At 41.3% G+C, this 144,179-nt stretch overlaps 4 protein-coding genes across 11 annotated transcripts in view; all 4 read right to left on the reverse strand.

Annotated features, from left to right (window-relative positions):
• Positions 1-15,501: 15,501 nt before the first annotated feature.
• Positions 15,502-48,307, reverse strand: LOC100668894 (zinc finger protein 84-like). Of its 7 annotated transcripts, XM_023543394.2 has the most exons (6): positions 47,945-48,307; positions 42,616-42,805; positions 41,905-42,063; positions 41,195-41,321; positions 40,837-40,932; positions 15,502-23,393 (listed from the first exon to the last, which is right to left on the reverse strand). In XM_023543394.2, the coding sequence occupies exons 4-6, from the start codon at positions 41,226-41,228 to the stop codon at positions 22,045-22,047; spliced, it is 1,479 nt and encodes a 492-aa protein (XP_023399162.1). In that variant the 5' UTR covers positions 41,229-41,321; positions 41,905-42,063; positions 42,616-42,805; positions 47,945-48,307; the 3' UTR covers positions 15,502-22,044. The 7 variants fall into 7 exon arrangements, with proteins under 7 accessions (XP_023399162.1, XP_023399161.1, XP_023399159.1 ...); XM_023543393.2 differs by lacking the exon at positions 41,905-42,063 and having other exon boundaries at positions 47,957-48,307; XM_023543391.2 differs by lacking the exon at positions 41,905-42,063.
• Positions 48,308-56,036: 7,729 nt separating this feature from the next.
• On the reverse strand, positions 56,037-65,760 carry LOC100669455 (zinc finger protein 613-like). The gene is made up of 4 exons (XM_023543398.1): positions 65,659-65,760; positions 63,692-63,818; positions 61,081-61,176; positions 56,037-57,358 (listed from the first exon to the last, which is right to left on the reverse strand). Exons 1-4 carry the CDS (start codon positions 65,671-65,673, stop codon positions 56,184-56,186), a joined length of 1,413 nt encoding a protein of 470 aa, XP_023399166.1. The 5' UTR covers positions 65,674-65,760; the 3' UTR covers positions 56,037-56,183.
• Positions 65,756-90,295, reverse strand: LOC111749556 (zinc finger protein 577-like). 2 transcript variants are annotated; one of them, XM_064294131.1, is made up of 5 exons: positions 90,169-90,295; positions 88,995-89,121; positions 88,651-88,745; positions 78,661-79,692; positions 65,756-65,860 (listed from the first exon to the last, which is right to left on the reverse strand). In XM_064294131.1, the coding sequence occupies exons 1-5, from the start codon at positions 90,251-90,253 to the stop codon at positions 65,847-65,849; spliced, it is 1,353 nt and encodes a 450-aa protein (XP_064150201.1). In that variant the 5' UTR covers positions 90,254-90,295; the 3' UTR covers positions 65,756-65,846. The 2 variants fall into 2 exon arrangements, with proteins under 2 accessions (XP_064150201.1, XP_064150200.1); XM_064294130.1 differs by lacking the exon at positions 65,756-65,860 and having other exon boundaries at positions 74,994-79,692.
• A 10,599-nt stretch (positions 90,296-100,894) lies between these two features.
• Positions 100,895-144,179, reverse strand: part of LOC100669736 (zinc finger protein 613) — a 45,794-nt gene continuing 2,509 nt past the window's right edge. Inside the window, exons 2-9 of the mRNA XM_064293172.1 lie at positions 144,086-144,179; positions 141,890-141,985; positions 131,368-132,942; positions 120,092-120,329; positions 116,401-116,512; positions 106,181-106,307; positions 105,801-105,896; positions 100,895-103,117 (exon numbers count right to left, since the gene is read on the reverse strand). The exon at positions 144,086-144,179 is cut by the window's right edge and continues 33 nt beyond it. Of these exons, the coding sequence (XP_064149242.1) occupies positions 102,012-103,117; positions 105,801-105,896; positions 106,181-106,307; positions 116,401-116,512; positions 120,092-120,329; positions 131,368-132,942; positions 141,890-141,985; positions 144,086-144,179 (3,444 nt within the window). The 3' untranslated portion in view covers positions 100,895-102,011. The remainder of the gene's footprint in view (positions 103,118-105,800; positions 105,897-106,180; positions 106,308-116,400; positions 116,513-120,091; positions 120,330-131,367; positions 132,943-141,889; positions 141,986-144,085) is intronic.

Here is a 144,179-nt window from a genome sequence, read left to right on the forward strand (position 1 = left end):
TTAGCTCTGCTGGTAAGTGCCCTGAGGCACCCCACTCTGCCAGTAAACCTCGTCCCAAAGGCACCCAGCTTTCTTATTCAATGGGCTGGGATGCTTACTACACTGTGTAGTAGTAAAGATCCTGCGGATCTCTCTTGACACTGTTTCTTTGCCACTGCTTCTCGCCATCATCAGTATTACAGCTCTGTCTCTCTGTCTGTCTGTCTCTGCCTCTCTCTCTCTTTCTCTGTCTCCTGGTTCTAGGAGCTTCTCAGCGCAGGGATCCTGGGTCCAAAGGACATGCTCTGCTCTTGGGTCTCTTTCCTTGGTGGTGGTGAGATCGTCCTTCTGCTCTGGAACTGGCTGTCTTTTAAGCCTAGTGGGATGACAAAACTGACTAATCCCTTTGGTGGGACACAATTGCCTTATTTAAACAGTCCCACCCAAGTGACTGGGTTACAAGACCATGGCGAGAAAGGCTATGTAAAAGCGATCCATCACACCGCAGGGAGGAAAACCTGGCAATCTGCTCCTGTAATGATTACAACCTAGGAAACCATGTGGGGCAGTTCTACTCTCACCTATAGGGTTGCTATGACTCAGAATCAACTCAGTGACAACAGGTTTACGGGCCCCCTTGCTTCCCTCCAACACATCCTCCATACAGCAGGCAGACTGATGCTTTTAAAACCTGGACTGTATGACATCACTTCCCTGGAGAAGCTTTCACTGGCTACCCATTACATTTAGGACAAAAAAAACCCCAAAATCCTTCATAAAGACTTACCATCCCAGTCTGCTCCCATAAAGATTACAATGTAGAAAACTCTATGGGGTAGTTCTACTCTGTTGCTATGGGTCAGGAACGACTTGATGACACCTAGCAACAATAGTTTTTCTCTTTTGAAGCAAAAATCCTTTAGCTTTCATTCAGGTCTCTTTCTACAATTTACGTAACATTTTGTGAGTTAATATGTGTTTTATACCTTGAATTTAAGTTCAGTATTAGCAGGAGACATGTTTGTTGTGTTCTCTGTATAAACCCAGCACTGAACAGAGTGCTTGGCCTGCAGGACACAGTCAGTGAATATTTTTGGAATGATTGTACTTGAATGAATTTCATCTGCACCGTTCTCAATCATTCCCCCACATGGCTGGCAACAACATTTCTGGATGTGTCACAGCTTATGCATGGCCCTAGAGGGGACAAGTTACCTGGCTGTGAATTTATGACATATTTTTTTCATCTAGTTAAAAATACCACCCCCCTGCCAACACACACACAATAAAGTTGCAGTAACCATGGCAGTGAATTTAATATCATTTTCACTGACAAATACCAATGTTTTTCAAAAACAGTCAACAAGCAGCAAATATCTCCAGAATTTTGCTTTTTCCATTCTCTTGTGAATGAGAAGCTAATTTGCACTATAAACTTTCACCTAAAGCACAATAAAAAATAAAATAAATTTTAAAAGATATGGGATATGCAAAAAAAAAAAAGGGCAAGGAAGCACCAGGAAAAAAAAAAAAGGAAAAGAACGAGTTTGGAAGAGGCCTAGCCACTTAAAGGAGAAACATAATGAGAGATATGAAGAGGTAAAAGTGATTAGAAAGAGAAATATAGATTAAAGAAAGGATAAAATTAGAATGGGGCCTCCAATTTCTGTGTTTCTAACCCAGTTGCTAATAGCTGACTCAGAGTCCTTTCAGAGAAAATACTAGCAGGTACAATTTATTAATGACCTCCTATTATTATATTGCTAGGCTTTAGGGCTAGGTGCAGGACCTTCCCTGAATGTTCAGTGTCAAAGAATACTTTTATCCTATTTTACATGGATTGCAAACAGGCACAGAGTTTTTTTTTTTTTTCTTCTTCTTTTTAACTTTCTCAAGATCACTCACTTCCACTAAATGGCAGAGGCAGGCCAGATCTGACTCAAGGCTGGTCATGGTTTGGATGTTGTTATGGATTAAGTTGTGTCCCCCCAAAAATATGTGTTGTAAATCCTAACCCCTATACTTGTGGTTATAATTCCATTTGGGAATGAGTTTTATTTGTTATGGTAATGAGGCAGTATTAGTGTAGGGTGTGTCTTAAGCCAATTTCTTGAGATACAAAAAGAGCAAATGAAGCAAGCAGAGATGAAGATAGATTCCAAGACACATAGAGGTTTCTCTAGAACCAGGAAACAAAAGCTGAAGAGACAAAGACCCTTCTCCAGAGCGGACAGAGAGAGAGAGCCTTCCCCTAGTGCCAGCACTCTGAATTCAGACTTCTAGCTTCCTAAACTGTGAAAAAATATGTTTGTTTGTTAACGCCACCCACGTGTGGTATTTCTGTTACAGCAGAGCTAGATAAGACAGATATGCTGTCTCATTATGCATAAATATTCCAAAGAGGATTAATTTACTGGTTTAACTGGTGTACACAGGTGTGGTCTAGATACCGTCTCTGCTCTCTTTGTGCCTCTCTTGCTCTGCTCTTTCTCTTTCTTTCTCCGTCAAGGTCCCTCAGTAGAGCAGACAGTTTGTGCTCAACTACTAACCTCAAGGTTGGCGGCTCGTATCCACACAGCAGCGCCATGGAAGACAGGCCTGGTGATCTGCTTCCATAAAGATTACAACCAAGAAAACCCTATAGAGCAGCTCTACTCTGTCACACATGGGGTCACCATGAGTCAGAATCATCTCGATGGCAATGTGTTGTTTGTTTGGACTGCTCTCTCTCTCTCAAACAGACACACACATATCAGAGTACCAGTAATTCAGATCCATTCCACAGAGCCTCCAAAATGACAAGATGGAAGAAGAAAATCAATACTAAGTCATAGACAGATGGGGTGAAAATTGATGACAGTTGATGACAGTTGCTGCCAGCTTCGTGTCTATCTTGCTCCAAATTATTGGCTCTGGAATCCTCCAGAAGAGCCCTCATGATTACTGTTTGCTGGGGTCTTGCTGTGTGCAGACGATGTGCGGTTGCACTGCATTACCCCGTGATGCTGTTTAATATTCAGAGCGCCACCCTGCTCCTATTTCTGGTTCACCGCTGGGAAGCTGAGACTCAGTGTCAGGAATTCCCTAGCTTATAGGTGGCAGAGCCAGGAACAAAAAGCAGCTGTTCCTGGCTCGCAAGGCTGGACTCTTACTCAGTGTTACCTTGAAGTTGTACCTTTCAGGAGTGGAGAAAAACATACATTACATCACCACCATGACACACATCCATCCCATTTCTCTCGTGCCAACCAAATTCTGGAATCTGCCTGTGAGGGCAATACTCGGGCAGTGTGCGTCTGTGTGCATGTGTGTATGCAGAGAATGGCACCACAGATACAAAGTCGAAAATGTACCCTGAACTCAAGACATCAAAGTTCATTAACTGCTCCAAATCCAGTTCCCAGTGCCCTGGGCTAACAGGACAGCCTCACCCCACCTTTAATGGGAAAGGGCAGGCAAGGGCATCGCAGTCCTTGCCGTCATGCTGGCCTCAGCCTCGGCAATGTCCATCCCCTCTCAAGCCACATACCACAAACCAAACCAAACCCAGTGCCGTCCAGTCAATTCCAACTCATAGCGACCCTATAGGAGAGAGTAGAAGTGCCCCGTAGAGTTTCCAAGGAGCGCCTGGCGGATTCAAACTGCCAACGCTTTGGTTAGCAGCTGTTGCACTTAACCACTACGCCACCAGGGTTTCCATCAAGCCACATACACATGACCATTTTCTGGCTGTTGTGGAGTTTCCATCATTGCACTTACCTGTCACTCTATCAGCCCAGTTTATATCCACCTGAAGGGGTCCCTAGGTGGAGGTGTTCTGAAGCCCAAGTTAAATTTCTGTCCTGCCCAATTCCTTACAGTGAGAGAGGCCTGAACAATACAAGATGGATCCTGCCTGCAAAGGACTGTGGGAAAGAGCCAGAGTACCTTACTGAGCAGTGACCTGGGCCAGGAAAAAATACACCCAACAACTGACTTCATGGTAACATCAATTGGAACCTATTAACTAGTACAGAAACCACCCCATCTATCATAGATTAGCCATGTTTTTTCCTGAGTCCCTCGCACACATCCTTGCACATAAGCACTAAGTATATAAACCCTCACCCTGAACTGTCCTGTGCAGACCTCTAGCCGGGTGACATTTGACCCTTCGTTGTCCATCTCAAGAATCATGGTGTCGACCTCTGTATGTAAGTTCCCTAATAAAGCTTTGTCTGATCAGCATGGCTTTTACTGTCTCTGTTTTCAGAATCCAACCTGTGCCCCTTCGAGCCACTGCTGCCACTGGACTGGTGGGGTGCGACACACCTACCCCCGCCTTCCTCCCCAGCCTGACCTGAGTCTGAGCCATAATGAAACACTCACCAGGGTTGAGCTCTGTGACCAGAACTGACAGCAGGACTGTGGCCATCAGTAAATAAGGCCATGCGAAGTCAAAGCAGTTATAAGGTCTTGAGATTCTCTGAGTTCATTTCCCCCCAGAGCTGCCATTACCCTATCACCTACAGGGCTCTGACACCTTCTGCAGAGGGACTGCGGTGCATCTGCAAGGAAGCTGTAAATGTCAGTCCCAGGACAATCTACCATCAGCAGTTCCTGGGGATTATTAAGACATGAACTACTTAACAGCAGGTGCAGCTGAGAGGGAAACTTTCTTAAGCCCACTGAGAGGTAGACAACCCATTCTCAAGGCAGTGCTGGAATAGTTCCACAAGGGTCTGCAAAGTGTATGCTTCATCTCCTTCAAGTCCTGCTCCCACTCTGGGTCAAACTGATGTGTCATGGTTTGAATTGTGTCCCCCCCGAATACGTGTCAACTTGACTAGGCCATGATTCCCAGTATTTTGTGGGACTGTCCACCATTTTGTCATCTGATGTGATTTTCCTATGTGTTGTAAATCCTACCTCTATGATGTTAATGTGGCAGGATTAGAGGCAGTTATGTTTAAGAGGCAGGACTCAATCTACAAGATGAGGTAGTGTCTTAAGTCAGTCTCTTTTGAGATATAAAAGAGAGAATCAAGCACAGTGACATGGGCACACCATATCACCAAGAAAGTAGTGCCAGGAGCACTGTGTGTCCTTTGGGCCCCGAGTTCCTGCACTGAGAGACTCATAGTCCAGGAGAAGATTGATGACAAGGACCTTCCTCCAAAGCTGACAGAAAGAGAAAGCCTTCCCCTGGAGCACAAGCCCTGAATTTGGACTTCTAGCCTACTAGACTGTGAGAGAATAAACTTGTTTGTTGAAGCCATCCACTTGTGGTATTTCTGTTAGAGCAGCACTAGATAACTAAGACATGATGGTACCTCTCATGTTCACTTTAGACTCTGAGCTCCAGTCTTTCATTGTTAAGGACACGACCTCTGTCTGGGACACTGTGTCATCTGGATCTTGGAAAAACTGTGACACAATGCCATTCTCATATCCATGTAGGAGCCTTGGATATTCCTGCGAGTCCCTCTCACCTGATGCCATTCCCACATTTGTCTTCTTGAACTGTCCTTGGGCCAAGGCAGCATGGACAACAAAAGTGACTCCATCTGCCATTTCTGAATGTGTTTCTACCCAGATTCTCGAGCACCTTCTATGAGTAATGATGCAATTCATATAGTTCCACTTTCTCTTCCTTTCCTTCTACTACCTGGTGTTAGTAGGTTTTTCTTAATGTTTCTCTTTATACTTTGTTGTTGGGTAGGTGCTATCAAGTAGTTTTTTGATTTATAGAGACCCAGTGTGACAGAGAAGAACTACCCCCCCCCCAGGGTTTTTTAGGCTGTAATCATCACAGGAGCTGATCACCAAGTCTTTTTCTCCTGCAGAGCCACTGGGTGAATTCGAACAGCCAACTTTTTGGCTAATAGTTAAGCACTTAACCATTTACACCATCAGGGACTCAGGTTATATAAAACTTGTTTATACCTGTTTCTCTAAGAGGTTTTGTTTTGTTTTAATAAATAATCATTTTTATTAAAGGGTTTTCTTGGACTTTAAAGACGATTATGAGATTTTTTTCTATTTTTTTTAGGAATTATATTAATCATGGCTTTTCTTTTAAAGAAAAAAATTTTAAATGCAACAGATAGAAAAGCTCAGAATATTAGCAAGTTGAGCATCTATGTAAGGCAACCACCATCCAGGCCCAGAGATAGAATGCCCAACACTCTGAAGCCCCTTGTGCGTCCCTTTTCAACCACATTCCCTTCCGTCTCTCCTAAAGACAACCACTATCCTAACAGTTATAGTAATCACTTCCTTGCTTTTCTTTATGATTTTGCCACTTTTGTATCCATTCCTATGAAAAATTGTTTAGTTTTTCTTTAAATAGACAATAGATAAGTGGTAACTTTGGTGAAGGGTAAGATACTACACAATACAAGGGAAGCCAGCACAACTTGTCCAAGGCAAGGTCATGGAAGCTCCATAGACACATTCAAACTCCTTGAGGGATCAAATTACTAGGCTATGGGATTATGGTCTCGGGGAACATCTAGCTCAATTGGCATAACATAGTTTATAAAGAAAATTTTCTACATTCTACTTTGGTGAGTAGCGTCTGGAGTCTTAAAAGCTTGTGAGTGGCCATCTAAGATACTCCACTAGTCTCACCATGTCTGGAGCGAGGGAAAATGAAGAATACTAAAGATGCAAGGGAAAGACTAGTCCAAAGGTCTCATGGACCACAATTACCACAGCCTCCACCAGACTCCACCAGACCGAGTCCAGCACAACTAGATGATGCCCGGCTACCACTGAGCTCTCTGACAGGGATCACAACAGAGAATCCCTGACAGAGCTGGAGAAAAATGTAGAATAAAATTCTAACTCAAAAAAAATACCAGACTTACTGTTCTGACAGACATTGGAGAAACCTCGAGATTATGGCCCCCAGAGACCCTTTCAGCTCAGTACTGAAGTCACTCCTGAGGTTCACCCTTCAGCCAAAGATTAGACAGGCACATAAAACAAAACAAGACTAAAGGTACATGAGCCCAGGGGCAAGGACTAGAAGGCAGGAGGGGACAGGAAGGCTGGTAGTAGGGAAACCAAGGCAGAGAAGGCAGAGTGTTGACATGTCGTGGGGTTGGTAACTGATGTCACAAAACAATATGTGTACTGATTTTTTAATGAGAAACTAGTTTGTTCTGCAAACCTTCATCTAAAGTACGATAATAGTAATGAAAAAAAGTTTAGTTTTTCTATTTACTTTTATGCTAAGTTATAATTTGCATATTAGAAAAATGCACAAATCTTAAACAGCTTGATGAATGGTCACATATGTATATACTGTGTAACCACCTACCATACTGAGATATAGTTTATTTTCATCACCACAGAAATTACCCTCATGCCCCTTCCTGGTCAATATGCCCCCACCAGCAGGAACTACTCTTTTGACTTCAATCACCATGTATTAGTTTTGTCTGATGTTGAATCTCATATTAATGGTATAGTAAGAATCTCCTTTGTTTCTGGCTTCTTTCCCTCAACGTGTTTCTAAGATTCAGCTCTGTTGTTAAGTGTATCAGTACTTCCTTCTTTTTTATCGTTGAGTACTGCAGATTATAACCATCCCAAACTTGGTTTATTCATTCTCCTGTTGATAGACTTTAGGGTAGTTTTATATTCAAGCAAATATAAACATGAACATTTTTGTAGAAGTCTTTTTTTGGAAGGCATATTCACTCATTTTTCTCAGAATTATACCCAGAACTGATATTGCTCAGTCTTCAGTATGCATATTTTTAAGTTTACTAGAAACTGCCAGTTTTCCCAAATTATAATTTTCTACTCCTATCCGCATGTATGAGAAATGCCAAATCTCATGACATCTAATGGATTTCACATTGTAATAAAATATTATGACTACAAGAAATATAGGCTAACTTTATGAGAATCAGTCATTAGAAATTAAATAATTTACACTGAGGAAAACCTACAACAAGGAGACTGACTCCATTTTTTGATGTTTGCCTGCTGACAGCTTTTAACCGTCAAACCCCACTCCCCTTCTGTCCCACATCTGGGAAAGTTGGTAAGAAAGCCTGGATGCTCCCTCCATTGGTGCAGGTTGGAAGGGCAAACCACATGTGGAACCTTGGCTCCAAATCCACCTGCTAACCACTATTAAAAAAAACAACCCTGACAGTCTCCTTTCCTAGCTATCTCAAGCTATTTTTAGACCAGCTTGGGAAAGTCCAACCTTTCCTTTTTTACCTGGATCATACTTATGGGTCCAACTTCATTCCTTTGCATGTGGCTACCCGGCTGTCTCAGCATGATTTGTTGAAAAAACTATTCTTTCCACCATTGAATTGTCTTTGTACTCCTGTTGAAAATCAATTGACCATAAATACATGGATTTATTTCTGTACTCTAAATTCTATTAATTGATCTATATGTCTGTCCTTATGCCAGTATTGCAGTGTTTTTTCTGCTTTGTAGTAGGTTTTGACACAGGGAAGTGGGAGTCCTCCAAATTAGTTCTTCTTCTTCAAGATTGTTTTGATTATTTTGGGTCCCCTGCATGTTCACATTAATTTTAGAATTAGCTTGTCAATTTCTGAAAATAAGCCAGCCAGGATTTTGACAGGGATTGTGTTGAATCTGTAGATCAAATCTGGGAGTACTGCCATCTTAGCAATACCGTGTTCCAATACATAAGCGTAGGATGCTTTTCATTTTGTTAGATTTTCTTGTACAAAGCACATAGTTTGATCAGGTTTTTTTTTTTTTTTTAACCCACTCTAAAAATCTCTGCCTTGTAACTGAAGAGTTTACTTCATTTACATTAATGATAAGGTAGTATTTATATCTGCCATTTTGCTATTGCTTTTTTATATGAGTTGTCTTTTTTGTTCCTCAATTCCCCCATTACTGCCTTCTTTTGTGTTAAATACATCCATTCCTCACTTATCAACGTGGTTAGGTTCCAAAGACCAGGTCATTATGCAAAAATCAGCATTATGCAAAAATGGAAGATGACCACATCAGATCACAAAATGGAAGATGACCACATCATTACACAACTGCCAAATTACATCATTACATAACTGCCAAACCACTGAGAATCATGGCCCAGCCAAGCTGACACATAACCTTAACCATCACAGCCAGCATTTCTCTCGCCTCGCACCTCAGCATTCATTACTGCCCAACATATGTCATTAATGTGCAAAATAGTCAAAAAGATTTTTTATTATAGATGTAAATACAAAATGGTGGATAACAAGACAGATGATAAGTGAGGAGTAAGTGTAGATATATGCTAGCATAAAATTTTAATTCCCTTGCAGTTTCTTTTACATTTTTTATTTTCTTAGTGTTTGCCCTGAGGATTACAATTAACATCTTAAAACAATCTAGCAAAGATTAACACTAATGTAAATTCAATAGTATACAAAACTGTTGCTCCTATATGGCTCTATTCTCTCTTTTGTACTGTTATTGTTAGTAATATCTTTATACTTTTTATGTCCATCAACACAGAATTATAATGATGGCTTTATGCAGCTTTCTTTTAAATCAGATAGAGGAAAAGGAGTTACAAACAAAAACTTCATCTTTTCTATCTCTTGTGTTTATGTATGTACTTACCTTTACCACTGAATTTTTTTTTAATTTTTATTGAGCTTCAAATGAACGTTTACAAATCAAGTCAGTCTGTCACATGTAAGTTTATATACACCTTACTCCACACTCCCACTTGCTCTCCCCATAGTAAGTCAGCCCTTCCAGTCTCTCCTTTCGTGACAATTTTGCCAGCTTCCAACCCTCTCTACCCTCCCATCCCCCCTCCAGACAGGAGATGCCAACACAGTCTCAAGTGTCCACCTGATACAAGTAGCTCACTCTTCATCAGCATCTCTCCTACCCACTGTCCAGTCCCTTCCATGTCCGATGAGTTGTCTTCGGGAATGGTTCCTGTCCTGGGCCAACAGAAGGTTTGGGGACCATGACCGCCGGGATTCCTCTAGTCTCAGTCAGACCATTAAGTATGGTCTTTTTGTGAGAATTTGGGGTCTGCATCCCACTGATCTCCTGCTCCCTCAGGGGTTCTCTGTTGTGTTCCCTGTCAGGGCAGTCATCAGTTGTGGCCGGGCACCATCTAGTTCTTCTGGTCTCAGGATGATGTAAGTCTCTGGTTCATGTGGCCCTTTCTGTCTCTTGGGCTCATAGTTATCGTGTGACCTTGGTGTTCTTCATTCTCCTTTGATCCAGGTGGGTTGAGACCAATTGCTGCATCTTAGATGGCTGCTTGTTAGCATTTAAGACCCCAGACGCCACATTTCAAAGTGGGATGCAGAATGTTTTCTTAATAGAATTATTTTGCCAATTGACTTAGAAGTCCCCTTAAACCATAGTACCCAAACCCCCGCCCTTGCTCCGCTGACCTCTGAAGCATTCAGTTTATCGCGGAAACTTCTTTGCTTTTGGTCCAGTCCAGTTGAGCTGACCTTCCATGTATTGAGTATTGTCCTTGCCTTCACCTAAAGTAGTTCTTATCTACTCATTAATCAGTAAAAAACCCTCTCCCATCCTCCTTCCCTCCCCTTCTCGTAACCACAAAAGTATGTGTTCTTCTCGGTTTATACTATTTCTCAAGATCTTATAATAGTGATCTTATACAATATTTGTCCTTTTGCCTCTAATTTCGCTCAGCATAATGCCTTCCAGGTTCCTCCATGTTATGAAATGTTTCACAGATTCATCACTGTTGTTTATCGATGCGTAGTATTCCATTGTGTGAATATACCACAATTTATTTAACTATTCATCCGTTGATGGACACCTTGGTTGCTTCCAGCTTTTCGCTATTGTAAACAGAGCCGCAATAAACATGGGTGGGCATATATCTGTTCGTGTGAAGGCTCTTATTTCTCTAGGGTATATTCCGAGGAGTGGGATTTCTGGGTTGTATGGTGGTTCTATTTCTAACTGTTTAAGATTAAACGCCAGAGAGATTTCCAAAGTGGTTGCACCATTTTACATTCCCACCAGCAGTGTATAAGAGTTCCCATCTCTCCGCAGCCTCTCCAACATTGATTATTTTGTGTTTTTTGGATTAATGCCAGCCTTGTTGCAGTGAGGTGGAATCTCATCGTAGTTTTAATTTGCATTTCTCTAATGGCTAATGATCGAGAGCATTTTCTCATGTATCTGTTAGCTGCCTGAATATCTTCTTTAGTGAAGTACGTGTTCATATCCTTTGCCCACTTTTTGATTGGGTTGTTTGTCTTTTTGTGGTTGAGTTTTGACAGAATCATATAGATTTTAGAGATCAGGTGCTGGTCGGAGATGTCAGAGCTGAAAATTGTTTCCCAGTCTGTAGGTGGTCTTTTTACTCTTTTGGTGAAGTCTTTAGATGAGCATAGGTGTTTGATTTTTAGGAGCTCCCAGTTATCGGGTTTCTCTTTGTCATTTTTGGTAATGTTTTGTATTCTGTTCATGCCTTGTATTAGGGCTCCTAGGGTTGTCCCTATTTTTTCTTCCATGATCTTTATCATTTTAGTCTTTATGTTTAGGTCTTTGATCCACTTGGAGTTCGTTTTTGTGCATGGTGTGAGATATGGGTCCTGTTTCATTTTTTTGCAAATGGATATCCAGTTGTGCCAGCACCATTTGTTAAAAAGACTATCTTTTCCCCAATTAACTGACACTGGGCCTTTGTCAAATATCAGCTGCTCATATATGGATGGATTTAGATCTGGGTTCTCAATTCTGTTCCATTGGTCTATGTGCCTGTTGTTGTACTAGTACCAGGCTGTTTTGACTACTGTGGCTGTATAATAGGTTCTGAAATCAGGTAGAGTGAGGCCTCCCACTTTCTTCTTCTTTTTCAATAATGCTTTACTTATCCGAGGCTTCTTTCCTTTCCATATGAAGTTGGTGATTTGTTTCTCCATCACATTAAAAAATGACATTGGAATTTGGATCGGAAGTGCATTGTATGTATAGATGGCTTTTGGTAGAATAGACATTTTTACTATGTTGAGTCTTCCTATCCATGAGCAAGGTATGTTTTTCCACTTGAGTAGGTCCTTTTTAGTTTCTTATAGTAGTACTTTGTAGTTTTCTTTGTATAGGTCTTTTACATCTTTGGTAAGATTTATTCCTAAGTATTTTATCTTCTTGGGGGTTACTGTGAATGGTATTGATTTGGTTATTTCCTCTTCGATGTTCTTTCTGTTGATGTAGAGGAAGCCAAGTGATTTTTGTATGTTTATCTTATAACCTGAGACTCTGCCAAACTCTTCTTAGTTTCAGTAGTTTTCTGGAGGATTCCTTAGGGTTTTCTGTGTATAAGATCATGTCATCTGCAAATAGAGATGATTTTACTTCCTCCTTGCCCATCCGGATGCCCTTTATTTCTTTGTCTAGCCTAATTGCTCTGGCTAGGACCTCTAGCACAATGTTGAATAAGAGCGGTGATAAAGGGCATCCTTGTCTGGTTCCCGTTCTCAAGGGAAATGTTTTCAGGTTCTCTCCATTTAGAGTGATGTTGGCTGTTGGCTTTGTATAGATGCCCTTTATTATGTTGAGGAATTTTCCTTCAATTCCTATTTTGGTGAGAGTTTTTATCATGAATGGGTGTTGGACTTTGTCAAATGCCTTTTCTGCATCAATTGATAAGATCATGTGTTTTTTGTCTTTTGTTTTATTTATGTGGTGGATTACATTAATGGTTTTTCTAATATTAAACCAGCCTTGCATACCTGGTATAAATCCCACTGGGTCATGCTGCATTATTTGATATGTTTCTGAATTCTATTGGCTAGAATTTTGTTTAGGATTTTTGCATCTATGTTCATGAGGGATATAGGTCTGTAATTTTCTTTTTTTGTGATGTCTTTACCTGGTTTTGGTATCAGGGATATGGTGGCTTCATAGAATGAGTTTGGGAGTATTCTGTCCTTTTCTATATTCTGAAATACCTTTGGTAGTAGTGGTGCTATCTCTGCTCTGAAAGTTTGGTAGAACTCTGCAGTAAAGCCATCCGGGCCAGGGCTTTTTTTTTCTTGGGAGTTTTTTGATTATTGTTTCAATCTCTTTTTTTTGTTATGGGTCTATTTAGTTGTTCTGCTTCTGATTGTGTTAGTTTAGGTAGGTAGTGTTTTTCCAGGAATTCATCCATTTCTTCTAGGTTTGCGAATTTGTTAGAGTACAATTTTTCGTAATAATCTGATAGAATTCTTTTAATTTCAGTTGGGTCTGTTGTGATGTGGCCCATGTCATTTCTTATTCGGGTTATTTGTTTCCTTTCCTGTATTTCTTTTGTCAGTCTGGCCAATGGTTTATCAATTTTGTTAATTTTTTCAAAGAACCAGCTTTTGGCTTTGTTAATTCTTTCAATTGTTTTTCTGTTTTCTGTTTTATTTACTTCAGCTCTAATTTTTATTATTTGTTTTCTTCTGGTGCCTGATGGATTCTTTTGTTATTCACTTTCTATTTGTTCAAGCTGTAGGGACAGTTCTCTGATTTTGGCTCTTTCTTCTTTTTGTATGTCTGCATTTATCGATATAAATTGGCCTCTGAGCACTGCTTTTGCTGTGTCCCAGAGGTTTTGATAGGAAGTATTTTCATTCTCGTTGCATTCTATGAATTTCTTTATTCCCTCCTTAATGTCTTCTATAACCCAGTCTTTTTTGAGCAGGGTATTGTTCAGTTTCCAAGTATTTGATTTCTTTTCCCTAATTTTTCTGTTATTGATTTCCACTTTTATGGCCTTGTGGTCTGAGAAGATGCTTTGTAATTTCGATGTTTTGGATTCTGCAAAGGTTTGCTTTATGACCTAATATGTGGTCTATTCCAGAGAATGTTCCATGTGCGTTAGAAAAAAAAGTATACTTTGCAGCAGTTGGGTGGAGAGTTCTGTATAAGTCAATGAGGTCAAGTTGGTTGATTGTAGTAATTAGGTCTTCGGTGTCTCTATTGAGCTTCTTACTGGATGTCCTGTCCTTCTCCGAAAGTGGTGTGTTGAAGTCTCCTACTATAACTGTGGAGGTGTCTATCTCACTTTTCAGTTCTGTTAAAATTTGTTTTATGTATCTTGCAGCCCTGTCATTGGGTGAATAAATATTTAATATGGTTATATCTTCCTGGTCAATCGTCTCTTTTATCATTATGTAGTGTCCTTCTTTATCCTTTGTGGTAGATTTAACTTTAAAGTCTATTTTGTCAGAAATTAATATTGCTACTCCTCTTCTTTTTTGCTTATTGTTTGCTTGATATATTTTTTTCCATCCTTTGAGTTTTAGTTTGTTTGTGTCTCTAAGTCTAAGCTGTGTTTCTCGTAGGCAGCATATAGACGGGTCGTGTTTCTTTATCCAGTCTGAGATTCTCTGTCTCTTTATTGGTGCATTTAGTCCATTTACATTCAGTGTAATTACAGATGTGTTTAGTGTTGTCATTTTGATGCCTTTTTATGTGTGTTGTTGACAATTTCATTTTTCCACTTACTTTTTTGTGCTGAGACGTTTTTCTTTGTATATTGTGAGATCCTCGTTTTCATAGTATTTGACTTTATGTTTGCTGAGTCATTACGTTTTTCTTTGTTTTTATTTTGAGTTACGGAGTTGTTATACCTCTTTGTGGTTACCTTAATATTTACCCCTATTTTTCTAAGTAAAAACCTAACTTGTATTGTCCTATATCGCCTTGTATCCCTCTCCATATGGCAGTTCTATGCCACTTGTATTTAGTCCCTCTTTTTGATTATTGTGATCTTTTACATATTGACTTCAGTGATTCCCTGTTTTGAGCGTTTTTTTTTTTTTTTTTAATTAATCTTAATTTGTTTTTGTGATTTCCCTGTTTGAGTTTATATCAGGATGCTCTGTTCTGTGACCTTGTGTTGTGCTGGTATCTGATATTACTGGTTTTCTGACCAAACAATTTCCTTTAGTATTTCTTGTAGCTTTGGTTTGGTTTTTGCAAATTCTCTAAGCTTGTGTTTATCTGTAAATATCTTAATTTTGCCTTCATATTTCAGAGAGAGTTTTGCTGGATATATGATCCTTGGCTGGCAGTTTTTCTCCTTCAGTGCTCTGTATATGTCATCCCATTGCCTTCTTGCCTGCATGGTTTCTGCTGAGTAGTCTGAACTTATTGATTCTCCCTTGTAGGAGACCTTTCTTTTATCCCTGGCTGGTTTTTAAATTTTCTCTTTATTTTTGGTTTCGGCAAGTTTGATGACTATATGTCTTGGTGTTTTTCTTTTTGGATCAATCTTAAATGGGGTTCGATGAGCATCTTGGATAGATATCCTTTCGTCTTTCATGATATCAGGGAAGTTTTCTGCCAGCAGATCTTCAACTATTTTCTCTGTGTTTTCTGTCCTCCCTCCCTGTTCTGGGACTCCAATCACACGCAAGTTATCCTTCTTGATAGAGTCCCACATGATTCTTAGGGTTTCCTCATTTTTTTTAATTATCTGATTTTTTTCCAGGTATGTTGGTGTTAATTCCCTGGTCCTCCAGATTTCCCACTCTGCATTCTAATTGCTCGAGTCTGCTCCTCTGACTTGCTATTGCATTGTCTAATTCTGTAATTTTATTGTTAATCTTCTGGATTTCTGAATGCTGTCTCTCTATGGATTCTTGAAACCTATTAATTTTTCCACTATGTTCTTGAATAATCTTTTTTAGTTCTTCAACTGCTTTATCAGTGTGTTCCTTGGCTTTTTCTGTAGCTTGCCTCATTTCATTTCTGAGGTCATCCCAGATGTCTTGAAGCATTCTGTAAATTAGTTTTTTATAGTCTGTATCTGGCAATTCCAAGATTGTATCTTCATTTGGGAAAGATATTGATTCTTTAGTTTGGGGGGTTGTAGAAGCAGTCATGGTCTGTGAATTTTATTTCTTCATGTAGATTCAACTTACTGTCTAGAGTTTTTTCACTTCAGCCTGAGGATTCCTTTTAGTATTCTTGTTGGGCACATCTGCTAGTGACAAATTCTGTTTTTGTCTGTCTGGGAATGTCCTAATTTCTCTTTCATTTTTGAAGGATACTTTTGCCGCATATTGATTATTGATTGACAGTACTTTGAATATATCATCTCACTGCCTGCTGTCCCCATGTTTTCTGACATCGGCTGTTACTGACAATCCATAGTACATGATGAGTTGCTTCTGTCTCTGTTCAAGAACATCTTTAGCATTCAACAATTTGACTATGATATTTCTAGGTGTGGAAGTCTTTTGAGTTTACCCTACTTAGAGTTCGCTGAGGTTCTTGGATATATAGATTTTAAATCAAATTTGGGAAGTCTCAGGCCATCATTTCTTCAGATAGTGTTTCTGCCCCTTTCTCTTACTCATCTCCTTCTGAGATTTCTATTATGCATACCTTGGTATGTTTGATGGTACCCCACAGGCCTCTTATTCATTCATTTTTCTTTTTCTCATCTAGATAACTTCAATTGATCTATCTTCAAGTTTGCCATTTTTTTCTTCTGATAGATCAAATCTGTTGACCTCCTCTAGTCAAGTCTTCATTTCAGTTATTGTACTTTTCAAGTCCAGAATTTCTATTTGGTTTAGTTCCATAATTCATATCTCTTTGTTAATAGTTTCTATTGGGCAAGACACTGTCATATTTTCTTTTAGTTCCTTTATATATGGTTTCCTTGAATTCTTTGAACATGTTTTAAATAACTGATTTAAAAGTCTTTGCCTCGTAAGACCGATGTCTGGGCTTCCTTGGGTACAATTTCTACTGACTTCTTTTGTTCCTGTGTATGGGTCATACTTTTTTCTTTACATGCTTCCTAATTTGTTGAAAGCTGGAGAGTTTAAATATCAGTTCTCAAAATCAGATTCTACCTCTCCCCAGGGTTTTTTTTCATTTGTGACTTTTCTGAAAAAAACTTTGTAAAATCTTGTATTCTGCCTTGTGTTTGGCCACTTTCTCCACTTGGCTAGCTCCTGGACAGAGATTTCCTTAAATGTCTGGAACTGTTGTCTCTCAATCTTTTCCAGACTTTTTTTATATGTGTTACAACATGCCTTTACCACTCCTAGGTTGTTTATAACTCTGCCTTAGCTTTCATTTCCTGTTTGTGCAGAGCCTCCAGGTTAGCCAGAGGTGAGACATGAGGGCCTTTTCAGGTCTTTCCTGAGACCGTGGATAGCCCTGAGTTGCACACAGCCCTGAGCCGTGCACAGGTGTACATATGTGCATGGCCTTCTAGATACCCAGGAATGTCACAGCTTTTCAAATCCTGCCATGGGTATCTCATTCTCCACTTTTTCCTTTTAAGCTTTTTTGTTAGCCTATTGTTTGCCCCAACTGCTATCATTGCCTTAGGCAGCTTTGATGTTAAACAATTGCTTCTGATTTCTTTCCACAAACACTACCAGAGAAAAGGCTGTTCACACAGTTCACGCAGGTGATCTCCAAGTCAGGTCAATAAAGTCAGTCTTGCAAGTGGGGTCTTACAGAAAACCATGAGACAGTTCAAATAATGATAATTAGCTTCATTTTACTTGGATCCACAATCAACACCCAAGGAAGCAGCAGTCAAGAAATTTAACACTTTAAAGAGGTCTGTGCAGATTTTCCCAGATGCTCTTCGTATAGCTGCAAGCCTTCAAGTTAATGTACAGAGTTCTGAAAAAGTTGATTCTGACAATTTTTTGCCATTGTTCTAGTTCCTTTTACAGAGAGGATTTTCAGAGGTCCTTACTCCACCATTTTAGCTGATACTACTTCCTCGATTTAACATTGGGGGTTCATACCCTTCAAAATTATTTTTTAAATATGTGAAATTTTTACATTATTCCTACTCAGCATATCCTATAGGTCAATGCCTATCATTACATAGATATTTTCCTCATTTTTTAAGGATGGCATAGGACTCCAATGTATGTATGCTTTGTGGTTTGTTCAACTAATCCACTATTGATGGGTAAGACAAATTTCCATTCTCTTGCTATTGCTAATAATGCCACAAGGAATTATCCTCGTGCATGTGTTCCAATTTGGGGAAGTGTATTTTCAGGGTAGATTCCTAGGTATGAAATTGCTGAGGCAAAAGGTAAATGCACGATATCCTCGAATTCCTCTGAATCAGAGCTGACCGTGTCACCAACAATATACAACTACTTCACCAAGAGTGCACTAATATAAACTTTGGGTTTCTGCCAAACTGACCTAAGAAATGTGGCTTTAATTTACATTTTACTTCTTATGAGCAAAGGTGTACATCTTTTCATATGTTGAGAAATTTCCTAAAATTTTACTTTGAATGGTCAATTTTATAGATTTATTTTTCTTCTCAAAATTTAAAAGCTCTTCACATTAGGCTATTGGCCCTTTGTGATAATGGAGTAAAATATGTGATAGTGAAATAAAAGGAACAAACAAAATTTCTGAATGTTTTATTTTGTTTTAAACTCCATGTTATGTAGCACGGTGTACAATTTTTTCTTCTTCAGTCTCATGTGTTGGCTTTGTACAGTCACAATGTTGTGCCAACACCACCTCCATCTAACTCCAAAACATTTTCATCAACCCAGAAGAAAACCCCATACACATTAAGTAGACAGTCTCCACCCCTCCTCCTGCTCAGTGCCTGGCAACCACCAGTTTGCTTTCTGTCTCTATGGCTTTACCTATTCTGGACATTTGATATAAATGGAATCAAACATTATATGGCCTTTTATATCTGAGTTCTTTCACGGAGGATAATGTTCTGAGGTCCATCCACGTTGTAGCATGTATCAGTACTTCATTCCTTCTTATGGCTGAATATTTCACTGTATGTATAGACCACAAGGAGCCCTGGTGGCACAGTGCTTAAGTGCTCAGCTGCTAACCAAAAGGTCGGCAGTTCAAACCCACCAGCCACTCTGTGAAAGATGTGGCAGTCTGCTTCAGTAAAGATTACAGCCTTGGAAACCCTGAGGATGTTCTACTCTGTCCTCTAGGGTTGCTATGAGTTCAAATCAACTTGAGGCAATGGTTTTTGTTTTGATTTTGGTTATAGACCACATTTTGTTTATCCGTTCATCCATGAACATCTGAGTTTTATCAACTTTTTGGCTATCGTAAATAGTGATGCTATATAAGCTGCTGCCGTAGAGTCAATTCCAACTGATAGCAACCCTACAGAACAGAGTAGAGCTGCCCCATAAGATTTCCAAGGCTGAAGTCTTTATGAAAGCAGACTGCCATGTCTTTCTTCCCTGGAGTGACTGGTGGGTTCAAACCACTGACCTTTTGGTTAGCATCTGAGGGCTTAACTACTGTGCCACCAGGGCTCCTTGCTGCTACATAAATATTCATATGCAAGTATTTATTTGAGTGCCTAATTTCATTCCATCAGGAACCTAGGAACATGCTGCATCATATGGTAATTCTATGTCTACCTTTTGAGGAACCACCAAACTATTTTCCACAGCTGCTAAACCATTTTACATTTTCCACCAGCAATGTCCAAGTGTTCCAATTTCTACAAAGTCATTCTTAATACTAGTTTGTTCTCAGGCATTTTAGAAAATGCTAAAAAGAGAGGAAATGTGTGTAATGCACAATGATGTTATCATTATTAACTCAAAGCTCCTCTCTGACACAGAATTTGACAGATACATGAACACACCTCGTGTAACCCCAAGTCCTTTTTTCTTACTCTGTCTCATTTTTTGCTTGCTTTCAAATATTTAATGTAAACCTTTTATCAATTTGGATGCATCAGAGAAACAAAGTTCTAGAAAAATGTCAGCTTCTATTTGTGATGGATTATCACAGTTTGCAGAAATACTACACATGACAGCAAAACCAAGGAGAGGAAAGTTATGTGGTATAATTCTTCAGAGTTCTGATTAACAAGTCAAATTATATATTACAAAATATTTTGATTCATAATAAAATAGAATATTTCTACTTATTCTAAATCATGTTACTCAATATTCTATGTCTTTTCTGGGAATTTATTGAACCATGAAAGTTATAGTTCTTCCTGTGATTAAAAAATAAATACAAAAAATAAATAAATAAATACATAAAGTCCATGTTATACAGCACAGTCTACAACATAACTCCTACAAACCTTTGTCAGTACTCAACTTATCTTTTTTTTGTATGATTTTTTTTCCATATATCCAAAAAACATTGTAATTGCACAGTGAAAACGTCTAATATTTGTAGAATATCCTCTGAAATTCTTTCTAGACAATTAGGCTAAAACCTTTATAAAATTTTCTTCTATACATATGTTTTCAAGTTTACTTAATTACTCAAATCTAAAATGCCATCAAACATAACAATCCATTTATCTATCTTCCTAGAAGAATAAAAAGCCTGGCAATTAAACTGATGTTCCAATTTAAGACATGGTAGGATGTGGAGAAATCAATCCATGAAATAAAAAAGTAAAAAAATTCACCCCGGATGCTTCTGCCACATTTATTGCATTCATAAAATCTGATGAGTAAATTCTGTTTCTATTTTTAAGAGCTTTTTTTAAATGCTTAGTGATAGCCAACCCTCCACAGCAAGCATTTCCAGTGACGATAATCAAGAATTTCTGCAATGTTGGAGTTCAGTGATGTAGAACTGAGATATGATTCCCTAAGGCTTTGTACTTTCGTTGAATCTAGAGATTATTCCCTTGTCTGAGAATAGGGGCTCTCTGCTTTGTGAGTTAGAGGAGAATTAAGTTCTGATTTTTAAATTAAGGATTTTAGACAATCACTGCATTTGTGGCATTTCTTTCCTGCTTTGCAAAGAGTTTTTGGCCAATGGCAGATAGTAACTGCATCCATCAGATTCTCTCTTGAATGAAGTACCTAATTTATAATATGTGTAGTAGATTGAACTGTGTCCCCAAAAACTGTGTGTCAACTTGATTAGGCCATGCGTGGTTGTCCTCCATTTTGTAATTTTCCTATGTGTTATAAATCATGATCTCTGCCTGTGGTTAAAGAGAATCAGGGTGGGATGTTAACACCCTTGCTCATGCCACATCCCTGATCCAATGTAAAGGGAGTTTCCCTGGGGTGTGGCCTGCACCACCTTTTATCTTAAAAGAGATAAAAGGAAAGGGAAGCAAGCAGAGAGTTGGTGACCTCATACTACCAAGAAAGCAGTGCCGGGAGCAGAGCGCATCCTTTGGATCCAAGGTTCCTGCAGAGAAGCTCCTAGTCCAGGGGAAGATTGATGAGAAGGTCCTTCCCCCAGAGCCGACAGCAAGAGAAAGCCTTCCCCCTGGAGCTGACACCCTGAATTTGGACTTCTAGCCTACTAGACTGTGAGAAAATTTCTCTTTGTTAAAGCCATCCACTTGTGGTATTTCTGTTACAGCAGCACTAGATGACTAAGACAATATGTCACTTTCCAAACAAGGATTTCCGTATTCCCTGTTTCAAGAGCATTTATCGACTCTCTGAGTTCACGGATGATTAGTGAGCTTTGAAATCTAGGTGAAGGCTTCACCACATACATTATAGGCTTTACTCCTATGAGTCTGCAGACAGAAGGAAGATAGGCATTAATTGGGAAGACTTTACCACATTCACTGCATCTGTTGAATATCCTTCCCGTATAAGATGTTTAAAAGAGTCGTACTTTCTGGAGAAGGACTCTTATGATCACAGCATTCATGAGATGTTTTATGTACAATGGGATGTGACCTTTCTGGGTTTTCCCACATTGATTTCATCTGTAGGGTCCCTCTCCTGAATGAATATCCTAACATACAAAAATGTGATTTCAAGAACAATGATTTCCCACATGCATTACATCCATGAGTAAACTCAAAAAACCCATCCGTAGGTACTGCCTCCTAAATGCATAACCTCTGACTTTAAAATGAAGCCTTTTCACTATCACTGGATTTATAATTCTCTCTTGGTGAGACTCCTATGGTATAATGAAGGATGCCTTCAGATGGAAGACTTACCACTATTACTGCAGCTATAACGTTTCTTTTCTGTAGGAGTTCCAGAAGGTTCTATCACAATCACACCATTCATGGTATTTCTATTCTATATGAGTTCACTAAAGTGCAGTCAGCTGTGACTAATGGAAAAAAAAAAAAAAAGCTTTCTCATATGCTCACATTCATTGCACACAGGGTTTTCCTCCAGTATGTTGAGTTTGCTGATGATTAATAAGAGCTGACCTCCGAAAGAAGGCTTTTTGACATTCGTTGCATCCATAGGGCCTCTCTCCTGTGTGAGTTCTCCGGTGACCAATGAGAGTTGACAAAGTAGTGAAAGCTTTCTTACAATCACAGCATTTATATGGCTTCTCTCCTGTATGAATTCTCTGATGTACAGTAAGATAGGATTTAGCTGTAAAGGCTCTATCACACGCACTGCATTTGAAGGGTTTCTCACCTGTGTGAGTTCTCTGATGTATAATGAGAGTTGACTTACAGGACAAAACCTTCCCACATTCACTGCAACCGTAAGATTTCACCCTTGCATGACAAGTTTGCAGATGGTTAGTGAGACCTGACTTCTGGATGAAAGTTTGCTGACATTCATTGCATCCATAGGGCCTCTCTCCCGTGTGAGTTCGCTGATGAATAATGAGGTGTGCTTTAGTGGAGAAGGCTTTTTTGCAATTAGAGCATTCATACGGTTTCTCTCCTGTATGAATTCTCTCGTGTACAATGAGATGTGCCTTTGATGTGAAGGCTTTATCACATTCACTGCATTTGTAAGGTCTCTCTCCAGAATGAGCTCTCTGGTGTACAAGAAGTTTTGACTTCCAGGGGAAAACTTTGCCACATTCACCGCATCTATGGGGATTCCCTACTGAATGATGAGTTTTCTTATGATTAGTGAGGTCCGACTTCTCGATGAAAGCTTGTTGACATTCACTGCATCCATAGGGTCTCTCTCCTGTGTGAATTCGCTGATGAATCATGAGCTGCGCCTTTTTTGAGAAGGCTTTCTCACAACCCAGGCATTCATATGGTTTCTCTCCTGTGTGAGTTCTCTGATGGGCAGTGAGATGTGTCCTAACCATGAAGGCTTTATCACATACTCTGCATCTGAAAGGTCTCTCTCCTGAGTGAGTTCTCTGATGTAACATAAGTTTTGACTTCCAAGGGAAAGCTTTCTCACATTTACTGCAGCCATAGGATTTCCCTTCTCTGTGACGAGTTTTTTGATGATAAATGAGTGCTGACTTTGTAATGAAGGCTTTTTGACACTGACTGCATCCATACGGTCTCTCTCCTGTATGAGTTCGCTGATGAGTAATAATCTGCAACTTACTGGAATAGGCTCTCCTACGATCGCAGCTTTCATGGGGTTTCTTTCCTTCACGAGTTCTCTGAGGCATCGCTGTTAGTGACTTACAAGCGTTCACTGCACATTCATTACGTCCATACAATTTCTTTCCTAACAGAGTTGTTTGATAATCAGTGAGTTCTGATTTCTGGATGTGGGCCAGCATCCCTGCAATGGAATAAGCTAGATAACAAGAAGAGGTCTAAAAGAAAATATTTTTTTCATTTACTCTAAAGAATATTATTGAGACAACTGGTGAAATTTGAATAACCTCTGTAGATAACAGTATTGTATCACTGTCAATTTTCTGATTTTGACAACTAATTCCAGTTGTGCAAAATAATATCTTTGTTTTTAAGAAATCACACAAGTATTTAGGGATAATGACTTTAGAAAAACAACATTTATCTGTGGGTGTATAAATAGATAAAATATGATAAAGCAAATATGGTAAGATATTAACATTCAGGGATTCTGGAAGAAGAATGGACAGGAAATTTGTGTATCGCTTTTGGAACTTTTTACTTTAGTCTATTTAGAAGAAGCCCTGGTAACACAGTGGTTAAGCGCTTGGCTGCTAACTGAAAGGTCAGTTGTTTGAACCCACAAGCTGCCCCACAGGAGAAGATGTGGCAGTCTGCTTCTGTAAAGACTATAGCCTTTGGAATCCTATGGAGCATTTCTACTGTGTCCTAGAGGGCAGCTATGATTCAGAATTGACTCAATGGCGATGAGTTTGAGGGTTTTTGTTGTTGTTAAGCTATTTAGAAATAAACATTTTCAAAAATAGAAAAGGAAAAAAAAGGAAGATGTTTACGAAAAGATATACTCAGTTATATTCTTAGGGGCACTACTTATAATGGCCTGAATGTACAAGGGATAAATAATTTGTGTTATAATCACACAATAGGACCCCACACAGGTCTCTTTATCCAGGTGCTGGATGCACAGTGTGCTGACCGTAAAAATCCACAGTGCTGGTGGCTCAGTGGTTAAGAGCTCAGGCTGCTAACCAAAAGGTCACCAGTTGGAATTCACCATCTGCTCCTTGGAAACCCTGTGGGGCAGTTCTACTCTGTCCTATAGGGTTGCTATGAGTTGGAATTGACTCAACGGCAACCAGTTTGGGATTTTTTTCAGTACTATATAAAAGATTTGTATGCTTTTCTGCATGAATGTACCTTATTTGTATTTATGTTTGTTATGGATCGAATTGTGTTCCCCCTAAATATGTGTTGGAATCCTAACCCCTATACCTATTGATGTAATCCCATTTGCAAATATAATTTTCTTTGTTATGTTAATGAGGCTCTACCATTAAGGAGCCCTGATAGTGTAAGAGGGAGCCCTGATTAAGCCCTTGGCTGCTAACCAAAAGGTCAATGGTTCGAACCCATCAGCCACTCTGTGCAAGATGTGGCAGTCTACTTCTGTAGAGATTACAGCCTTGGAAACCCCATAAAAAACCAAAAAACCAAACCCAGTGCCATCGAGTCGATTCTGACTCATAGCGACCCTATACGACAAAGTAGAGCTGCCCCACAGAGTTTCCAAGGAGCGCCTGGCAGGTTTGAACTGCCAACCCTTTGGTTAGCAGCCGTAGCACTTAACACTACACCACCCTATAAGGCAGCTCTATTCTGACCCATAGGGTTGCTATGAGTCAGAATCAACTCAACTTGCACTGGACATGTTATCAAGCTAGAGGAGGACATCGTGTTTGGTGAAATGTACAGGGCCAATGAGGGTGTGGGGAACCCTCAGTGAGATGGACTGGCACAATAGCCACCACAATGGACTCGAACATGCTGGTGACTGAGGATGGCACAGGACTGGGCAGCATTTCATTCTGTTGTACATAAGGTCACCATGAGTCAGAAGTCAACTCAACAGCAGCTGAGAACAATAAACACTGACCAATTATTGATCAATGTTGGTCACTAGTTCAATCAATACTTAGTGAGCACATACTATGTGCTGGGTAAGAGCTCAGCACCAGAGAGAAATGGCAGGGAAAAGCAGAAATGGTCCCTGACCTTAAGCAGCTCACAGTACAACTGGGGTGTACACTTGAATGGAATCAATGAATAGTGCCTGTAATCAGTGCTGCTAAGGATGAAGTTATGGCTCTGAAAGGGCACAGGGCAAGAGGATTTGACCTAGTCAGGGAAAGCTTTCAGAAAATGACTGAAAATGGCATCTCAAGGATGAGGCGGGGAGAAGCACGTGAAGATGGTGGTTAGGAGAAGAATCATCCAAGCAGCCTGAAAAACCATGTATAAAATCTGGAGGTGAAGGAGCACAACACACCTAGAGCATTAAAGGAGGCCAGAGGAGCCAGAGCCCTGAAAGCCAGAGAAGAGAAGGAGGGGGAGAAGGAAGAAGCACCATTCCAGTGAGTTTTACATTTATCTTAAGAGATATGGGGAAGGAGCCCTGGTGGCACAGCAGTTAAGGCCTTGGCTGCTAACCAAAAAGTTGGCAATTAAAATCCACCCACCAGCTCCATAGGATAAGACCTGACGACCCGCTTTCATAAAGATTAGGACCTAGGAAACCCTACAGGGCAGTTCTACACTGTCACATGGAGTCACTGAGTCGAAAGTTCACTCGATGGCACCCAATAACAACAGAAATGGAAGGCTACAAACGATGGAGGGGCAAAGGAGCATTAAGATGAGATCTATATTGTTCCAATCTAAAATAACTACAGGTTCAGTAACAGGATCCTAAGTTGGGATTTATGAAAAATACCAAGCTCAGTGTCTGGCTAGTCATACTGGACCTAGAGAGAAGAGCCCTCCCCCCATTTTCTGGACTGAGATTTTTTTATTAAGAACAAATATTTCCACATTCTCTAGTCTACCTCCACCTCCCCTCGCTAATGCTAAAAATTAATTTTAAGTATTTGCATACTTATTATTTTCCAGATTTTGTTGTAAACATTAACATATTTTAAAACACCTAATCCTTATAACAACCCTATGAGGTAAGTACTGTTGTTGTTAGGTGCCATCGAGTCTATTTTTGACTCAGAGCGACCTCATGTGACTGAGTGGAACTGCCCCGTAGGGTTTTCTTGGCTGTAATTTTTACAGGAGCTGATTGCCAGGTCTTTCTCCCATGGAGCCACTGGGTGGGTCCAACTGCCAAAGTCTTGGTTAGCAACTGAGTGTTTAACCATTGTGCCAACAGGGCTCCTTATTACCCCCGATTTATAGATAGGAATATTGAGGCCCAGGGAGAGTAAGCACATTGCCCAAGGCTACCTAGCATGTAAGGGAAGTGGCAGGACTCAAAGACGGTGTAATACAGGACTCATACTCTTAACAGCTGGGCTCTACTGTCTCTCAGCTCTGAAAAAGGGGCAGAGGAACAGGTGAAGAGTGATCTTTATTGGGACCATGAAGACACGGTGGATGGTAACAGGGGCCTGTGAGGCAGGCTTAGCCACGTGCTGCATTTACTTCATCAGGGTGTCCAGAATTGATGGGTGCCTTAGGCATCGTTCCCTGGACCTCAGGGCAGGACTGGGGAGCCCATTCTGGGTTCCTGATCCACCTTTATAGGGAATATAAGAGGACTTGTTAAAGGTATAGCAGGAAATGTGGCCTCTTATATGGCAAGGAAAGGAGCGGAATCTGAGAACTGGGTTGCAGCTGGGAGGGGAGAAGGGAAAGGAGGTAGGGCATCATTCTCTCTCTGCAGTGGAGTGCATCAGCGCTAACACCATGCTGTTGAAGTGGGGGATGCAGAGTTGAGGCAGGACATATTTACTCAGATCAAATCTCCTGGGGGGGTACAGGGCTTGTTGTAAATGCAGAGTCCAAGATCCCACATAATCACAATTCTGATTTGGTTAAGTCGTATTCAGCCATGAAATGTGGATTTTTAACATGTTTCATGTTATCCTGACACAGGGAGTCCAGAGTATACCCTGACAACCTGTACCCATTGCTGTCAAGTTGATTCCGACTCAAATGTGACCCTATAGGACAGAGAGCTGCCCCATAGGGTTTCCAAGGCTGTAATCTTGACAGAAGCAGACTGCCACATCTTTCTCGTTGAGTGACTGGTGGGTTCAAACCGCCAGCCTTTCAGCTAGCAGCCAAGCTCTTAATCACAGTGCCACCAGGGCTCCTTATTTGGAAAAGAGAGTTCTGCAATATGTTCTTACCCTCCAGCTGTCATCATAGATGGCTCCCTCTCTTCACTGAAGTTCTAAGGTCTTCCCTGGACACTCTAAAAGAGCAACCCCTACCTTTCTCTATCCTTACCATACTTGTTTTTCTTTACTGCCCTTATCACTGTTGTTGTTGGGTGCTAGTGAGTTGTTTTTGACTCACAGCGACTCCACATGACAGAGCAGAACTACCCCTTAGGGTTTTCTTGGCTGTAATCTTTACAGAAGCAGACTGCCAGGTCTTTCTACTGCAGAGCCTCTGAGTGGGTTCGAACCACTCACCTTTCAATTAGCAGCCAAGCACTTAACTGTTTGCTCCGCCAGGGCTTCTTGTTGTTGTGGGCCATGGAGTTGACTGCAACTCATAGCGACACTATTGGACAGAGTAGACATGGCTTCCTAGGCTGCAATCTTTACAGGAGCAGATTGCCAGGTCTCTTCTCCCCTGCAGTGGCTGGTGGGTTTGAACCTCCAACATTTTGTTTAACAGATGATCGCTTAATCATTGCGCCACCAGGACTCCTTAGCTGACATTAATTCTCCGTATAACTGTTTGTTTACTTCTTATTTCTTCCGCTATGCATAAGAGTAAGCTTCATTAGGGCAAACACTTTGCTATGTGCTAGGGAACAATTTAAGTATATAAAACACCAAGGAATTTAGACTGCAGGTACTAAGATGGGCCCATCAAAAAATAAAGCCACACAATGTACAAATGAGGTAGCATTTGTAACATAGGTTACTCAAGCAATTTTTAGAAAAGTACTTTAAATTCTCCTTTCCATCATACTATTATTTGAACGGAAAATCAGAGAATTTTAGATCATATCTTTCTCTCCACCCTAATGCTAATAAGAGCCTTCACCCTAATATTTACGCCTGATTCAACTAATAAAAAGGTTTGCATGCTCTAACACCGTCCCCATTGGCTGAAATGTAAAAATCTTACACTTAAATATGATCTAGCTAAATACTGTCAGGGGTGGGGACTTTTTGGATAACTTTAGTTAACTGCTTTATTCCTGGGACCTAGAAGAGTTACGGTACACGTAAGTGCTTAATGTATATAATTAATTAACTCAATGCAGAGATAATATGTATTGGACTTTTTGCTTCATAGGAAATTCCAAGAGTTTTTAGTAGCGTTCTTATCTTTCAACTATCCTTCCCACGGGTCTGTGTAAACCGAAGTGGTACTGTATGTGTGCAAACTCTCACCAATGAGGCTTCCAATACCGCCAATGTTCTCACTTTCAATACCTATGTAGTTTTCTATCATAAAAACTTTCCACCTATCTCATGTTTTTAAAATTTCTCCACTTAGAGAGCTTGCCATCTTCCTTCATTCTAATTCTTAGTTGACACAACCTGAAAAATTGGTGTGTAGATCTCAGCTGCTGTAAGATTATACATTTCTGTGCCCATGCATCTATTAAGGTACAGTGTCACTCTTAGTGCCGAAGTGCCTCAAACTTTCACAAAAGGTAAAGTGCTTCATGGATTATAATATTGGTTTATCTTATACTCCAAGCTTTATATTTACATTTAGCTAAGAAATTGCCTGCCTTCTCTGAAATGATCTCCCCTCATTTTTTTTTTTTCAAAGCCAGAGGCTGAAATAAAAAAGAGTAAAAATGTAGTTCTCATTCATGGATGGTAGGATGAATCATGACTGACACCATTTATTACTGTTCTGAACACTCATCCTGTGTCCCTCAACTTACTCTGCAGCAAGAACGGAATCTTAAAGAACCCCAATATGCTAAATAGATTACCACATATTTTTATTTCATTCTCGATTGCTCTTTTAGGTTGCTGTGTTGTTGTTAGTTGCCGTCAAGTTGAATCCAACTCATGGCAACCACAGGTGTGTGCAGAGGAGAACTGCTCCACAGGGTTTTCAAGGATGTAACTTTGTGGAAACAGATCACAGTGCCTCTGGGTGGATTCAAACTGCCAGCCTCACAACTAGTAGAGTAACTGTTTACACCCCGCAGAGATGCTCTTTTAGGTTAGGCTCAGTCAACTCACTAACACAAGGCGTGGTATCTACACTGTGCTAGGCCCCATTCTACACAACGTGGATGCAGCAGAGGAGGAAACAAACAAGATCTCTGTCCTCGTGAAGTTTCTGTTGTAATTCTTACATCCAGGCTCTTATAACCCAGTGCTTACATTTAGGAACTTGCATTCCAGCTTTTTGGTTGTCCTGTGCTGTAGGATAGAACTAACACTCAGTGTTTGTAAAGTGTGTAAATAACCTAAGATCTTTAAGTATCACATAGACATTGCCAAAATCTCAATGAAAATATCTGGATTGTTCAAGAATTGAAAAAAAAAAAGATAGGTCAGATATTTTTATCACCTCAGTGCATGCACCCACAATACAAAGTAAGCAAGTGTTCCAACAGCTTTTTGTTTTCATTTTAAAAACTTCACTGCGCTGCCTTCTGGCTTACTTTGCTTCTGACCAGAACTCTGCTGTGTTCTACTCTTTGTTCTGTGAGTCAATCTCAAAATCCCGACTTCTCTAACACTGAACTGTAAGGATCAATCAGACCAATTCATCATGACTTCTCCTCCCCTCTGCTCCACTTCTGTTCTGACACCAGCTGCACATGGGCCTCTTCCCGACCCTAACCACAGAAGCTAGGTCAGATCTCGAATCTTAAAGGGCAGGCCCTCCAGATGCCCAAGTGTGTCCAAGACTTCAGATGCCATCTGCAAGCCTGGGAGTACCTATGACACCCACGCTTCTGACCTGCTGCCTACTATCTAGAGTTTCCGCTTGTAATGGATTGTGCCCCCCCAAAATATGCGTCAAATTAGCTAGGCCACTTGTGTTGTCCTCCATTTTGTTGTTCCCCTATGTGTTACAAATCACAATCTCTGCCTGTGGTTAAAGAGGATTAGAGTGGGATGTAACACCCTTGCTCAGGCCACACCCCTGATCCACCATAAAGGCTGTTTCCCTGGGATGTGGGAAATGGAAGCAAGCAGAGAGATGGGAACCTCATATCACCAAGACAGCAATGCCAGGAGCAGAGCGCATCCTTTGGACCTGAGGTTCCTGCGTTGAGATGCTCCCAGCTCAAGGGAAGACTGATGAATAACAAGGACCTTCCTCTAGAGCTGACAGAGAGAGAAGGCCTTCCCCTGGAGCTGATGCCCTGAATTCAGACTTCTAGCCTACTGGACTGTGAGAGAATAAACTTCTCTTTGTTAAAGCCATTCACTTGTGGTATTTCTGTTATAGCAGCACTAAATGACTAAGACACCCCTGTACTCTTCAGGATGCCAGCCCTAAGCTCAGGAATCCCCCTCACTTCTGACCTACTGGCTTTGATAATTTGCTAGAATTTAAAAAAGCACATACTTGCTATTGTAACTTTTATTAGAGCAAAAAAAAAAAAAAAAGATACAAACATAGAGACGCATAGGGCAATGTCTGGGGAAGGTTACCAATGCAAGGCTTGCATGTCACCCTCACAAGTGCACTGATGTCTATCATAAACCAAAAAATCCACAGAGCTCCTGGTCCAGAGCCTTTACTGGGGAATTATTTTGTAGACATGATTGACTGAACCATTCCCCCACCCCTACTCACAAAGTTAAATGATATCATGCAGTGGTATTTCTGCCCTGGCAAGCCCCCACGTGAGCCACCTCATCAGCATAAGCCCTCAAGTATGGTGTGAAGGCTTCATCAAAGACACTTCAATCGCTGTGGAAATCCCACTGTTTTGCAGGTTATCTCTCAGGAACTGAGGACACAGACCAAATTCTCTGGGTAAAGTTAAATTTATTATCCCACAATATGTCACTTCTCGTACTGCTTTTAAGGTTGTCTTTTATCACTTTCAAGAGTTAGATTTTGATGTGCCTTGGGTGGTTTTCTTCTACTTGGGGGTCTGTCTTCCTTGGATTCGTGTGTTTATAGTTTACATCAAATTTGAAACAGCTTCAGCCACTGTTTTTTTCTGTCCCATCATTTCAATCCTCTCCTTCTAGGACTGCAATTACATTTATGTTAGATTGCTTGATATTGTTCCACAGCTCATTGAAGCACTGCTCATTTTTCCCCCATCTTTTTTCTCCCTTTGTTTCATTTTGGATACCTTCTACTAGTGTCTTCAAGTTCACTGACCATTTCTTCTGTGCTGTCTAATCTGTTATAATCTGTCCACTGTATTTTTCATGTCTAAAAGCTGACCAGGGCTTTTTATATCTTTCATGTCTCACTATATCAAGCTCATACTTTACCGTCTTGAACATATGGAATATAATAGCTGTTTGAACACCCTTGTCTACTAATGTTATTGTGTGTCATTGCTGGGTCTCTTCCTATTAACTTTTCTTCATGTTATGGGTCATATTTTGCTGCCTCTTTGTATGCCTGGGTAAGTTTTGAGTGGATGCCAGACACTATGTATTTTTTATATTACTCGGTGCTGGATTGATTTTTATTTCTTTAAATATTATTGGGCTTTGTTTTAGGAAGAACTTAAATTTCTTGGGAACAGTTTGAACCCTTAGAGGCTTGCATTCATGCTTTGTTAGGTGGGTCCTGGGCAGCCTTTAGCCTAAACCTGATTTGACCCAACCACCGTGGCAATGGAAACGCTGGTGGTGTAGTGGTTAAGTGCTACGGCTACTAACCAAAATGTCAGCAGTTCAAATCCACCAGGCGCTCCTTGTAAACTCTATGGGGTTTTTTCCCCAGCCTGGTAGTTTCATCACAAATATGTGTTGATTACAACTTACGTAGACTTGCGAGGAAACTATAAAAAATAAATTTTAAAACCAAACCTGTGGCCATCAAGTCAATTACAACTCATACCGACCCTTCAGGACAGAGCACAACTGCCCCACAGGGTTTCCAAGGAGTAGCTGGTAGATTTGAACTACCAACCTTTTGGTTAGCAGCCATAGCTCTTAACCACTGTGCCACCAGGGCTCCATATACTCTATAGTCCTCTGGAACTTGCTCTCTTGCTTCCTGGGTACATCTCACACTTCTGATAGTTTTCTGCCCCAAGCATTTGAGCCATCATTGCCTCATAGAACTCTGTCTCAACTCAGGGAGACTGATGGGGTATGTCTGGGTTCCCCTTCCCTATGCTGAAGCCCAGAAACTCACTCCTGGCAATAACCTGGGGAAATCATAAAGCTCACTCATTTATTCTTTCTCAGGGGCTGGTTGCTATCCTGAGATCCTAATTGCCCAACATCTGAAAAGTTGACTATCATACTTTGTCAACTTTTTCAGTTGTTTAGAATGAGAAAGTATACAGGTTAAAAGCTTACTGTTAGGTGAACACTTGAGACTATGTTGGCATCTCCTGCCTGGAGGGGAGATGAGAGGGTAGAGGGGGTTAGAAGCTGGTGAAATGGACATGAAAAGAGAGAGTGGAGGGAAGGAGCGGGCTGTCTCATTAGGGGTAGAGCAATTGGGAGTATGTAGCAAGGTATATATAAGTTTTTGTGTGAGAGACTGACTTGGATTTGTAAACTTTCACTTAAAGCACAATAAATTTTTTCTTTTTTAAAAAAAGCTTATTATTAAAGAAAAAAAAGAGTTTGGAAATGGCTGTGAAAAATACTGCCCCGTATTTAGGTGCCTTATGGCATATTCATTCCATACTCAGAATTATGGTTTTATTAGGAAATTAGGAATTTATGCAATTCCAGAATGAATTTGTTTGCAACAATTTCAGCAACATAAATCTCAGGTTCCTTTAAGAGTCTTACAATAATTCTTGTCCAGTGCTGATAATTTCAAAAAGATTCCATATCTAACAATGACAGTGTAAGATTCACTGATTATAGCAAACAGTGTTAATGTATTGGGATCATAGTTACTGTAGATCATTATTTTTCTGGGAACATGCCTTTCCAAGTTTACTTAATAATTAGGTAGGGATTTATCACAATGTGAATTCTCTGAAACCCACTGAAATTGTTGTTTTAAGTGGAATACAGCCTCCCAACAATGTCCATGTCCCAATCCCCATACTTGTGAATATTTTACATTATATGGCAAAGAGGAATTAAGGTAGCAAGTGGAATTAACTGTTGTGGGACCATATAATTTATTTCTCAAGTTTCACAGGCTCACATATGGAAAGGAATTGGGCCTCAAGATAAATCAATACCCAAAGTTTCATACAAACCTGAGATGACTTGGATGAAGAGATTTGTGACTTTCGAATTTATAGCATTTAGAGGAGATTTTGGATTTTGAGTTAAAGCTGTAACAGGTTGAGACTTTTAGGGATATTGAGATATGTTTTAGGGATGTGAATATATTTTGAAAGTAGGATGGACATGAATCACTGGACGTCCAAGGACAGACTGGTAGACAGAATAGTGGCCTCCCAAAGATGTTCATATCCTAATCTCCAGACACTGTGAAAATAACGATTACATGGCAGGGGCCTTAAGGGAGCAGATGAAGTTGAGACTGCTAATCAGAAGATCTGAAGACAGATACATTATCCTAGATTATCCCTATGGGCCCAATGTAATCACAAAAGTCCCTAAATGAGGAAGAGGGAGGCAGAGTCAGTGTCACAGTGAGAAGAGACTCAATAGGTCATTGCTGACTTTGAAGATGGAAGGGGGCCTAATATTAGCCAATGAATGTGGGCAGCCTCTAGAAGATAGCAATGGTAAAGAAAGTGATTCTCTCCTAATGCCTCTGAAAAGAAATACAGTCATGCCTATAACTTTAGACTTTGGCCCAGTGAGACCCATTTTGGACTTCTTTCCTCTGTTAACTGTGACATAATAAGTTTGTATTGTTTTAAGCCACCGAACTCTTGGTAATTTGTTACAGCAGCAAATAAGAAACCAATACAGTTATATTTCCACATTCATTATATTCATAGTTTTTCATTACATAAAGTAATTCCTGGTTTCCGCAAAGATTACATTAATTGCAGAAGCCTTTTCCAGATTCTGAAGGTATAATAATGTGATATAAGAGCCAGATTGGTGGTAAAATTTCCATCATTTATTGTTTTCAGGCGTTTCTCTTTTCTGAGTTCTTCCACATTACACGAAAAGTTTTCCACATTTAGTGCTTGTAGATTTTCTTTTTCTATGATATGCAATGAGGTAAATTTTATCACTGCAAACACCATCACATGCTTTCCTAAGGGTTTCAACCTGGGAGAATTATTTGATAATAACTGAGATCTTACCTCCAGGCAAAGGCCCCCAAAACAGCTATATTTCTACCCAATATGGACTCACTGATGTTTAGTAAGTCTAACTTCTCACAGAAGTCTTATCCACAGCCACTACATCCATAGAGTTCCCATCCTAAATTAAGCCCTCTGACATATAAAGTGCAAGGGATTCATCCTAAAGGCCTTTCTACATTTCTGGTATCCAAGGTTTTTGCTCCTACACAACATCTGCAACATATAAAACATAATTTATTACTGAAGGTGCTGTCACAGTCACTGCATTTACAACGTTTACTCCCTTTGATGTTTCCCAATTATCTACCGAGGCCTGACTTCTTGGAAAAGACTGTTCCACAGTCACTACATTTCTACCCCCTATGGGCTCTCTGCAATTTAAGGGCTCAGTTCCTGGAGAAGACATTTCCACAGGCATGGTATTCATAGGGTTCTGTTCCTGTATGAGTTCACTCATGTAGAAAGGACTCCCTGAGGGAGGCTTTCCCATCTTCAGTGATTTTATCGCTTTCTCCCTTGTATGTGTTTCCTTATGTTTAACGAGGACTGACACATGGGCAAAAGTTTTGCCGCATTCACTACATCCATTCAGTCTCTCCCTGTTATGAGTTCGCTGATGTTGAATGAGTTTAGACTTGCTTCTAAAGGCTTTTTCACAATCACTACATTCATAAGGTCTCTCTCCTGTGTGAATTCTTTGATGCTTGGTCAGGTCTGACTTAAAAAAGAAGGTTCTTCTACACTCACTGCATTCATAAGGCTTCTCTCCTGTGTGGAGTCTCTGATGCGCGATGAGGTATGCCTTCTGGGAAAAGGCTTTCCCGCACTTATTGCATCCATAGAGTTTCTCTCCAGTATGAGACTGCTGATGTCTCTTGAGCCGACTCTTCCAAGTGAAGGCTTTTCCACATTCACTGCACATATACAGTTTCCCTCCCGTATGAGTTCTCTGATGTACCATGAGCTGTGACTTTCTGGGGAAAGTCTTCCCACATTCACTACATTCGTGCAATTTCTCTCCTACATACGTTTTATGATGGTCATTGGGCTGTGGCTTGATGTTACTGGGTTCACCACATCCATGGTATTTAATTCCACAAAAAGTTTTATCATGCTTCATGTGGACAGATAATTTCCCGTAACCACTAAACTCATCAGATTCCTTTCCTGTATATCTTCTATTCTGGACCACAAAACTTAAAGGAGGCTTCAAACTTTTATAATGCGAGTCAACCATACTGCCTCTTTGTGTTAAAGGAACAAGAATTTTGCTTAAATTGGAATTATTTGCAAGTGCATAACTTTGCTGACATCTTTCCAAACTTTTATTCTCGTTTTGGTTTTCTGAGTGACACTGCATGTGGTCAATCGCCCAAATTTCTTCTAGGAAAAAGAACAATGAAAACATCCATAATCATTTTAGAGGGAAAAAAGGGTACCACAATGCCATGGTTTGAACTGGGTCTTATAAGATCCCAGTCTAAAGAAATACACCCTATGGAAATGTCCCCTATGCTCTGTGGAAAAAAATAAATAATAATATAACAAGAAGAAAAAAAAACAGCTACTATAGGAACAATGATGGATGGTCTACAAAGAATATATATAACTTAAGCATCTTTACCAATAGGGCCTTGCAAAATGGAGAAAGAAGTAGAAATAAAAACAAATTACTCTCGGAAAGAACAAAAAATGATAGAAGACAATTTGATCTAAGATTGTAGAGGATGGATTCATTCATCCAATATTCATTTATTGAAAGGGTTTGTGCTTGGGACATTAAAGTGACTAATGTATTCTCTGTTTTCATTGAGCTGCTGTTCTAGATGGAAAAAACCATCAACAGGTAAACAAAGAAATAAGAAAAATACAGAATGTGAAAAACGGTATGAAGGAGGTGATACAGTAGTGGTAGGTCAATTTAGATAAATTATCCACAAGAGATGGAAAGTTGGGCTGACATCATAGGATACGAATGAGCACCATTATGTAAAGAACTATATGAAGTACAAAACAAGAAGAGGAACCATCCAATGCAAAAACACTGAGAGAGAAAAAACTTGGGCATGATCAAGAAATATAAGGCTGTTGGACCTGGAATATCCTGAGTGATGAAGTGGGAATAGTTAAGACTGGAAAGGTAGGCAGAATTGAGAACAAACAGATTCTACAAAAAGACTTTGGTAGAAATTGGTTTTATGCTAAGAACAATGACAGAAAGCCACTGAACATTTTTTGGCAGAAATACAAGATATTCTGAATTGATATTTCTGAAGGCCACATGACTGTATTATAGAGAATCAGAGATGAAATTGTAACAGAGAATACATGTGAGGCTATGGCAGAATTCAGGCAAGAGATAACAATAGCTTGTGTGTGACCACCATGGAGATGGAGAAACACAGGATATACTCAGGTGGAGGAAAAAGTACATAGGAAGGAAAAGATAAGATTCACTGTTAGAAAAAATATGGGGGGTAGTAAAAGGGAAGAATTAAGATAACTCCTAGGTATGTGGCTTAAGCATCTATGTAGGTGCTGGTGCCACTCAACATGATGAGGAAGATTAGGGGGATACATTCAGGCATGAGAAGAATCGAGTGCTCCATTTTGAGAAACATCGCGTTTGAGATGTTACTCTTGGATGGTATTTTCTTTCATTCCATGCGAATCTCTCTCAGAGTACAGTAATGTGGCAGTTCTTAAACTACAAAGGTCCAAGCAGAATTGCCTAGAAAGTCTTTCAAACTCCATATGCTCTGGTTCCTTTCATATCTAACAATAAAGGAACAGAAATTCAAGAGACAAAGCCTGAATAGCTCAAAAAAAATCCCAAAGAACCTACGCATATTCTGATTAAAAAGCAAAATAAAAATTAAAACAAAAATGAAACACAATAACACCAAATCTACATTCAAGAAAGACGTGACGAATGGATGCAAGTGATATCATCAGTGAATTACTATGCTGACAAAACTTGAGAAAGGAAAAAAAAAAATACAGATCTTTCTATATAACTAAAGAAACCTTATACCAACCAATAAAACAATACCATATAACATATTATCATGCCTCAGTTAGTGTGGTACGGATACAAAGCGGGGTAAGAATTAAGGAAAGAAGGAGTTCTAAGTACATACTGGGGTAGCCGAAAACTACTTCAAGGAGGTAAGAAAGAAAGTCAAAGTGAAAGAAGAAAGTACCTGCATGGAAAAATTACAACACTATGACATGCAGAGATACCAGCTCTCACATCACCTGATAATAACATAATGAAAAAGCTCTGGACACTAAAGCTCCAGGAGCTTCCGGGTTGGTGATAGATACCGATTCACCTGGGACGGTAGAGAGTCCCTTCTTGGGACATGGAAGTTGTGCACTGGGAACCCTCACAGATCTCGCCCCATATACCTCTTCATTTGCAGCCTTTTTTGCTATAATAAAACTATAATTGTACATATAGCAGTTTCCATGAGTTCTGTAAGTCATTCTAACAAATTATCGCACCCAAAGGAGTAGTGACAGCCAGCAGGTCACAAGTGAGGGGAGCCCTGGGAACCCCTGAGGTTACGGCTGGCATCCTGAAGGCGCAGTGGGAAAACAACAAATTTGTAGGCAGCAGGTAAGAAGTGAGGGTGCTATGGGGACTCACAAGGTTGTAGCTATCTTCTGAAGTCTCGAGTAGACTTTGCAGTCTGCAGGACTGCCCTTTAACTTGTGAGATCTGACCTAGCTCCAGGTGATTAGGAAGAGGAAGAAGTGCTGCATGTGCAGCTGGTGTCAGAACAGAAGCGGGACACTTGGTAACAAAAATATAAAGCACTGAATTGATCTTTAACAGTTTGATGTCAGAGACGTGGAATTTGATTTTTTCTCATTACTATCAGAGTGCAGAGAATTTAAATCTTTGGTACAGTGAGGTGAAGAATTATCGTACTCAACAAATTTAGTCTTTGTCCCTGGTTCGTAGGAGGTAAATTCTGAATTCTTATAATTTCCCAAGTGATTGAAATGTTTTTGTTATTTGCAGAGGGTTCAAGACAACACCTGACAGTTTATGGTAACAAGATGACTCAGGATGGAAACTGGCCACACCAGAAGGAACCGCCAGGGAGGAAATGGGGGCTGGAGATTCAGTTCAATGATGTGGCCAGTAATTCAGTCAACCATGCATATGTAATCAGACCTCAATAAAAACTCCAGACACTGAAGGTTGGATGAGCTTCCTGGTTAGTGGTGAACACCAATGCACCAGGAGAATTACACTTCCCTGAGAAATGGCAACTCCATGTTGTAGACCCTCCTAGACCTCGTTTTATGTGTCTCTTCTTTTGTATTCTTTTTGCTAAGATAAAATTGTACATTTTAAGTACAACACTTTCCTGAGTTCTATGAGTTATTCCAGTGAATTATTGAACCTGAGGGGGTACAAATGTGAAGTGTCAAAACTGAACTAAACTGGTATTAGAGGGATATATGAATATATTCAATGATGCGGAAAACAAACTATCTGGGAAAAAGAAGGATTCTAGTTTTTCATATACCAAAAAAAACAAATCCAGTGGCATTGAGTTGATTCCAACTCAATAGCGACCCTATAGGACAGAGTAGAACTGCCCCATTCGGTTTACAAGCAGCACCTGGTGGATTTGAACTGTGAACCTTCTGGTTAGCGGCTGTAGCTCTTAACCATTATGCCACCAGGGTTCAGAGGGCAGCTGTCCTGGAAGGTGACAAAATACAGAGGATTGGAGTGCAAATCAGACATTTGAAAGTGAAGCGTTGTGTTACAAAGAATGTGATTTGGCCTTTGTCTTTAGTTTCCTGAAAGACAGCCTTTGGAATTACTTGAGCAATCAAGGTGTCTTTGTTTTCTAAAACAGCCAGGCAACACTTAAACCAAAGAAAAAACCAAACCCACTGCAGGCAACACTTAGACATGTGTAAATGACTGGGAGCTCCAAAGACTACAACTGGCAACCAACCTCAGGAAGAGACAGGGACGTGACACAATCAATCACGCACATTTCACTGATTCAGTCAATGATGACTATGCAATAAGGTCAATAAAGACCCTTGGACATTGAAGTTCCTTTGACCTTCCAATCAATGATGCATGTCGGAGGGTCACACTTCTCTGGGGACATGACTCTGTGCCGAAAACCCCTCCCAGACCTCACGTGTGCATCTCTTCAAGTGCATCCATTTATAGTTATATTAGAATTGTTACAGTGAAGTTAGTCCTTTACAGGGTTCTGCGAATCATTCTAGTGAATTATGGAACTTAGACAGGGGCAGTAAGCCAGCAGGGGGTGGCACGTGCCAATTTGGCATCAGAAGAACTGAGTTATTTTAACTTGTGAAGACACAGCTCCGGGTGGCTGAGGGCCAAAGAAAAGGTACATGGGCAGCTGATCTAAGGGACAATGTCCTTTTAACTTGTAAGGTCTGACCTAACTCCAGGCAGTTAGGGTCAGAGAAAGAAAGTGAAAAGTGGGTGGCTGGTGTCAGAGATAATGGAGAAATAGGAAAACCAGGATATAAGTAATCTTCACATTTTGAGAACTGGACTTGTACTGATCTTCATTTACACAAATGTCAATTTGGAAGATTCCACCCGAGAACAGAGAGCTTAGGCCTACGAAGGAAGTAAATATCTAATACAAGAATTAAGCAGAAGACAAACAGAATATGTGAAGCAAGGGAAGCAGAGGGAGAAAGAATTGATAGAGGTGCCCCGAGAGATGAGGAGTGTAATTTTTATATGAACTAAGGCGAGGTGGATTGTCAGGAAGGGAAATTAACTCTTTCAAAAGAGGCAGGGATATGAACAGTGCTGAGTGGGAGGTTGTCTGCAGGAGTAGAGAGGGGGGATTTCATAGCAATAAACATGAAGAATAGGAAGCAAGACAGTCACAGAAGAAAAGGAGAAAATGTGAGGACATTGGGAAGAATGGAACCAGGCAAGAAATCAAGATCCTATATGAGACAGACTGCTGAGATTCAGGAGAGAGAAAAAAAGGCAGACAACATCCTTTAATAATAGGCAAGTAAAAACAGTCCTAATCAAGAACAGAGATGCTGAACGTACTGATTAGCACTTTGGGGTAGCAGCTGGTACAAGAAAAGGTCTCCAAACAACATTTGAAAAGTGTCAACCCTTCACTGACCAACTGGGATCTTGGTGTCATTTCTGCCCATTGTCTCACTTGTCACTCACCTAGACTGGTCCGACTGTGGATTGCTCCCTCCAGTATCCATGGTGGTTCTCCTTGCTCCAACTTGAAGATTGAATTTGGTTTGGTAGCTAGGTACCCTGAAATGGGAAATCACTGAACACTTGGCACCAAATATTCATGTTTGGGGAAGCTATCGAAACTGGAGAAAGTTGTATTTCAGGAACATTATTTGTATTTTGGTAAGTAAAAACCTGTTATTCTGGAGGAGAATAAGTCTATGACCTACAAGGCTCAGTCTAAATACTAAATATTTATGGGGTCCTTCAGATTTCACCAAATTAAAGAGAAAAAAATAATTGATAGAGCCCACAGTGAGTGACCCCATGATGCTGTCCTTACCTACTGACACCAGGTTGTTGTAGTTCTCCAACATCACGTCCTTGTACAGGTCCTTCTGAGAGGGGTCCAATAACTGCCACTCCTCCCAGGTGAAGCCCACAGCCACATCCTCAAATGATAAGGATCCCTGTAATAATACATTGCAACGGAATCTGAGGTGGATATCAATAGATGATGAGGAAAAGATGGACAGGAACATGTTCTGATCATTTGCCCCATGATAAATTGTGCACACTGATACTATTTCACATACCATAGGACCAAGAATTCTACTGGTTAGTTTTTCCTAGCCTAAAAAAAAGACTGCGACAGTATTTGTGCATATGTAAGACGATGTGCAATAAGAATGTTCATTATTTCATTGTTTATCACACTGACAAACTATCAATAACCTAAATTTCCATTAAAAGCAGACAGAGCAAAAATACATGTCAATGCTATGAAATTCACAAATTAAAATCAATGAAGTTATGCATATATACTAACTCTAAGGCATTCTCTTAAATGAAAAAAATCAAGCCCCCGAACAGTATATATTATGATCCAAGATACGAAAAAAATACTTAATAACATGTACAACAGTATATGTACAAATACATGTGTGTATACAGAAGTTTATATGAGTATACAAATAAATGTAGACATAGTCTACCACAGGTAAATTCACAGAATGGGACTGAATGGAGACCCAAACCATTCATATTTGTTACCTTTGGATTGGTAGTTGGGTGGGAAAGAATAAGGCATATTCTCTTTTTCTACAAATATTTCTAGTTGCTTAAATCTCTTCCATGCAAATGTATCATTTGAGTCATTTAAAATATGAAAATCAAAACAAGAGTGCTCGTCTGTGACTTCATTTTTTGAACCTGGTTAAGAAGGAACAAAGGGAGCACTGTCATATCTGTACGCCAAGCTTTTATGAAAGAATGGAATTTGTTGCTATCTCTACCAAAACAATAACAAAAATTTGGTCGGGAGAATTCTTCTTCAAGCAGCCCATTCATTCTATTGGATAATTCCAGCTTTATTCCTGGATAAAGTCAGACTACCAGAAGGCCCTATTGTCAAGCCAAACTATTATTGAGTAATTTTTTCCAATTAAGTTTTGCTTTGGTATAACTTACTTAGCTAACACTGAGGAATTCTTAAGACCCAAAAGCAATAAAATATTTACGTCCCTTGAAGAACTTGTCTTCTCCTCAGAGACACTGCAAATCGTGTAACTTTTCATGTCATTATGACTGCCAGGAAGAGTACCCACAAGTTCATAGCTAAGGCAGCTCACAGAGTCTTATGAAGTCACTTATCTATGTTAACAGCTTTCTAAGAATCCTACAGCTCATTCAATCAAGCTGTCTTGTATAAACTTCCACAAATCCATTAGGGAACAAGGGCAAAATAGGTCAAACAAACCTCACCTGGGCTTTGGTCATTTTCTTCTGTTCTTAAGAAAAGATTAGTAACTTTAGAGAGTGTTCTGTCTTCTCTGGACCTCTGCGGAAGCTGTGCTCAGATATCTCAGTTCAGACTGTTACCAGAAACAACGATCTCCCAAGCCAGGAAACTCTTGGTTCTTTTGTCACTTAAAATGTCTTGTTCTTGTAGATTCTGTGGATTCAAAAGCAAATTCGATTATAATACATACACCTGGGTCCACACTCTTGGTCTCTCCTACCATGCAGACTCACTCTAACATAAGGCCCCGCGTTTCATCTTGTCTCCTTGTATAACACCCTGGGGCTTTTACATCACGGGGCAGTGTCCACAGGGAGATATGGAATAAGCGAATAAACAAGAGGAATGTCTTTTTTTACGTAAAGTCAGAAGACCATGGATGTGAAAGGGGGGATAAGAAACCAAAATCAAGTCATGCTCTTGTTCACTGACAAGATCAAACATAGATTAACTTTAGGAAAGGCAACATATGATTATATACTATTTTTAGGTAATACATATATTTAAAAGTCCAAAAATAAGCATGAACATAATGTAAAATTTCAGGATAGTGGTTACTTCTGGTAAGAAAGAGGAAGGAATGGAGTTAGGACTTTAGTTATAGCTCTAACACTTTATTTCTTTCCAAAAGAAAAGCGAAATGATGTAAAGCAAAAAAAAAGCCCTATGAGGGGAAGGAATAATCAGGATTTTGTAAAAAAAAGATGTAAAGCAAAACAAAAATGAAATAATAACCTTATATAAACACTGTACATTAGTGTTATGTGGCAGAACATTACTGAAGAATATTCGCTCACTATGTACTGTACGTTTTCAAAATAAGTATCACCTCTGACCCAACGTTTTCTTTTTGGTAATTTATACAAAGGAAAAATGAGAAAGTAAGCAAAAACAAACATAAAGATACTATTCAGGTCTGCTGATAGAGAATTGAATGAGGAATTATAACCCATCTAATGGAATACTATGTAATTATTTAATAGTGTAATCCATATTTACTGAAATAAAAAAATGTGCATATATATACCAAAGCATAATATATAGCCAGTGAAAAAAGCACATTACTTTTTAAAAATTTATGTAAAGAATTTATGACTACATATGTGTAATATAACCACACATTTCTACAAAAGTAAAGGAACACATCTGTATCCGTGTATACATGTATCACAAATACACACAGACACACTCACAACAGGAAATATAAATTCGTAATTATTATGGCTGAACATTCGATTGGAAAGTGAATTTTAGCCTTTAATAAGCATACAATTTTTAAAGTTAAAACAATTAAAATAAGAATTTAAAAATAAAGTTATTAAAAAAAGAGAGGATGAAATAAAATTAAGGATGGTGCCAAAAGATTATAACCCACAGCCTTATATGCTTTCGGAAAGAACAAATAAAGGAAGAAAGAGCACAGGTCATTTGTCCATAGGATGTTCTGCCTTCTGGATTTGCCCGATTGCTTCTCATAGTATACTTGAACTTGTTCTTACCCACCTCCCTCCACTCCCAGTTTTTCTTGTAAACTGGGTAGTTGAACTTAAGAGGTTTGATTGGCTTCTTGTTCAATTTTTATGGCAAGAACCCTTCGAATGGTGCTGTGCACTTCTTATTGCAACATATTAAGAGGCACTAGGCTGTGAAAAATGGTGTCAGATCTCCTTGTCTAACTTCACAAGGAGGGAGGAGAAACATCAGCATCAGCAGCCAAGGCTGACTGCTATCAGGTGGAGGTAAGACACACCTTTACCCTCCAACCTTTCTACCAATTCTGAGACCAGCTGTCCCTCCCACGGCACTCTCTACTTCTCTACTGGGTTCAATAGTTCGTTGCAATGGCCACACAGAACTCACAGACAACAGTCATGACTATGGGATTTGTCTGTTACCTACAGCTGCTATAAGAGAAATACCACAAGCAAATGGCTTCAACAAAGAGTCATAGTCTAATAGGCTAGAAGTCCAAGCTCTAGAGGAAAGCTTTCTAACTCTGTCAGCCCTGGAGGAAGGTCCTTGTCATCAATCTTCCCCTGGACTAGGAGCTTCTCAGCACAGGAACCCCAGGTCCAAAGGATGCACTCTGCTCCCAGTGCTACATCCTTAGTGGTATGAGAGCCCCATATCTCTTTGCTGCTTCTCTCTTTTATATCGCAAAAGAGACTGACTTAAAACACTATCTAATCTTGTACATTGAGTCCTGCCTCATCAACATAACTGCCGCTAATCTCATTTTATTAACATCACAGAGACAGGATTTACAACACGAGGGAAAATCACATCAGATGACAAAATGGTGGACAATCACACAACACTGGGAATCATGGACTAGCCAAGTTGACAGGCATTTTGGGGGACACAATTCAAGCCATGCCAGGGTTTATTAGGGAAGTGACAGATTACAGTTCAGGATCAGGAACAACTCAGGATACAGTTCCTCAATCAGGACAGGCTCTTTTCAGCCATGTCCGCAGGCAGGCCTCTTGGCTCCTTGGCCTGGCCTCTGCCCTGCTCAGGCAAGTGTTACAAAGCTCTTTAGCTCCACCAGTATATGCCCGGAGGCACCCCACTCCACCAGTAAGCCTCCAGCCCAGAGACATTCAGCTCTATTACTCTGTGGGTTGGCATGTCCACTGTAGCCACCTCGCTCCGTGGGCCTGGAAGTTCACCACACCATCTCTCCCAGGACTCCTGGTTCTGTTGCTGCTGTTTATCTGCCACTGCTTCTCACTGTCTGCGGTGCAATGGATCATTTTTGCGTGGCGTTTCTCACTATGGTCTTGTAACCCCCACCAAAGTGATTGGGTAGGACAATGCAAAGAGGGTAATTGTGGCCCCCCAAGGGGATTGGTTAGTTTTGCCATCCTGCTGGGCTTGAAATGAGCCACCCCAGAGGCGGGAAACAGAGGATTCTATCACCACCAGGAAAGAAGTGCCAGGAGCAGAGGGCGTGGCATTTGAACCCGGAATCCCTGCACTGAGAAACTCCTGGAACCAGAAGACAGAGAGACAGCTCGAGAAGCAGCGGCAGAGAAACGACAGCAGGAGATGGAATGATGGGCTTCTTCGACCATGAAGCAAGAACGCTGTGTGTCTTCAGGCAGGATGCTTGCTGGACAAGTAGGGTGCCTCCAGGCACTTAGTGGAGCTAGGTTTGCCCACCCACAGAGCTACAGCTAAGCACCTTTGGGCAGAAGCTTACTGGTGGAGTGGGGCACCTCTGGGCCCTTATCAGCAGACCTACAAGGGCTTTGTTTAACACTTGCCTGAGCAGGGCAGAGGCTTAGGGCCAGAGAGAGGTGTGCCTGTAAGCACAGCTGAAAACAGGCTGTCCTGATGAAAGAACTGTACCCTGAGCATTCTTGAACCTGACTTGTAACCTGTTACTTCCCTAACAGAAACCCTGGTGCTGTAGTGGTTAAGAGCTATGGCTGCTAACCAAAAGGTCACCAGTTCAAACCCACCAGGCATTCCTTGGAAACTCTGTGGGGCAGTTCTACTCTGTCCTACAGGGTCGATATGAATCGGCATTGACTCAACGGCAAAGGTTACTTCCCTGATAAACCCCATAATCGTATTATCTGTGAGTTCTGAGTGGCCATTGCAATGAATTATTGAACCCATCAGAGAAGTGGACAGTGCCATGGGAGGGACGGTTTGTGTCAGAACTGGTAAAGACAGCAGAAGAGTGGAGGCGTGCCTAACCTCTACCTCCTAAGAATCAGCCTTGGGCTGTTGATCTTGATTCTCCTTCCCCCTTGGGAAGTTAGAGGAGGTCAGACACCACCCCCATGCCATTTTTATACCATTTTGCGCAGTCTTCAGTGTTACAGCTCTCTCTCTGAGTCTCCTGGGTCTAGGAGATTCTCAGTGCAGGGATCCAGAGTCCCAAGATGCTCCATTCCCATCTCTTGGTAATACTGAGGTCTCCTCTTTCTCCCTCTGGGATGGGCTCAATTTAAGCCTAGTGGGATGGCAAAACTGATCAATCCCCTCATTAGGGTTCCATATGCCTTATTTGCATTATTAGCAAGCTGTCCAATCCCCTCGGTGGACCACAAGCACTTTATTTGCATAGTCCCACCCAAGCATTTGGTGGGAGTTACAAGACCATGGCAAGCAAGGCCGTAAAAAACAATCCATTGTACTGCATAGGCAAAAAAAAAAAAAAAGGGGGAAGGGAAACTGACACAATGTAAGAGATACAACAAACAAACACAATATATGCACATTATCTACATCCTGATCCAAACAATACAATGTTAAAACACTACCTTGAGAGGATCAGAAAACCTGAATACAGACTAGGGATTCAATGAAATAAAGAAAATGTTATTAATTTTGACACATTCCAAAATGACTTGTTGCAGTGCAACGGATTGATTTCTAGCCATGGTCTTGTAACTCCCATCAAATGATTGGGTGGCACTATTTGGTATAAAACCCAACCCAGTGCTGTCCAGTCGATTCTGACTCATAGCGACCCTACAGGACAGAAGAGAGCTGCCCCATAGTTTCCAAGGAGGGCCTGGCAGATTTGAACTGCCAACCCTTTGGTTAGCAGCCACAGCACTTAACCACTACACCACCAGGGTTTCCATTTGGTATAGAGACCAAAACTTTTCCAGGGATGGGAGTGAGGGGGAATAAAGGTGTCTAGTGTCTGTTAATGGTGGAGGAATAATTTGGAAAAAAGAGTGCTGATGGTTGTACAACATGATGAAGGTAATCAGTAACACTGCACTGTACATACAGAAATTACTGAACTGGCAAAACTTGTTATATTATTTTTATCACAAAAAATTATAATGACTATGTAAACACATGATCCCATCGATAAAAATGAAATATACTAAGCGTATACAGATGGTGAGAGTTATTTTGAATATTTAGGTTGGTGGGAATGTCGTTCCTTAGGTAAGAATGAACAAGAAAACAAATTTAAAATCCAACTGCACAGTAAACTTGGAGACAAATGGGCCAGAAACGCCATCCTTAAAAGTAACCATATGATAAAAAAATAACACCGACCCCCACTACTCACTTCTCCAATAGCGGACATTCCAACGCAGACACCGCACTACGCACTCTCTCCAGACCTCAGTACCGACACGTCCCAACACGAAACTCCCTGAACTCCGCCCCCCCCCGCCCACGGAAAACCTTTAACAACAAAAAAAAGCTCCCCGACATGATCCTCCAACACGGAACCACCCCCACTCCACCCCACTCGCTCCGCCCAACAGTGACCCCGACGTGCTCTGCTCGGCTTCAGAACCCGAAATCGACCTGACAGACGACCTCTGTCTGGACGGCTGGAAACGAATTCAGGAACTCCGGGATGTCCGCTATTGGAGACGTGAGCGAGGGAGTCGGTGTTGGTTACTTCCCTCTGGGCCCTCCACCCCGCGGCCGCACCTCCGTGGCTGACTGAACACACAGAAGCTTTGCGGATGGTTGTCTGGAAGAGCCACCTGGCGTCTTTCCAGAAAGAAACTCGGAATCTGGCAGTCGAGCCTCCCTTTATGACGCAATATACGCGCGCCCGCTCGCGGAAACGTGCCGGGAGATGCCATTTTCCAACCAACTGCCGTACGGAGGGCTACGTTGTGCTTCTCACGTCTTAGGCGGAAGGCACAGGACCTTGAGAAGTAATTGAAAACGACATGTTTTGCCCCATTTCAAGGCCAACTCAACCACTGAGCCTTCAGTTTACAGAATCTGCTGTGGTCGCTAACAAACTGTGTAGCTTCTCAGACACTGAAGCCTAACACAGTCTCTCTGGAGGTTGGGCCAAGACTATCGTGGACAATCAAGGATGTTTAGCCTAACAAAAGCGGAGAGACGTCAAGAAAGCGGGGCCATCTTAGGGGAAGTTCAGGTCCGTATAAAGAGAACCCCAGCAACTCTTGGAGGGAACCAGCTGGCATCCTGGGAATCCTTCTGGCTGGAGGGGGCTTTTTGGAGGAAGCTACATTTCTGGGGAAGCCGTCAGTCATAGAATGGGCAAAACAGCGGATGAAACAGCTCTTGTTTGGGGGGTGGGGAAGCATAAGGATGGGGGAAAGGGATAAATAGGGGACTGCAACAAGGGCAGAGCCAACGCAGAGGCCTGGCCTTCCCGTCCATGTGCGCAGAGTCAAAGGCGGGAGTAACTTTTCCTCCACAGAGGTGGGAAATGCTTGGAATCAAAAGCTCACAGAAGGGGAAATGCTTCAGTTTAATATTGAGGCCTGATTGATTCACAGAACTGGTGAGTAGCCCAAGCCATACCGTCTCCCATAATTAAAGAGCAAAGCTCAGGATTTACACCACTTACCCAAGACATTTGAAAACACTCTTCAGCCTTCCAGCTAATGGGATTGATCATTCGTTCATTCATGTAACAAATGTTTATAAAATGCCTACTATGAGTCAAGAGCTGTTCTGTGCACTGAGTTACAAGAGCTATAAACACAGACCAAAAACGCCCTGCTGCTTGGAGCTTTAAATTGTATTTGGGGAGATTTCAAGTTGATGACTGGATTTCTTCCTCACAGCAAGATATTGTGATTTCCACCTACAATGAGACAACAGAGGTCAAAAAGGGTCCTTCATGGGATAACTCCTACTCATTCCTCCAAATCCAACTTATGTTATGACTGCCCACCCAATAAATGGTCCAATTTAGTAGAAATCGAAGAAATGCAGAATATTAAAATACCACGTTGGTCAATACTGTCAGATTAAAACTAACAATCCCCTGTTTGTCATGTGTGTGGGAAAGGATTCATTTGCATACACTTCTGACAGGTGTATAAGCAATACAATCTAGAAGACAATGTGTGCTAAAATGCAATACAAGAAACCACATTCTTTATGAGAAATATTTATTAATGAGATAAACAGGCCAGTGTGCAAAGACACGTCTTAGGGTTCTCTAGAGACACAGAACCTATGAAATATATATGTAATATTATATGTATATGTATACATATAGTCAGGAAACCCTGGTGGCATAGTGGTTAAGTGCTAGGGCTGCTAACCAGAGAGTTGGCAGCTCAAATCCGCCAGGTGCTCTTTGGAAACTCTACAGGGCAGTTCTACTCTGTCTTATAGGGTCGCTGTGAGTCGAAATCGACTCCACGGCACTGAGATTGGTTTTTGGTTTATACACATAGTCTATATACATCTGTATCTATGTATCCAGGAGCCCTGGTGGGACAGTGGTTAAGTGTTCGGCTGCTAACCGAAAGGTTGGCTGTTTGAACCCACCCAGTGGCTTCTCAGGAGAAAAGACTTGGTGATATGCTCCCGTAAAAATTATAGCCTCGGAAACTCTATGGGGTAGTTCTCTTCTGTCATATAGGGCCGATATGAGTCAGAATTGACTCACTAGCAAACAACATCTATCTATCTAGAGAGAGAGACTGAGAGTTGCAGGAACTGTCTCATGAAATGATGGTGGGGCGGGGGGGCGGCGCTGACAAGTCCAAAAACTGTAGGTCACGCAACAGACTGGAGATTCCTGCAAGCTAGTGTTCAAAAATCATACGTCAGGCAATGGGAAGAGTGAAAAATAATTCTACAAAAATACCTACTTATAATCTGGAGGCAGAACACACCTTAGGGAAGCTCCATTTTTGCTCTTAAACTCTTCAGTTAATTGAATGAGGCCCACTCACATCATGGAGGGTAACCTGCTTTACTTAAGGCCAACTGATTTAATCACATGTAACTTTACCATAAAAGCAACTACAGTTTGGCCAAACTAGGCACCATAACCTAGCCAGGTTGACACACAAAATGAACCACCACAACATATGAATGAGGGTACCTCAATGCCCAGAAACAAGAAAATATTTAACTCAGTGAAGGTAACGAAAGAACAGAAATCAGATTTTTTTTCACCTTTAAAAATTTTTTTTATTTTGAAATAATTATAGACTCGATTCACTGGAAGTTGCAAAAATAGTAGAGGTCCCACGTTCCCTTCACCCAGCTTTCCCCAAAGATAACACCTTGCCTAACAATGGTACAATATCAAAGCCAGGAAACTGACACTGGTATGACCCACAGTACTTAACTAAGGTGTCACCAGTTTTACATGTAATCATTCGTGCATTTATGTGTATAAAGTTATATGAAATTTTATCACATGCATAGCCCTGTAAACTAAAACCATTCTATCGCCACAAAGATCCCTCCTTCTACCCCTTTAGTAATATCCATCTTCCTCCTTAACCCCCTTTTTATCTCTGCAAATCACTATAAACTATTGTCCATCTGTATAGTTCAGTCATTTCAAGTTGTTGAGTACATCTAAATTTTTCAGTGCAGCTATAAAAGAAATATCACAAGTGAGTGGTTTTAACGAACAGAAATTTATTTCACATTTTAGCAGGCTAGAAGTCTGATTTCAGGGCACCAGCTCGAGGGGAGGTCTCTGTCAGCTCTGGAGAACATCCTTGTTTCAACTTCTTTAGAAGGCCATCCTTGTTGTTCCAGGGCGTGTAGGCCAGTCTGCCTACATCATTTTCAAATAGTGTGGGTCTTCTCCCCTGTGTCTGCTTTATTCTGTTTCTAATTTGTCCTTTCACATATCAAAAGTGATTTACTTAAGACACACTCTACGCTGATACAGCCTCAATTACATAACGAAAACCCTAATGGCATTGCATACACAGATATAGGGCTTAGAATTTACAACACAAATTTTTGGTGTCACAGCCTTAAAAACCCTATGGGACAGTACTACTATGTACACATGGGGTCACCATGAATCAGAATAGACTCAGCAGCAACCAACAAAAACAAAATTTTCATTTCTTTGGGATAAATGGTCAAGAGTACCATAATGCAAGTATATATTTAGTTTAATGGCCGAACTGGCTTTCGCCCTCGATCCCTTCAAGCCTTCAACCCACCACCTCTGCTCAGATGGTATCAGAGAAGACTGAAAGGGCAACCAGGACTTTCATCCCACCCAGCAATAACATGGTCCCCCAACAGTGTCAGAAGAGGACATGTGAGGATCTTGGACTTCTACACTCATCCAGAAATAATGAAATGGCTCTCCCTCTCCCTCCTGGGGTGGTGTCAGAGGATGCTGAACAGGAAATCGGAACTTTTACTATCATTCACAGTAAGGTGGTCTCCTTCCCCATCCCCACCCTGTGTCACTGGATGCCATGTGGGAACAGCAACTAGGAACCCTTCCCCATGACAGCAAAGGTGGTATCAAAAGAGGCCAAGTGCCAAGATTGAAATCTCACAACTGCCTAGCTTTCCACTCCCACGTCGAAGAAAATCAAAGGGGAAACCTAGACTTCACCTGTACCTGGCTGTATTGAGACTATGCCCTCCTTACCTCACCAGCACTGCCTAAGAAGATTTAAATAAGATCCATACTCTAGTAACACAATATCCAAAATGTCAAGGATACAAAAGACATAACTTGTCAAAACCAGACATAAAAAAAAATTTAATGAGAAAAGACAATCAACAGATGCCAACACAGAGATACAAAAGATGTTAAAATTATCTCACAAGAATTTTAAGGTAGCCATAAAAAGAAAAAATGCTTCAAAGAGCATTTATGAACATACCTGAAAAAGAAAAACAGGAAGTCTCAACAAAGGAATCAAACATACCATGATCCAAATGGAAATCTTAATACTGAAAAATACAATAACCAAAAAAAAAAAAAAAAAAAACTCAATGGATGAGCACAGTCACAAAATGTAAAGAGCAAAGAACCAGTATCTTAAAGTTATAACAATAAAAATTACTCAATCTGAAGAACAGAGAGAAAATAGAATGAAAAATTTACACAGAATCTCACAGACCTGTAGGTCTAAAACAAATCATGTAACATTCACGTCATTGGAGTCCAGAAGAAGAGAAAGATGGTGACGCTAAAAAAGTACTTGTAGAAATGAAGGCTGATAATTTCCTAAATTTGGCAGAAGACATAAGCATACAGTCCGAGTAGTTATGAAAACCCAAACAGGATATATCAAAGGAATTCATGACAAATTTTCTTCTGAAAACTACAGAAAAGTTTTGAAAGCAGTGAGAAATCTCTGAAATTTAACGAAGTTATTGTGATATGCAGAAAAATAAAACCAAACCCATAGCCATCAAGTCGATTTCAACTCATAGCATCCCTATAGGACAGAGTAGAACTGCCTGATAATGTTTCCAAGGCTGTAAATCTTTATGGAAGCAGACTGCCACATCTTTCCCCCTCAGAGCTGGTGGGTTTGAACCACTGACCTTTTGGTTAGCGGTAGACTGCTTTAACCACTGTCACCAGAGCTCCCTGGGCGGAATGACCTCCCTAAAATGGTCATATCTTAATCCCCAGAACATGTGAATATTTTACATTATGTAGCCTAGGGGAATTAAGGTAGCAGGTGGAATGAACTATTTGGTGACTATATATTTCTTAAATTTCATAGGCTAACATATGCAGAGGAATTATGCCTCAAGATGAACCCACACCCAGAAGTTCAACCTTACCTAATATAAATGATTTCAAAGAGATCTGAGGACTTTTGAACTGTTAAGATTTAGATGAGATTTTGAACTCTGAGTTGATGGGGTAATGCAGTTGAGACTTCTGGGAATGTTGGAATACGGTGAATATATTTTACATGCGAAATGACTATGCATCACTGGTGGCCACAAGATTGACTACAGTAGACCAAATGGTGGCCTCCCCAAAATGGCCATGTCCTATACCCCAGACACTGTATGTTCTATTACACAGCAAAGGAGACTTTAAATAGCAGATGAAGATGGTTAATAAAATGATCTTAAAATAGGGAGATTATCCTAGATTATCCCAGTGGAGCCCAATGTAATCCTAATAGTCCTTAATGAGGAAGAGGGAAGCAGAAGAATCAGTGTCACAGTGATGAAAGGCTTGACCAGCCATTGCTGACTTTCAAGATGAAAGGGAACCATTAGCCAATGAATGTGGGCAGACTCTAGAAGCTGTAAAGGCAAGCATTCCTCTTTAGAGACTGCAAAGAAACACATCCCTACCAACACCTTGACTTTATTTAGACCATTTTAGACTTCTAAGATCCACAACTGTAAGATAATAAATTCATGTTGTTTAAAGCAACCAAATTTGTGGCAAGTTGTTATACCAGCAATAAGAAACTAATACAGTTGTATTTCCATACTCATTATATTCAGTTTTTTATTACATAACAACATTCCTGGGATCCACAAAGATTGCATTTAATAGAGAAGCCTTTCACATATTCTAAACATATAAAAATGTGACATATTAGCTATATTGTGTAAAGTGGTAGCCACTAAAGTCCTCTAATAATCACCATCAGCAGTAGGCCAAGGCAGATGCCTATGAGGTGGAGGTCAGACATAACCTCCTCTCTCTAACCTTTTCACCAATTCTAACAACAGCTGTCCCTCCCCAAGCACTCTCTACTTCTCTGCTGGGTTCAATTTGTGGTAATGGCCACAGAGAACTTACAAACCACATTCACAATTATGGGGTATGTTATAGAAGTAACAGGTTACAATTCAGGATCGGGATCAACTTGGAAGTAAGAGGCACAACTCAGGGTACATTTCTTTGATCAGGACTTTTCGTCTGTGCCTATAGGCAGGCTTCTGCCACCGGGCCCTGCTCAGGCCTGGCCTCTGCCCTGCTTAGGCAAGTGTTACAGCTCTTTAGCTCCATCAACATGTGCCTGGAGTCACCACAATCGGATAACAAGTCTCCTGTCCAAACATGCTTAGCTTTCTCGCACCATGGGTCAGCAAGCCTACTGCAACCACTTTGTGCTGTGGGCCAGAAAGCCACCACAGCAGTACCATGCCACTGCTCTCACACTGCTGCCACCTCATACTGCTGCAGTGGCCCGTGTTACAGCTCTCCAGTGTTACAGCTCTCCGGTGTTACAGCTCTCCATCTGCTGGGCCTAGGAGGTTCTTAGCACAGGGACCCTGCGTCCAAAGAATGTGCTCTGCTCCCAGCTCTTCTTCCTGATGGCAGTAAGGTCCCCCCTCAACCTGTAGGATTGACTCTTTTTAAACCTAGCGGGATGGCAAAACTGACCAATCCCCTTGATAAGCACAGATACATTATTTGCCTAGTCCCGCCAATCCCAGCAAGAGTTTTACACACATTACCACAGCCGCACCCAATCATTTTGTAGAAGTTACAAGACCATGGGCAGAAAGACCATATCAAGAGATACTCACTGCCCTGCAGATTGGTGATAGAATTTCCATCATATATTGCTTTCTGGGGTGTGGGACAAAGAACTTGATTTGGCCTTTGTCTCTGATTCCTGAAAATAGCCCTTGGAATTTTTCAAGCAATCTTTTTGTTTTCTAAAACATCCAGGCAATACCTAAATGTGTACAAATGAGGTGGAAGCCCCTAACACCACACCTGGCAAAAAACCTCAGGAAGGGTAGAGGGCATGATACAATTAATCATTCATATTCTTGATTCAGTCAATCACGTCTATGCATTGAGGCCCCAATTATGCATATGCAATATTATAAAAGGGACCTGAACATGGTATCAGTTGGTCTTCCTGATTGGTGAGAACATCCATGAGTTTCTCTGGGGACAATAAAGGCCTCCTGCCTACACTTCTACCAAACCACAACTGATGCTTCTGTTTTTATCCTTCTGGTTATGATATGTGGGTAACACTAAGTTTAGTCATTCCAAGGAATTAACAAACCCACAGGGGCCAAGGAGAGCCAGCACAGAGAATTGCATCTAAAGGACTAAGTTCTTTTACTCGTAAGGTCTCATCCAAGTCTGTGTGGTTAGTGTGCCATTTGGAGTGGCTGGTGACAAGGAAAGGAGATGTGGGAAAACAAAGCCTGGGGCCAATTCCACGTAAGAATTGGATTCATGCTAATCCATACCATGCAGCTAGCAATAAAGGTGGGGTTAACCCACCTTGCCTCTTGCTTATACAAGGCATTTCTCTTTTCTATGAATTCTTCCACATTTTACCCAAAACGTTTCCCACATTTCATGTATGAAGAGTTTTCTATCTCTCTGACACGTAATAAGGTAAAAATTTATCACTGAAAACATCACATTCTTTCCTAAGGTTTTGGACCTGTGAGAATTATATGACAGCACTTGAGACGTCATCTCCAGTCAAATGCTTCCCTATAATAGCTACGCTTCTACCCAATATGAGATCACACATTTAATAACTCTACCTTCCCAAAGAAGGATTCACCATAGCTACTGGATCCATAGTGTTCCTATCCTAAATTAGCTGACAAAAAATGTGCAGGGGATCCTTACATATCTTATACGAAGACATTGTCCATATTTCTGTTATTTGAGCTTGTTTTTTTCCCACTGACCAAGATCTGTAACATTTAAGATATATTTATTATAGAAGGTGTTGTCATATTCACATTTGCAAGGGTTACTCCCTGTGAAAATTCCTGATTATTTACTGAAGCCTGACTTCTTCAAAAGGATATTCCATAATCACAATATTTCTACACCCTACAAACTCACTGAGATTTACAGCCAAGTTTCTGAATAAGGCATTTCCATGGGCATGGTATTCATGGGGTTTAATTTCTGTATGAGTTCACTCTTGTAGAAAGTGCTGTGACTCCCTGAGGAAGGGTTTCCCACCTTCAGTGAATTTATCACTTTCTCTTTTGTATGAGTTTTCTTATGTTTAATGAGGAATGACATGTGGGTAAAAGATTTGCCACATTCACTGCATCCATACGGTCTCCCTCTGGTATGAGTTTGCTTATGTTGCATGAGTTTATACTTGCTTCTGAAGGCTTTTTCACACTCACTGCATTCGTATGGTCTCTCTCCTGTATGAATTCTTTGATGATTGGTCAAGGCTGCCTCAAACAGGAAGGTTCTTTTACATTCACTGCATTCATACGGTCTCTCTCTGTTATGAGTTCGCCGATGTTGAATGAGCTCAGACTTGCATCTGTAGGCTTTTTCACACTCACTACATTCATAAGGTCTCTCTCCTGTGTGAATTCTTTGATGTTTGGTCAGGGCTGACTTAAAAGCAAAGGTTCTTCTACATTCACCGCACTCATGAGGCTTCTCTCCTGTGTGAAGTCTCTGATGTACAATGAGGTATGCCTTCTGAGAAAATGATTTTCCACACTCATTGCATCCATAGAGTTTCTCTCCAATATGAGATCGCTGATGTCTTTTGAGCCGGCTCTCCCAAGTAAAAGCTTTTCCACATTCACTGCATACATAAGGTTTCTCCCCTGTATGAATTCTCTGATGGTACAAGAGCAGTGGCCTTTTGGAAAAGACTTTCCCACACTCGCTGCATTTATGTGGTTGCTCTTCTGTATAAGTTTTTGGATGGTCATTGAGCTGTGATTTAAGTTTGGGTTTAATACATCCACGATATTTAATTCCAGGAAAAGTTTTGTCATGCTTCATGTGGACAGATGATTTCCCATAGCCACTAAACTCATCAGAATTCTTTCCTGCATCTCTTCTGTTCTGGATAACAAAATCTAAATGAGACTGCAAACTTCTACAATGTGAGTTAAATGTATTGTGTCTTTGTGTTAAAGAAGCAAGATTTTTCCTTAAAACACAGTTATCTCCAAGTGCAAAACTTTGCAGACATCTTTCCAAACTTTTAAGCTCATTTTGGTTTTCTGGGTGCTGCTGCATATGGTCACTCAGCCATATTTCTTCTAGGAAAAAGAACAATGAAAACATCCATGATTATTTTAAGGTAAAAAAAAGAAAAAAAAGTTACAGTTCTGGGTGGGTCTTATACAATACCAATCATAACAAATGTTCCCTGTGCAAACGTACCCTCTTTAGGACAAAAAAAAAAAAAACAGGAAAAGGAAAACCAGCCACTATAGAAACAATGATGGGTAGTCTACAATGAAGAAATATAACATGGACTGCTTTCCAAACAGGACCCTACAAAATGGAGACAGAAGTAGAAATAGAAAACAATTGTTATTGGAATAGAACAAAAGAAGACAGAGGTAAATCAGATCCAGGATCGTAGAGGACAGATCTGTTCATCCAACAAATATTTATTGAACAAGTTGGTATGTAAGATGTTAAAGGAACTAATATATTTTCTGTCTTTGTGGAGCTGTCATTCTAATTGAGTTAAACAAAAAAATCAACAGGTAATCAAAGAAATAAAAAAAGCACATAATGTGAAAAATGGTAAGAAGGTGAGAAAGAGTGGTTTTTTGTTGTTATTGTTAGTTGCCATTGAGTTGATTTCAACTCACAGGTCAATTTTATATAATCATCCATGAGAGATGGAAAGTTGAGATGATACTATAGGGTAAGAATGAGCATGGACCCCAGACACTCTGTTAACCCAGAACTAAAACCATTCCCAAAGCCCACTCTTCAGACAAAGATTAGACTGGACTGCAATACAAAACATAAAATATACTCGTGAAGAGTGTGCTTCTTAGTTCAAACAGATACGTGAGACCAAATGGGCGGCTCCTGTCCAGAGGCTAGATGAGAACGCAGGAAGGGACAGGAACTGGGTGAATGGACACAAGAAACTCAGGGTGCAAAGGGGGTGTGTACTGTCATATTATAGGGACTGCAACTAATGTCACACAACAATATGTGTATAAATTTTTGTATGAGAAATTGAGTTGTGAACTTTCACCTAAAGCACAATTAAAAAAAAAAAGAATGAGCACTGACATGTAAAGAACTAAATGAAGAACAATTAAAGAAGGGAGAACATAATGGAAAAACCCAAAGGGCGAAAAAATGTGGGCATGTTCATGAAACCTAAGACAGGATGGTGTAACTGGAATATCCTGTTAAAGTAGGAATAGATAAGACTGGAAAGTTAGGCACTATTGAGAACTTACATAGCTTGTAGGAAGACATTGGTAGAAATTAAATGTATGCTACAAATAATGGCAATAAGCCACTGCACATTTTTGGCATAAAAACAATATGTTCTGAATTGATAATTCCAAAGGTCGCATGACTGTTTTATGGAGAATGAATTGGGGAGATGAAATTGTAGAAGACAATAGACAGGAGGTGACGGTAGAGTTCATGCAAGAGATAACAGTAACTTGCACGTGACTGACTACTATGGAGAAACAGAATATACTCCATAGGAGAAAAAGGCAAGTAGGGAGAAGGTGAAAAATAAGACTCACTATTAAAACAAACGTTGGAGGTAGTAAAATGGAAGAATTAGGTTAGCTCCGAGGTATGTGGCTTCAGAATCTATGTAGGTGCTAGTGTCATTTAATAAAACACACACCCCTGATTGAAAAACAAAACAAAAATGAGACATAACAAAACCAAACCAAACCTACATTCAAGAATGGATGCAAGTGATGTCCTTTGTGAATTATTTACTATGTCCTCTACACTTCAACAAGAAAGAACGATACAGATCTTTCTACATGAAAAAAGAAACCTCATACCAACCCATAAAACAATACAATATAACATCGTAAGATCATGACTGAGTTAGTGTGATATGGACACAAAGTAGAATAAGATTTCAGGAAAGAAGGAGTTCCAAGTGCATACCGAGGTACTCTAAAATGACTTCACAGAGGTAAAAAGAAAGTACCTAGATGGAAAAATTGCAACACTGAATTGCATAGATACATGTAACATAATAACAACAACAATGACAATAAATGCTCTCAACAGTGAGGCTACAGGGGCTTCCTGGTTGGTGACAGGTGCCAATGCACATGGGAAGGTAGCACATTTCTTTTGGGACGTGGAAGCTTCCCATCGGAAACCCTCTCAAAACATGCCCTATGGATCTCTTCATTTGTATCATTTTTGCTACAATAAAACTGTAATTATAAGCATAGTGCTTTCCTTGAGTTCTGCAAGTTGTTCTAGCAAATTATTGAACCCAAGGCAATAGTAGGAGCCAGGAGGTCAGAAGAGACGGGTCCCTGGAGACCCTCAAGCTTATGGCTGGCATATTGAAGGGATAGCAGGAAAACCTCAAATTTGCAGCCAGCTAGTCAGAAGTGATATGCCATGGGGACTACCAGGCTTGCTGCAGGCGTCTAAGGTCTCAGGCTGACTTTGCAGTCTGAAGGACTGTGTCCTTTATCTTATGAGATCCTACTGGGTACACAGAGTTGAAATCTTTGATATTGTGGAATGAACAGTTACTATACCCAACAACTTTGATATCTGCCCCCAGGTCCTGGGAGGTAACATGTAAACTCTTAGAATTTTCCAAGTGATTTGAATGTCTATTATTAATGGAGGGCTCCAGACCTCACTTGAGAGTTTATGGTAAGAAGATGACCAATGATGGGGACTGGCCACACCAGAAAGACACATCACATGATATCAACCTGGCCTCCCAGGAGGGAAAGATTCAGATCAATAATGTGTACTCAGTGAAACCCCAACAAAAACTAGAGACAAAGAAGTTCTGGTGAGCTTCCAGCTTAATGATGAACATGGATGCCCCGGGAACACGGAAACTCCATAGACCTCATTCCACGTGTCTCTTTTGTATCCTTTTTGCTATAATGAAACCAATTGCCATCAAGTAGATTCCGACTCATAGTGACCCTATAGGACAGAGTAGAACTGCTCCACAGGGTTTCCAAGGAGCTGCTGGTGGATTCAAACTGCCAACCTTTTGGCTGGCAGCCGAGCTCTTAACCACTGTGTCACCAGGACTCCTTCTTCTCATATAGGCTGTAGGAAATCATATGGCAGCTGCACTGGTGGCTGGCAAAATACAGGGGATGGAGTACGGGTTACACATTAGAAAGGAAGCGTCAATTTGGGAGTCTCCCTCAGAGAACAGACAGCTTAGACCTGTGAATGAACTCTTAATATGAGAATCAAGCAGTAGATAACAAAACTGAATCTACAGTCAAGGAAGGAGGGGGAGAAAAAGTAGACAAAGTTGTCCCAAGAGACAAGATGTGTGTGTTTTTTTTTTAAATGAACTAAGCAGAGGTGGACTGTCAGGAAGGAAAAATTGACCCTTTCAAAAAGGGACAGAGATATGAACAAGTAGCCAGCAGTGCTGAGTGCAAGGTTATCTGTAGGAGCACAGAGGGAGAATACCACAGCCAGGAAGTTGGACAACAGGAAGTGAGACTACCACTGAAGAAAAGAAGACATGAGGATGCTGCAAAGAATGGAACCAGGCAAGAAATCAAGGTCCTATGTGACACAGGCTGTGACCAGATTCAGAAGAGAGAAAAAAGGGGAGACATAGGCCTTTAAAAACAAGCAAACAGCCCTAACAAAGGACAGAGATGTTAAAGGAGTTGATTAGCTTTCTGGGTCACCAGCTGGTGCAAGAAGAGTTCTATATAAAACATTTCAAAAGCGTCAACCCTTCACAGACCACCTGGGATTCTAGTATCGTTTCTGCCCATTGTATTGGTTGTCACTTACTCACCTGGACTGGTCCAACTGTAGATTGCTCCCTCCACTATCCATGGTGTTTCTCCTTGCTCCAACTTGAAGACTGAATCTGGTTTGGTACCTTGGTATCCTGTAAAAGGGAAATGATTGAACACTTGACACCAAATATCTATGCATAGGGAAGCTAGGATAATTGGACAACGTTATATTTCCAGGACCACGGTATTTGGATTTTGCTAAGTAAAAGCCATTTACTCAGGAGGGGAAAGCATACACTCTAGAGCCAAAAAGAGTAAATCTATGACCTACAATTCTTTACTCCAAACACTAAATAACTACGTATTCATGGGGCCCTAAACATTTCACCAAATAAGAAAATACAATCAATGGAGCTCACAGTGAGTGATCCCATGTAAAAATGGTGTGGTGGGAGCGTCTGACCTCCACTAATTTCACAAGAGGAAGAGAGAATCACCAACAGCATCACCCCAAAGCTGACTCGTATGAGGTGAACATCAGAGATACTTCCTGTCTCCTGTCTTTTTACCAATTCCGACACCAGTCGTCCCTCCCACAGCACTCTCTACCCCTCTGCTGGGTTCAATAATTTGTTGCAATAGCCACACACAAACCATACTCACAGTTATAGGGTTTATTAGGGAATAACAGGTTAAAATTCAGAATCAGGAATGGCTCAGGACACAGTTCTTCAATCAGGACAGCCTCTTAACAGCCATGCCCACAGGCAGGTCTCTCTCTGGTCCTCAGCCTCTCAGCCCCTCTGCTCGGCCCAGGCTTTGCCCTGCTTGGGCAAGTTAAAAAGCTCTTTGGCTCTGCCAATTTAAGTGATGGGGGCACCCCACTCTGCCACCAAACCTTGGATCTCCCTCTCTGTGGGTCAGCACACCTACTGTAACTGCCTGAATGAATAATTTCTTTTAGAAGGATCAGTACAAAGCTGGTTCCTATGAGGGGGAGGTTAAAGACATCCCAAATGTCCAACTTTTCCAAACTACTGTACCACTCCATCATCTTTAACATCAACTACTTCTCCTCCCCTCAGTATTCTTCCTTTCATATTTGGATTCTGTAATTCACTGCAACATCTCACAGAGCTCACAGAACTCACGCATGTCAAGGAAATGGTCCACAAGGTTGAGGAGGCTGACAAGTCCCAAATCCATCGGTCAGGTGTAGGCTTCACCTGACTCACATGACTGCAGGGGCCAACAAACTCAAATCAGCAGGTCAGATGACAAGCTGCTGACTCACAAGGCTGTGGAAGCTGGCGAATTGGTCAGGGGGCAGGCTGCTGGCTCAAGTTCTAAGAACCAGAAGTGAGGTAAAGCCAACCTGGATGAAGGATCTAGAGCAAGAGAGAGAACTTTTCCAGAGAATTCATATATATTGGATACAGACCATACCCTCAAGGAAACACCCATTACTCAAGCAAGGCAGTGCTAGGCAGTAAAAGGGTATGACTTGCATAAGGTGATAAGGGTGGTAATTGGGGACTTGAGTCATACCTTCTAGTAAGAAGATGACTCAAACTACATCCTACCTTAATCCTGCCTCATTAACATAACAGACAACTCACTCCCAAATGGGAACATAACGACAGGCATAGAAGCTAGGATTTACAACACATCACAAAATCAGTTATAACAACATCAGACCACAATACGGAGGATGACTATATCATTACATAACTGCCAAACCACTGGAAATCATGGCACAGCCAAGTTGATATAACCTTAACCATCACAGGTTCCATACACCTTATTTGCAATAGTAGCAAGCTGTCCAATTCTCCTTGGTGGGCCACAAGCACCTTTTCTTGCATCATCCCACCCAATCATTGTGTGGGAGTCATAAAGATTATAGCTAGAAGGGCCATATTAAGCAGTTCACTGCAGTACACTGTGTTACTCATGGGGTGGGAAGCCCATTGCGCCATCTTGCACCAGTCTCCTGGTTCTGCTGCTGCGGCTTCCCATTTTACACCATCTTCGGTGTTACAGCTCTCTATCGCCATCTCCTGGGTCTAAGAGGTTCTCAGCTCCGGGACCCTGGGTCCAAAGGACACACTCCGCTTCCATCTCTGCTTCTTAGTGGTAGTGAGCTCCCCCCTTTCCACCTCTGGTATGGCTTATTTTAAGCCCAGCAGGATGGCAAAACTGACCAGTCCCCTCAATAGGGTTCCATACACCTTATTTGCATGGTCTTATCCCCACAAGGGTGCCATACATCTTATTTGCATTATTAGCAAGCTGTCCGATTCCCTTGGTGGGCCACAAATAAAGGTACAAAAATAAAGGTACATAGGTACATGTAAAGGTGCATAGTCCCACTCAATCATTTGGTGTAAGTTACAAGACCATGGCTAAAAAAAATACCAAACCCACTGCCATTGAGTTGATTCTAATTCATAGTGACCCTATAGGGTTTTCAAGGCTGTAAATCTCTATGGAAGCAGACTGCCACATCTTTCTCCCGTGGAGGCACTGATGGTTTCAAATTGCCAACCTTTTAGTCAGCTCAATTGCTTTAACCACTGTGCAACCAGGGCTTCTTAAGACTTTATATGGCTAGAAAGGCCATATAAAAGAAATCAATCACACCACACCCCATGATGCTCTCCTTACCTACTGATACCAGGTTGTTGTAGTTCTCCAACATCACATCCTTGTACAAGTCCTTCTGAGACGGGTCCAGTAACTGCCACTCCTCCCAGGTGAAGCCCACAGCCACATCCTCAAATGAGAATGATCCCTAGAATAACATATCCAAATGCAATCTAAGGTGGATATCAATACATGATGTGGAAAAGATGGACAGGAACATGTTCTGATCATTTGTCCCAAGATAAATTGTGCACACTGCGATATTTCACCCACCATCCAAAAACCAAACCCATTGCTGTTGAGTCAATTCCAATGCATTGTGACCCTACAGGTCAGAGTAGAACTGCCCCATTGCATTTCCAGGGAGTGCCCAGTGGATTCGAATGCCAACCGTTTGGTTAGCAGCTGTAGCTCTTAACCACTACACAACCAGGGTTTCCTCACCTACCATAAGATCATGGATTTCCATTAGTCAGTTCTTCCACGCCTAAAAAAATCACTAAAGCAGTACCTGCACACGTGTAAAACAATGTACACAATCCCAGGTAGCGCAAAGGGTTTGCGTTAGACTAATAACCTAAAAGTTGACGGTTCAAACCCACTCAGCAGTGCCACAAAAGAAAAGGCCTGGCAATCTGCTTCTGTTAAGATTAAAGCCAAGAAAACCCTATGAAGCAGTTCTACTCCGTAACACACAGGGTCACCATGAATCAGAATTAGCTCGGCAGCAACTAACAACAACCACCACAAAACACTGTGTGTAAGACTGGTCATTATTTCATTGTTTATAATATTGAGAAACCACTGACAATCTAAATTCTCATCAAAAGACGGTAAAATCACAGCACCTCCATGCTGTGAAATACATGCAAACATTAAAATCAATGAGGTGATATATCCATACTAACTCCAAGGCATTCTCTTAAAGGAAAAATGTCAAGCCCCCAAGTAGTATACTTTGATCCAAGACATGTAAAAATCCTTGATAATACAGACAATTGTATGTATATAACGTGTGTGCACATAGAAGTCTATCTATATTTAGTATATGTATTAATACAGATATGTTGTACCACATGTAAATTAACAAAAAGGAACCGGATGGAGCCCCAAACCATTAAAATTTGTTACTTTTAGTTTGGTACCTGGTTACGAAAAAACAAAGGATATTCTCATATTCTACCAATACATCTGTTTACTTAAATCTCTTGCATGCAAATGTATCATTTTAATCATTAACAAATACAAATATCGAAGCAAGAATAATTTGCTGTGAATTCATTTTTTGAATCTGGAGTTAGGAAGGGACAAAGTTAGCACTGTCAATATCTGTACTCCAAGCTTTTATTCGAAACTGGAACATTCGGCCAAATCAATAACCAAAATTTGGTTGAGAAAATTCTTGTTCATAGAGGGCCATGAGTAGGTCAAGCAGCTCATTCATTCTATTGGCTAACCCAGCCTTTCTTCCTGGGTAAAGTCGGCCAGAAGGCTCTACTGTTAAGCCAAAGTGTTCTGGAATAATTTTCTCCAACTGAGTTTTACCCCTTCGGCTTACCCCCTTCCCTTTGCTTGCTCCAAGGAATTTTTAAAACACAGGAACAATGAAATGTTACTTCCCCTGAAGGTTTGCCTTCTCTTTATAAAAAAAAAAAAAAATTTAGACATTGCAAATCATGTAACTTTCCATGTTTTTCTTGTGGCTATGACTGCCAAGAAAAAGTACACACAATTTCACAGCTACAGAAAGTCACAGGGTCTTTACACAGTCCCTCATTTACGTTTCGATGTTAAGAACTTTGTATGAACCCTATGGCCTTCATATTTTTGCTTCCTAATTTGCCCGAATTTTAAGATTTTAACCTAAACTTCTTTTCTGCCAGATTATGCTTTTTATCTATAAATCCTGTCTCATTCAGTCAAACTGTCTTTTAAAAGCTTCCACAAATCCATTGTGAACCAAGATAAAATAGGTAAACGAACCTCACCTGGGCCTTGGTCATTTTCTTCCGTTCTTAAGAAAGGATTTTTAAGTGTAGGGAGTGTTCTGTCTTCTGTCTCCTCTGGACCTCTGTGGAAGTTGTGGTCAGATATCTCAGGTCAGACTGTTACCAGAAACAATGATCTCCCAAACCGAGAAACTCTTAGTTCTTCCATCACTTAAAATGTCTTGTTTTTATAGACCAGAACCTGTGGATTCAAGAGCAAATTCAATTATAAGAAGACATACACCTTGGTCCACACTCTTAGTCTCTCTCACCATGCAGACTCACTCTAACATAAATAAATAAATAAGGCCCTAGTATTTCATCTGTTTGTATAACACCCTGGAAGCTTTTATATCACAGGGCAGTCTACATAGGAAGCTATGTGTGTGAATAATGGCCAACATAAGGCTAATTTCCAAAATGTGAAGATAACTTGTATTCCCACTTTCCCACTTCATCATTCTGACACCAGATAACCACATAGCACTTTCTCTCTCTTACCCTACCTACCCAGAGTCCAATCACCACAAGTTAGGGCTCTGTCCTTCCAGCCCCTGCCAAAAAGGCAAATACCAGCCTCTCTGATAGCTCTCACTGCCCCTGGTGGGTTTGATAATTCACTAGAATGACTCACCAACCAAAAGCCCACTGGCAGGTCAATTCTGTCTCATAGCAACCCTGTAGGACAGGATAGAACTGCCCCATACACTTTCCAAGGCTGTAGATCTTTACAGAATCAGATGGCCACAACTTTTTCCTGTGGGGTGGCTGATGGGGTCAAGTGGCTGACCTTTCGGTTAGCAGCTGAGCACTTGACCACTGTACCATCAGGGCTCCTTAGAAAGACTCACAGAACCCACAAAAACTATTACTTATATTTGCATTTTGTTTGTTTGTTGTTGTTAGGTGCCATTGAGTCAGTTCCAAGTCATAGACAGCAACATTATGTACAGCAGAATGAAACATTGCCCAGTCTTGTGCCATTCTCACAGTTGTTGTTATGTCTGAGCCCATTATTGCAGCCATTGTGTCAATTCAGTCGAGGGTCTTCCTCTTTTTTACTGACCCTCTACTTTACCAAGCACGGCGACCTTCTTCAGGGATTGGTCTCTCCTGATAACATGTCCAAAGATGAAGTCTTGCCATCCTCACTTCCAAGACACCCTTGTTCATTCTTTTGGTAGTCCATGGTATATTCAATATTCCTCACCAAAACCATAATTCGAAGGCATCAATTTTTCTTCAGCCTTCCTTATTCATTGTCCAGCTTTCACATGCATATGAGGTGACTGAAAATGTCAAGGCTTGGATCAGGTGGACCTTAGTCCTCAAAGTGACATTTTTGCTTTTTAACACTTTAGTCTTCTGCAGCAGATTTGCCCAATGCAAGATATGTTGTTTGATTTCCTGACTGCTGCTTCTGTGGGCTTTGACTGTGGATCCAAGTAAGATGAAATCCTTGACAACATCAATCTTTTCTCCATTTATCATGATGTTACTTATTAGTCCAACTGTGAGGATTTTTGTTTTCTTGATGTTGAGGTGTAATCCATACTGAAGGCTGTGGTCTTTGATCTTCATCAATAAGTGCTTCAAGTTCTCTTCGCTTTTAGCATGCAAGGTTGTGTCACCTGCATATGGCAGTTATTATTCTTTCACCAATCCTGATGCCATATTTTTCTTCACATATAGTGTAACTTCTCAGATTTTTTGCTCAGCATACAGCTTGAAAAGGTATAGTGAAAGGATGCAACACTGACAAATACTTTTCTTGAATTCAAACCATGCAGTGTCCCCTTGCTCTGTTCAAACAACTGCTTCTTGGTCTATGTACAGGTTCCTCATGAGCACAATTAAGTGTTCTGGAATTCCCATTCTTCTCAATGTTATCCATAATTTGTTATGATCCACATAGTTGAATGCCTTTGGATAGCCAACAAAATACAGGAAAACATCTTTCTGGTATCCTCTGCTTTTAGCCAAGACCCATCTGACATCAGCAATGATAGATCTCGTTCCATGTCCTCTTCTGAATCCAGCTTGAATTTCTGGCAGCTCCCTGCCAACATACTGCTGCAACTGCTTTTGAATTATCTTCAGCAAAGTTTGACTTCCGTGTGATATTAATAACACTGTTTGATAATTTCCACATTCTGTTGGATCACCTGTCTTTGGAATGAGCACAAATATGGATCTCTTCCAGGAAGATAGCCAGGTTGCTGTCTTCCAAATTTCTTGGCATAGACAAGTGAGCACCTCCAGCGCCACATCTGTTTGTTGAAATATCTCAATTGGTATTCCTTCAATTCATGGAGCCTTGTTTTTCAACAATGCCTTCAGTGCAGCTTGGACTTCTTCCTTCAATACCATTGGTTCTTGATCATATGCCACCTCCTGAAATGGCTGTATGTCAACCAGTTCTTTTTGGTACAGTGACTCTGTATATTCCTTCTGTTTGCTTTTGATGCTTCCTGCATCACAGTCAATAAAACACTGGTAAACATCTTTCTGGTATTCTCTGCTTTCAGCCAGGATCCATCTGACATCAGCAATGTTATCCCTCGTTCCATATCCTCTTCTGAATCTGGCTTGAATTTGTGGCAGTTCCCTGTCTCTATACTGTTGCAACTGCCTTTTGAATGATCTTCAACAAAATTTTACTTGCATGTGATATTACCAATATTGTTCGGTAATTTCCACATTTAGTTGTTTATTTTTGGTAATTTATAAAAAGATAAAATAAAGCAAAAACAAATGTAAAGATACTACTTAGGTCCACCCACTGATAGTTAATTGAGTGAAAAATTATAATTCATCTAATGGAATACTATATAATTAAATAGTGCACTCCGTATTTACTGAAAAAAAAAAAAAGATGACCATAATAGATACAATTAGTGAACAAAATACAAAGCACATTATTTTTATTTAAAAATTAATTATGTATAATACAGGGGCCCTGATGCCATCATGGTTAAACAGCTTGGCTGCTAACTAAAAGGTCGCTGGTTTGAATCCACCATCCACTCCTCGGAAACCCTATGGGGGTAGTTCTACCCTGTCCTCTAGGGTCACTATGAGTCGAAACCGACTCGATGGCAACGGGTATGTAAAATAAAAAAATAAATAAATAAAAATGACCCCGTATTTCAAGAAAAGTAAAGGAATACATCTCTCTCTCTGTGTATGTATCACACACACACACATAAACCTATATGTTAGTAATTATCATGGCTGGATATTACATTGGAAAGGGAATTTTATGCCTTTTTAAGCACAGGATTTTTAAAAATTAAAGCAATTAAAATAAAAAACTAAACTATAAATTTAAGAAAAGAGTTCTCCACACGAAATAAAATTAAGGATGGTACCAAATAGGATAAATACATAGCCTTATATGCTTTTGGAAAAAATGAAGGAAGAGAAGGAGAAAACAGGTCATTTGTCTCATAGGGTGTCTTTCCTTCTGGATTAACCTGATTTCTTCTCCTGGTATAGCTTAATTTATTTTTCCCCACCTTCCTCCACTCCCAATTTTTCCTAAATTCATCTGCGAAAATAAGAACCACTATCTAAGTAACTATAGGTAGTTGAACAACTGTGGCTTATTAGTTCCTTTTAATTTTTTTGGAAAAAATTCTTGAAAGATGCTGCTATGTACTTCTTATTGCAATATATTAAGAGGCATGAGGACACACACATACACACACACAAAGGGGTACTATTATAGGCTAAAAGGAACTTAAGAGACTATGAGCAAATGCAATGCACGTACGTTATTTGGATCATGATTCAAACAAATGTTAAAAGTCAACTTGGAGATAATCAGAAAAAAATGGAACATGGACTGGATATTCAATGAAAAAGGATCTCTGGTTCTGGTTAGCAGTGCTTGGCTGTTAACCGAAAGAATGCCTGTTCGAACCTACCAGCCAGTCTACAGGAGAAGACGAAGTAGTCAGCTTCCATAAAGATGACAGCCTTGGAAACTCTACAGGGCAGTTTTACTCTGTCATACGCGGTAGCTCTGAGTCGGAATCCACTCGGGGGGAATGGGTTGGGTTTCTGGTTTTACTTAATGAAGTTGTTAATTTTGATACAGTGAAAAATGTTCTAGCAGTCATAAATTTTTTAAATGACCTTACCAGTTAGAGAAACAGATCCACAAATAAAAGGACACGAAACCTTAGGTTTGCGATGAAATTCTCAAGAGAAAAACATATGAATAAAATTGGCCATGAATTTATAATTGTTGAAAATACCAATAGGCACATATTACATTATTTTTTTCTACTCTTGTATATGCTTGAGAATTTTCATGAAAAAAAAAAAGTGACCAGGGCCTGATGAGTGCTATCTGATCTTTATAGATGATTCCAATATTATTTAAAACCTCGCAGATCAAAGAAAAAGAAGGAAACTTTCCCTACCAATTCTAGGAAGCCTGCATTTCCAAATACTAATTTAAAAAGTAGGAGCCCTGGGTGCGCAGTGGCTAAGAGTTATGGCTGCTAACCAAAAGCTCCACAATTGGAATTCACCATCCACTCCAGTACAAAAAAAAAAACTATCAAGTTGAACAGTTAGTCACAGATTTTCATCTTCCCTTTTCTAATTTATGCATTTAAGGATATGAATTCCCTCCAATGACCTCTATAGATGAATTCCACAAGAGTTACAAATTGCACAAAGGTTGACATGTATGATTGTTATTAAAATGCAATTCCAAATACTTCCATTATGTTTTTCTCTGGACTCACGGATTAATTAGAAGAATATGGTTTAATAACCAAACAAATGGCGATATTCAAGTTATTGTTTTGGTCTTGCTTTATAGCTTGATTTGCAGGTTAGAACGACCTGAAAGTAAATTTTCAATACTAATGCTTCTTGTCTACGAGACAAGAAACCCACCGTTAAAAGCGGGCAAACAATAAACAATAAGCACGGAACTCCCTCCAAACGCTGCCCCTAACACCATACCCCACGACTCACTCCTCCAATAACGGACACCTCAACGCAGACACCCCTCCAAACTCTACTCGAACAGACCTCCCGACACTTACCAATGCGAACCCCACGAGCTCCCCCTATACAGGTAACCTCCAACAAGGATCTCCCAAATGATCCTCTAACACGGAATCACCACCACCCTCGCCATGGAAAACTCCCACTCCTTCCCCTAACACCGACCCCGATGCGCTCCCGAGCACAAAAGCCCCAATGCAATCTCTCTGGCCCAGAAAGACGCCCAGAATCCAAAACTGACCGAACCGACGACCTCCTTTTCCACCGCTGGAAACGAATCCCAAAACTCACTTTTCTAAACACTTTCCCTCTGAGCCCCCCATCCCGCGGTCCCTCAGATGCTTTGTGAATGGCGCTGGTCTACAGTCACTCGGCGACTTTCCAGACACTTGGAATATGCTTTTCCAACATCCCTTTATGACGCAATATACTTGCTCCCAGTTCGCGGATACGGAGCGGAAACGGCCATTTTCCAACCAATGGCCGTACAGCGGGCGAAGGTGTCTTTCTTTCATCTTATTAGCAAAGCACAGGACAATGAGAAGCAACTGAAAACGACCTCTTTTACCACATTTTCAGGACATCTCAACCACTGGGCCTCAATCTTGCAAAATTTTCCAAGGGCGCTAACTCCTGCAGGCTGGGCAGGGTCCGTTGCTGACTTTCAGTCACGTTTAGCCTAGGCGCTACGGGGAGAAGTCCAGTGAGCGCGGCCATCTTGGAGTTAAAGTCCGTACAGAGATACCAAGCAACTCTTGGAGACAACCAGCTGGCATTCCAGGAAGGCTTCCAGCTGGAGGGGGCTTTTTGGAGAAGGCTGCATTTGAATGCAGGTTAGGATTCAGAGGAGCCCTAGTGGTGCAGTGGTTAAGAGATGGGCTGCTAACGAAAAGGTCCGCAGTTCAATTCCACCAGCCACTCCTTAGGAACCCTACGAGGCAGTTCTATTCTGTCCTATATGGTCGCTATGAGTGACGATAATGGGTTTTGATAGAGTTTAGAGAAAACGAGGTAGTCTGGAGAAGACATCGCCCCCGAATGGGCAAAACATCAGGAATGAAACAGGTCTACTTTTGGGAGGATGGGGAACAGGGCTGATCAGAGGCCTACAACAGGGGCCGAGCCAACAGGGAGGCGTGCCTTTCCTTTCCAGCTACCCAAGACAAAGGCAGGACAAGCTTTTCATCCACAAAGGTGGGAAATGTCTGGAAACAAAAGCTCACAGAGGGGTGCTTTGTTCTGTTCAAAACTGAGTTCCAATTGATTAACTGAGCTGATAAGTAGCCCATGCCAAGCCTGCTTCCGCAACTATGGAGCAATGCTCGAGATTTCCACCATTTGCCCAAGACTTTTGAAAACACTCTTCAGCTGAAGCCTTCTAACTAATGGCATCGATCATTCATTCATCCAACAAAGGTTTATAAAGTACCTACTATGAGTCAAGCACTAATATGGCCTTATTAAACATAACAAAGAAAACTCTATTGCAAATGGGATGACATCTGCAGGTATAGGGGTTAGGATTTGCAACACAAATTTTCTGAGACAATCCACAACAGTGTCAATATTTAATTATTTTATACAGCAGCATAGTATTCCATGGTATGGATGTACTACTGTTTACCTATTTAACCACTGAAGGGCAATAGGTTGTTTCCAAATTTTGTCTATTATAAATAAAGCTTCTATAAACTTGTGTATAGGTTTTTGTGTGGAGCTAATTTTCACTTAGAAATCCCTGAATGGTACAAACACCTAAGCACTCAACTACTAAAGGTTGTCAATTTGAATCCATCCAGAGGCACCTTGGAAGACAGGCCTGGTGATCTGCTTCTGAAACATCACAGCCTTGAAAACCCTATAGAGCAGTTCTACTCTGCACACGTGAGGTGGCCACGACTCAGAACTGACTCAATGACAACTAAAAACAACAGAATTTTCATTTCTCTGGGATAAATGCCCTGGAGTCCCATTGCTGAGACATATGTTAAGTGTATATTTAGTTTTTTAAGAAATGGCCAAACTGGCTTTCCCTTTCATCCCTTCAACACCCCAATCCACCACACCTCTGCTCAGATGGCATCAGAGAACACTGAATAGGGTATGAGGACTTTTATCCCACCTGGCAATAATAAAGCTTCCCCAGTGGTGTCACTGGAGGCCATGTAAGATCTTGGACTTCCACAGCCATCCAGCAGTAATGAGAGGACCCTCCATCAACCCCCTGGGGTGGTGTCACAGAAGACTGATCTAGACATAGGAACTTTTACCATCATTCACAGTAGTCTCCTTTGCCCTCCTTACCTTGTCAATGGATTCCACATGGGAAAAAGGAACTAGGAGACCTGCCCCATCAAAGCCTTCATGGTATCAGCAGAGACATAGTGCTGAGCCTAAAAGCTCACCTCTACCTAGCTCCCCAACCCCATGTCAAAGGAGACCAAGGGAGGGAAGTTGGACTTTAACCCCCACCTTACCTCACCAGCACTGCACAAGAAGAGGTTGCTTAACAGAAGATTTAAATAAGATCCTTAATCCTAAAAACACAAGATTCCAAGCATACAAAAGAAAATCATTCATTATAACCAGACCTGAGAAAAATTTGAATGAGAAAGGACAATCAACAGATGCCATCACCGAGATGTCAGAGATGTTAAAATTATCTGCCAAGAATTTTAAAGTATGGATGACAAATATGCCTCAAAGAGCATTCAGGAACATGTGAGAAACAGGAAAAATAGAAAGTGTCAGCAAAGAAACTGAAGATAAAGAAGATCCAAATGGCTGTCCTAAAGAGTTGCTATGAGTCAGAATCGGTTGGTTGGTTAGTTATAGAATACAGTTTACTCTCAAAGGAGAAATAGTTATACCACCATTGACTTCACAGCAGCAAAACTGGAAGCCAGAAGACAATCTTCCTTGTGCTTAAAGACGATAACTGATGATCTAGAATATGACACCCTGTGAATATATCCTTCAAAAATGAAAGTGAACTAAAGATGTTTAAACAGAGACAAAAGCTGAGTGAGCCAATCTACATTAAGGAAAATTCCAAAGAGTAATCTTCAGTGATGATAAGAAAAAACATGAGAAAAGAAAAAAAGCTATGAAAGTAGTAAATGTGTGTGTAAATCTAAGTAAACACTGACTCTAAAAAAAAAAAAAGATCCAAATGGAAATATTAAGACTGAAAAATACGATCATCAGAATATAAAAATTCAATGGGTGAACACGATAGCAGAATGGAAAGAAAAGAATCGGTGAACTTTGTAACAATAAAAATTACCTAATCTGAACAAGAAAAAATATAATGAAAAATTTAAACGGAGCTTCATGTACCTGTGGGACTATAGCAGAATGTGTAACATTCACATCATTGGAGTCCCAGAAGGAAGAGAGCAAGATGGCGAGGCTAAAAAAGTATTTGGAGAAATGAACTCAGGTAATTTCCTAAATTTGACAAAAGACATAAACCTACAGTTCAAGTAGTTGTGTAAACCTCAAATAGGATAAACCCAAAAATTCTTGACAAATTTCCTCCTGAAAACTATGGAAAAGCCTTGAAAGCAGTGAGATATTGCTAAAATCTAATGAAGTTCTGATAGGCAGAATAATGCCCCCCCCCCCCCAAAATGGCCATATCTTAACCCTCAGAACATGTGCACATTCTACATTATATAACTAAGGGGAATTAAGGTAGCAAATGGAATGAAAATATTTTGGAACCATGTAACTTCTTTCTTAAATTTCATAGGCTCATGTATGAAGACTTTTGAAAGCACTTAAGATGAATGCATACCTAAAACCTCAACCATAAAAAACCAAAATCAAACCCACTGCTGTCAAGTTGATTCCGACTCATAGCGACCCTGTAGGACAGAGTAGAACTGCCCAATAAGAGTTTCCAAGGAGCACCTGGCAGATTCGAACTGCCGACCTCTTGGTTAGCAGCCGTAGAACTTAACCTCTACACCACCAGGGTTTCCAATCTCAGCCATACCTTATTTAAATGATTTAGATAAGATTTGAGACTTTTGAACTGGTAAGATTTAGATGAGATTTGGGATTTTCACTTGATGCTGTGATGGGCTAAGACTTTTGGGATGTTAAACAGGGTGAATATATTTTGCATGTGGAATGGATATGAATCACTGGTGGCTACAGGATGGACTAGACAGAATAGTGGCCTCCCCAAAATATCCACATCCTAAACCCCAGGCACTGTAAGTTCCATTACATAGCAAAAGAGACTTAAATAACAGAAGTTGAAAAAAAAAAAAAAAAAAACCCAAACCCACTGCCGTCAAATCTATTCAAACTCATAGCAACTCCATTGGACTAAGTAGAACTGCCCCACAGGGTTTCCAAGGCTGTAATATTTATGGAAGCAGATTGCCACATCTTCCTCCTGTGGAGCGGCTTGTGGATTCGAACCGCCTATCTTTCTGTTAGCAGTTGAACGCTTACTGCTAATAAACTGATCTTAAATTAGAGAAATTATCCTAGATTATCCCAGTTGGCCCAATGTAATCCCAAACCAAACCTATTGCCATGGAGCTGATTTCGATTTACAGTGAACCTATAAAACAGAGTAGACTGCCCCAGGGTTTCCAAGGCTGTGATCTTTATGGAAGCAGCTTGCTGCATCTTTCTCCCTTGGTGAGGCCAGTGGGTTCCAACTGCTAACCTTTTCGTTAGCAGCCATAGATAGCTCTTAACCACTGGGTCACCAGGGCTCTGATGTAATCCCAAAAGTCCTTAAATGAGGAAGAGGGAGGCAGAAGAGTCAATGTCAGAGTGATGGAAAGACTTGACTGGCTATTGCTGCCTTTGAACACTGAAGGGAACCAATAGTCAAGGAATGTGGGCAGCCTCTTCAAGCTAGAAAACGCAAGGATTCAATCCTAGAGGCTGCAGAAAGAAGCACAGCCCTGGCAACACTTGATTTTAGCCCAGTGAGAATCAATTTGGACTTCTGACCTCCATAACTGTAAGATAATAAAATTGTGTTGTTCTGAGAGACCAGACGTGTGGTAATTTGTTATAGCAGCAATAAAAAACTAAATAGTTGTATTTCCGCATTCATTATATTCAGATTTTCATTACAGAATGACACTCCTACTGTTCACAAAGGTTTCACTTATTAAAAAAGCCTATTCTATATTTTAAACGTATTAAAATGTGACACAGAAGTTAGATTGATGATAGAATTTCCATCACTTCCCTAAATAAGGAAAATAAGACATAATTTTTTACTGAAGGTATCGTCACATTCACTGCATTTCCAAGGTTTACTCCATGTCTTAGTTACCTAGTGCTGCCGTAACATAAAAACCATAAGCAGATGGCTTTAACAAACAGAAATTTATCTTCTCACAGTTTAGGAGACCAGAAGTCCAAATTCAGGGTGCCAGCTCTAGGGGAAGGCTTTTTCTCTCTGCAAGCTCTGGAAGGTCCCTGTCTCTTCTGAGCTTCTGCTTATGGGCAATCTTCACGTGGCTTGACATCTTTCCTCCCCCATCTTTGCTTTTTTCCCTTGTTAAATATTTTTTATATCTTAAAAGAGACTGACTTAAGATACACCCTACACTAATCTTGTCTTATTAATGTTAACAAAGACAACCTGTTACTAAATGGGATTATAATCACTGGCACAGAGGTTAGGATTTACAACACATATTTTTGGGGGACACAATTCAATCCACAACATTCCACCTTTTGGACCCCCAAAATTCATGTTCTGCCCATGTGCAAAACACATTCACCCCATCACATGATCCCAAAAGTTTTAAATCAGCTCCATGTTCAAAATCTCATCTTCTGAATCATCTAAATCAGATATGAGTGAGACTTTAGGTGAATTCCATCCTGGGACAACATTCCTCTTCGCCTGTGAACCTGTGAAATATAGACTACAAGTCATCTGCTTCCAAAGTATAATGGTAGAAAGGTATAAGGTAGACAATTCCATTACAAATAGGAGAAACTGGAGCAAAAGAAAAGATAAGGGATACCCAACAAGACTAAGACCCAGCAGACCGATTTACATTAGCTCTCAAGGCTTGAAAATAATCCTCTGTTCTTTGAGACTATCAGGGCAACGGAACTGCCCTCCAGACTCTAGGTGTTGGCAGTGGTCTCTGGATTCTAGGTGGAGGCCGCCCCAGACCTAGGCTTCAGCTTTGCCTTCCAGGCCCAGTGGGACGGCAATTCTACTCCCTTGGCTTTGGATGGCTCCATTCTCCTATTGTGTGGCCTTTCTTGCCATGGTCTTCTAACTTCCACCCATGTGACTGGGTGGGACTGTGCAGATAGGGTAATTGTGGCCCGCCAAAGGGACTGGTCAGTTTTGACATCCTGCTGGGCTTGAGGTGAGTCATCCGAGAGGTGGAAGAGAGAGGATCCTATCACTACCAAGGAAGAACAGCCAGGATCAGACAGTGTGTCCACTGGACCAAGGATCCCTGCGTTGAGAAACTCCTGAACAGGTGACAGAGAGAGAGAAAGAGCTCAAAAAGCGGTGGCAAGAAATGATGGCAGGAGACGACGTGGTGGGCTTCCTGGTCCACGAAGCAAGAAAGCTGAGTGCCTTTGGGCAAGAGGCCTGCTGGCAGAGTAAAGTGCCTCTGGGCACTTATTGGCAGAAGCTAAAAAAGCTTTGTAACCTTGCCCTGAGCAGGGCAGAGGCTTAGGGCCAGAGGAAGCTGTGCCTGCGAAGACAGCTAAAAAGAAGCTGTCCTGATGGAAGAACTATCCTGAGCCTGAATTTTGCCATGGTTAAGAGCTCAGCTCCTAACCAAAAGGCTGGCAGTTTGAATCTACCAGTTGCTCCTTCAAAACCCTGTGGGGCAGTCCTACTCTGTCCTATAGGTTGCTATGAATTGTAATCGACTCAACAGCAACAGGTTTGGTTTTACTTCCCTAATAAACCCCATAATCATGAGTACTGTCTGTGACTTCTGTGTGGCCATTGGAATTAATTATCAAACTTAGCAGAGAAGTAGAGTGCCCTGGAAGAGAGAGCGTAAAGACTGCGAAGAGAGGAGACATGTCTGACCTCCGCCTCACAGGAATCAGCCTTGAGCTGTTGATCTTAATTCTCCTCCCCCCTTGTGAAAAGAGAGGTCAGACATCGCCCCCAAGCCGTTTTTACACCATCTGAGTGGCGACCCCACCCCTTCAGCCCCAGCAGGCCCTATTCTCCTGTCCTATGGGTATGGCAGCCCCAACACCTCAGCTTTGGGTGGATTACTACTCACTGGCACACCTTAACAGCACCCCTACACATCGGAACTAAGTTGGCCAAGATCCAACTCTATGAAATCTAGAGGGCTATGGGCATACCAACAGTCTCTTCAAAACAATCTAGGCCTTTACTATTAAAAAAAATTAGGCACCATAAAACTCTTCAGCCTGTACCCATTAACCAATCTCAAAATTGCTTCCACTTTTTAGGTATCTGTTAGAGCAGTGCCCCACTCTCGGTATCAAATTCTTAGTTATCTAGTGCTGCTGTAACAGAAATACCATAAGTGGATGGCTTTAATAAACAGAAATTTATTTTCTCACAGTTTAGGAGACTAGAAGCCTGAATTCAGGGTGCTGGCTCTAGGGAATGGCTTTCTCTGTGAGCTCTGGAGAAAGGTTCTTGTCTCTTCTGAGCTTCTGCTCCTGGGCAACCTTCATGTGGCTTGGCATCTCTCTTCCCCCATCTCTGCTGCTTAGCCCTGCCTGTTTAATTTCTTTTATATTTCAAAAGAGGTTGACTTAAGACACACCCTACACTAATCCTCTCTCATTAACATAATAAAGATCACCCATTCCCAAATGGGATTATAACCACAGGTATAGAGTTTAGGATTTACAACACTATTTCTGGGGGACATAATTCAATCCATAATATTCCCTGTGAAAGTTCCCAGTTATGTACTGTCCTGACTTCCTGAAAAGGCTGTTTCACAATCACATTTTTACCTCCTTGGAGCTCACAGATGTTTAAAGACTGAGTTCCTGAAGAAGGCATTTCCAAAGGCACTGTATTCATATGGTTTTGTTCCTGTATGAGTTTATACATGTATAAAGAGCTATGTCTCCCTAAGGAAGATTTTCTCACTTTCAGTAAATTTATCACTTTCTCTCTTGCATGAATTTCCTTATGTTTAACGAGGAATGACATGTGGGTAAAATCTTTGCCACGTTCACTACATCCATACAGTCTCTCCCTGGAATGAGTTCGCTGATGTTGAATGAGGTCAGGCTTGCTTCTAAAGGCTTTTTCACACTCACTACATTCATAAGGTCTCTCTCCTGTATGAATTCTTTGATGCTTGGTCAGGGCTGATTTAAAAGCAAAAGTTCTTCCACATTCACTGCATTCATAAGGCTTCACTCCTGTGTAAAGTCTCTGAAGTAAAACAAGGTATGCCTTCTCGGAAAATGATTTCCCACATTCATTACATCCATAGACTTTCTCTCCAGTATGAGACCACTGATGTCTCTTGAACAGGCTCTTCCAAAAGAAGGCTTTTCCACATTCACCGCATACACAGGGTTTCTCTCCTGTATGAATTCTCTGATGGTACAAGAGCAGTGACTTTCTGTAGAGGACTTTCCCACATTCACTGCATTTATGTGGCTGCTCTTCTGTATAAGTTTTTGGATGGTCATTGAGCTGTGACTTAGTGCTACTGGGTTTAAAATATCCTCGGTATTTAATTCCAGGAAAAGTTTTATCATGCTTCACGTGGACAGATGATTTCTCAAAACCACTAAACTCATCGGAATCCCTTCCTGCATCTCTTCTATTCTGGATAACAAAATTTAAATGAGATTGCAAACTTCCATAATGTGAGTCAAACATATTGTGTTCTTGAGTTAAAGGAACAAGATTTTTGTTTAAACCAAAATTAATTTCAAGCGCAAAACTTTGCAGAGATCTTTCCAAACTTTTAAGCTTGTTTCGGTTTTCTGGGTGCCATTGCATATGGTTGATCGCCCGTATTTCTTCTAGGAAAGAGAAAAATGAAAACATTCATAATCATTTTAGAGGAGGAAAAAAAGTATAAAAATGATACATTTTGGGCTGGGTCTTATAAGTCTAAAAGAAATCTACCTTGTGAATATGTACCATCTCTGAAAAAGACAGAAAAATGCAGTATTTTAAAAAACAGGAAAAGAAAAACAGCTATTGTAGAAACAATGAAATTATATTCTAGGTTATGTGAAAACAAATATTAAAAAACAGAAAACATTGAACAATGAAGTATAGCCTACAATGAATAAATATAACGTAGGCTACTTTTCCATATTTAAAAAAAAACCAAAGCATTGCCATACAGTCAATTCTGACTCACAGCGACTCTACAGGACAGAGCAGAACTGCCCCACAGGGCTTCCAAGTAGTGGCTGATGGATTCCAACTGCCGCCCTTTTTGGTTAGCAGTCGAGCTCTTAACCACTGTACCACCAAGGCTCCACTTTCCATACAGGACATTGCAAAATGGGGATAGGAATAGAAATAGAAACAAATTACTGTTGGAATACGACAAAAAAACATGGATGGAAATATGATCCAGGATTGTAGGGGCTGGATCTGATCATTTTAGACACATTTGTTTAACAATCTGGTGTTTGAGACGTTAAAATAACTAAGGTATTCTCTGTCTTCACAGAGAGGTCATTCTAGTCGAGTAAAAAAAATAAAAGGAATCAACAGGTAAGCAAAAAATTAGAAAATTACAGAAGGAAAAATGGTAAGAAGAAGGTGAAAAAGAAATGGTTTTCTGTTGATATTGTTAGTTGCTGTCAACTCTGACTCATAAACAAAACCCACTGCTGTCAAGTTGATTCCAACTCATAGCAACCCTATGGGACAGAGTAGAACTGCCTCATAGGTGTCCAAGGAGCAGCTGGTGGATTCAAACTGCTGATCTTTTGTCGAGTAGCCGAGCTCTTAACCACTGCACCATCAAGGCTCCTTCTGGCTCATAAGTCAATCATAGATAAGAGTCAATTTGCAGTCTCCACCTCAGAATAGAGAGTTAGGTCTGTGAACGAATTCAACTCTTAATATGAATTCTTAAATCAAGTAGAAGATAACAAAACTGAATCTGGAAAGCTAGGGAAGCAGGGGGAGAAAAAGTACAAAAAGTTGCCCTGAGAGATGAGATGTGTTTGGTATTTTAATGAACTAAGCTGAGGTGAATTATCAGGAAGGAAACTCAACCCTATCAAAAGAAAATGGCATTGCTGAGTACCATGTTAACTGTAGGGGTAGAAAGGAGGAATTTCATAGCGAGGAAGTGAGACCGCCATGGAAGAAAAGAAGACGTGAGGATGCTGGGAGAATAGAACCCAGGCAAGAAATCAAGGTCCTACATGAGATAGACTCTGACCAGATTCAGAAGAGAGAAAACGGGGGAGACATGGGCCTTTAAAAATAGGCAAAGGAGGGGGCGGAGCCAAGATGGCGGACTAGGCAGACGCTACCGCAGATCCCTCTTACAACAAAGACACGGAAAAACAAGTGAATCGATCACATACATAACAATCTACGAACCCTGAACAACAAACACAGATTTAGAGACGGAGAACGAACTAATACGGGGAAGCAGCGATTGTTTTCAGAGCCTGGAGCCAGCATACCAGTCAGGTACGCCACAAGCACAGAGAGCTGCTCCACCCCCCTGAACTAACCCCAGGAGGGGGACCAGCCGGTTCCGCGGGCGGCGTGGGACGCAGCCGGTAGAAGTCCCCGGGAGGCAGTGACAGGTCTTGGAACGGGGAGAGCAGCGTCCCAGCCGGGGAACCATCCCGCCAGGATTTGGACTGGACGCAGGTATGGCATAAACACGGAGAGCTGCTCCACCCCCCTGAACTAACCCCAGGAGGGGGCTCAGTTGGGTCGCGCGGGCGGCGTGGGACGCAGCCGGTAGGAGAAGCCCCCGGGAGGCAGTGACTGGTATTGGACTGCGGAGAACAGCGTCCCAGCCAGGACACTCGGTCACGGCACAAGCACGGGGAGCTGCTCCACCCACCTGAACTAACCCCGTGAGGCGGCCCAACTGGTTCGCAGAGGCGGCACGGCAACGCGGCTGGAGGGACGAGAAGTCCCCGGGAGGCAGCGACTGATTTTGGAGTCGAGAGTGCACCGTCCCAGTAGGGGAGCCTTGACACTGGGCGTGCGGCTGGAAGCGGAGGATCTGACCTTGACTCCAGCGGGCCAGACCCCCCGGGGGCAATCTCCACACAGCCAGCACACATAGGCGACGCGCCCCGCAGGAATCTCAGATATAATAGTCATTCCAAGCAAGACAAGCAACTCTGGCTATATTCTGAGGTGCTACTCTCCTATCTCTCTGTTCCCTCCCCCACCCTCCCCAGGCAGCTTTATTAACATCCGAATAGCCTGAGCCAGAGGGAGAACTCTGATAGGGATCTGACTGCATTTTTTTTTTAGCGGATTTTCTGGAAAAACTAGTTTCCCAGTGATGGCTCGGAGACAACAATCCATATCAAACCACTTAAAGAAGCAGACCATGACAGCTTCTCCAACCCCCCAAACAAAAGAATCAAAATCTTTCCCAAATGAAGATACAATCCTGGAATTATCAGATACAGAATATAAAAAACTAATTTATAGAATGCTTCAAGACATCACAAATGAAATTAGGCAAATTGCAGAAAAAGCCAAGGAACACACTGATAAAACTGTTGAAGAACTCAAAAAGATTATTCAAGAACATACTGGAAAAATTAATAAGTTGCAAGAATCCATAGAGAGACAGCACGTAGAAATCCAAAAGATTAACAATAAAATTACAGAATTAGACAACGCAATAGAAAGTCAGAGGAGCAGACGCGAGCAATTAGAATGCAGACTGGGACATCTGGAGGACCAGGGAATCAACACCAACATAGCTGGAAAAAAATCAGATAAAAGAATTAAAAAAAATGAAGAAACCCTAAGAATCATGTGGGACTCTATCAAGAAGGATAACCTGCGGGTGATTGGAGTCCCAGAACAGGGAAGGGGGACAGAAAACACAGAGAAAATAGTTGAAGAACTCCTGACAGAAAACTTCCCTGACATCATGAAAGACGAAAGGATATCTATCCAAGATGCTCATCGAACCCCATTTAAGATTGATCCAAAAAGAAAAACACCAAGACATATTATCATCAAACTCACCAAAACCAAAGATAAACAGAAAATTTTAAAAGCAACCAGGGAGAAAAGAAAGGTTTCCTTCAAGGGAGAATCAATAAGAATAAGTTCAGACTACTCAGCAGAAACCATGCAGGCAAGAAGGGAATGGGGCGACATATACAGAACACTGAAGGAGAAAAACTGCCAGCCAAGGATCATATATCCAGCAAAACTCTCTCTGAAATATGAAGGCGAAATTAAGATATTTACAGATAAACACAAGTTTAGATAATTTGCAAAAACCAAACCAAAGCTAAAAGAAATACTAAAGGATATTGTTTGGTCAGAGAACCAATAATATCAGATATCAGCACAACACAAGGTCACAAAACAGAACGTCCTGATATCAACTCAAATAGGGAAATCACAAAAACAAACAAATTAAGATTAATTAAAAAAAAAATACACATAACAGGGAATCATGGAAGTCAATAGGTAAAAGATCACAATAATCAAAAAGAGGGACTAAAGACAGGAGGCACTGAACTGCCACATGGAGAGGGATACAAGGCGATATAGAACAACACAAGTTAGGTTTTTACTTAGAAAAATATGCGTAAATAATAAGGTAACCACAAAAAGGTATAACAACTCTATAACTCAAGATAAAAGCCAAGAAAAACGTAACGACTCAACTAACATAAAGTCAAACACTATGAAAATGAGGATCTCACAATTTACTAAGAAAAACGCCTCAGCACAAAAAAGTATGTGGAAAAATGAAATTGTCAACAACACACATAAAAAGACATCAAAATGACAGCACTAAAAACTTATTTATCTATAATTACCCTGAATGTAAATGGACTAAATGCACCAATAAAGAGACAGAGAGTCACAGACTGGATAAAGAAACACGATCCATCTATATGCTGCCTACAAGAGACACACCTTAGACTTAGAGACACAAACAAACTAAACTCAAAGGATGGAAAAAAATATATCAAGCAAACAATAAGCAAAAAAGAAGAGGAGTAGCAATATTAATTTCTGACAAAATAGACTTTAGACTTAAATCCACCACAAAGGATAAAGAAGGACACTACATAATGATAAAAGGGACAATTGATCAGGAAGACATAACCATATTAAATATTTATGCACCCAATGACAGGGCTGCAAGAGACATAAATCAAATTTTAACAGAACTGAAAAGTGAGATAGATACCTCCACAATTAATAGTAGGAGACTTCAACACACCACTTTTGGAGAAGGACAGGACATCCAGTAAGAAGCTCAATAGAGACACGGAAGATCTAATTACAACAATCAACCAACTTGACCTCATTGACTTATACAGAACTCTCCACCCAACTGCTGCAAAATATACTTTTTTTTCTAGCGCACATGGAACATTCTCTAGAATAGACCACATATTAGGTCACAAAACAAACCTTTGCAGAGTCCGAAACATTGAAATATTACACAGCATCTTCTCAGACCACAAGGCAATAAAACTAGAGATCAATAACAGAAAAACTAGGGAAAAGAAATCAAATACTTGGAAAATGAACAATACCTTCCTGAAAAAAGACTGGGTTATAGAAGACATCAAGGAGGGAATAAGGAAATTCTTAGAAAGCAACGAGAATGAAAATACTTCCTATCAAAACCTCTGGGACACAGCAAAAGCAGTGCTCAGAGGCCAATTTATATCGATAAATGCACACATACAAAAAGAAGAAAGAGCCCAAATCAGAGAACTGTCCCTACAACTTGAACAAATAGAAAGTGAGCAACAAAAGAATCCATCAGGCACCAGAAGAAAACAAATAATAAAAATTAGAGCTGAACTAAATGAATTAGAGAACAGAAAAACAATTGAAAGAATTAACAAAGCCAAAAGCTGGTTCTTTGAAAAAATTAACAAAATTGATAAACCATTGGCTAGACTGACTAAAGAAATACAGGAAAGGAAACAAATAACCCGAATAAGAAACGAGAAGGACCACATCACAACAGAACCAAATGAAATTAAAAGAATCATTTCAGATTATTATGAAAAATTGTACTCTAACAAATTTGAAAACCTAGAAGAAATGGATGAATTCCTGGAAAAACACTACCTACCTAAACTAACACATTCAGAAGTAGAACAACTAAATAGACCCATAACAAAAGAAGAGATTGAAACGGTAATCAAAAAACTCCCAACAAAAAAAAGCCCTGGCCCGGACGGCTTCACTGCAGAGTTCTACCAAACTTTCAGAGAAGAGTTAACACCACTACTTCTGAAGGTATTCCAAAGCATAGAAAAGGACGGAATACTACCCAACTCATTCTATGAAGCCACCATCTCCCTGATACCAAAACCAGGTAAAGACATTACAAAAAAAGAAAATTATACACCTATATCCCTCATGAACGTAGATGCAAAAATCCTCAACAAAATTCTAGCCAATAGAATCCAACAACACATCAAAAAAATAATTCACCATGATCAAGTGGAATTTATACCAGGTATGCAAGGCTGGTTTAATATCAGAAAAACCATTAATGTAATCCATCACATAAATAAAACAAAAGACAAAAACCACATGATCTTATCAATTGATGCAGAAAAGGCATTTGACAAAGTCCAACACCCATTTATGATAAAAACTCTCACCAAAATAGGAATTGAAGGAAAATTCCTCAACATAATAAAGGGCATCTATGCAAAGCCAACAGCCAATATCACTCTAAATGGAGAGAACCTGAAAGCATTTCCCTTGAGAACGGGAACCAGACAAGGATGCCCTTTATCACCGCTCTTATTCAACATCGTGCTGGAAGTCCTAGCCAGGGCAATTAGGCTAGACAAAGAAATAAAAGGTATCCAGATTGGCAAGGAAGAAGTAAAGTTATCACTATTTGCAGATGACATGATTATATACACAGAAAACCCTGAGGAATCCTCCAGAAAACTACTGAAACTAATAGAAGAGTTTGGCAGAGTCTCAGGTTATAAAATAAACATACAAAAATCACTTGGATTCCTCTACATTAACAAAAAGAACACCGAAGAGGAAATAACCAAATCAATACCATTCACAGTAGCCCCCAAGGAGATAAGATACTTCGGAATAAATCTTACCAAAGATGTAAAAGACCTACACAAAGAAAACTACAAAGCTCTACTACAAGAAATTCAAAAGGACATACTTAAGTGGAAAAACACACCTTGCTCATGGATAGGAAGACTTAACATAGTAAAAATGTCTATTCTACCAAAAGCCATCTATACATTTAACGCACTTCCGATCCAAATTCCAATGTCATATTTTAAGGGGATAGAGAAACAAATCACCAATTTCATATGGAAGGGAAAGAAGCCCCGGATAAGCAAAGCACTACTGAAAAAGAAGAAGAAAGTGGGAGGCCTCACTTTACCTGATTTCAGAACCTATTATACAGCCACAGTAGTAAAAACAGCCTGGTACTGGTACAACAACAGGCACATAGACCAATGGAACAGAATTGAGAACCCAGACATAGATCCATCCACGTATGAGCAGCTGATATTTGACAAAGGACCAGTGTTAATGAATTGGGGAAAAGAAAGCCTTTTTAACAAATGGTGCTGGCATAACTGGATATTCATTTGCAAAAAAATGAAACAGGACCCATACCTTACCCCATGCACAAAAACTAACTCCAAGTGGATCAAAGACCTAAACATAAAGACTAAAACAATAAAGATCATGGAAGAAAAAATTGGGACAACCCTAGGAGCCCTAATACAAGGCATAAACAGAATACAAAACATTACCAAAAATGATGAAGAGAAACCCGATAACTGGGAGCTCCTAAAAATCAAACACCTATGCTCATCTAAAGACTTCACCAAAAGAGTAAAAAGACCACCTACAGACTGGGAAAGAATTTTCAGCTATGATATCTCAGACCAGCGCCTGATCTCTAAAATCTACATGATTCTGTCAAAACTCAACCACAAAAAGACAAACAACCCAATCAAAAAGTGGGCAAAGGATATGAACACACATTTCACTAAAGAAGATATTCAGGCAGTCAACAGATACATGAGAAAATGCTCACGATCATTAGCCATTAGAGAAATGCAAATTAAAACTACGATGAGATTCCATCTCACACCAGCAAGGCTGGCATTAATCCAAAAAACACAAAATAATAAATGTTGGAGAGGCTGCGGAGAGATTGAAACTCTTATACACTGCTGGTGGGAATGTAAAATGGTACAACCACTTTGGAAATCTATCTGGCATTATCTTAAACAGTTAGAAATAGAACTACCAGACAACCCAGAAATCCCACTCCTGGAAATATACCCTAGAGATACAAGAGCCTTCGTACAAACAGATATATGCACACCCATGTTTATTGCAGCTCTGTTTACAATAGCAAAAAGTTGGAAGCAACCAAGGTGTCCATCAACGGATGAATGGGTAAATAAATTGTGGTATATTCACACAATGGAATACTACGCATCGATAAAGAACAGTGACGAATCTCTGAAACATTTCATAACATGGAGGAACCTGGAAGGCATTATGCTGAGCGAAATTAGTTAGAGGCAAAAGGACAAATATTGTATAAGACCACTATTATAAGATCTTGAGAAATAGTAAACCTGAGAAGAACACATACTTTTGTGGTTACGAGGGGGGTAGGGAGGGAGGGTGGGAGAGGGTTTCTTATTGATTAATCAGTAGATAAGAAATGCTTTAGGTGAAGGGAAAGACAACACTCAATACATGGAAGGTCAGCTCAACTGGACTGGACCAAAAGCAGTTTCCGGGATAAAATGAATGGTTCAAAGGTCAGCAGAGCAAGGGCGGGGGCCTGGGGAACATGGTTTGCGGGGACTTCTAAGTCAATTGGCAAAATAATTCTAATATGAAATCATTCTGCATCCCACTTTGAAATGTGGCGTCTGGGGTCTTAAATGCTAACAAGCGGCCATCTAAGATGCATCAATTGGTCTCAACCCACCTGGAGCAAAGGAAAATGAAGAACACCAAGGTCACACGACAACTAAGAGCCCAAGAGACAGAAAGGGCCACATGAACCAGAGACCTACATCATCCTGAGACCAGAAGAACTAGTTGGTGCCCGGCCACAATCGATGACTGCCCTGACAGGGAGCACAGCAGAGGACCCCTGAGGGAGCAGGAGATCAGTGGGATGCAGACCCCAAATTCTCATAAAAAGACCAAACTTAATGGTCTGACTGAGACTAGAGGAATCCCGGCGGCCATGCTCCCCAGACCTTCTGTTGGCACAGGACAGGAACCACCCCCGAAGACAACTCAACAGACATGAAAGGGACTGGTCAGCGGGTGGGAGAGAGACGCTGATGAATAGTCAGCTAATTATATCAGGTGGACACTTGAGATTGTGTTGGCAATTCTTGTCTGGAGGGGGGATGGGAGGATAGAGAGAGAGAGAAGCCGGCAAAATTGTCACGAAAGGAGAGACTGAAAGGGCTGACTCAAGAAGGGGAGAGCAAGAGGGAGTAGGGAGTGAGATGTATGTAAACTTATATGTGACAGACCGATTGGATTTGTAAACGTTCACTTGAGGCTTAATAAAAGTTAATAAAAAAAAAAATAATAGGCAAAGGAAAACAGCCCTAATAAAGGACAGAGATGTTAAAGGGGTTGATTAGCTTTCTGGGTCACCAGCTGGGGCAAGGAGAGTTCTATATAAAACATTTCAAAAGTGTCAACCCTTCACTGACCACCTGGGATTTTAGTACCATTTATGCCCATCGTATTGGTTGCCACTCACTCACCTGGACTGGTCCAACTGTAGATTGCTCCCTCTGCTATCCATGGTGTTTCTCCTTGCTCCAACTTGAAGACTGAATCTGGTTTGGTACCTTGATACCTGTGAAAGGGAAATGACTGAACACTTAGCATGAAATACTTATGCACAGGGAAGCTAGGAAAATTGAACATTATATTTCCAGGACCACGGTATTTGTACTTTGCTAAGTAAAAATCCTTTACTCGGAAGAGGAGAGCATATACTCTAGGGCCAAACACTAAATATTCATGGGGCCTTAAAGATTTCACCAAATGAGAAAGAAAAGATTGACAGAGCCCACAATGAGTGATCCTGCAATGCTGTCCTTACCTACTGATACCAGATTGTTGTAGTTCTCCAACATCACATCCTTGTACAGGTCCTTCTGAGAGGGGTCTAGTAACTGCCACTCCTCCCAGGTGAAGCCCACAGCCATATCCTTGAATAATAATGATCCCTGGAATAACACATTTCAATGCAATCTGAGATGGATATCAATGGATAGTGTGGAAAAGATGGACAGGAACACGTTCTGATCATTTGTCCCATGATAAGCTGCACACAGTATGACTATTTCACGTACCATAGCACCAAGGATTTCTACTAGTTAGTTCTTCCTAGCCTAAAAAAATTACTAAAGCAGTATTTGCACACATGTAAAACAATGTACAAGGTCCCATGTGGTACAAAGGGTTTGCGTTCAGCTAATAACCTAAAAGTTGGCAATTCAAATCCACTTAGCAGTGCCACAAAAGTAAAGGCCTGGCAATTTGCTTCTGTTAAGATTACAGCCATAAAAAAACTCTATGAAGCAGTTCTGTAACACATGGAGTCACCGCAAATCAGAATCAACTCAACAGCAGGGACAACTACCAAAATGTGTATTAAGAATGTTCATTATTTCATTGTTTCTAATAATGAGAAGCCACCAAGAATCTAAATTTCTATCAAAAGAAAACTATAAAATTACAGCACCTCTATGCTATGAAATACTATGCAAACATTAAAATCAATGAGGTGATCTATCCATACTGACTCCAAGGCATTCTCTTAAATGAAAAATATCAAGCCCCCAAATAGTACATATATTATGATCCAAATATGTAAAAATTCTTAACAATATATACAATTGTATGTGTATAAGTGCATGTGTGTACAGAGAAGTCTATGTAAGTGTATGTATAAATACAGGTATGTTTGAACACATGTAAATTCAGACAAGAACTAGATGGAGCACTGAACTATTCAAATTTTTTATCTTTGAGTTGGTAGTTGGGCAGAAAAAAACAAAGTATATTCTCTTATTCTACCACCACTTCTGTTTGCTTAAATTTAAACCTCTTAAAAAAAAAAAGCAAGTATATCCTTTGAATCATTCAAAATATGAAAGTCAAACTAAAAATAATTGGCTATGGCTTCATTTTTTGAACTGGGGGTTAAGAAGGCACAAAGTTAGCACTGTCAATGTCTGTACTCCAAGCTTTTAGTAAAAAATGGAACTTACAGCCGTCCTCTGCCAAATCAATAACCAAAATTTGAATGCTAGCATTTTTCTTCATAGAGGACCATTTGCAGGTCAAGCAGCCCATTCATTCTATGGAATATCTGGCTTTATTCCTGGGTGTCTTGGTTATCTAGTGCTGCTGTAACAGAAATACCACAAGGGGATGACTTTAACAAACAGAAATTGACTCTCTCACAGTCTAGGAGGCTAGAAGTCCAAATTCAGGGTACCAGCTCCAGGGGAAGGCTTTCTCCTTCTGTCAGTTCTAGGAGAAGGTCCTTGTCATCAATCTTCCCCTGGTCTAAGAGCTTCTCAGCACAGGGACCCCAGGTCCAAAGGACACACTGAGCTCCCAGCACCGCTTCCTCTTGGTGGTATGAGGTCCCTCTCCTCTCTGCTCAATTCTCTCTTTTTATGTCTATATACAAAAAGAGATTGACTCAAAATACAACCTAATCCTATAGATTGAGTCCTGCCTCATTAACATAACTGCCTCTAATCCTACCCCATTAAGATATCATACAGGTTAGGATTTGCAACACATAGGATAATCACATCAGATCACAAAATGGTGGACAACCACACAACACTGGGAATCAGGGCCTAGCCATGTTAACACACATTTTGGGGGGACACAATTCGATCCATAACATTCCACGCTTTGGCCCCCAAAATTCAAGTCCTTGTCACATGTAAAACACATTCACCCCATCATATCATGGCAAAAGTCTTAGGTCAACTCCAAGTCCAAAATCTCTTGGGGCAAAATTCCTCTTCATCTATGAAATCTGTAATACAAGTTATCAGCTATCTAAGTACAATGGTGGAACAAGCACAAGGTAGACATTTCCATTACGAATGGGAGAAATTGGAGGGAAAGAAGGGATAACAGGCACCAAACAAGTCAGCAGAACACACTACATTAGCTCCCAAGGCTTGAAAATAATCCTCTGTTCTCTGAGACCATTTAGATGATGGCCATGCCCTCTAGACTCTGGGTGTTGGCCACACCCTCTGGACTCTGGGTGGAGGTCCTTCGGCCCTGGGTTCCAGCTCCACCTTCCAGCCCACTGGAAAGGCAACTCTGCTCCTTTGGCTTTGGGTAGCCCACCCCACTGGCACTTATGAAAGGCCACATTCCTGAACTGAGCTGGTGAAGATTTGACTCTTTGAAACTTGGGAGGCTGTAGTCCCACCCTTTGAAAGCCCAGCGGCCATGGCTCCACACTTTAGACCTGAGACTTTTCTTGATGGTAGTGAGGTCCCCCTGAACCTCTGTGGGATTAGCCCTTACAAGCCTAGCAGAAGGTCAAAGTGACCAATTCCCTTGGTAGGCCACAGTCACCTAGTTTGCATAGTAATCCATTCTAATTCCCACAAGGGTTTTACACACCATATCTACATAGTAATCAAACAATACCCACAAGGGTTTTATGCACCCTGTTTGCCTAGTAGACTAACCAATCCCTTTGAAAGATTGTGGCCTAGCAAATCATCTTGGCAGAACTGCAAGCCCAGGGCCAGAAAGGCCATATATAAAGAAAAACCCATTGCACTGCAGCTCCAATGGAAGCCAAACTGTTTTTGAATAATTTTGTCCAATTGAACTTTGCTTTGATATTACTACCTTTGCTTACTCCAAGGAATTTTTAAGACCCAAGAGCAATAAAACGTTTACTTCCCCTGAAAAACTGGGTTGCCTTCTCCTCACAAACACTGCAAATCACGTAACTTTTCATGTTTTTCTTGTTATTATGACTGTCAAGAAAAGCACACACAAATTCATAGCTAAGGCAACCCACAGGGTGTTACACAATCACCTATGTTCCAACGTTAAGAACTTTGCATTAATCCTACGGCTTCCATATATTACTTCCTAATTTGCCCTGATTTTAAGATTACAATCTAAACTTATTTTCTAACAGATCCTGATTTTTATCAACATACTCTCATTCAATAAAACTGTCTTTTATAAGCTTCCTAAAGTCCAGGGTAAAATAGGTCTAACAGACCTCACCTGGGCCTTGGTCATTTTCTTCTGTTCTTAAGAACTAGTAGCTCCAGGGTGTGCTTTGTCTTCTGTATTCTCTGGAACTCTATGGAAATCATTGTCAAATACCTCAGTCCTTTACCAGAAACAATGATCTCCCAAGCCGGTAACCTCCTCCTTCTTCTACCACTTACTATATCTTGATCTTGCATACCAGAACCTGTAGATTCAAGAGAAAATTCAATTATAAGAAGCCACAACTATTGGTCTCTCTTGCCATGTGGACTCATCCTAACAAAGTAAAAAAAAGTGGGTTTTTTTTGTTTTTTTTTTAAGTATTTCATCTGTCTCTTTGTATAACACCCTGCAAGCTTTTACATCACCGTGCAGTATCCACAGGAAGATATGGAATGGGGGAGAGGAACGCCTTTTTTGTCGTTAATGTCGGAAGATGGTGGATATGAAAGGGACGACTAACCAAAATCAGCTCATAGTCTTTTCCACTGGCAAGTTCTCACATAGCTTATCTTTAGGAAGGACAGCATATGAAGCAAGCGCTCTTGAAACCAATGTATAATCACCTGTGCCCACTACTCCTAAAGTTTTTATATGGCACTGGGACAATAACTGCAGATCAAAGACAAAAGTACTAAACTGTGAAGAAATGAGTTCTTTTATGCAGTCTTTTGTCTTTTTTTTTAAACAGCTTGGGAAATTTTCCTCCTTAATCCTGAGGAATTACCTTCACCCTAATGCTTTGGAGAAGCAACTTGGCATGGGGGTGATCCCAGGTTCTTATCTACCCCAGAGGGTTTGTTACAGGGGATTCTCCAGGTTGATTGATATTTCCTCGGTAAGTTGTAAACAACTTGATGGTTTGACACTCTTTGTCTGGTTCTGTGTCACAGCCTACCCTGTAACTGGTCCTTTTTACTCATCTTGCAGGGACTGATCAGTTTACTAGTCAGAAAGGTGGTGTGTGGAACTACACAATAGGATTGCATGATTTGTGGTCCACCAACAGGATCAGTTCGTTAGTGGTTCTGCTGAGAGGGCCATGCTTTGAAATTGACAAGGAGTTTGCTTACATAAGCATCCAACCACACAGAGGTTTTTATGGAGAGGCAAAAAGGGCACCTCAAGAACATAACAGCCTGGAGCAGAGCTGTTTAGACCAGCAGTTCCTGCGGGAGCGGGGGGGACCACCCAAAAGAGGTGAAATACAGGTCAAAGGCTATAAAACTGAAGACAGCAAAAGTCCCAGAAGGTACCCAGGAACAGAGCTGGTGGCAAGAGGCCCAGAGGGTGCCAGGTGGCAGAGCCAGCAGCAAGAAGTGGCAGAGCTGGTAGCAAAGGCAGAAAGCTGTTGCTAGGAGAGCGACAGCTGAGATAAGAATCAAAATCCACACAAAGCTGGTTCCTATGAGATGGTCAGACGTACCTTCACTATCCAACTTTTCCACCATTTCTGACACGAGCCATCCCCACCACGGCATTCTCTGTCTCTGCTGGGTTCAGTAGTTCATTACAACGGCCACACAGAACTCACTGACCACACTCATAGTTATATGGTTTATTAGGGAATTAACAGGCTACAACTCGGGATCAGAATCAACTTGAAAATAATAACAAGACACAACTCAGGAGACAAAATCAACTTCATCAATCCGGGCAGCTTCTCATCCGGATAGCTTTCAGCAACTTCTTGGTCGTGCCTGCAGGCCAGGTTCTCCTCTTGGCTATGCCCACAGGCCAGGCACTCCTCTTGGCTTCTGCTCCTGGGCCTTTCTCAGCCTCTACCCTGCTTGGGCAAGTATGAGAGTTCTTTACCTCTACCAGCAAGCAACCTGCCTAAAGGTGCTCAACTCTGTTTCTCTCTCTACGGGCCAGCAATCTCACGGTACCCTCTCACCAGTCTTCTGGCTCCACTGCTCTTACTGCTGCCACCGTTTCTCTGCTGCCAGGCTCTGCTGTACTTGGTGCCTTTCCTTGCTATCTGTGCCATCTTCAGTTCTCTCTCTTCAGAGTATTGGACGTTCTCAGCACAAAGACCACAGGTCCAAAGGACACATTCCTCTCCAGGCTCTTCTTGATGGTAGTGAGGTCCACCTGAACCTTTGTGGGATTGGGCCTTAGAAGCCTAGCAGAATGGCAAAACTCACAAATTCCCTTCGTGGACCACAAGTCAGTCAATCCTATTTGGTGGATTTTCAAACCACTATTTGCATAGTAAATAACCAATCCCTTGCAAGACTGTGGCCCAGCCAATCATCTTTTAAATTGTAATTAAAAATTTTAAACTATAAATTTAAAAAAAGGAGATTTCCCCTTGACATAAAATTAGGAATGTTAGAAAATATTGTAAATCCATATATGCTATTGGAAGGAATGAAGGGAGAGAGGAAGAGAATAGGTCATTTGTCCCGTAAGATGTCTGACCCTACAGATTTGGCTGATTGCCTCTCCTGCAGAGTTTAACTTGTTCTTCCCCATCTGCCTTCACTTCTGGTAAGCTGGATAGTTGAACTTAGTGGTTTGATTAGTTCCTTGTTCAATATTTTTGAAAAGAATTCTTCATAGATGTTGCTGTGTACTTCTTACTGCAACATATTGAGACATGAGGACACACACACACATAACAAAGCAAGACAGTTATATAATAGGAGAGATCTAGGAGACCTATTCCCAATACTAAACAATGAAGTACAAGAAAGACAACTATCAGATAAATGCTTATTTGCTGATTTTCATCCTTCCTTCTTTTCTAATCTATGCATTTAAGGATATAAATTCCCAACACTGACATCTTTAGATGAATCCCACAAGAGTTATAAATTGCACATGGGTTGACATGTATGATTGTTCTCAAAATACAATTCAAAATATTTCCAAAATGATTTTTTTGGACTCATGGAATTGTCTCTGGAGAAGAAAACTTTCAGTGCAGCAGTGAGACAGAGGCATAACATGCTGACCATGCTATCTAATTTTAATCTGGATTTCTAGACTAACAGCTGTTTTTTGAGAAAAACATGTTTTTCCTCTGTGATCAAAACCAGGATGTGAAACCGTATGTCCTGAGGGTTCTTAAACAAGTGACCATCTGCACCCCTCAAAATATATGTACTCACAAAGAGTGCTAAGGGCTGTTGCCAACAAGATATTTTTTGCAAGATAGACAAAATATACATGTAAGCATCTTGTAACTATCATATAAGCATCCTGTGAAACTATCTGTAATCACTAACTATACTATTAATAATCAGTAACCAAAGAGAGTGTGACTATCACAATAGTCATTGATTTTCCTGTAACTGCCCTTACTATGGTTTGGTTCCTCTTTTTACCCAATCAGGATACTTGTATAACGGCACTGCCCCGGGAATACTGGCTCCATTTTCAAAGGCCTAGTCGTTCCCCAATTGCAATTGTTTTAAACTCTTAATAAACCTGTTTTAACTTGAAACAGAGTTCAAGTTTTTCTCTACAACAGATTAATTAGAAGTATATGGTTTAGTTGCCAAACAAATAGGGATATTCAAGTTGTTGTTTTGGTCTTGATTTACAGCTTGATTTGAAGGGTGGAATAACCTAAAGGTAATATTTAAATACGAATAAACAGCAAACTTGCAGACTAGAAACCCACCATTAAAATAAAGTCAGCATAGGATAAGCAATAAACACGGAACACCCCAAACGCTTCCCCCAACACCGACCCCCACAACTCACTTCCTCCAACTACGGACAGCCCAACGCAGACACCCCTAAACGCCCTACTCAGACCTCCTGACACGACTCAACCCGAAACCCCACGAACTCTCCCTGACCAGGGGGCCCCGAACAAAGCTCCCGAAAATGATCCTCTAACACTTCACGCCATGAAGGTTTCCCACTCGCTTCCCCCAACACCGACCCTGATGCAATCTCGGTGGACCCGAAACATGACTGGAACCAAAAACTAACTTAACCGATGCCCTCTGTCTCCACCGCTGGAGAGAAATTCCAGAGCTCATTTTTCTGAACACTTCCCTTCTGCGCCTCCTATCCCGCAGCCCCACCTCCGCGACTATGCGGACCCTCGTAAACTCTGAGAATGACTGGTCCACCAGCGCCAATTCCGAAATCCGGCTTTCGGGCGTCCCTTTATGACGTAATATACGCGCTAATCGTTCGCCGATAGGCGCCCGAAGCGGCCGTTTTCCAACTGACTGCCGTACAGCGGGCCAAGTTGTTTTTCCCACGCCTTAAGCGTGAAAATGACCTATTTTGTTCCATTTCAAGGACAACTCAACCATTGGGACATGACATTGCAAAATTTGGTAAGGAGCGCTAATCAGACCGCGCAGCTTCTCAGAGTCTTTAAGCCTACCACGCTGTCTCTGCAGATTGGGCGGAGACATTAAGGCACGTTGAGGCTAGCGGAATGGGGAAGAGTGCAGTGAGCGCGGCCATCTTTCAGTTAAAGTCCGTACAGAGGGAACCCAAACCACTCCTGGCGACAACCAGCTGGCATCCCCGGAATGCTTATGACAGGAGAGGGCTTTTTGTAGGAAGCTACATTTGAAGGCAGCTTAGCGTTTAGAGAAACCGAAGTCATCTGGAGAAGACATCGGTCACAGACCGCGCAAAACAGCGGGATGGAACAGCCCTTCTTTCGAGGGAGAGCGGGAACAATAGGGACACAGCCAATCCCGGCCGGCAAGGCGGACTGAGCCAACAGAGAGACGTGCTTTTTCCTTCCACCTGCTCAGAGCCAAAGGCAGGACTAGATTTTTTTTGTCCACAAAAGTGGGAAATGACTAGAAAAAAAAAGTGAAGGGGACGCGGTTCTGTCCAGTACTGAGGGATGATTAATTGAACTGATACGTTTCGGCAGCCAAACTCGCTCCACTAAGAGCACACGATTTAAAAACACTCGGCTGAAGCCATCCAACGAATTGACCATTCATTCATTCATTCATTCATTCATTCATCCATCCGACAAAGGTTTATAAACTACCTGCTATGAGTGAAGAAGCACTCACATACGGCCTCATTAAACATAACAAACAAAAACCCTATTCCCAGATGGGATGAGATTCACAAGTATGGAGGGGTTAGGACTTACAACACAAATTTTCTGTGACACAATTCAACCCATAATAGTATCAATAATTAATTCCCTCATACAGCAGCATCGTATTCCATGGTATGGATATACCACTGTTGGTTTAACCAACCATTAAAGGTCATTGGGTTGTTTTCAACTTTCATCTATTATAAAGCTGATAAATTTGTTTATAAGCTTTTGTGTGGAACCAATTTTCATTTAGGAGTCCCTGAGTGATGCAAATCGTTAAGCGCTCAACTAGCAGCCATAACAAATCCTCCCACAGGCATCTCAAAAAACAGACCTAGAGAATAGCTCCCAAAAGGTCACAGACTTGAAAATGTTATTGAGCAGTTATACTCTGCACATGAGGTCGCCATGACTCAGAAACAACAGATGTTTCAACCAACAATAAAATTTTTTCTCTGGGATAAATGCCAGGAGTACCACTAGAGTTATATGGCAAGTGTACATTTAGTATTTTAAGAAATGCCAAACTGGCCTTCCCTTCTGTCGTGGATTGAATTGTGTTCCAAAAAAATGTGTCAACTTCACTCTTCCATGATACCCAGTACTGTGTGATTGTCCACCATTTTGTCATCTGATGTGGTTTTCCTATGTGTTGTACATCCTGCCTCTCTCACGTTAAGCAAATAGGATTAGCGGCAGTCATGTTAATGAAGCAGGACTCAATTGACAAGATTAGGTTGTCAAACACTTCGAGGGACAGAGTAGGAGGGGCAGGGGTCTGGGGACCACAGTTTCAGGGGACGTCTAGGTCAACTGCCAGAACGTAGTTTATTAAGAAAATGTTCTGCATCCCACTTTGGTGAGTGGTGTCTAGGGTCTTAAAAACTAGCAAGCGGCCATCTAAGATGCATCAAGTGGTCCCAACCCACCTGGAGTAAAGGAGAATGAAGAACACCAAAGACACAAAGAAACTATTAGCTCAAGAGACAAAAAGGGCCACAAAAACCAAAGACTCCATCAGCCTGGGACCAGAAGAACTAGACGGTGTTTGGCTAACACCGATGACTACCCTGACAGGGAACACAACAGACAGTCCCTAACAGAGCAGGAGAAAAGTGGGGCACAGAACTCAAATTCTAGTAAACGACCAGACTTAACGGTCTGACTGAGACTGGAGGAACCCCAGAAGACATGGCCCCAGGACTCTCTGTTAACCCAGAACTAAAATCATGCCCGAAGCCAACTCTTCATAAGACATAAAATGATATTCGTGAAGAGTGTGCTTCTTAGTTCAAGTAGATACACAAGACTAAATGGGTAGCTCCTGTCTGGAGGTGGGATGAGAAGGCAGAGAGGGATAGGAACTGGTTGAATGGACAGCGGAAATCCAGGGTGGAAAGGAGGAGTGTGCTGTCACATTGTAGGGATGGCAGCTAGGGTCCCATAAGAATGTATCTATAAATTTTTGTATGGGAAACTAACTTGAGCTGTAAACTTTCACCTAAAGCACAATTAAAAAAAAAAAAAAAGGTTAAGTTGCATCTTAAGTCAATCTCTTTTAAGATATAAGGGAAGCGAGCAGAAAGACACAGGGACCTCATACCACCAAGCAAGAAGTACCAGGAGCAGACTATGTCCTTTGGACCCAAGGTCCCTGTGCTGAGAAGTTCCTAGACCAGTGGAGACTGATGACAAGGACATCCCCCCACCCCCCAGGGCCGACAGAGAAAGTCTTCCTTTGGAGCCAGCACCCTGAATTTGGACTTCTAGTCTCCTAGGCTGTGAGAGAATAAACTTCTCTTTGTTAAAGCCATCCACTTGTGGCATTTCTGTTGTAGCAGCACTAGATAACTAAGACACAGTCCATCCCTTCAACCTCACAACCCACCACCTCTGCTAGGGTGACATGAGAGAAGACTGAATAGGCAGCCAGGACATTCATTCCCATCTGGCAATAACAAGACTCCCCAAACAGTCACTGGAGGCCATGTGTGGATCTTGGTGTTCCACACTCATTCAGCAGTAATAAAATGTCCCTCCCCATCCTCGGGTGGTGTCAGAGGAGGTTGAGTGGGAAGTAGAAACTTTTACTACTATTCCCTTCCCCGTGTCAATGGATGCCATATGGAGAACATCAACTAGCGCCATTCCTCATCACACCCAGGGTGGTTACCAGCAGAGGCCTAGTGCTGAACCTGAAAGCTCACCTCTGCTTAGCTCCCCATTCCCATGTCAAAGCAGGTCAAAGGGGGAACCTAAACTTTCACCCCCACATGGCATTAATGAGACAGTGCCCACCTTACCAGCACTGCGAAAGAGGCTGTTAAAACAGAAGATTTAAATAAGATCCATACTCCTAAAACACAAGACACAAAATTTCCAGGATACAAATCACTCATCATTACATAACAAGACGTAAGAAAAATATTACTGAGAAAAGTCAACCAACAGATGCAAACACCAAGATGTCACAGATGTTAAAATTATCTGACAAGAATTTTATAGGGTCTTAGTTGTCTAGTGCTGCTATAACAGAAATACCATGAGTGGATGACTTCAAACAAAAAAATTTATTTCTTCACAGTAAAGTACGCTAAAAGCCCAAATTCAGGGTATTAGCTCCAGGGGAAGGCTTTCTCTCTCTGTTAGCCTTCTCATCAATCTGCCCCCTGCTTCTTTGAGCAGGAACCCTGATTCCAAAGAATGCACTCTGCTCCTGGCACTGCTTTCTTGGTGGTATGAGGTCCCCCTGACTCTTTGCTCACTTCTTTCTTTTATATCTCAGAAGACTGCCTCGAGACACAATCCAATCTTGTCGATTGAGTCCTGCCCCACTACCACAACTGTCACCCATCCTCCATCATTAATATCATAGAGGCAGGATTTACAACATATAGGAAAATCACACAACACCAGGAATCATCACCCAGCCAAAATGATACACACATTTTTGGGGGTATGTAATTCAATCCATGACAAGAAGCAATCATAAAAATGCTTCCAAAAGCATTCATGAACATGCCTGAAACAAGAAAAGCAGAAAGCCTCAGAAAAGAAATTGAAGATAATAAAAAATTTTAAGACTGAAAACTATAATTAAAAAAAGAAAAAAAAAAAACCCACAATGGGTGAGCTTAATAGCAGAATGGAAAGAGAAAAGAATCAGTGAATTTACAGACATAACAGTAAAAAATTACCTAATCTGAACAGAGAAAATAGACTGAAAATTTTAACTAGAACTTTACGGGCCTGTGGAACTATAACTATAACAAAACATAGAAAATTCATGTCTTTGGAATTCTAAGAGAAGAGAAAGATGGTGAAGGTAAAAAAAGTATTTGAAGAAATGAAAGCTGAAATTTTCCTAAATTAAAAAAAAGACATAAACCTACAGTTCAAGTAATTGTGAAAAACCCCAACAGGAGACAAACCTAAGGAATTCATGATAAATTTTCTTCTGCAAACTACAAAAATGTTTTTGAAAACAGTAAGACATCTCTGCAATCCCACGAAGTTGTTGTGATAGGCAGAATGATATCCTCCCCAGAACGGCCAGATCCTAATTCCTGGAACATGTGAATACTTTACATTACATAAAAAAAAAAAAAAAAAAAAGCAAAAGAGAATTAAGGTAGTAGGTGGAATGAACCTTTTGGGATGACAGAACTTATTTTTTTAATTTCACAGGCTCACATAGGAAGAAGAATTATGCCTCAACATGAACCCATACCCAGAACTTAAACCACACCTGATATAAATGATTAGTATTAGATTTGAGACTTTTGAATTGATAAGATTTAAATAAGACATTGGACTCTCAGTTGATGTTATAATGAGGTTGAGAGTTTGGGAATGATGGAGTAGGGTAAATGTACTTTTGCACATGGAATAGACATGAATCATTTGTGGTCATGGTATGGGCCCACAGTAGACAGAATAGTGGCCTCCCCAAAATGTGCATGTCCTAATCTCAAGACACTGTGAATATATTCCATTACAAAGCAAAAACCAAACCAAAACAAAACCCACTGTTGTCCAGTCAATTCCAACTCATAGTGACCCTACAGGACAGAGTAGAACTGCCCCGCAGGGTTTCCAAGGAGCAACTGATGGATTCAAACTGCCAACCTTTTGGTTAGCAGCCAAATGCTTAACCACTGTACCACCAGGGCAAAGGAGACTTAAATTAGTAGATGATGTTGAAAATGCTAACAAACTCATCCTAAAATAGGGAAATTATTCTATATTATCCTGGTGGTCCCAATGTAATCACAACAGTCCTTAAATGAGTAAGAGGGAGGCAGAAGAGTCAGTATCAGAGTGAAGACCTGAACAGCCTCTGCTGATTTAGAAGATGAAAAGGAACCATTAGCCAAGGAACGTAGGATTCTTCCCTAGAGGCTGAACAAAGAAACCCAGCTCTGCCAACACACTGATTTTAGTCCAGTGAGGTCTATTTTGGACTTCTAACCTCCATTAACTATAAGATAATAAATGTGTGTTATTTTAAGTGACCAAATCTGTGATGTTACAACATCAGTAAGAAACTAATACAGTTGTTATTTCCACATTCATTATATTCAGTTTTTCATTATACAACACCATTCCTGGTGTCCACATAGATTTCATTTATTGGAAAGGCATTTCCCAGGTTCTAAAGGTATGAAAATGTGATACAGGAAATAAGCTTATGATAGAATTTTTATCATTTCCCTAAATAATATCTGTAATATACAAGATATAATTTATTACTGAAGGTGTTGTCACAGTCCACTGCATTTGCAAAGTTTACTCTCAGTGAAAATTCCCGATTATGTACTGAGGGCTGACTTCCTGAAAAGGCTGTTTCACAATCACTACATTTTTACCTCCTTGGAGCTCACAGATGTTTAAAGGCTGAGTTCCTGAAGAAGGCATTTCCAAAGGCACTGTATTCATACAGTTTTGTTCCTGCATGAGTTTACACATGTATAAAGAGCTCTGTCTCCCTGAGGAAGGTTTTCTCACCTTCATAGAATTTATCGCTTTCTCTCTTGCATGAGTTTCCTTATGTTTAATAAGGAATGACATATGGGTAAAGTCTTTGCCACATTCACTGCATCCATACGATCTCTCCCTAGTATGAGTTCGTTGATGTTGAATAAGCTCAGACTTGCTTCTAAAGGCTTTTTCACACTCACTACATTTATAAGGTCTCTCTCCTGTATGGATTCTTTGATGCTTGGTCAGGTCTGACTTAAAAACGAAGCTTCTTCCACATTCACTGCATTCATAAGGCTTCTCTCCTGTGTGAAGTCTCTGATGTACAATGAGGTATGCCTTCTGAGAAAATGATTTCCCACACTCATTGCATCCATAGAGCTTCTCTCCAGTATGAGACTGCTGATGTCTCTTGAGCCGGCTCTTCCAAGTGAAGGCTTTCCCACATTCACTGCATACACAGGGTTTCTCTCCTGTATGAATTCTCTGATGTATCAAGAGCAGTGACTTTCTGGAGAAGACTTTCCCACATTCACTGCATTCATATGGTTTCTCTTCTGTATTAGTTTTTCGATGGTCATCACGATGTGACTTAGTGCTACTGGGTTTAACACATCCATGGTATTTAATTCCAGAAAAAGTTTTATCATGTTTCATGTGGACAGATGATTTCCCGTAACCACTAAATTCATCCGAATCATTTCTTGCTTCTCTTCTATTCTGGGTAACAAAATCTAAATGAGGTTTCAAACTTGCACAGTGTGAGTCAAACACACTGTATCTTTGTGTTGAAGGAACTAGATTTTTACTTAAACCAAAATTATCTCCAAGTGTAAAACTTTGCAGACATCTTTCCAGACTTTTAAGCTCATTTTGGTTTTCTGAGTGCCGCTGCGTATGGCCAATCGCCCATATTTCTTCTAAGAAAAAGAACAACGAAAACATCCATGATCATTTTAGATGGAAAAAAGATACAAAAGCACCATGGTTTGGGATAGGTCTTATAACATACCAGTCACAACAAATGTACCCTATGAAAATGTACCCTCCAAAACAAAAGCAGTATTATAAAAAACAGGAAAACCAGCTACTGTAGAAATACTGATAGACAGTCTACACTGAATAAATATAATGTAGGCTGCTTTCCAAAAAAAAAAAAAAAAAAACCCAAACCTGTCACCATCAAGTCAATTCCAACTCATAGCAACTCAATAGGACAGAGTAGAGCTGCCCCATAGGGTTTCCAAGGAGTGGCTGGTGTATTTGAACCGCCGACCTTTGGTTAGCAGTCAAACACTTAAGCACTGTGCCACCAGGGCTCCGCTTTCAAAACAGGGCTTTGCAAAATGGAAAAAGAAGTAGAAATAGAAAACAAATTACTATTGAAACAGCACAAAAGAAGGCAACCTAATCCAGGATTAGGTTGTTCATCCAACAAACGTTCACTGAACAAGTTGGTGTTTGAGACATTAAAGTAACTAATAATATTATCTGTCTTTATGGAACTGTCATTCTAGTCAACAGGTGAGCAAACAGATAACAAAATTACAGAGTTTGAAAAATGGTAAAAAGAAGGTGAAAGAGAAGTTGTAGGTCAATCTTACATATTCATCCACAAGAGATGGAAAGTTGAGCTGATGTCGTAGGATAAGAATGACCACTGTTATGTAAAGAACTAAATGAAGAACAATCAAAGAAAAGGGAACACAAAGCAAAAACCCAAAGGGAAAAAAACTTGGGCATGATTATGAAACCTAAGACAGATGGTGTACTTGGGATATCCTGAGCTTGTTGAAGAAGGACTAGATAAGTTTGGAAAGGTAGGCATTATTGAGAGCTTCATATCCTGTAGGAAGACTAGTAGAAATTGAATTTATACCAAGAACAATGTCAGTAAGCCAAAACAAGTTCCGAATTGACCGTTTCGAAGGTCACAAGACTGTTTCATGGAGAATGAATTGGGGAGATGAAATTGTAGAAGAGAATAGGCAGGAGATAATGGCAGAGTTCAGACAAGAGAGAACAGTAGCTTGTGTGTGACTGACTACCATGACAATGGATAAACATAGGATACAGGGGGATTGCAACAAATGTCACAAAACAATATGTGTATAAATTTTTATATGAGAAATTAACTTGAGCTATAAACTTTCACCTAAGGTACAACTTAAAAAAAGAAAGAAAACTGAGAGTCAGTAAATGAAAAAAAAGGGATATAGTCTGGAAGAGAAAAGGCAAGTAGGGAGGAGAAAAATATAAGACTCACCACTAGAACAAATGTTGGAGGTAGTAAAAGGGAAGAATTAGGATATTTCCTCAGTACGTGGTTTAATTTTTTATGTAGGTGCTGGTGCCATTTAATATGATGAGGAAGATTAAGGGGATGGGTGTGGCATTTACAGGGAATCGGGTCCTCCATCTTGAGGAACATCAAGTTTGAGATGTCACTCTTGGTAGGTGTTTCTGCCTTTCGTTACATCTGAATGTGTCTCAGAACAGTAGCGTGGTGGTTCTGCAACTGCAGCGGTCCAAGCAGAATCACCTAGGAGGCCTTTCAAACTTCATATGCTCAGGTCCCTCCCACTTCTAACAAGTCAGGAGCAGAAATTCAAAAAGCAAAGCTCATAGTTTAAAAGAAATCTCACATACTCTACACACACTCCTGATTAAAAAACGAAATAAAAATTAAAACAAAAAGGGAACACAAAATTCTCCGTTCAAGAACGATGTGATGAACAGCCCTAACTCCAGGAAGTTACGGTCGGGAGAACTAACACTGTAGTTTGTGTCAGAACAGAATTGCACTGATGTTAGGGGTACATATGAGTACATTCCATGATGGGGAAAAACATTATCACAGAGAAAGGAGGATGTGAGTTTCTGATATAGGAGGCAGGAAATCATAGGGCAGCTGCCCTGGTGTCTGAAAAAATACACAGGATGGAGTGCAGATTGGATGTTAGAAGGGGAAGTGTCAATTTGGGAGTCTCCATCAGAGAATAGAGAGCTTAGAACTGTGAATGAATTGAACTCCGAATATGAGAATCAAGCAGAAGATAAAAAAAAAAAGAATCTGGGAAGCCAGGGATGCAGCAAGAGAGTAAGTAGCCAGAACTGCCCTGACAGACGAGACGTGTGTGGTTTTTTATGAACTAAGCTAAGGTGGAAGGAAAACCAACCCTTTCAAAAACAGGCAGAGATATGAACAAGTAGACAGCAGGGTTGATTGCTGGGTTATCTGTAGGAGTTGAGACGGGGGTTTTCAAGCAAGGAAGATGGGAAATAGGAAGTGAGACTGCCACAGAAGACTAGAAGACATGAGGATGCTGGGAAGAAAGGAACCAAGCAAGAAATCAAGGTCACACATAGAATAGACTGTGGTCAGACTCAGAAGTGAGAAACGGGGAGACAGAGTCCTTTAATAGCAGGCAAAGAAAAACAGCCCTATTATAGATCAGAGAGGTTAGCACTGATTAGATTTCTGAGTCATCAGGTGGTAGGAAAAAAGTTCTCAGAACAATGTTTCTAAAGTGTCGACCCTTCACTGACCACCTGGGATTTTAGTATCATTTCTGCCCATGGTATTGCCTGTCACTCACTCACCTGGACTGGTCTGACTGTGGATTGCCCCCTCCACTATCCATGGTGTTTCTCCTTGCTCCAACTTGAAGATTGAATCTGGTTTGGTAGCTGGGTACCCTGTAAACAAAAACTCACTGAACACTTGGCACCAAATATTTATGCTAGGAAAACTGGACAAGATTATATTCCAGAGACTGCGTTACTTGTAAACTGCTCAATAAAAACCTTTTACTCAGGAGTGGAAAGCATACACGCTAGGGCCAAAGACAATAAAAGTCTACGACCTACAGTTCTTTAGTCCAAACGCTAAAAATTCATGGGGCTCTAAAGATTTCACCAAATGAGAAAGAAAAGACGATCAATGGAACCCACAGTGAGTGACCCCGTGATGCTGTCCTTACCTACTGATACCAGGTTGTTGTAGTTCTCCAACATCACCTCCTTGTACAGGTCCTTCTGAGAGGGGTCCAATAACTGCCACTCCTCCCAGGTGAAGCCCACAGCCACATCCTCAAATGATAATGATCCCTGGAATAACACAGTCCAATGCAATCTGAGGGGGATATCAATACATGATGTGGAAAAGATGGACAGGGACATGTTCTGCTCATTTGCCCCACAATAAATGGAGCAAACTGTGATACTTCACCTACCATAGGACCATGGATTTCCCTTAGTTAGTTCTTCAGAGCCTAAAAAAATACTTAAAAAATATTTGCACATATGTAAAAGTATGTGCAAGGTCCCTAGGTGGCACAAACTCTTTGCACTCGACTGCTAACCCAAAGGTAGGTAGTTCAAACCCAACCACCAATACTGTGTAAGAAAAGGCCTGGCAATCTGCTTCCATTACTATTATAATCAAGAAAACTCTATGAAGCAGTTCTAGTCTATAACACATGGAGTCACCATGAGTCAGAACTGAGTCAACCGCAAGTAACAGGGACAAATCAATGTGCAGTAAGAATGTTCATTATTTCATTTTTTACAATAGTGAGAAACATCAATAATCTAAATTCTCATCAATAGAAGATAGGGTAAAATTACAGCACCTGATGCTGTGTAAGACCACTCAAACTTTAAAATCAATGAGGCGATGTACACATACTCATTCCAAGTCATTCTCTTAAATGACAAAATTCAAGCCCCCGAACAGTACATTTTGTAATCCAAAACATGTAAAAATTCTTAATAGTATACACAATTATAGGTGTATAAGTACATGTATGTATATAAAAGTTTATATAACTATACAATAAGACATTTTTGTTGTTGTCAGGTGCTGTCAAGTTGTTTTCAACTCATAGCCGCCCCACGTGACAGAGGAGAACTGCCCCATAGGGTTTCCTAGCCTTTAATTTTTATGGAAGCAGATTACCAGGTCTTTCTCCCATAAAGCCGTGTGGTTTCAACTGCCAAACTTTCAGTTAGCGGCCAAGCCCTTAATGACCACATGTATATTCACAGAAAAGAACTGGATGGAGACCCAAACTATTCATACTTGTTACTTTTGGGTTGGTAGTTGGGTAGGAAAGACCTGGAGATATTGTCCATTTCTACAAATACTTCTGTTCGCTTAAATCTCTTACATGAAAATGTATCACCTGAGTCATTAAAAATATGAAAGTCAAGACAAGAATAATTGGCTGTGACTTTATTTATTGACTACGAGGTTAAGAAGGGAAAAAGTTAGCACTGGCAATATCTGTATTGTCAATGTTTTATCAAAGAATTGGTGAATCTTCAGCTGTCTCCTGCCAAAACAGTAACAAAACTTTGGTTGGAAAAATTCTTTTTCATAGAGGACCATTTGCAGGACAAGCTGCCCATTTATTCTATTGGCTAATTCCAGCTTTATTCCTGGGTGAAGTCAGACTACCAGAAGTCTCCACTGTCAAGCAAAACTGTTTTGGGGTAATCTTTTTCCAAATGAGTTTTGCTTTGGCATTACCCCCTTAGCTTAACTCTGAGGAATTTTAAAGACCCAAGGGCAATGAAATGTTTACTTTCCCTAAAGAACTGGTGTGCCTTCTCCTCACAGACACTGCAAATCATGTAACTTTTCATATTTTTCTTGCTACTGACCGTGACAGTTAAAGTTGTGTGTCAGCTTGGCTGGGCCATGACTGTAAGTGGTCTGGCAGTTATGATGTAGTTTGGCAGTCGTATGATGTTGTGATCGCTTACATGATGAGATTTGACATAATGTGATCGCCTCCATGATAGGATCTGCTGTGAGCAGCCAGTGAGTTCAAAGGGAGTTTCCTTGGGCGTATGGTCTGTACCGAATATAACTGGACATTCTCGCAAGTCTCGTGGGCTTTTACTTGCCTTGGATCCTGCACCTGGCTTCTGTTCATCTGACCTCTTGTTCTTGGGACTTGAGCTAGCAGCTTACCTACGGTCTTACCTGCCAATCTTGGGACTCATCAATCTTCACAGCCTGTGAGCAAGAGCCCTGCTCTCTGACCTGCTGATTTTGGGTTCACCAGCCCCTCTGGCTACATGAATCAGGAGAAGCCTCTATCCTGACCCACAGACTTGGGACATTCAGCCTCTACAACTGCGTGAGCCACTTCCTTGACATAAATCTCTCTATATACGTATTTATATGCTTTGATGATTTTGCTTCTCTAGAGAACCCAGCCTAAGACACTGACTGCCAGGAAAAGTACACACACACAGCTGATTAACATTGATGTTAATAAGCTATACATCTATAAAATGTTCAATTGCCAAATGGTATGTGACACGTATTTTTCCAACAACAAAAATAAAAAGAGCTGTTGAGGCTGCCTATGTACAACGAAGTATCTTTTAGTATTTGATTTCTTGGTTTGGAGGTATAGAGTCATGGTTTCATGGGACATTCCAGTTAACTGGTCTAATATTGTGTTAAGTGCTTCTGTTCTACCTCTTAGTTTCTTCTGTAGTACCAGGATTCTAAAAGCTTGCAAATGGCCATCCAAGGTACAACAACTGGTCTCTATTCACTTGTAGCAACAAATGAAAAAGGAGAGTCAGGAATAGGAGAAAGAAATGGAATGTGTAGCTAATTGTCTCCATAAATGTCTGCCCTCTTTGCCATGAGACCAGAAGAACTAGATGGTGCCCAGCTACCATTAGTGAACATTTTGTTCAAAGACTCTGTAAAAGAATCCTGATCAAAAGGGGAAAAATGCAAAACAGAATTTCAGATTCTCACAGAATCCAGACTTTCTGGCGCCATTGAGGCTCCCAAAACCATTGCCCTGAGCTAATCTTTAAACCTTAAATAAAAAATACCTCCTGCAGTCTTCTTTAAACCAAACAACAGTTTAGTTTAATTAGAAATTAGTAAGAATGTCTACTTTGAGTCTTGTGCTCTCTTAAGATCTCTACGGGATCAAATTAACAACAGCAACTCGAAAGATAGGAACCTTAGGGGGCAGTGAATTTCTGTTAATGAGGGAGGAACAATTCAGAAAAAGAAAGTGAGAATGGTTGCACAACTTGAAGAATATAATCAACATCACTGAATTGTACATGTAGAAATTGTTGAATTGATGTGTACTTTGACCAAAATGATAATAATAATAATTTTTTTAGAAGTACACACAAATTCATAACTTAGTCAACTCACAAAGTCTTACACAGTCATTTATTATAAAAATGGCATTATGGCATCAGGCCTCCTAGTCTAACTTCACAAGGGGAAGGAGAATCAAGATCAGCATCAGCGTAAAGCTGATTCCTATGAAGTGGAGGTCAGACATACCTCCTCTCGCCAACCTTTCTACCAATTCTGACACCAGCTGTCCCTCCCACGGCACTATCTACTTCTCTGCTGGGTTTGTTAATTCATTGCAATGGTCACAAAGAACTCACAGACAATAAAACTCAGTTAGGGGGTTTATTAGAGAAGTAACAGGTACAACTCAGGATACAGTTGTTCAGTGAGGACAACTTCTTCCCTGGCTATGCTCACAGGCAGGCCTCTACCACCGGGCCCTCCTTGAGCCTGGGCCTGGGCCTTCAAGCTTGCCTCCAGAGGATAGGCTCCTCTTGGCCCCCTGAGGACAGGCTCCTCTCAGCCTGCCTCTGCCCTGCCCAGATAACTGTTAACAAAGCCCTTTAGCTCCGACGATAAGTGCCTGGAGGCACTCCACTCCACTAGGAAGTCTCCTGCCCAAAGGCACTCAGCTTTCTCACTCTGTGGGTCAGCACTCCCTCTGTGGCCGCCTCACACTGTGGGCTGGAGAGCCCACCACTGCCTCATGACAGCTCCCGGTTCAGTTGCCATTTCTCTGCCACACATGCCACTGCTTCTCACCGTCTTGTGCCTTCTCTGGTGTTCCAGCTGTCTCCTGGGTCTAGGAGTCTCTCAGAACAGGGACCCCAGGTCTAAAGGATGTGATCCACTCCTTGTTCTTTTTCTTCTTGGTAGTGAGGTCCTCCTCTCCTCTAGGGTTGGCTCTCTTTTTAAGTTTAACAGGATGGCAAACCTGACCAATCCCCTCATTAGAGTTCCATATACCTTATTTGCATGGTTCTACTCCCACAAGGGTTCCAGGCACCTTATTTGCATTGTTAGTAAGCTGCCCAATCCCCTTGGTGGGCCATAAGCACCCTATCTCCATAACCCAAAACCCAGTGCCGATGAGTATGAATATGTGTCCCTATCTCCATAGTTCCATCCAATCATTGGGTAGGCGTTACAAAAACATGCAAGGCTAAAAGGGCCACATTAAGTAATTCATTGCACCACACTAACCTATGTTCCAATGTTAAGAACTTTGATGAACCATATCTCACTTCCTAACTTGTCCTACTTTAAGATTATAACCTAAACTTAATTTCTGCCAGATCCCAATTTTTATCAACAGATCCCGTCTCATTCAATCAAATTGTCTTTTATAAGCTTCCATAAATCCATTGGGAATAAATGCAAAACAGGTCAAACAAACCTCACCTGTGCCTTGGTCATTTTCTTCTGTTCTTAAGGACTAGTAGTTCTTGGATGTATTCTGTTTTCTGTCTTCTCTAGACCTGTCTGGAAATTGTGGTGGATATTTCAGGTCAGTCTGTTACCAGAAACAATTATCTTCCAAACCCATAACCTTCTACTTCTTCTATTACTTAAAATATCTTATTCCTGTAGTCCAAAACCTGTGAATTAAAGAGGAAATTCAATCATAAGAGGACAGACTCCTGAGAGCACAACAACTGGTCTCTCTTTCCGTGTGGACTCACCCTAACATACCATCACCACCACCCACTGCCATTGAGTTGATTCTGACCCATAGCGACCCCATAGAATTTCCAAGGCTGTAAATCTTAACGAAGCAGACTGCCATATCTTTCTCCTGTGGAGCCACCGGTGGTTTCAAATCACTGACCTTTGGTAAGCAGTAAAGCACATTAACCAGTACACCACCAGGGCTCTTTCACCCTAACATAAGTCCTCAGTATCTCATCTGTCTCTTTAACACCCTGGAAGCTTTTATATCACAGGGCAGTCTCCATAGAAAGATGTGGAAGGGCAAATGGAATGTCTTTTTTTTTTTTTGTAAAGTCTGAAGACAGTGGATATGAAAGAAGAGATGGGAAATCAAAATCAGCTCATGGTCTTGTCCACTGACAACTTCTCACATAGACTAACTTTAGGAATGACAACATACAGAAGGGGTAGCTCTGGGAAACTTATGTAAAATCACCTGTGCCCACATACTTTTAAAATTTTTTTATATGGCACTGGGACAATTACCCTAGTTTGAAGACCAAAGTACTAACCAATCACAAGCGTTGCTTTATTTAATCCTCAATATGACTCTATGAAGTACTCATTATTATCTCCATTTTACACATGAGTAAGCTAAGGCTTGGTGAGCTGTAGTGTGTTGCCCAGGGTAACATCCCTCCCAAGTAGCAGTGTGGGAATTTGATCTATATCTGCTTCTCTCCATTATTACCTTTGCCTCATTCAACATCTTCACAAATTTCTTCTCTTTCCCACTCCCTTTAAGAACTTTACTTCTCAGTGCGTCATACTGGGATCCCACTGCAAAAATTGAGCCCCGGAATCAGGTCTTATAACATTCAGTATACACACCCAGTCAGCTGTGTCCACGCGATCAGGAATACAAATGCAGCCCCATCCTTGCCCTAGAAGCAGCAGATCAGAGATCAGTCTCTCCAACAGCCATGCTCTCAAGATATGCTGGAGACTCACACTCTGAGGATGCCATCACTGTGAGGTCAACTTGAATTCTGCTTTTACCCCTGAAGCTGCAAGTCATTCTGAAAGATTCTCTCTCTAGCTCTCCTGCATCCTCCAAACCCAGACAGCTCATCTCCAAACCACTAATTGACCCACTGGTAAACACACTGGTGAACATGAATAGCACCTCCATTTCTAATCCTGAAACCTCTTTGTCCCACTCCAACCCTTCAGTCTAGCCTCCTTGCAGTGCCAGCCAATAAGAATGGCACTGCAGTGAAATGACTCCTTTATGTGGACTTTTGCCTCGGTTCTTTGGAAAAACAGCTTGAGAGATTTCCCCCCTAAGCCCTGAGGGGTTACCTTTGCCTAGTCTTCCACCGGAGAGGGAGAGGGTTTGTTCCTTTTGTCCAGGTTGACTGACATTTCCTGGGTAAGCTGTAAACAACTTGATGGTTTGATCCTTTTTGTCTGGCCCTGGGCTACAGCCTGCCCTGTGACTGGCCTATTTTACACACCTTGCATGGATTGGTCAATATACTATAGACTATGCAAATGAAGTGACTATTTTCCACCAAGGGGACTAGTTACTTCCTGGCCCTCCAACAAGAGCCATGCCTTGAAAATGACCAGAAGTTTGCTTATATATGCAGCCAACCTCACCAAGATTTCATAAAGAAAAAAGACGGAAAGGAGAAAAGGCAAGAGAGGCAAGAAGAGAGAAAAAAGCAGAGAGAGAGGAGGTGAGGAACCTCCTAAAAGAGCTGTAACACGGATTAAGGGCTGTAACACTGAACACAGCAAGAGGATTGAAAGGGTCCCCGCAGGAGAGTAGGTGGTGAGGGCAGAAACCTGAGGCTAGGAATGCAGCTACAAGAGCTAAACACAACTCCTATACCAGCTATCAGCTGGGTCAGTTAGTAGTGAAGAGGCCAATGTAGTGAGGCAGAAGGCAGAGAGGCCTGTCCTGAGGGGGCTGAAAGAAGCCCTGCAAGGCTGAGAGGCAGGCTTGCATAGCAGAAAGAAGGGCCTCCTTGGTTGCACTGCAGAGAGGAGCTGTCCTGCACTTAAAGAAGGGAGGGATGTGCTCTCCTCTTAGGCAGAGTCTTCCAGGCTTTGTTTGCATGCTTCCTGATCCTAATGGTGAGTTTTATTTTTAGCCTGTTGATTCTGATCCCAAGTTGTACCCTGTTACTTCTTTAATAAATAACTCAACTGTAAGTATGGTCTTGGTCTTTGAGTTCTGTGTGACCACTGCAATGAATTATGGAACCCAGAAGAGAAGTGTCAGAATTGGTAAAAAGGTTGGAGTGTGGAGATGTGTCTGATCTCCACCTCATAGGAATCAGCTTTGTGATGATGGTGATTCTCACTCCTTCTGAAGTTAGAGGACTTCTGACACTACTATTACTAGAACTTTACGGGTACACAAGCTAAACATAGAATCCATCATGGACAGGAGAGGGGTAGGAAGAGGTGGTGGTGCATGAATGGGTTTGAATTGAGATCTAGGGTTGGAAGATCCAGGATCCAATCACTTCCCAAAGCTCCCTGGCAGAATTCCCCTCATGTCCAATAGATCTGAACTGCACCAAATGTTCGTGCCCGGAACATGGCAATGGAACCACTCTAATTGCTAAGACTAATGTGGACTTCCTACTGAACTGAGGTTAAGGTTAAACGCCCAGAAAATGACTACTTAAATAAAACAGAAAGGGGGCATGGAATTTAGGCTGGCAACCAACCCTGTCCAATAAAATAAATTTGTAGGTTAGGGGCGAAAAGCCACATGATCATTTAAAAAGATACTGAAAAACATTTAATAAAATCTGTGTTGCTTTTGTTATAAACCCATCATAAGCTAGGAATGGAGTGGCTACTTCCCTAGCCTGACTTAAAAAAAAAAAAAAAAAAAAGACTATATATTTCATGTGATAAGATACCTAAAGTATAACATCATTTGTATAAAAATTTTAAATATATGAAAAATACTATAAATTGTAGACACCACACATTTAAAAGTTCAAAAATAAGCATGAGTATAATGTAAAATTTCAAGATAGTGGTTATTTCTGGGAAACAAGAGGAAGAAATGGAGCTGGGGCTTTAGTTGTAGCTGTAATACTTTATTTCTTTCCAAAAGAAAAAAGGAATCGATCCGGAGCAAAACGAAAACAAAAACTAAACTTAAATGCCCAACTAAGAACAAGTGCCATGTTGGAAGCATTCCTATGAAACACGGAAAGGGTTTGTATCACCATTCTCATTCTTACTGGTCTGGCCACAACCCAAAGCAATTAGAGAATAGAATCAAAAAACAGGTATCAATATTGGAGAAAAATCAGGCAAATTATCAATATTTTCCCTATGTTAAGTAGACTCAGAAAACCCAAGTAATTGAAGTGGCCATTTTATCTGCATGGGAATATGAGTTTAGTCAAATTTGAAATGACATGAAAAAATGACAGATATGAAAAATGACAGCACTCCCTTACATAAACACTGTGTGTTAGTGTCACATGGTAGAACATTCCTGAAGAATAGTCTCACATTACATACTGATGTTTCAATATGAGCATCACTTCTGACCCAATGGTTTGTTTTCAGTAATTTACACAGAGGAAAAAAAAGAAAGTAAGCAAAAAGGAATATAACCATATTATTTAGGTCCACTAATAGAGTATTGAAAACCCTGGTGGTGTAGTGGTTAAGTGCTACGGCCGCTAACCAAAGGGTCAGGAGTTCGAATCTGCCAGGTGCTCCTTGGAAACTCTATGGGGCAGTTCTACTCTGTCCCGTAGGGTCGCTATGAGTTGGAATCAACTCGACGGCACTGGGTTTGGTTTTTGGTTTTTAATAGGGTATTAAGAAGCTCTGGTGGCACAGTGGTTAAGTGCTGGGCTGCTAAGTGAAAGGTCAATGGTTCAAACCTACCAGCTGCTCTGCAGGAGAAAGATGTGGCGGTCTGCTTCCATAAAGATTTACAGCCTAGGAAATCCTACAAGGCAGCTCTACGCTGTCCTATAGGGTCTCTATGAGTCAGAATTAACTCAATGGCAACAAGTTTAAAAGAGATTTAATTGAATGAAAAATTATAGTCTGCCTAATGGAATATTATGTAATTACTTTATAGTGTAATCCTTATTTACTGAAGTAAAGGGATGTCCATAATGTACACTCTGTGAAAACAGCACATTACTTTTACTTTGAAAGTTTTTATATAAAAAAGTAATTATGTATACATAAAACAGAATCAAACCGAACCTATTACAGTCCAGTTGATTCCGACTCATAGCGAACCTACAGGACAGAGTAGAACTGCCCCGTTGTGTTTCCAAGGAGCGGCTGGTGGGCTCAAATTGCCGACCTTTTGGTTAGCAACCAAACGCATAACCCCTGTACTACCAGGGACCTACATATGTCTATCACCCTGTATTTCTGCAAAACCTAATAAATATCACACACTCACTCAGAAAGATAATATACCAAAACGTTAGTAATTACTGTGGCTGGATATTAGATTGGGAAGTTAAGAGCTCAGCTCTTAACTGCTCCTTGGAAACCCTATGGGACATTTCTACTCTGTCCTATAGAGTGGCTATGAGTCAGAATCCACTCAATGGCAATGGTTTTTGTTTGGTTTGGTTAATCAGTTAAGACATGCATAATGGAATATTTATAAGTGAAAGGACACAAAACCTTAGATTTGCTATAAATTCTCCACAGAAAATAAGTGGAGGGGGATACAGATGAATAAAATTGGTCTTGAGTTGATTGGGTGACAGGCACATATTACATTTTTTTTTTCTACTCCTCTATATGCTTGAGAATGTCCATAAAAAAAAAAAAGAGTTTAAAAAAATGACCAGGGCCTGATGAGTGCTAGTTAATCTTTAGGTGATTGCAACATTAAACGCTCATATATCAAAGAAAAAGAAGTTTCTCGACCAACTGCATGAAGCCAGCATTTCCAATAATCAATAAAGCACTTTAATCAATAAAGTACAAAAAAGACAACTTCCAAGATAAATGCTTATCCACTGATTTTCATCCTTCTATGAGTCGAAATCAACGGTTTGGTTTTTGTTTAGTTTTTTTTCAATCTATGCATTTAAAGCTATAAATTCCCTCCACTGACTTCAGATGAATTCCACAAGGGTTAACATGTAGATTATTAAAATGCAATTCAAAGTATTTCCACCACGATTTGTTTGTTCTTACGAATTAATGAGAAGTGTATGGTTTAATTGCCAAACAAATGGGAGATTTTCTATTGTTTTGGTCTTGATTTATAGCTTGGAATGACCTGAAAGCAAACCTTTAATACGAATATACAGTAAAGTTGGAGACAAACTCCACCCATAAAAGTAACCAGATGATAAACAAACACGGAACTCCCCAAAAGCTGCCCCCAACACTGACCCCCACAACTTGCTTCTCCAGCCACCGACACCCCAACGCAGACACCCCTCCACGCGCTATTCGAGCGGACCTCCCGACACGTCCCAGCGCGAAACCCCACGAGCTCTCCCCGCTAGGGAACCCCCAAAACGGATCCCGCAAATGATCCTCCAACACAGGACCACCCCCACCCCACGCCATGGAAAACTCCCACTTCTTCCCCCAACACCGACTCCAAAGCGCTCCGGAACACAAAAGTCCCAGTGCGATCTCCCTGACCCCAAAACACTCCCAAAACCCAAAACTGACCCGACCCACGACCTCCGTCTTCACCGCTGGAGACAAATCTCGGAACTCACTTCCCTAGACACTTCGCCTCTGTGCCCCCACCACGCGGCCCCACCTCCACCGCTGACTGGACCCTCAGAAGATCGCGGATGGAAGTCAACTAGAGCCACTTGGCGTCTTTCCAGAGTCCGGAATCTGGCCTTAAGGTATCCCTTTATGACGCAATATACGCGCGCCTCAGTCGCCGATACGTTCCGGGAGCGGCCATCTTCCAACCACCGGCCGCAGAGCGGGAGAAGTTGTCCTTCTTAAGCCTTGTGGTTAAGGCACCGGACCTTGAGAAGCAATTGAGAAATAACTATCGTGCCCTATTTTCAAGCCAATTTTATCACTTTGCAAAATCTTCCAAGGACAGTGTTAAAAAAAAAAAATAGGACTTTGACAATTAAAGACGTCAACTATTTATTAAAACAGAGCGAGAGCTTTGCAGAGGGCATTTAGTTCTAGAGGAACTGCTGTAGGTGTCGTGAGGCGTTTTTTTGTTTACATGCCATTTATAATTTAGTGATTAAAAAAGAATGTACAGCTGGTATTTTGAAGATTATACAGTAGTGCAGAAAGACAAGTCACATGGAACACACATGTAAACCTTAGCGATACAGGCCTTGGGAAAAAGAAACTTAGGCTAAGCATCTAAAAACAAACCAAAACCCGTCGCTGTAGAGTTGATCTCGACTCACTAAACCCCTCGGTTATTTCAAAGTGAGTAAGGGCTTTGGGAAAACAAGAAGGGCACTCTTGAGAGAACAAGGTCTTTAGGAAAACAAAAATGGACATTTTTGAGAGATTAATAAGGGGGGGTTGCATGAGGTATATGTAATGAAAAAGGGCCCTGGTGGCACAATGATTAAGCACTCGGCCATTAACCAAAAGGTTGATGGTTCAAACCCATCCAGGCTCCTTAAAGGTCTGCTGATCTGCTCCCACGAAGATTAAATTCACTGCCGTCCAGTTGATTTGGACTCATACCGACACTATATGACAGAGTAGAACTGCCCCATAGCATTTCCAAGGCTGTAATCTTTACCGAAGCAGACTGCCACATCTTTCTCTGCAGAGCAGCTGGTGGGTTCCAACTGCCAAGCTTTTGGTTAGCAGCTGAGTGCTTTAACCACTGTATCACCAGGGCTACTTATTTAAAGATGAGGCACCCAGAAGTCTTGGAGCGTTGTCAGGCTCTGGGGAGTTATTTAATCTTAACAATCTCCCTCCCCTTATTGACCTGTGATCAACTTTATCACTGGACCGGGCACTATCTGGTTCTTCAGGTCTTAACATACTTGATCAACAATCTGATAGGGCACATGTGTAGATACTTTTCATTGCTTTTGTTTTTCTAGTCAAAGGGAGACCAATTGATGCACCCTGGATGGCTGCTTGCAAGCTTTTATAACGCCAACCACCACACAGGGAAAGTCAAGGCAGAAAATAAGAATAGTCAAGAGGCTTAGACCAATTCTTTGGAATCCCTGTCAAAACCAAGTTCCCATATTATCCAACCAAGAAATTAGGTTCCAAGGAGGGCTAGGTTAAAAACTGGTGGCATCGGCCACAGCTCTGGCATGAGCCTCAGCTGCAACATCATCTTGATACACTCCAGTTTGAGTGTCATTTATATAGATACAGCAGCATTTTTTTTTTATGAAAAGAACAGTGAGAATGGATGCACAACTTGAAGAATGTAATCAATGTCACTGAGTTATACATGTAGAAGTTGTTGAATTGGTGTGTGTTTTGCTGTGTATACTCTCAACAACAATAAAATAAATAAAATTATTAAAAAATGGTTAAGTGGCAAAATTTGTCACATACATTTTCCAACAGTAAAATAAAATGAGCTAGTGCTAACCAGCTTTGTAAAGTCATTTCACATAAAACTTGCAACTTTCAGGAGCTGGTCATTATAGCAGATTGTAACTGTTGTTCTGAATCCTGTGATTTTAAATCAATCTTTTCCAAACCCATTTGGATCCTAGTAATCTTTTAAAATCCATAACTACTAATATTAGATGAATTGGGAATGGATTTTATAATTGAGCATCTAAATAGAGTTTGTTTGGTTAAGGACCTTTTAGCATTAAGGGCCAAAGGCTACAGAGAAAATAATGTCCTTTTAAAGCAAAGAAAGGTTTAATATTAGTATCTGTAGAAAGTAAATGATGATCTGCTTCCATAAAGATGACAGCCAAGAAAACCCTGAGGAGTAGTTCTACTATCACATGGGGTCACTGAGTCTGAATTGACTCCATAGCACCTAACAACAACAATAACAGAAGGTAAATTAGTTTGATACTACAACTCAGAATACATTTAAGTGGGGCTGTGTAACCATTTAAATTTCACATGGTTTATCAATTTTAGTGCCATTAAGAGAGCAATTAACCCCATGGGAAGAAATGGCTTGTAGGGCTATTTGATTATTTTCATGAAAGGTAAGTATTTCTAAAGGGGAGTAAACTTTGGTGTAGAGTGCTTGCAACAGGAAAATACAGTGAAACCTGTGAGAACTGGAACTCAATGGGACTACCTTTTTTTCTGGGTCTCACCAATTTTCCACCTTTGACAGGGTGCAGTCTTACCACTTTTCTACTGTTCTCTATTAGTGGAAAATATTTAAGCTTTCCTTCTCTGGCAGGATTCTGCCTTACACAGGTTCCAGCTTCCACAGGTTTTACTGTAATAACTATTTTTCCATATGCTAGGTGTTGGTTATTCTCTATTTTATATTCATTAGTCTGATTGTAAGTAAAACAACAATGTCCTTGAGTGGGCTTGCTGTGGTTAGGTGCCATCAAGTTGATTTTGGCTCAGAGTGACCCCATGTGACAAGGCAGAACTGCCTATGGGTTTTTCTAGGCCATAATCTTTATGGGAACAGATCGCCAGGTCTTTCTCCCATGGACCCGCTGGGTTTGAAATGCCAACTTTTTGGTTAGTAGCCAAGCGCTTAACCATTGCACCACCAAAACAAAAAAGAAACCAAACCTGTTGCCGTCAAGTTGATTCTGACTCATAGTGACCCTACAGGATGGAGTAGAACTGCCCCATAAAGTTTCCAAGGAGTGCCTCGTGGGTTTGGCAGCTGTAGCACGTAACCACTATGCCACCAGGGCTTCCATTGCACCACCAGGGCTCCTCAAATGTCACTAGAGATTTAATTTCAACAGTGGAATTTCAAACAGACCAGTAGAGTGATAGCATATGCCTTTAGGGCTCATCTTGGTGACAGAGGGACATCAGTTTAAATTTTAGTCTTATTTATTTCTGAAAGTAAAAATGGGCAAAGTTGAGCCCTTCCATCCCTCCCCAGGTCCAGCTGGAGGGACATGAAAACAGGACTCATGTCTGTCAGAGGGGCCAATACCATGTGCTGGAGGCTGCCAGCTGGGATTTGGCCATAAGCTTCCTGGGGCAAGGGAACAGAGAGCCAGGTGGCTCAGGGCAGGTCAGCTTGAACAGGGTCTCGGCTTCCGGAAGGAGAGGGTCACACTGGGAAAGGATGCAGCTGTGCAGGGCAGAGTTCCAGGCCATTCCCATGTTGCTCTTCCTCTGTTGGTCATCATCACCCTTGCGTGTGCCCTCAATTATTTCCAGATCCACACCTCTACCATATCAAGTGCAACACGGTTCCTACTCAGTTGCCAGGCAGCATGGAGCCTGTCTCTCCCTTTTTACCTTCTCCCTCTCTGCCTTACTATTGCAGCCTTGACTGTGTTGTCTTTTGGTTATCTTGAAGAGGGGAGGAAGGCTGTTATCAGAACATTCCAGAGAAAGCCTCTAAGGTTTCTTCAAGGCCACTTGGCAAAAACAGCCTCCAAGGGCTTTTTACTTTTTCTTTTGCAGTTTAACTCTTGCTTTGCACTGGGTGTTAACCAGACCCATTGCTGTCAAGTCCAGTTTTCACTCATAGCAACCCCATGTGACGGAGCAGAACTGCCCCATATGTTTTCCAAGGCTGTAATCTTTATGGAAGCAGATCACCTTGTCTTTCTCCTGGGGAGTGGCTGGTGGGTTCAAATTGCCAGCCTTTCAGTTAGCAGCCAAGCATTTAACCACTGTGCCACCAGGACTCCTTCCCACTGGGTGTTATGGAGTGTTTTTAGAGCCTTTTTTTTTTTTCTGTTCTGGCCTTTCAGATGAGGAAAAGAATTTTTATTGCCAGGATTCCATCCCTCTGGACCTCTGCTGGTAAAATGGCTGACCAAACCAAACCCATTGAGTTGATTCCAACTCATAGCTACACTATAGGACAGAGTAGAACTGCCCCACAGGGTTTCCAAGGAGCAGGTGGTAGATTCAAACCACTGTCTTTTTGGTTAGCAGCCAAGTTCTTAACCACTAGGCCACCACGACTCCAATATGGCTGACACCACCTTGCTATTTTTAGTCCATAGTGGGACACTGTGATGGAGTTTTTCCACTGCCTCTCCCACTGTCCCGAGAAGACAACAAGAAACGGGGGGGGGGGGGGGGGGAGGGGCAGGGGTTCCCATTGATGAGGGTCCTGGAGCATGAAAGCCTCCAGAACCTTCTGAGACAGAACAGTATCATTAACATTATATGTGGTGACAGGGTTATAAAGCCAGGTGTCTATGACCTAGACCCAGGGTGCCATGTTGGCTTTGTAAACAGTTTGGAACACAATTTTCATGCCTTTAACAATTCAGACCAAGAGTGGCTATAAAGCTCTCATTAAACAAATGCATCAGTCAGGTTGTAGGAGATTTCCCTGGCTTCTCTCTGTATCTGTCGTTTAGATTTCTTATCTCATTTTTAGGTCCCTGGGTGGCGCAAATGGTTAAGTACTCAGCTACTAGCCAGAAGGTTGGCTACTCGACCCACCCAGAGGCACCTTGGAAGACAGGCCTGGCAATCTACTTCTGAAATGTCATAGCCTTGAAAACCCTAGGAAGCACAGTTCTACTCTGTACGCATGGGGTTGCCATGAATCGGAATCAACCCAAAGGCACACAGCAACAGCAATAACAAAGTGAATGTAAAGGCACTTGACTACTAGCTAAAAGGTTGGCGATTTTAACCCACCCAGAGGCACCCGGAGATCTGCTTCCGAAAGGTCACAGCCTTGAAAACCCTAGGGAGCACAGTTCCATTCTGCACACATGGAGTCGCCACAAGTCAGAACCGACTCATAGGCAACTATCATCAACAGCAACAATCTGACTTTTAGAGAAAGACCTCATTTTAACAGTTTTGTTTTTAGCAACACCACCGTTAGTTTACACTAGTTGAAAACTGGTCTCAGTTGGAGCCGGCAAGCAGGGGGACTTGGCAGCCCTTTTTGCATGAGGGCCCCAGACCTTCCTTGGGCACCATCTCTGACCCCTGAGCTACCATGAGAGAAAGCGGAAACTCTGCTTCCAACCACTTCGCCAGCTCATCTCATTTAGCCCTATCAGGACAGAGGGAGGCCAGCACTATTTTCAGTTTCTGATTCTCGGGAGAGATGACGGTACCACTGCAGAACGAGTAAACTGATGAGCCCTTGCGTTTTTACCACGTCATAGTGTCCATCTAAGGAGCCCTGGTGGAGCAACAGTTAAGTGCTCGGCTGCTAACTGAAAGGTTGGCAGATCAAACCCACTCTGTGGCTCCACAGGACAAAGACCTGGCAATCTGTTCCCATAAAGATTTCCACCTAGAAAACCCTATGGGGCAGTTCTACTCTGTCACTGAGCTGGAATCAATGCGACTGCACACAGCGTCTTTCCGCTCACTGGTTACGTTTTCCCTCTAAGCCTATGGGCCTTTTTGGTGAGCAACCATATGAGTAGCAAAACCTATCGTGAACGGAAACTGATTTTCATTCCAATGTCTCATCCCCATCGGGGCCTGCTTTTATGTCACTTTGATACTTGTCAGTGGCCAGATCAAATGGCCAGGCTATTAGCTATAACCTATGTCATTGTTTCCACATGTCCCACTAAAAATAGCCCTAACTGCAGCAATTTTCTGTCAGAGCTTGGAGGGAAAGCTTTCAGAGGTGTACGTTAATATAGCAACATCATTAGTATATACAATGAAGGAGCCCTGGTGGTGCAGTGGTTAGGTCCTCGGCCGGTAACCGAAAGGTTGGCAGTTCAAACCCCCCAGTGGCTCCATGGAGAAAGACCTGGCAATCTGCTTTCGTAAAAATTATAGCCTAGGAAACACCATGGGTCCCTATAAGTCGAAAATAGACTCGGCAACACCTAACAACAACAACATAAACAACAGAGGTTTGTAGGGGCCAGGCTTGGGCCAGGGTCCCGGTGTTATGTGACCTCAAACCGAAAGAAAATCAGATAGCTTTATCTGTTTGTGTTTTTGAGGTTTGTGTGTGTGTGTGCATGCACGTGCATGCGTGCGTTTGTGTGTGTGTGAGGTGTTACAGAGATCACAGCCCTACCTGTGCTTTGGTATCTAAAAATCTAAGAAATACAGATTGATTTCCTCATCAAAATTTAATTTCGGCATAACCAAACTTTTGTTTTAAGAAAAAACTTTTTTTTTCTTAAAAAAATTATCAGCGACCCAAGAGTATGACCCCCCAGACATCCTTTTAACTCGGTACTGAAGTCACTCCTCAGGTTTACCCTTCAGCCAAAAATTAGACAGGCCCATAAAACAAAACGAGACTAAATGGGCACACCAGCTGAGGGGCAGAACGAGAAGGCAGGTGGGGACAGGAAAGCTGGTAACAGGGAGCCCAAGGTCGAGAAGGGGAGTGTTGACATATCATGGGGTTGGCAACCAATGTCACAAAATAATACATGCATTAATCATTTGATGAGAAATTAATTTGCTCTGTAAATATTCATCTAAAGTACAATGAAAATATATAAATATATATTTCCTCCCCCCCTAAAAATCAGCCAATTTGTCTTTGTTCTTGCCTTTTAGGTAATGCTAATTTTTTTTTTTTTTTTTAATTTTTAAACTGTTTTCTATTAGTAATCTGACATACCCTCTGTCAGTTTTGTAGTTGTAGTCACTGTCCTTAAACAGTTTAAGGTAGTTTTAGCTTTAATTTACTTTTGCTTATTTTTATATTTATTTTTTCTTTTTAAAGGATTTATTGTAATTTGGAAGCCCCAAGTAGCGTCAAACCTGTTTTAAATTAGAAAAATGTTTTCTTGTTTCTGGTGTGTGATGGTTAACACTGTGTGTCGACTTTGCTGGGCCATGATTCTCAGTGGTGTGGCAGTTATGATGTAGTTTGGTAGCTATGTGATGATGTAATCACTTTCATAATGAAATCTGTTATAATGTAATTAACTCCATGGTGAGATCTGTTACAAGCAGCCAATCAGTTGAAAGGGTGTTTCCTTGGGGGTGTGGCCTACACCCAATATAAGTGGACTTTCTGGCAAAGTTCATTGGCTTTTGCTCACTCTGGATCCTGCAGCTAGCTCCTGTTCTTCTGATCTCTGGTTCTTGGGACTTAAGCTAGCAGCTTACCCACTGATCTTGGGATTCAGCAGCCTCCTCAGCCTGTGAGCCAGAGTCCTGCCGTCTGACCTGCCAATCTTGCATTCAGTTTGCCAGCCCCTGGAGCTATGCTAGTCAGCCTCCAGCCTGACCCATGGGGGCCATCTCCTTGATATAAATCTCTCTCTATATATATTTATATGCTTCACTGATTTTGCTTCTCTAGAGAACCCAGTCTAAGACATGCTGTCAGACTAAGTAAGGTGCTGAGGTGGAGGGATTTATACAAAAGGGGCAGCTAACAGAGTAATTTGGCACTCAGAGTCTGTGATGTATGACCATGTTCTTTTAGAGATGTGCAAGCATTAATAAGAAAGCTTAGAACATGTCCATATTCTGGCATAACAGAATGGGACAATGCATTACAAAAGGTATTTGAAGTATTTTATCTTCTATTTCCATGACTGTTGTTTTATCTCTTGTAATTACACTGCTCATGGTCACCCTAACTTTAATGCCATAAGCAATCCGAAGCTGCTGTTAACTTTATTAGCCTTTAATTTCGTATCTCAGACATTACTGAGTCTAGATTTTTATATACAGTATTATTAAATCTTTTAATTTAAAAATAGATTTGCGGTCCACTCCACTTCGTTTTGATTGTGACCCTGGCCACATTTATGACTCTTTTCTTAATTCTTTATTTACCTTAACCTTTTTTTCAACATTTTATTTTAGCCACATTTCACCTTTTGTTTACATAAAAAGACCTTTCTAGTAACCTGATCCTTCAGCTATATATATATTTTTTTCTTTTTGCCCTTCAGGCAACCCAGACTCAGAGTGACACTATAGGATGGAGCAGAACCGCCCCACACGGCTTCTCAGCTTCTTTACTGGAGCAGATCGCCAGGTCTTTCTTCCACGGAACCACTGGTGGGTTCAAAACACTGACCTTTTGATTAGCAGCTAAGCTCTTAATGATTGCGCCACCAGTGCTCCTTGCTATTCACATAGATCTCCATTTTTCAAATCTCATTTTTGCCAGTCTCTGGTTCTTTCTGAACTGTAAGAACAATTTTTTCCTGCTGTTTCTCCGACCTCTGCAGGCTCAATGTCTTAGTCATCTAGCACTGCTATAACAGAAATACTACAAGTGGATGGCTTTAACAAAGAGAAGTTTATTCTCTCACAGTCTAGTACACTAAAAGTCCAAATTCAGGGCACCAGCTCCAGGGGAAGGTTTTCTCTCTCTGTTGGCTCTGGAGGAAGGTCCTCATCATCAGTCTTCCCTTGTTCTGGGAGATCTCAGCCCAGGAACTTCAGGTCCAAAGGGTGCACTCTGCTTCCGGCACTGCTTTCTTGGTGGTATGAGGTCCCCATGTCTCTCTGCTTGCTTCTCTCTTTTATATCTCAAAAGATAAGACACTATCTAACTTGTAGATCTCATCAATATAACTGCCACTAATCCATCTTATTACATCACAGTGATACGATTTACAGCATACAGGGAAATCAGAAGATAAAATGGTAGATAATCATACAAGGGAATCATGATCTAGCCAAGTTGACAGATTTTTTGGGGGACACAATTCAATCCATGACAGTCAGTTAGGCACCCCCCTTTTGTCAGTTTCCAGAACAACCTACTAAATTTTTTGTCACAACTGCACAATTTTCTGAAGTTTTTCTTAGCTAATTCATTGTGTAAAATGAGGTTATTGAACTTGATTTAAGGAAGACTTTTAAAATCTCCGGTTGGTAGAAATATGCACTTCTGTTAAAATAAATATTTCCACAAGAACTGTTGCGTGGTCAGTTAAATGTATACTTTCTTTGAAGTCAAGAGCCTGGAATTCAACTGTCTTTAATTAACATCCCTGTTGTAAACATTTGCAGTGAGTGCTCTAAATGATAAATTGTTTAGCTGACAATTAAGAGAAAAACAGCCGTCCTCTTTCCTCTCTTAAATTGTTTTTTTTTTTTTTTTGATGACCTTGAGTATAAATTTGGGAAAAACTAGTTTAACGGGAGTTAGCTAATAATCATAAAACTTTGGAAACTGTTTTCTCCTTCAGCCCTGTCAGCCCTGGGGTTCACAGACCCTTCTTTTGATTCATTTTTATTTTCTTGACTATGTCTTCATTCAGTAGGAAATTAAACAAACTTAAAATAGGTTCAACATTTTAAAACTGAATGGTTTTCACTAGTTTATAAACAAAACCTTTCTCTTTTTGCCACAACTTATTATCTAAATTTTTTTTTTTTTTTTTAGATCTCAGAGTTTTTCTTTTTCCTTCCTTCATCTTTTAAGGCCCACTCAAAATGTTAACCAGCTGAAGTATTTCCTTTAAAGGCGCAATTTTCTGTTTAATACATGCGAGTTTTTCTCTTATTATAAATGGGTTGTGTCAGAGCTTAATCCACCAAAAAAAAAGCAAAGTTAAAGTCCTTTCAGCTTCCTGATTTAAAATAAACCAAAACCAAACCCACTGCCATCGAATCACTTTGAACTCATGGCAACCCTATAGAACATGTAGATCTGCCTCACAGGGTTTCCTAGGCTGTAATCTTTCGGGGAGCAGATCACCAGGTCTGTTCTCCCACGGAGCAGCTGGTAGGTTCGAACAGTCGGCCTTTCATTTAGCAGCAGCCCAGCACTTAACCACTGAGCCACCAGGGATTCTGACTTAAAATAGAGATCCAAATACTGGAAGAAAACCTGGTATGATCTTTTTTATAATCCAAAGCAGATTCGTTTTTATTTTTTCTGCTTACCAGATCCTTAGCTGTTACTGTTTTAGGTTTTCACTTACCGTGCTTTCTGCAGAAAGTTTTTTTTTTTTTTTAAGGAGGCTATCTTACATTTATTAGATTTGTTTATAGCCTCAGAATACCAGTTAAAATGAGTCTCCCATTAGGACTGCTTAGTTTTAGTAGTGCTTCCCCCCACCTTAAATAAATAATCTTATCTAAAGAGAATGAGCTCTACTGAGGCCACTAAATTATCCTTAGTTGAGTTGGTCCAAAGACTTAAAGAAACTGCAGGTCTGAAGACCAAATATAATTGCAGGTATCCCTGCTGGAGAGGGTGGGGGAGCTCCCAATTCTTGTCTCTAAGACAATGAACAACCCGTATAGCTAAGAAAGCACAACTACGGGTCCTTGGGGTTTACCCATGAACCCACTGCAGAAAGGATGCCTAGTGGCCAGGACTGTCCTTAGAATTCATGGATCCCCCCTACCTTGAGCTGCTAAAGAGCCCTGGTGGCTCAATGATTAAGTGCTCAGCTGCTAACTGAAAGGTTGGCAGTTCGAACTCACCCAGCAGCTCTGAGGGAGAAAGACCTGGCAATCTGCTTCAGTAAAGATTAGAGGCAAGAAAGCTCTACGGGGCAGTTTTACTCTGTCACATGGGGGTCACTGTGAGTTGACTCGCTGGCATCCAACAACAACAAAACTCCAGGAGAAAGACCTCATGTTGCTGGAGTCCCAGAAGCTGAAGAGGAAGATAGTAAAAATAAAAAAGTAGTTGAAGATTTGATGGCTGAGAAGATCCTAAATTTGGCAAAAGACATAAACCTACAGTTCACCTAATTGTGCAAACCCCAAACAGGGCGAACCCAAAGAATTCATGCCAAATTTTCTTCTGAAAACTAAAGAAAAGAAAAATTCTTGAAAGGAGTGAGAAATAATACTTTACCTATGTTGTTATTGTTAGGTGCCACTGAGTCGATTTCGATTCAAAATGGACCCATGTGACCGAGTAGAATTGCCCCATAAGGTGTTCTAGGCTGTACCCTTTACAGGAGCTGACTTCCAGGCCTTTTTTCTGCAGAGCTGCTGGGTGGGTTCAAACCGCCAACTTTTCAGTTAGCAACTGAGCCCCAGAAAGAGTCATAACAGTTTCAAGTGCTGAGAGAAAAGAACTGTCACCCTGAATTCTACATCCAGTGAAATTATCCTTCAGGAATCAAGTGAAATAAGGATATTCTCAGACAAGGGAATACCAAGAGAATCTGTCAACAGCCGACCTACCAAAAACCAATGTCTAAAGGAAGTTCTTGAAAGAGAAACCACAAAAAAGGATCTTGGTACATCGGGAAGGAAGAACAAAAAATGGGAAGAGCAAAGATAGGGGTAAATACATTGATTTTACTTCTTCTGTTAAGTTTTATAAATTACGTTGGGCAGCTGAAGCAAAGTGCAACATTATCTGGTGTGTTTCTTCATATGTATGTGCCTGTGAGCGAGAGAAAAAGGGCTTCTTTCATCCACAAATGCTTCAACATTTTGCTAAATGTGCTCCAGAGTTAATGTGTTCACAGAGTTTTAGTTCTATATGATTTCCTCTGAAATTCAGGCAGAATATACCACTGAAAACCCTACCACATGTCTAGATTTCCAACATATTCTCTCTCATGTGAACTCTCTGACATCAAATGAGGGCAAGGGGTTTCTTACTATAACTGTATTTCTACTCAACTGACCTCACTGATGATCTATGAGCACTGAACACTAATGACCGAAGACCAGATGAGTTGTGGAGTGACATCAAGGGCATCATACATGAAGAAACCAAGAGGTCATTAAAGAGGCAGAAAAGAAAGAAAAAAACAAAATGGATGTCAGAAGAGACCCTGAAACTTGCTCTTGAGCACAGAGTAGCTAAAGCAAAAGGAAGAAATGATGAAGTAAAAGAGCTGAACAGAAGATTTCAAAGGGTGGCTCGAGAAGACAAAGAATGTATTACAATGAAATGTACGAAGACCTGGAGTTAGAAAACCAAAAGGGAAGATCACACTTGGCATTTCTCAAGCTTAAAGAACTGAAGAAAAAAATGCTAGCTCCGAGTTGCAATATTGAAGATTCTACGGGGAAAATACTGAATGATGCAGCAAGCATCAAAAGAAGATGGAAGGAATACACAGAGTCACCATACCAAAGAGAACTGGTCAACGTTCAACCATATGATCAGGAACTGAGAGTATTGAAGGTGGAAGTCCAAGCTACACTGAAGGGAATGGCAAAAAAAACAAGGCTTCAGGAATTGGCAGACTGCCAACTGAGCTGTTTCAACAAACAGATGCAGCACTGTAGGTGCTCACTCAGCTATGTCAAGAAATTTGGAAGACAGCTTCCTGGTCAACTGACTAGAAGAGATCCATATCTGTGCCCATTCTGAAGAAAGGTGATCCAAACGAATGCAGAAATTATGAAACAGTGTCGTTAATATCACACACAAGTAAAATTTCACTGAAGATCATTCAAAAAGCGGTTGTAGGAGAGCAGTGGGATGCAGACCCCAAATTCTCATAAGACCAGACTTAATGGTCTGACTGAGACTGGAAGGACCTCGGTGGTCATGGCTCCCAGACCTTCTGTTGCCCCAGAACAGGAACCATTCCCGATGCCAACTCTTCAGACATGGATTGGACTGGACAATGGGTTGGAGAGGGATGCTGATGAGGAGTGAGCTTCTTGGATCAGGTGGACAGTTGAGACTGTGTTGGCATCTCCTGCCTGGAGGGGAGATGAGAGGGTGGAGGGGGTTAGAAGCTGGCAAAAAAGGACACGAAAAGAGAGAGTGAAGGGAGCAAGCAGGCTGTCTCATTAGGGGGAGAGTAATTGGGAGTGTGTAGCAAGGTGTATATGGGTTTTTGTGTGAGAGACTGACTTGATCTGTAAACTTTCACTTAAAGCACAATAAAAATTATTAAAAAAAAAAAAAGCGGTTGCATCAGTACATTGACAGGGAACTGCCAAGAAGTTCAAGCCAGATTCAGAAGAGGATGTGGAATGAGGGATATTATTGCTGATGTCAGATGTATCTTGGCTGAAAGCAGAGAATATCAGAAAGATGTTTACATGTATTTTATTGACTATGCAAAGGCATTCAATTGTGTGGATCATAACAAATTATGGAGAACATTGCAAAGAATGGGAGTTCCGTAACACTTAATTCTGCTCATGTGGAACCTGTACATAGACCAAGAGGCAGTTCAAATAGAACAAGGGGATACTGCATGGTTTAAAATCAGGAAAGGTGTGCATCACAGTTGTATCCTTTCACCATATTTATTCAATCTATATGCTGAGCAAATACTCTGAGAAACTGGACTATATGAAGAAGAATGGGGCATCAGGATTGGAGGAAGATGCATTAACAACCTGTGATATGCAGATGACACAACCTTGCTTGCTGAAACTGAAGTGGACTTGAAGCACTTACTGATGAAGATCAAAGACTACAGCCTTCAGTATGGACTACACCTCAACATAAAGAAAAAAATCCTTGTAACTGGACCAATAAGCAACATCATGATAAATGGAGAAAATACTGAAATTGTGAAAGATTTCATTTTACTTGGGTACATAATCAACCTCATGGAAGCAGTAGTCAAGAAATCAGACAAGGTATTGCATTGGGCAAATCTGCTGCAAAAGATCTCTTTAAAGTGTTGAAAAGCAAGGATGTCACTTTGAGGACTAAGGTGCAACTGACCCAAGCCATGGTATTTTCAATTGCCTCATATGTATGGGAAAGCTGGAGAATGAATAAGGAAGACTGAAGAATTAATGCCTCTGAATTATGGTGTTGGTGAAGAACACTGAATACACAATGGACTGCCAGAACAATAAAAAAGTCTGTCTTAGAAGAAGTACAGCCACAATGCTCATTAGAAGCAAGGATAGCAAGACTTTGTCTCATGTACTTTAGACCTGTTAGCAGGAGGGACGAGTTCCTGGAGAAAGACATCACACTAGGTAAAGTGGAGGGTCAGTGAAAAAGAGGAAGACCCTCAACAAGATGGGTTGATACAGTGGCTGCAATAATGAGTTCAAGCACAGCAAAGGATGTGAGGATGGTGCAAGACTGGGCAGTGTTTCATTCTGTTGTACATAGGGTTGCCATGAGTAGGAACCAACTCGACGGCACCTAACAACAACAACAATCTTTATAGGAGCAGATCATCAGGTCTTTCTCCCAAAGAACCTCTGGGTGTGTTTGAACCATCAACTCTTTGGTTAGCAGTCGAGTGCTTAACCATTGTGCCACCAGGGTTCCTTATGATAGGTCCATCTTTACACAAAAGCCTTTGCCAGTCTGTGCATTCATACTATTTCTCTTAGCATATGCTTATCAACCATATATGAGGTAGAAGGTCTAATTCTTTTCCACACTCAATGTACTAGTTTTTTCCTATGTGCTTTTTGTGACATAAAATAAGATGCAATTGATCACTGAAGGCATTACCATATTCACTGCATTCATAAGGGTTCCCTCCTGGGCAAATTCTCCTGAGGCCACATACCTGGCAACAGGCTGTCCAACAATGACTACATTCCTATCTGCTAGGAGCCCATTAATATTTAATGAAGTCTGAGCTGCCACAGCAGGTATTTGTACAGTCACTGTATTGACAGGGCTATTCCCTTTTGTGAGTTCACTTGCATGTAATGAGCTGTGACTCTCTGTGGAAGGATTATGCACCTTCATTGAATCCACATGCTTCTCTCTTGTGTGCATTCTCTTATGTTTAACAAGGCAAGACATGTAGGAGAAAGCTTTCCCACACTCATTGCAACCATAGGGTCTCTCTCCTGTGTGAGTTCTTTGATGTACAATGAGCATTGTCGTTGTAGCGAAGGCTTTCCCACAGTCATTGCATTCGTAAGGTTTCTCTCCTGTGTGAATTCTCTGATGTCTGATAAGACCTGACTTCTGAGAACAAGGTTTCCCACATTCACTACATACAAAGGGAGTTTTTCCCGTATGAAATCTCTGATGAGCTATGAGGCATGCCTTCTGGCTGAAGGCTTTCCCACATTCGCTGCATACATAGGGTTTCTCTCCAGTATGAATTCGTTGATGTATGAGGAGATTGCCCTTCTGGATGAAGCCTTTTCCACATTCACTACATATGTAGGATTTCTCTCCTGTGTGAGTTTTCTGATGTACGATAAGCTGTGATTTTCTGGAGAAACCTTTCCCACATTCGCTGCATCCATGGGGCTTTTCTCCTCTCTCATTTTTCTGATGCATAATGAGCTCCGCCTTCCTGCAGAAGGCTTTGCCACATTCACTACATTCAAAAGGTTTCTCTCCTGTATGTGTTCTCTGGTGTTCGGTTAGCTTGAACTTTTTGGAGAATGCTTTCCCACATATACTGCATACGTGAGGTTTATTTCCTGTATGAATCTTCTGATGTTCACTAAGCTGAGATTTCCTAAGGAAGGCCTTGCCACATTCACTGCATTCATGGGGTTTCTCTCCTTGGTGAGTTCTTTGATGTTCAGTGAGCCTAAACTTCTTGCAAAAGGTTTTTCCACATATATTGCATCCATGGAATTTCTTTCCTGAATGAATTTTCTTATGTTCAGTAAGCCGAGACTTCTTGATGAAGATTTCCCCACATTCAATACATTTGTGAGTTTTTTCTATTTTGTAAGTTCTCTGAGGTTTAAGAAGATGTGACTTAGCGCTGATGGGTTTTCTATTTTCATGGAATTTAATTTCAGTATTAGTTTGCTCATGATTATCATAGCCATTAAACTCAACAAGCTCCTTTATTTCACAGCTTTTGTTCTGGTTCACCAAACCTAAATATGACTTCAAAGTTTTTCCATACAAATCAACCATATCATGACTTGGCCTTAAAGGGCGACTTTTGTTCCCATGAACAATATTTCCAAATGCATCATGTTTGTAGCATTGATCCATTATCTTCAGATATCTTTGGTTTTGGAAGTACCCCTGCATATGATCATCAACTTTCTCAGTTTCTAGAAAAGAAGAAAACAATGTATCCTTCCATAAGCATGATATGGAATAAAACTGCTTCAAAATGTCTTGGAGTGCAATGGCTCTTTAGGGGAAACTGTATAACACCAATATAAAGGAAATTCCAATAATAAGTGTTCCTTATCTCTTTGACAGGAGCCCTGGTGGTGCAATGGTTTAGTGCTTAGCTGCTAACCGAAAGGTTGGCAGTTCGAACCCACCAACTGCTCTGTGGAGAAAAGACCTAGTGATCTGCTCCGGGAAAGATTACAGCCTAGGGAAACCTATGGGGCAGTTCTACTCTGTCCTGTAGGGTCACTATGAGTTGGAATTGACTCCAGAGCTGTGAGACAATCTCTGTTTTTCTGATGCAAATGGTTAAGCAGTCAATTACCAGCCAAAAGCTTAGCAGTTCAAATCCACCCAGAGGCACCTCAGAAGACAGGCCTGGTGATCTGCTTCCAAAAGGTCACCACCCTGAAAACCCGATGAAGCAGTTCTACTCTGCTCACGTGGGGTCACCACAAGTCAGAATGGGCTCAATGGCAACTAACAAGTGAATACCCTGAGACAACTAACAACAATGACAACATGAGCCACCTAATTTGTGGTACTTTGTTCGTGCAGCCCTAGGAAACTAATGCACTAGCTGTGACATGTTCTCATATGTTTCTACAGAAAGATGGAAATAATGATTCCTATGGAATTTTACAACATGCCAATGAACCATGAAGTCTTCTCCAGAAGCAGATATGCTGATATGCCAAATATGAGAACTGTCACCTTTCTAGTGTTGTACTGTACAGATGTCATATAGAAATTTTTCCCATTTCAATATCCCTGACATATTGATTCCTCATCTTACCATTAACAGCATGTTCTTCCATAATTCCACTTTTATGTATCAGTTGGCATCACTTAACCCATTGCCACTGAGTCACTCGATTCCAACTTATAGCAACCCTACAGGACAGAGTAGAACTGCGCAATAGAATTTCCAAGGCTCTAAATCTTTACGGAACCAGGCTGCCACATTTTTCTCCTGCAGAGCAGCTTGTGGGTTCAAACCATCAACCTTTCTGTTAGCACCCAAACACTTAACCACTCTGTCAACAAGGCTCCTTGGTATCAGTTAAGCAGCCCTAAAAGACCACCTCCTCCTTTTGAATCAAGACTCGTGGCAGCTTTAACTTCAATTTTTCTTCTAGAAAATCTGGTTTTTCCTTAACCACTGCACCATCACGGACAATAGCCTCCTCTTATGGAAATTTGGGGATGCAGTGGATACTCACTCAGCTTCTAACCAAAAGGTTGGCAGTTCAAATCCACCAGCTACTCCACGGGAGAAAGATGTGGCAGTCTGCTTCCATAGAGATTACAGCCTGGGAAACCCTATGGGGCAGCTCTATTATATCCTATAGGGCCGCTGTGAGTCGGAAATGACTCGAGGGCACACAACAATAGCCTCCTCTTACATATTTCTCTCATTACTTGTTCTCTCCCAACCAAACTTATTACACATACATCTTTCCAAATTCTAAAAGTCCAAGGATCTTCTTTTCTTTATCAGTACTTACCCCTAGATAGTCTCATACAGGTCAGATTTTTATACCCAGACCTAAGCTCTCCCTAACGTCTTCATGTACTTTCAACTGGAGCAGAGAGCTCTACAGGATGCTAACAAGCTGTCATTGTTGTGAGTTGCTGTCAAGTCAATTTCAACTCATGGCAACCCCATGTATGCAGAGTAGAACTGTTCCATAGGGTTTTCAAGGCTGCGACCTTTCAGAAGCAGACCACCAGGCCTTTCAGGAGCCTCTTGGTGGGTTTGAACCACTAACCTTTCAACTAGCAGTCAAACACTTAACTGTTTGCACCATCCAGGGATCATACCTCTAACTTACAATATCCAAAACATAACTTCTGACTTCCCAACTCAAATCTCATCTTCCACATATCATCTCCATCACAGTAAATGGCAACTCCGCCCTTGAGACGCATACTAAAAATTTATAACATCGTCCTTCATCTGTTTATCTCACATCCCATATCAACCTCAATGGCAAATCCCATCAGCCCTCCTCTGCAAGTATATCTAGGATATACCTAATATTCACCCCCCAAGCCTGGCTGAAGCCACCCACAACTAGGTGTCCTATCTGGCTTTCCTGCTTCAACACCTGTCCTGTTCAAGCCTATTTTCTACCCATACCCAAAATGATACTGTGATGAAATGAGTTCCCTTATGTGGTCTTTTGCTTTGCATCTTTGGAAAAACAGCTGAAAATTTTTTCCCCTAAGCCCTAAGAAGTTACCTTTGCCTAGTTTTTTTTATCCCAGAAGCCTTGTTACTTTTGTCCAGCTTGACTCACATTTCCTGGGTAAGCTATAAACAACCTGATGGTTTGATACTTTCTCTCTAGCCCTGGACTGCAGCCTGTTCTGTGATTGGTCTATTTTATGCACCTTGCAGGGACTGGTCAATATACTTATGCAAATGAAGTGACTGTGGCTTATGGAGAGGTGATTGGTCAGTTTGTGGCCCTGGTGGGAGGGTTGTGCCTTGAAATTGACCGGAAGCTTGCTTATACATGCAGCCAAGCCCACAGAGTTTTCAGGAAAAAAAAGGAGAAAAGGCAAGAGAGACAGAAAGAGAGAAGAAAGAAGCAGGGAGAAAGGATGTGAAGAACCTCCTAGAAGAGCTATAACATGAATTAAGGGCTGTAACACTGAAGACAGCAAAAGGCCCAGAAGGGGCCCTGTGGCATGGTCGGTGGTGACAACTGAAACCTGGTGCTAGGAATGCACTTAAGGAAGTTAAACAAAACCGGTACACTGGCTATCAGCTGGGTCAGTTAGTAGTGGAGAGGCTGACTGCAAGGAGGCCAAATGCAGAGAGGCCTGTCCTGGCGGGGCTAAGAAGGGTCATGTCCTGCAGGGGCTGAGAAAGAACCTGTCCTGTGGGGGCCGAGGGGAGTCTGTCAAGAGGGGACTGAGAGGAGGCCTGCACAGCTGAGGGGGCGTGCACAGCAGAGAGAAGGGCCTGCTTGCTTGCAAGGCTGAGAAGAACTGAGAGAGCTGTCCTGCACTTAAGAAGGGAGGGACGTGCTCTCCACTTCCGGGGAGCCTTCTAGACTTTGCCTCTATGCTTCCTGATCCTGAGTTTTAGCCTGTTGATCCTGATCCCCAGTTCAACATCATTTCTTCCTTAATAAACCACTTAACTGTAAGTATGGTCTGAGTTCTGTGTGGCCACTGCAACAGATGATCGAACCCAGAAGTAGAGAGCACCATGGGGAGAATGGCTGGTGTCAGAATTGGTAAAGGGTTGGAGAGTGGAGATGTGTCTGACCTCCACCTCACAGGAATCAGTCTCGGGTTGATCTTGATTCTCATTAACCTCCTTGAAGTTAGACAGGTTCTGACACTATTACTACTACTATTTTAAAGATACTTGTAGAACATAAATTATACCATGTCACTGTGTTATTCTAAACATTCTAATGTTTTCACATCTTATTAGGAATAAAATCAAGTCCCTAAAATAGATTACAAAGTCCTATATGACCTACCAGACGCCTGCTACTACTCCACTGACCTTATCTTTTGTCATTTTGCCTCTTATTCACTCCTTTCTACCGAGGCTTTCTTGATATTCCTCAAATATACTCTTGCCTTGAGCCATTGAAATTCCCGTTCTCTCCACTCTTTACCCAGAAAGCCTACTCACATCGCTTATCTCCCTCCTCAATCAATCATGCCTTTGTAATAAGGCCCCAATAAAGGCTCTGGACAGAAGTTCCATGGGTTTCCTGGGGGTTCACCAGACACAGATGCACGTTGTTGGGTGGGGGGGTTGTGTGTCCCTTTTTGAGATATAGAAACTCTGTGTCAGGAATTCTCTCACACCTCACTCAATGTGTCTCTTCATTTGTATCCTTTTTTTCTATAATAAAGCTGTCATCATAAGTATAGTGCTTTCTGTGAGTTCTATAAGCAGTTCTAGCAAATTATCAAACTCAAGGGAGTATGGAAGCCAGCAAGTCAGAAGTGAGAGGGGCCTGGGGACCCCTGAGCTTATGTCTGGTATTCTAAGAGAGTAGAGGGACCACCCAAATTTTTACCCAGCAGGTCAGAAATGAGGATGTTTAGAGATTCCCAAGCTTATGCCTACTGTCTGACACCTGGGGAAGACTTAGAAGTCCGGAGGGCTGTGTCCTTTAACTTGTGAGATCTGACCAAGCTCCAGGGTTAGGGTCAGAGGAAGAAATGCTGCATGTGCAGCTGGTGTCAGAAGTGGAACCGAGAAGAAGAGAATTGATAATAAGCTGATTTCAGATTAATGTGATTGATCCTTACAGTTTGCTGTCAGTGTGGTGAAATGAGTTCCTTTATGTGGCCTGCGCCTTGGTTCTTTGGAAAAAGAGCTTCCGAGGTTTTTCCCCTAATCCCTGAGGTGTTAGCTTTGGGCTAGTTTTCTACTCTAGAGGGTTTGTTACTTTTGTCCAGGCTGATTGACATTTCTTGCGCAAACTGAAAACAACTTGGTTTGATTCTTTTTGTCTGGTCCTGGGCTACTGCCTACCCTGTGATTGGTATGTACCTTTCAGGGATTGGTCGATAAGACTGTGCAAATAAGGTGACTATAGCCTTACATGCAAATAAAGTGTCTGTGACCTACCTAGAGGGGATTGGTCAGTTTGGTGGCCATGCCTTGAAATTGATGAGGAGTTTGTATATATATGCAGCCAACCCCACAGAAGTTTTTCAGTCAGGAAGCAGACAGAAGCAGAAGGAAAAAAAAAAGAGAGAAGCACAGAGAAGGGAGGCAAGGAACCTACTAAAGAGCTGTAACATGGGTCAAGGGCCTTAACACTAAAGACAGCAGCAGGCAAGCAAAGGGCTCTGCAGCAGAGCTGGCAGCAACAGGCCCAGAAAGGGCCCTGCAACAGAGTCCATGGTGACAGAAGGAAGGCTGAAGGCAGAGAGGCTGGTCCAGAGGGGGCCAAAATGAGGCCTGTCCTGAGGATGCCAAGACAGCTGAGAAGAGCTTATTCTGAAGGTTCTGAGAGGAGCCTGTCTTGAGGGGGCCACAAGGAGGCCTATCCTGAGGGGACAAAGAGGAGGTCTGCATGGCTGAGACAGGGTATGGACGGCAGAGAGAAGGGCCTATTTGCTTGCGAGGCCTAGAGGAGCTGAGAGAGCTGTCCTGCAATAAAGACGGGAGGGATGTGTTTTCCTCTTCAGGGGAGCCTTTCAGGCTTTGCTTCCGTGCTTCCTGATCCTGATCCTGAGTTGTAGCCTGTTCGTTAACAAACCACTTAACTGTAAATATGGTCTGTGAGTTCTGTGTGGCCATTGCAACAGATTATCAAACCCAGAAGAGAAGTAGAGCATGCCGTGGGAGGGACGGCTGGTGTCAGAATGGGTAAAAGGTTGGAGAATGGAGGTATATCCGACCTCCACCTTATAGCAATCAGCTTTGGACTGATCCTGGTCATTTTCTCTCCTGAAGTTCTTAAGCTACTACAACTCCCACCATTTTACAGTGAGAAAGGTGGTATTTTATTGTTTTCACAGCAGATGTATGGAAGTACAAGAGAAATTCAATTTAAAAAAGGATGGTGGCAAAGAATTTTCTTGGAGGTGCAATGATTCTAATTCGGCACACAAAAAGTGTGAGTTCATAAGGGAGTTACTGCAGAGATGGGTAAAAAATACAGTAGCAGCATGTGGATTAAACCCAAAATCCAAACCTGTTGCCTTCAAGTTGATTCCAACTCATAGCAACCCTATAGGGCAGAGGGGAACTGCCCCATAGGGTTTCCAAGGCTGTAATCTTTACGGAAGCAGAGTGCCACATCTTTTCTCGTGGAATGGGCTGTAGGTTCAAACCACTCAACCTTTTGGTTAGGAGTCAAACACTTAACCACTGTAGCACCAGGGCTCCAGGGTGTAGATTACACAGTTGTAAAAACGGCACGGCAGGGGTGTCATCTGGCCTCCTCTAACATTGCAAGGGGGAAGGAGAATCAAGATCAACAGCCCAAGCCTGATTACTATGAGCAGAGGTCAGGCATACCTCCTCTCTCCACCATCTTTACCAGTTGACACCGACTGTCCCTCCCACAGCGCACTCTACTTCTCTGCTGAGTTTGATAATTTGTTGCAACGGCCACACAGAACTCCCAGACCATACTCACAGTTATGGGGTTTATTAGGGAAGTAACGGGTTATAATTTAGGTTGAGGAAAACTCAGGATACAGTTCTCCCATCAAGATAGCCTCTTCTCATCCATCCCCACAGGCAAGCCTTTTTCTGGCCCGTGGGCCTCTGCCCTGCTGGGACAAGTGTTATAAAACTCTTTTAGCTCTGCCCAGAGGCAACCCACTCCACCAGTAAGCCTCAGCCCTTGCCAGTAAGGCTAACTCCATAGGTTAGCTCAACCAAGTGCCTGGAGGCACCCTAACCCTCCAGCAAGCCTCTTGCCCAAAGGCACTCAGTTCTCTCACTCCATGGGCCAGACTGTCTCCTGCTGGTCTCCTGGTTCTGCTGCCGCCATTTCTCTGTTGCCGCTTCTCACTGTCTTCAGTGTTATCTAGGCCTCTCTATCTCAGTCTCCTGGTTCCAGGAGCTTCTCAGAGCAGGAATCCTGGGTCTCAAAGATGTGTTGCACTCCTGGCTCTTCTTTGTTGGTGGTGGTGAGATCCTCTCCACCCGACTCTGGCATGGCTCATTTTAAGCCTAGCAGGATGGCAAAACTGACCAATACCTTTGTTAGGATTCCACAGACCTTATTTGCATGGCCCCACCACCACACAGGTGCCATTAGCTTTATTTGCATTATTAGCAAGCTATCCAATCCCCTTGGTGGGCCACAATTACCTTATTTGGGTAGCCCCACCCAATCCCTTGGATGGGATTACAAGACCATGACAAGAGAGACCATATAAAAGTGACCCATTGCATCAAAACAGTGTTAAAGGAGATCACGATTTGACAGTCTGTTATATAAATGAGCCAAAGACAGCCTCTGTGTATTGGCCTGCAGTTTATTTCTTCATAGCAGTCTGGGAACCATTAGCCTAAAAGCCCACGGGCACCAAACACAAATTTTTACACATCCAAATGCTTGAAAGATAGCCCAAATTAGCAGATTTTGAGCCATTTACAGCCTGTCTGCTTTGCATACTCTGCAAAACTACACCCAACATCTGCTAGCCACAGATGAGATAAACCCATTCTGACTCACAGCAGCCCTATAAGACAGGGTAGAACTGCCCCACGGGGTTTCCAAGGCTGTGATCTTTACGGAAGCAGACTGCCACACCTTTCTCCCACAGAGTAGCTGGAGAGTTCGAATCATTGACCTTTCAGTTAGCAGCTAAGTGCTTAATCACTGCACCACAAGGGCTCCTAGATAAAATAAACCCTACAGATATAAGAACACCAAACTGCTGCTCTTCAGAGCTCTCTGACCCAGTCTCTCCACCTGACTGCTGAGTGACATCACCTAGACATTTAGGTCCCCTCTTCACTCCGTCTCTCCCCAAGAGTTCCCTACCCTTCTTCCCCTTCTTGTATTCCCCACCCTAAATGCCCTGCATTTGGAAGCTCTCACGCTGTAAAGGACTAAAAACCAAACCCACTGCTGTCAAGTCGATTCCCACTCATGGCGATCCTATAGGACAGAGTAGAACTGCCCCATAGAGTTTCCAAGGTGCGCCTGGTGGATTTGAACTGCTGACCTCCCAAGGAGCGCCTGGCGGATTTGAACTGCCGACCTCTTGGTTAGCAGCCATAGCAGCTAACCACTACACCACCAGGGTTTCGACTAAACAGCCAACAAAATCTGTCAGCCCCAATAGAAAGCTTGTAGTGCAACACTGCCATCTTGTGGTCACATCTTTTTCCTCGCTCAGCTCTGATATCCTCTGAACTGACTAGGCTCTCCACAGAGAACTAGAGCTTAAGGCATTAGAAAGACAAGGAAACTTTTAAGGCCTAGAGGACAAAGCAGAAAATAAAAACAGAACGTTTGGATAAGCTCAGAGTGAGGGAAAAGAGAAGCTAAGGAATGAGATAAACTGCAGAGTAAGAGACCAGCTTACCCTGGGGGTATAGCTCCCAAGGTGGCATTGGATACTAGGAAACCTGTTGCCATGGAGTTGATTCTGACTCATAGTGACCCTATAGGACAGAGTAGAAGTGCCCCACAGGGTTTCCAAGGCTGTAAACCTTTACAGAAGCTGACTGCCATATCTTCCTCCCGCAGAGCGGGCTAGTGGATTGGAACTGACGACCTTTTGGTTAGCCGCCAAATGCTTAAGCAAGGCTGCTTGGATACTGGGAAAGGAGCTAAATATTTCTCAATGGACCAGGAAGGTACACACGTTAGAAAAGAGTGATGAATTCAAATTCTTAGAAGAGAGGCCTGGAAGGAGGAATTTCACAGCAAGGGGGCTGAAAGGAACGTATAACGATACTCTGACAAGAGAAAAAGAATGGGAAGATTTGAGAATCCAAGCAAGAAACTTAGGGAGAAAAGCCAACAACCCCTAGGTGTTGCAGATGGTTTGCACTCAACTACTAACATAAAGGTTGGCGGTTTGAGCCCACCCAGTAGCCCCATGGAAAAAAAGCCCAGCGATCTACTTCCGTAAAGATTACAGCCAAGAAAACCCCAGGGAGTAGTTCTACTCCATAACACAGGCAGTCGCCATGAGTCAGAATCAACTGGATGACAACAGGTTTGGTTTGGAATATAAAATCAATAGGGGTCAGACCTAAAAGGAGATAAAGGGGTATTTTTCCTCTAAATTCGTACACAGAAAAAGAGCTCACATGGAAGCTCTGTTTATGTATCCTCAGATACCCTCACAGCTAAGTTGCCTTCTCTAAACTAAAATGTGACTTCCACAGCCTTCCCTCCTTGCTGGTTTTCTTACCCTGATGTCTTGGACTGTGGATTTCATGTTCTGTCTTCCATGGCTGTTCTCCTCGTTCCACCTTGAAGAGTGGATCTGGTTTGCCAACTTGAAACCCTGTTGATGGGAAATGGCAGAAGACGGACACATCAAATTGCACTAGTGGTACACCAACATTCACTGCAACACTTTTCACAATGGCCAAATGGTGGAAGCAACCAAAATGCCCATCAACAGATGAATGGATAAGCAAAATGTGCTCTACACATACAATAGAATACAACTCAGCCAGAAGGAAAAATGAAGTCCTGGTGCATGCCACAACATGGATGAACCTTGAAAACATCATGCTGAGTGAAATAACGCAATCACAAAAAGACAAATATTATATGATCTCACTAATACGAAATAAGCATATATACAGAAACCAACGGTTATTAATAGTTACCAGATAGGGAAGGAAGGGGAAAGGGGGAGTTTTTCCTTAGGTGGTGTTAAGGATTGGATTGTGTCCCCCCAAAATATGTACTGTAAATCCTAACCCCTATACTTGTGGTATATAGTACAGGGTCGCTATGAGTCAGAATCGACTAGACGGCAACAGGCTTGGATTTTTTCTTTTATTTATACTTGTGGTTATGATCCCATTTGGGCATGAGTTTTCTTTGTTATGTTAATGAGGCAGCATTTGTGTAGGCTAGGATTTGTCTTGAACCAATCACTTTTTTGAGATATAAGAAGAGCAGATCAGACACAGAAGAAGCAAGCAGAGATGGAAGAAGAGAGATGCCATGCCACGTGAAGATCAAGGAGCCAAGAATAGAAGAAAGGAGGACCTTCCCCCAGAGCCAACAGAAAGAGGAAGGCTTTCCACAGAGCCGGTGCCCTGAATTCAGACTTCTAGCCTCCTAACCGTGAGAAAATAAAATTCTGTTTGTTAAAGCCACTCATGTGTGGTATTTCTGTTATAGCAGTGCTAGATAACTAAGGCAGGGTATTAAGTTTATGATAAGAGTGGTGGAATGATTTGGAAAAGGATACCAAGAATGGTTGCACAACTCGAAGAATGTAATCAACGTCACAGAATTGTACCTGAAGAATGTGTTGAAATGGTACATGTTTTGTTATGTGTGGTGCGATGGATCACTTTTGTGTAGTCTTTCTAGACATGGTCTTGTAACTTCCACCCAAGTGATGGGGTGGGACTGTGTGATAGGGTAACTGTAGCCCACCAAGGGGATTGGTCAGTTTTGCCATCCCATTGTGCTTGAAATGAGCCATCCCAGAGGCAGGAAAGAGTAGATTCTACCACCATCAAGGAAGAACAGCCAGGAGCAGAGAGCATGTCCTTTGGACCCAGGATCCCTGTGCTGAGAAGCTCCTGGAACTAGGAGACAAAGAGAGAGACCACAAGCTGTCACCTTGAAGATGAGAAGTGGTGGCAGGAGAGACCAGAAGGAAGCCATGCAGTGGGCTTCCTGGCCCATGGAGAGAGAAAGCTGAGTGCCTGAGGCGCTTCTAGGGACTTACTGGCAGAGGCTAAAAGAGCTTTGTAATACTTGCGTAAGCCGGGCGGAGGCCTACAGCCAGAGAGAGATGAGCCTGCAAGCATGGCTGAAAAGAGGCTGCCCTGATGGAAGAACTGTATCCTGACTGTTTCTGAGCCTGAATTGTAACCTGTTCCTTCCCTAATAAACCCCATAATGGTAAGTATTATATGTGAGTTCTGTGTGTCCACTGCAATGAATTATTGAACCTAGCAGAGAAGTAGAGAGTGTTGTGGGAGGGACAGTTGGTGTCAGAACTGGTAAAGATGGCGGAGAGAGGAGGCATGTATGACCTCTGCCTCATAGGAATTGGCCTTGGGCTGTTGATCTTGGTTCTCCTTCCCCCTTGTGAAGACAGAGGAGGTCAGACTCCACCCCAAGCTGTTTTTACATCATGTATATTTTCACCCTAATAATATAAACAAGTTTTTAAAACGCTGCACTAGGGGGTGTGTAAAGATATAAGAATGGTTCATTTTAGGGACTGCACAGTTTGCTTGTCTGCAAAGTAAAGGCTTTTCTCTAAGGTGAGGAGAGACTGTACCCTCTCATCTGGGGAAAGACAGAGTGCTGAGAAACTACCACTTAAGAGTCTAAAGAGTTAAGCAGTTGAGAAAGGAAAGGTCACTGACTGGGTACCCTCTGAGGGACTGAGGGAAGTTATCCTCACCCATTGACACTAGGTTGCTATAGTTCTCCAACATCACATCCCAGAACAGGTCCTTCTGAGCAGGGTCCAGGAGCTGCCACTCCTCCCAGGTGAA

The sequence above is a fragment of the Loxodonta africana genome, chromosome 11 (genome assembly GCF_030014295.1).
Source record: "Loxodonta africana isolate mLoxAfr1 chromosome 11, mLoxAfr1.hap2, whole genome shotgun sequence".
NCBI classification, from domain to species: domain Eukaryota; kingdom Metazoa; phylum Chordata; class Mammalia; order Proboscidea; family Elephantidae; genus Loxodonta; species Loxodonta africana.

Bases quoted from the DNA above. Each gene is read 5' to 3' on its own strand.
- LOC111749556 (XM_064294130.1), bottom strand. From the start codon at position 90,253: ATGGGCTGCTTGACCTGCAAATGGTCCTCTATGAAGAAAAATGCTAGC. The intron at 89,122-90,168 runs GTAAGTTCCATT...GTGTTATTCCAG, and splicing joins TGATTTGGCAGAGGACGGCT to GGATCATTATTATTCAAGGA. The intron at 88,746-88,994 runs GTAAGGACAGCA...TCCCTTTCACAG, and splicing joins CAACAATCTGGTATCAGTAG to GTATCAAGGTACCAAACCAG.
- LOC100669455 (XM_023543398.1), bottom strand. The intron at 61,177-63,691 runs GTAAGGAGAGCA...TCCCTTTTACAG, and splicing joins CAACAACCTGGTATCAGTAG to GATACCAAGGTACCAAACCA. The intron at 57,359-61,080 runs GTGAGTAAGTGA...TCTTTTTCCTAG, and splicing joins CTACAGTTGGACCAGTCCAG to AAGAAATATGGCTGAGTGAC.
- LOC100668894 (XM_023543393.2), bottom strand. The intron at 40,933-41,194 runs GTAAGGACAGCA...TTCCCATTTCAG, and splicing joins CAACAACCTGGTGTCAGTAG to GGTACCTAGCTACCAAACCA. The intron at 23,394-40,836 runs GTGAGTGACAAG...ATTCCATTGCAG, and splicing joins CCACAGTCGGACCAGTCTAG to GGATGCTGGCCCACATCCAG.